Below are 144179 nucleotides of genomic sequence, written 5' to 3' on the forward strand. Positions count from 1 at the left end.
GAATTTTCAATTGTGGGCCGATTTTCATCATCCCTTTTCGTTGCTTCCTTGTGTTCTGCGTCTCATTTCTGAAAGAATGGATTAGATGAAGATTAGATCCCACGATAGAATCCTTTTATGGGAGATTTAACCTTCCTCTTCCAATTTCTCTGGAATATTCCTCTCATCATTATTCAATAGGGTTTCTTTTTTTCTTTTCAAAAACATCATCTCTGATGAATTTAGTGACAAATACACTCTATTAATATTTTCATGAATATAGTCCTGGGTATTCGTCATAAAACCAAGGGATCTAATCTATTCTGATTATTGGTCAGAGAACTAAAGGATCCCACAAAGGATTGTTGTTTTTGTAACTTATCGGACCTCTCAGAATGTCCGTTTAGTTTAGTTATCTCCTCAAAAACATTTGGGAAGATTCTCCTTGGTATGCTTTTCCCATTCGCTCTATCATCCAACTTGATTCGACATTCATATTCCCTTTTGATAATTCCGAAAACTGGTATATATAGTAAATAAACTGGTATATATATATATATTGGGTAATTTTTTCTTTGTCAGAGTTCGACTAGACATGGATTTTTTTACAAAGGCATTGCCAATCTGCGTTATCCGGTTGATAAACTTTCCGGAAATAGCAAACAGGAACACTAACGTCGAGATCTATTATCTTAGAGGACGACGTATTGAATTAGGCGCATGGGAAAGCCACTTTTCGTGAGTTCTTTGGACGTATGATAGGATATGCAAAATAGAGAAGCAAAATCACCGGAGCAAACGCGCACTAAACAGGCGACGGAAATCAACACAATTCGATGACCGCTGATCACTTTCGACGACCGATAGTTCACCATAGGTTTCCTTATAAGCATTCGACCATACAGTATAGAACATCGGACGACTTTTCATCCAATAGCTTTCATGAAAGTGCTCTCAAAGAAATGCTTTAAAAGATGTAGATGTTTGACCAGATTTGAATTCCACACCAAAATAAATACAGGATATCTAACAACATACCGCAACACTTTGATGTTCAACTAATCATTACGTAATTATTTATGAGTTGAACTTTCAAGACGAATCACCTCCATTGGAGCGAAAAACGTATGATCAATTCCTGTATATACCGTGCTTTGGAAACCATTTGTTTTTCACAACGCCGGTATGAAACTTTATTTAAAACTTGGAATTTTTAGAACCATCAAGGAATGGTTCTAAGAACTGTAGTGCTGTACTCACTGAGAAATTGCCAGAAATTCCTTATTTTTCGTAACTACTGATTCTTTGAACGCAGCTACTTACTTATTCGCGGAAAAACAGGAATTCAAAGAAATGTGTGTAAAAGATAAATAGCGAAGTGACATTAAAACAAGATTGAACGCGTTCAAAATATATATATTTCATTTCCTCCTCTCAACATTTTCTTACCGGAATTTCCCTGACTTCTCATTACAACATGTCGACAACATTCTATTCCAAGTATTTCTTAGAATAATAACTACTGAGTTGGAATTTAGATTTTGATTAATTAAATTTTTTTCCTCGACACGCAGCAAACACTTAACGACGTACTTCATCAGAATTTTCCGGACATGAATTCACAGAGGATTGTCGAGAGGAAACGAAGAAAGGATAAGTAAAAACAAGAAGGTGAGACTTTTTGTACTTCGGACAAGCGAAACATTTTTTCGAATTTTTGTTCAGCTCATACGACGATCGAAGAAAGCACCTAGACTAATTTCTTATAGCAGCGGTTCTCAAGTAGTGCTCCACGGAGTCCTTGGGGCTCCGTGTGAACTCCCCAGGGACTGCTTGGCCGCTCGAGGAGAAAAAACAGTAAATATGAATAAAAAATAATAATTACAAATATTTGTGAATAATAAAAATAAATCAGTAACTTTGATGAAGAAATAAAAAATAGGCCTACACAAAAGGATTTGCCATAGAAACTGCCTACCAAAAAGGGCTCCGCGATTCAAAAAAAATCGGGAACTAGTCTTATAGGAAATTATTATTATTTTTTACTTTGCTTTAGTGCAGATACTTTTACAAATACCTATACAACGTCACGACGGGCAAAATGCCCAACGAGGTGGCTGAGAAAAAGATGCCCATAACAAAGATGGATGTCATATATTTAAAAAATACAGCAACCCAATTTAAAATGCAAAAAATTGTAAACAATATATACACGTGATAAAATAATATACAATACCCACAAAGAATACTCATGGTTGCCTTATTCCAAGTATGGATAGCTTCTCAATTTACCCCAACATGTTTATGTGTCAATTGTGTTACAATTTACTACCCCTGGGGATAAGCTATTCCATTTATTAACAACCCTGTTAGAGAAAAATTCCCTGCGACGCCATAATCTAGAATTATCCCTTACCAACCGATACCGGTGTCCCCTTGTAAAAGCAGTCGATTGACAGTGAATTAATAAATCATGGTCCACCCTATCTATACCGATGAAAATTTTGAACACTTCGACCATATCTCCCCGACATCTGCGTCCATCCAATGCAAACGTATTCAAAAACTGAAATAGGGATACGCGTGTAGCTCTTCTCTGCAGTCCTTCAACCAAGTCTATGTCCCTCCGTAGGTAGGTCTGCAAACCCTTACAGCATACTCCAGTCCAGGACGAACTAAAGGCCGGTTTACCCGCGTTAAATGATTAAGTTGGTAACTAAATTTTAAGTTAACCGATTGTTCGAAAAGTGTCCACACGTTAGGTGATTTGGTAGTTGTTATATTGGATCGATTTTTAAGGAGGCGAGGGCAATCGGCGCATGCCCGCTACATTCGACGCAACGAGCAGGAAAGTAATAGTAATCGTTTTTTGAACATCTGGCATTCTGAGAGATACGTTTATCATTATAAAAGTTTATGATTTTGTGATCAAAATCATATTATGTAATATCTTAATTAAAATTGAAAAGATAAATTATGAATTATGTAAGCCGAAAAAATTATGCGAAAATTAATTTCAAGGATTCATTAAACAAAAATATTATTTGAAATTTTATTTTTTAATTTTTAATTTAATGCGGATGATATCTTAATGTGATACTTGGTTATGTATTTTTATCAATAGATAGCAGCAAATTCGTTTTGGATGAGGGAAATATTTCAAACCCGTCCAGTTTTTTGAACATAATAAATCTTGCACCCGATTAATTTTTTTGAATCTTCTATTTTTTTCAATTCCTGGCTGCACGTCGACTGAATATTCCATAGTTTCCACTATTTCCAACATCGAATAATTTTTAGCTTGTTTGTTAATGTAGTTTTCATTTCTGTAGTTCAACAAATATTCATGGCGAAGATAATTATTCTTCAACAAACTTGAAGGTTGTGTCCTTTGGCCACTTCACCATCCTATATTTCCACGGAATTATAGCGAAACGGTAGGAGAAGACGGAGCATAAACAGGTTCACGCTTGAGATCAAAATAAACCCGCCCCTCCTCCTCAAGATTGGCAGGCCACGCCCACTGGCGCATAGGTCTACTTAACCGGAAAAAATAGAACCGTCTTTATTTCACTAAATTACTAAATCACTTATGCACTTACCATCTCAACCAGTGTAAACGGCCCTTATCGTCAGCATACATTTTAAAGTACTTGACAACTTGAAATTTAGTTACCAACTTAATCACTTAACGCGCGTTAAAGCCAGGTTTTCCAAGAAGCAGGTTTCTGCAGTGCGTGCAGCGTGAACACTGATTGGTCAAAAAACCTGAATTTCAAGTTTTTAACCAATCAGCGTTTTCAAGCTGTACCCGGTGCAAAAATTCTACTCCTAAGGAAAGCGGAAGAGACTTCTTTGAAACTGAAACTAAGCATTCTATTCGATTTTTTGACAACCGCTGAACAATGTTCAGAAAACCTAAGCCGCTCGTCAATGAGAATTCCCAAATCGGTGACCCCATTCAACTCGTAAGAGGTTTCCATAAACAAACAGCGATTATTCAGATTCTTAAAAGCTCTCATACTTTGTTTTTGAGTGATTTGGAATACGTATAAGATGCTTTGGATTTTTCTTGAAAGAAAATTTCTCTATAAAAGTCTTTTGAATATTTATTGGCTTGACCGGTTCGAAAATACTAGTTACTTCTCATATGGAAACGCTTCAAATCAGAATCATTTTGCGTATTCGAAGATGATTTTTATTTCATATTTTACTTCAACCTTTCCACAGCTGTTGGTTATTGTTAATTGTTGCGCATAAGTTTGGGTTGTAATTGCTGATCAATAAGAATACAATAAACTCGTCAGAACGCATCTCGTTCCTACAAGAAATAACTCACCACGATATTTTAAGACTACCTCGTCACTTGCTGCATATATACCGCTGAAGATTCAAATCACAGTCGCTGGCAAAGCATAAAAAAGTAATCTTGCCAAATCGGCAAAAAATAACTCAATGAACCGGATATTCCACCATCTGAAGCATCACATGCTTTAACCATCAACACAAACTTATCTTCATCCAACTTAAAGGCGACGGCAATGAGAACATGTAAATTTCATTCTTAAAGACATGAACATTTATTTACACACACACGGACAAGTTATACGCGACATCCATTCTGTACGACGAAATACAATCAACTGATTAAAACGTTCGAAAACTCTCTGGCGATCCGTTGCTAGGTTACCATCCATCGCAAGGCGAAAAACGCTACAACGAGAAAACGTGACATCGTGACGTCACAGAGCATCGTTTATGATCGGTCACTACACAATCCCCCCCTAGTGTCAACGAAATTTGTGGTCGAATATCTGTCGGGGAAGTGGACGTGACGACCGGAGCAAGCCACAGTTGCTGGTACTGCTTGTGCTGGCAACGCTGTACTGGATGGCTGAATGGGCACTTCTGAAGGTACCTTAAAGGTATCTCCAAGGAAAGCTGGAATCAAACGATCAATGGAGATCCTCTTGCTTGCCCCATTGATGCCAATATCGAAAAATTTTTCTCTGCGATCTTTGACAGGAAACGGGCCTTGATATGTTGGTTGTAAGGCAGGATGTGGTGCGTCGTTGCGTACGAAGACATGCGACGCGGATTGCAGATCACTAGGAATATACGTCGGCGTGTATCCGTGAGTTGTTGTAGGCACGGGCTTCATTGAAGGCATTAGCTTTTGGATTTGATGGACGAAATCGGATTGTATAATGTCTGGTGTTTTGGAAAAATACTCGCCGGGCAAATGCAATGGTGTTCCGTAGAGGATTTCTGCGGAAGAGCATCCCAGGTCTTCTTTCACTGCCGCTCTTAGACCCAGTAGAGCGAATGGAAGAGCATCAACCCAAGCAGGATTCGATTGAATACGGCATCTCAGGGCAGTTTTCAGCGATCGGTGTTGTCTCTCGATCAGCCCATTTGCTTGTGGATGATAAGCAGTCGTTTTATGATGTTGGAATCCTAGATATCTGCTCAAGCTTTGGAAAAGTTGGCTCTCGAACTGCCTGCCCTGGTCGGTGGTGATCCTGTGCGGTATGCCGAATCTTGAAAACCAAGTGGCAATTAATGTTTTGGCGACTGTTTCGGCAGTTTGGTCTGGCATTGGAGAGGCTTCGATCCACCTGGAGAATCTGTCTATCAATATCTTGACCTCTTTCGCGGCTGAATGTTTATATACAGTGAGGAGTCTCTCCTTGAGTTTCGAGAACGGATCCGATGCGGGAGGATCGAAAACAATGTCACTTACCGTTGACAAGATCTCCACATCTAGGCAGTTGACTAGGTGGTTATACTTGGTTCCTTCGGCAGTAACATGGTTGATCTTGAAGGCAGCGTCGAGCTGGACGAAAAAAAGTTTGATCTTGTCCTTCGAGAATGTCGGCAGTTTCGCGTGGACAGCTTGAATTCGAAGATCGCTCTCTTGCTGTTCAGCCATGGCGATAAATTCTTAGCAGGTTCAGGATCACGTCCGGGTCACCAGTAAAGGCGACGGCAATGAGAACATGTAAATTTCATTCTTAAAGACATGAACATTTATTTACACACACACGGACAAGTTATACGCGACATCCATTCTGTACGACGAAATACAATCAACTGATTAAAACGTTCGAAAACTCTCTGGCGATCCGTTGCTAGGTTACCATCCATCGCAAGACGAAAAACGCTACAACGAGAAAACGTGACATCGTGACGTCACAGAGCATCGTTTATGATCGGTCACTACAAACTAAAAAGAAAAAAATACTGTTATTCTTGATAAATTCTTTCCGATTAATTAAATATTTGGAATAAATAATTACTTCCTGGGAAAATATATTTTAAAGTACCAATAGGAAGGAAAAAAAAATATTTTCTATGAACTTTCCAGAAAACTTTTGTTGTTTAGGTCTTGGAAAAACAGCTGCAAAGGGTTTACGCAGGTGACAATGAGGGTAATAAGAGCAGCTGCCATGATACGTTTTTCATGACACGTAATGAAAATGCTGCTGGAGTCTGTTATTGTCATCTTTTCTTTCTATTTGGAAAGAAAGCAATTGCATTTTTTTTTTTTGTGAAACTGGGTCGAATAAAAACTTTCAAATCCCCGGGTATATCCATTATAAAAAAGAAACTCGAGAAATATCTGACGAAAATAAACGAAATTCTATTAATTTTCACGAAGTTAAAAATCATCGCCCTTATTCTTTTTCTAATGTTTAATCTCTACGGGGATCCATCTGCTACTCCATGGAGTCATATTGAAATCCGGAACAATCTGTCATGTATTTCAAAAATACAGCAACCCAATTAAAAATGCAATTAACAAAAATTATAATCAATATATACACATGATAAAAAATTATACAATGCCCGTAAAGAATACTTATGGTTGTCTTATTCTAAGTATGGATAGCCTATTTCCATAGTTGTGAAAGTGCTGCGCCTTTGATAAGGGATTTATCAATTTTTTTTAAATCATAGTTTTGTACCAAATCGATGCATTCACACTGTCGGCAGCTGCTGTGAGACGCTTTTCGAAGCAGTTGCGCTAACTGCCAACATTCGAACACCTTGTTCGGTTGAATTTTTCAGTTTTTGTGTTATTTTCCGGCTTTAAAGTGCAAAAAAAAAACAGCCGATCTGCAATAAAAAAAATTCCCTCTACAGATATCAATCAGGCCTAGAACACTTAAATTTCACGCATAGTACGTGATATAGGGAAAATTAACTGTCGAGTTGTTTGCTTCCAAATTCGGTAGGCAGACGACGACACTTTTGGAACACGACAGATATTCCTCAAAAATAAACTTTCACACAACACATGCAGGACACATTCAGCCAGGCACCAATTCTCTAGAAGATTTTCCGAGGAATAATTACGAGTCTCATTAGTTTAGTAGGAAAATATGGATGCAACAATATATAAGGTCCGGTGCATTGTTAGGCTAGCTGACAACGGCGTAGCGTCTACGAACTGAGTGAAATGTGAAATCTCCAACGTGATTTGAAACAGCGTTTTGCTGTTTTGTGCCGTTGATTTAATAACACCGAGCACGAGGCAAAAGATCGAATACATCTTGCCACGCGCAATTAAATCGTTTGTACATCTGCAGAGCCCTTAAAGGTGTTCACACTTTGAAATTTATCAACATTAAAACAAACTCAAGTTTCTCTCCCTCATTAGTGCAACTAAAATTTATAACAAATCACAGTATGCTGTCTGGCTGTAAGATATTACTGTCGGATGCTTTCAGCCCATATACCCGTTATTATAACGATACTTACTGATATAAAATGCTACAGGGATTACATAACAGGAAATAAGTCGGAGTAGGGAAGAATAGATACAACAAATGCTTTAATGGTCATTTGGGGGATCCTTGGACAGGAAACTGAAGAAGCTCGTTTAGCGAAGCCCAACTAATGTCCGGCCGAAGAAGATCGAAACTCGAGCACCTCAAAGACATCACAAGAAGATAATAAAAGAGTGTTACAAAAGCTGCGAAACACATCGACTTTTCTTTGAGGCTTCATTTCACACCGTTATTGAATCCTTGTAGGACATTAGTGATGGAGAAAAACCTCAATTTAATTCTTTAAAATCCATATAAATAATAAGAAAATAGAAAGGGAATGAGTTTGTATATACATTTATGGTAATACATCAATTGGACAAAACAAATCACCCTACAATGTTGTGTAGCACCCGAACAGAAGCTGTGAAGCGCTAGAGCTGCAATGCAATCACTTTTATTCATTTACTTAAACTTGCTAAAATAGGTTGCACAACACCCCCCCCCCCCCGTTTTAAAAAAATGTTATTCGAGTTGAAACGGAATTGAGTTTCCGCCCTTGTACAATGTAATATTAGCTACTTTGAGACAAATTGAATGTCTCAGCATATAATGAAAAATAATATACGCTTGTATAGCCGCGTACATGAGCGTATAAAAGAAGTATGACAAAAGTTTGAGCCCAGTGTGACCCAGGTAGATAAGATACTTATACAAGGATGACGTCACTCTCCGCTACAATACGAGGGTTTTTTAACAACTGGCTGTTGCGAAGATATATTTCGGAAAGAGAGAAAATTCAACTGCCCCTGCGGGGAATCGAACCCACGTCCTTTCACTTTCCGGGTGAACGCCCTAGACAGAGGAAAGATTGAGAGATTCTGTGCCTCTGTAGTCTAGTGGTCTAGGGCGTTCACCCGGAAAGTGAAAGGACGTGGGTTCGATTCCCCGCAGGGGCAGTTGAATTTTCTCTCTTTCCGAAATATATCTTCGCAACAGTCAGTTGTTAAAAAACCTTCAGATAAGATACTTGTCTACTGGAGCAAAGGATACCCGATCCGTCATTATTAGAACCTATCCTGATACGGAAGTACAGCAGAAACGGTGATTAGATGACCGCATCATACATTCATACAGCAGGTAGTCTTATATCATTGAGAGGTTACCGTACCAACCTCTCAATGAGACATGGGTATCTGAAGAAAAAATACCGGAGCCATTCAGAATCGGGGGGGGGGGGGAATATCAAGAAGATTGCAATAAACTCACAGAAACTCTCAAAACCAAATAATTCCCAAAATCAAAATAAGTGATTTGCCCGGAAAAAGAAAGAAAAATTGCCAAGTTAATCTCAAAAAATCACAGAAAAACACGCAATGTGATATCAAAGAATTAATTATGCGGGAAATAACCACGTTTCAAAAAAATAGTTTTCATCCCAAGATGGAACCACTGTAACGAATAATTGCTGTTTACAATTTTACAAGAATTCATTCCACAAAAATTTGTCATTATGAAAATTTCGGCTTTAGCGAAATTTCACACCAACACGTGATTCTGATTACGATTATGATGCTAAATTCTTAAATTTCATACAGTAGTTGTACTGTATGTAATCAGATTAAGCAATTATTAATTATTATTAATTGCCTGATTTATTTACTCCGACCATCAGTAATGATCGTGACCATGAATGGTCAATTGGTTCATTGAAAACGGGTTTTAACTGCTCAAATTAATTAATTTTTTACGAACAGTATGAAGTTTAAATCAATTAATTAATTAATGATAATTGATCATTATTTCTTTATCTTCAGGAAGTATTGATTTCTTGGTGGTGGATTAATTCAATACCTTTAGTAATTAAGTTATTATAATTATCAAATTGCAATTACTAAATAATTTTAATTATTAAATAATTAATGAGTCAGAAACTAATAAGTTCATAATAGTTAATTCATTCATTAGAAACGTAACATATACATACAAGATCATTTTAAGTCAAAAAATGTAGTGATTTTTACCTATCTCCCTCTTTAATGATAAAATCATTCACTTCTTGCAAGCACACATGATGAATCTGCTAAATTATATTGCTGAATGCTAAATTATATTGCTAAATGCTAAATTTTTAGATTTAATTTTTTTGGAAACATTCAAACACACACAGTAGCAAACAAACATTTTTTAATTCCTCACATCAAAGAAAACTGCGACTTGAAGCAGGGCTGATGAACCTTTTGTTGAGCGCGGGCCACTTTAGTTATCTGGGAATTTGTCGCGGGCCACTGTGATGATTAAATACCCTGTCGCGGGCGACTCTTGCTTGGTTTGATAATAAATCATTAGGAGAGCCGTAATCAAGTAAAATACTTCTTGACTTTTTTTTACTGTTTCACGCATTTTATAATTTGTACAGTTAAAATTCTGTAAGTAAAACCACTGCGGATTTTTTTTACAAGTCAACGCTAGATGGTAGTGCGATTTAACTATTGGCCCGTTAGAATTCGTAGTAAGAAAGGGACCTCACTGTTCAATCACCAGTAAAAGACCAAAAGATACCGATCAATCAGAGTAAACACAATCATTTCGTTCATTTTTACGAATCTTAAGTTCGGTTCGAGGTCACGGGCCACATCAGAGGACTCCGATGGCCACAGGTTGGGCACGGAGCAGTGACTTAAGAAATAACACTTCGAGTTATAAGGGGAAATTTTAACACTTATTTACAGAAAAAGTTCTGATGCCGAGTGAAAACGTCGACTTGAACAGATATTCGAATTACCGGAGCTCTATTTTCCGCAAATTGACTGTATTATGATGAATATCGAATAATATTTATTAACTCATTTAGATATTTCCATAGAATTACCGATACCCTGATTATTGAATTGCAAAGCCTCTAAATTTTCGTTTCTATACATTCAACGCGTCATTCGAAACGTTCTGGTAATTAGCTGAGGAATACATACCAGACTCTCTCTCTGTCCTCTGTCTCCGAGGAATTCGAAACCAAAACTGAGAGAGAAATCCAAGAACTCGGCCAATAATAATTTCGTCTTCATTTTTGGAATATTTCGAATAGGATGGCATGTGTGGCGTCCGATTAACAATCGGATGTCAAAATATGCACGAATAATTACTAGGTTTTTCCTCATTGAATAATAATGACTACTTTGTTCTCCTCTCGTTGAAGAAAGAAATGAGAATCAATTTGAGATAATATGCGGTGGCGCTTCTAATGAGAGAGACCACCGATCCCGCTAGAGCCACGAAATAGCAGAAATGTCAGCTGATATTGCCTTTGAAAAAAGAGATTTGACGTTTCCTTTACCATTTAGAGGTTGATTTAACTGTACATAATTTATTGCAAAGTAACCTGAAACCAAAGTTTCTTCCATAGATGTGTGTGCACTCAACTACTTTTAGTCCCCTTTAAATAATTTTGTCCGTTCTGATTCTTACGATAATGGCCCGTTTTTCAATGGAAATGCTTGTATTTTAGTAATTATTTACTGGAAAATAAATTCAGAAATTTTTCTTGTTCTAGCCATTTAGCTCAGCTTGACGGGAGTTGTATTTCTGGGTAAATAGCCCATTTATTAAACCCTTGAAAGTGTCGCCCCAACTGCAGTTCGGGCAACTCAAACGTGCAGTATTTGTGAGTTCGGTCAAAAGTAAAAAATTAGTGTTTCTATTCCGTGAAGTCCGAGCTGAGTCCATTTTCTTTTTCGGATAGATATTTAGTGCCTAATAATTCACGCTATTTTCGTAATAAATGATGATATTTGTCCTACATTTACCATTTCAGTAAAGGATAAAATGTTACGAATATTCACTGAGATATTCCAATGCGAAGAACGGGGGAAAATTGGGGGGGGGGGGCAGCATTAAATGCAGGTAAAACGGTTTTTCACCGCTGAGATACCATCTCTTAATGGAAAATATTTATTTTAAAACCATTTCTGCTTTTTTTGCAGTGATTTTTTAAACGCATATTTTCTCATTTATGATCATTTTTAACTTTTCCATTATTTTTTATTGTATATTATGGGTTTTAATGCATATTCTGGCATTTTTTTAAGTCCATGTTTCGGCATTTTTAGATGCATATTTTTAGAGCATATTTCGCCATTTTTTTAATGCATGTAATCCGGGCTGTAATTATTATTCACACGACTAAAATGTGACCTTCGGACCACGGCATGAGAGCTAAAGTAATGGGAAGGGGCCGATTTTTTTCTGTTAGCCCTAGCACCTATAAAGTAACGAGGACATTGATTGCGATCATTGGTTTCAATAAAACTGATTCTGCGTGTGTATTTTACATATTTTCAGAAAACACATTATTTAGGTGAATCATTGGATTTCTGAATGACGTTAAAGAAACTATTTGCATTTAAAAGCCACTTCCTCTTGTAAGATAGAGCATGATTTGGACAAGAGCGACATTTCTGATAATTTTGTTCTCGTAGAAAAGCAATTTTCCATTAACTTAACACTGCATGCATGAGCTCAGAAAAACATCTGTCAAAAACCAAATACTTTTTCCAAAAATGTGAAATAAATGTCCTGGTAATGGAATATATTTAGGGCTTCTGTTCTAAAAAACTAATGATGTTTTGAGAATAATTACTGTAGTAAACAAATCTTCAATAAACAGTAGTTTTGCATTGCTTTAGCATTAGAAGATGTCATGCGACGAATCTGATGACGTCACTCAAACCTTGAAAGCGAAAATTGAAAATCAGGTTTTACGGCCCACCTAACCAATGACGTCATTTATCTCTTCAATGATTCGTTCCTTGTTTCTTCGCCCCTCCCACAATTGATGACGTTGCACGTTCTGCGTCTCTCATTCGTTTGATGATGACGTCATGAAGTCCTTACGCTGAAGCTCGAGACTCCATGCTACTCTTTTGAATCGGGGCACTTCATTGAAAAATTGAAAACGTGTGGCACGCCACATAATCAAGTGACCTGTGAAGATGCTGTAGATCACTCGTGAATCACTGAGTGATCTACAAATATGCCGCGAGTGAGTTAAGTGATCAACCCTGACTTCAATGATATTAGATGTGTTACCGTTGATGTCAGTCTCACAGGGTGATATCATTTTTTTTTGTATAGGCTACCATTCCTGTCAGAAAGGTGATACCTAACTCTTATGGAAATCCTTGCAACAGTCTTCAGAAATAAATGAAATATAGTTCAATTTCCGACCACCGGGTGAAAAAAAAAATGTCGCTTTTTCATTGCAATTTACATTTTCCCATGATCCATATAGCGTAGATACCAAGTATATATGAATAGATTTAGGATATATACCAGAACGGGCGCTACATAAGGTAGTTTCAATATACTGGCATTACTCGGACCTACGTAGTTCCGTTCTAGAGGACGAATCCCATTGAAACTTCGTATATACGCTATCCCCAAGGGGACAGAGCGGGATGGACGTACATACGCTACATGGTCCATGAAAAAAAGAAAAATTTGATAGAAAGCGCTACTTTTCCCCCTGCTGGTTGAGAATTGAACGATTTCTTTTAATTTCATAAATCTCTGTCCCATGGTCTGTCTCATTGATATATCTTAAAAATTTGGTTCTATTCGAATGAGAAGTTTTTGAGAAAAACCACTTAGAGTATGGGAACATTATTTATAATCACCCTGTACATAAATAATAAAGATACAAAAAAAAATCGATTTATTTTCATTATAAATTACAGCTTTGAAAATTTATAATGCAATAACTTTTTATGAAAATTAACTTTCAACTGTAGGTTTGAAAAAGTTAAGGTGTAGAAAATGAAGTGTTTTTTTTTTACTGCTAAGGCTTATTTTTATTTTTAATTTAGGTGTTTTTTTCTGTCATTTTCACGATATTCTTTCACTTCTTAAACTTTTTGAGAATGGAAAAGATTGAGAAAATTATACGAATACTGATTACATTGAACACTTACCAAAAAAGATGTCTGAATTTCTTGGAAAATAAAATAAAAGATGTTTTTTGCATTCCTAACCATACGCATACACAGGTTTTTTTCTGGGGGGGGGGGCGGCATGTTTTTTCCTGCAAAAAAACATATTCTCCTCTCCAGTATACCAGTTATGGCTCCCACATCTAGGAACAGGAAGTCCCCCGGTCAGATTCTTCAGAAACCTTTCAATAGTGAATTTCTTGTGAGAAAACAAAAAAAATGATAAGAACCTTCTCAAGTGGGAACCCTGTCAGACGCAGTCTTGTGGGGGTCATAACCCCAATGTTTCTAACCAATTCATGAAATTATAACCCGTTTATTAGAAAAATTGCAATTTTTAATGAAATTTTTGAAAAGGAGAAAAAAAAATTCAAATAAAATATTTTCACATGATGTCAAAACTTTTTCCTTCGACATTCGAACGTAACCGGTTTTATAAGAGAACTTTGTTTTAATATTCTGATGGCATTTGAGTTTTCGAGGAATTTCTTAGTCATTTTTCAATTTCTTTTAAGGTAACAACATTCGGGAATACGTCACTTTGCCCGGAAAAATTCAGCCGTTCGTATTTCGGACTATCATTCGTCAAAATTTTGGATGGTGGCAGAATTTCGTAAACTAGAAAAAAAGCCAACGAATACTCTCTTATATACATTTTCCTCCTCTTATTTCCTTCCTTGCACTTCCAATTCTGATTCCTAGAGCAGCAAACCGTGTGTTCGCATAGCCCAAGAGTCGCCCCCGACCATTTATTTCCCTTGGATACCTTTAGCCCGGGCATCCTGCATATCCTCAAGGTTATAATCAGTGAATGGGGCAAAAATTTAAATTTATACGATATGTGAAAACACTTTGATACATATTGTTTCATTCGATCGAGTTAAAAGGAATTTAGTAATTATATATTGATCTCTGAATAGAAAGACAAAAGTTGAAAATACAAGGAATCCCAAGTTTCATCAATTTACTATCATAGAGCCGTATATTACTTGTCAGTGTTATACGACGGGTTTTCCACGGATAAAGTAAATTTCCCATGAAGCTGGAATTTCCATCATACATTCCAGAAATATTCCTTCGTATCATTCCTTTGACAAAAAATCTTGCTGAAAGTGTTTCTTTCTTCCAGGAGCTTCACACATTTAACAATTTCCTTCTTTGATACACTCTTCTGAATTTGTTTCCTTTTAAGGAAAGGGATCTCTTCAAAGATTGTCTTGTATCTCACATCTGTGGTTGCATGTAAATAAAAGCCGCCCTCTTTTCCCGAGGCTTAGTTCGTTCTGGACTGTAGTATGCTGCTCGTGTTTTTCTTCGTTCTCGTGAGTTTTATTTAGTCATAGTGTTTTTTCTGTGTCATACTCTGTGGTGTTTTTTTTATTTTTTTTAGATTGTGTGTTTAATTTACTCGTGAGTTTGATTTTGTCACCGGATGTTTAGGACCGCACATTGTTCGATTTGCGAGATAAGTGTATGTGGGCTTTTTTTATTGCTCTCGATTTTTTTTTTTAAATTTTCGTTGCATATATTGGATCGACTTAATTTCTTTTTTGTCTGAGGCTTTCATGGCCGGCGTTCAGTGACTTGCAAACGGGGCTATTAGGTCATAGTCTACTAAAAGGTACGAAGCCTTTCTCGCTTGCCGTGGACACTTCCGTCCGAATAACCTCAGGTGATGCCTGCCACAGATGTGTGTGGAACGTCAGGAAGGAAATCTCTTAGACCATGGCCTAATGGCCCGGAAACCGTTTGCCGACATTAATTAGTCATTAATTTTTTTTTTCTCTCGCTCTCATTGCATTTTCATTGTACTTTCGCCAGGTTTGTGTTTTTCCCGCTTCTTTGATATAAATTCGTCGGTTTTTTGAACGTTAGCACTCGCGAACAGTGTATACTTTTTCGAGGTACTCTCGGTAATTTTTGTTTCGTTTTCATTTGGGCTATTGTTTTGGTGTTAGTGAATAGAGATAGTTAGCCAATACTAATAAGTTCTTAGCCCAATAAAGAAAAACTCCCACGTCTCTAAGAAAAATATTAGCTGAGATATTTAATTTCAAAAATCGGAGAAAAGTTGGGGAAAAGATCAAGGTAAATGAAGGAATAAACATTTTCCGTTAGTTTATGCTGTTCTTTCCCCAACTTTCCTTCGATTTTTGAATGCGAGTATCTCGGCGAATATTGCGAGTTAGCAATAGAGTTTTTTTGTTGGCTAAGAAGTGACAGGGCAACAACTTTCTAATTGTAATGAAGAAGACGAGAAGGGGGGAACCATTAAAAAAATTACATTTTTTTATTTTGTCACACACCGCGTATTCACTCTCAAAACTTGCACAGAGTGATTTCTGTACAAATTTTGAGCATTAGGACTCGATTCCCCCTCCCCCCCACGTGACTTTCTCCGTCTCTTCTCTCCTCTTTGTTATATGCACAAAGTTTCAAAATCCCTGGATTAGAAGTAAAACCAATCAAAGGGCTTGAAATTTCCCGCCACCAGAGAGAGAGCAGACGACTTTTTTTTGGTCCTTCTGTTTGTCTCTCCCAGGAGCATAAACGAATTAGCAAGAGCTCCCGGATGTGAAAGATTGCCCAATGACAAGGCTTGAAGTTTCCCGCCAATTCCAGAGACAGAGCTGACGAGCCAGACAGAAATATTCTACCAGCGCAGTCGCGAATTTCCGGCCTCATCAACGACGTTGCAACACAGGAGGTACAATAGGCAGTAGAATCTCGATTATACGACTTTCACATTTATGCGACGTTTTGCTTCTGTGGAAATTGTCAAAATATTGGTTGAAACGTCTTTAAATATGACCAGTTATCGAAAATGCCATATATTGGTACAGTGGAACATCTCTTAACGGAATCGGTGTAGACAGGCTAAAACCCGCCTTCACATTATTGGAGGAGAACTGTTCATCGACAACCGAAGCAACAGATACGACCACCAGATCCTATTCTACACACATCGACGGTACCAAGTCCGACTCAAACCACATTGAACATTGAAGGACCGGACACACCCCGCTTCCCATCTCAGAGAGATATCGAAGCTTTCCCGGGGGATGGGTGTATCCGGAAATTTATTAATTTATGTGAAAATAACAATGATATACATATATACAATAAATAATCTGGAATAAATAATCGTACAAATTGTGATCATATAGCATCATCCACAGATAATCAGTCCGTAATCGTAATAGTCCTTATATAAATAATCAAAGAATGATTTTTGTCTTGTATGTGATAGAATCTGGAAGTGAGTTTATCCAATCTAGAATATAACAATCTCGGCAATCAAGCTGTAATAAGATATAAATTGACGTCCATATGTCCGGCATCTCCATTTCATTCACACCCGCCGGAAAAAGGATGAAACAGTTGACACTTGTCTTCTTGGGCGTAAATTGTATCGATTATTAGATGTCGGTGAAACAACCGATGCATGTCTTCTTGGCCGTAAATTATACTTTTAAGTAGGTAACCGTGTTACCTCTCTTGTTGGCTCGCAAGACGGGTCCTCCGAGCGCGAATTGCGTCCCCTTGATCCCGCAGCTCGTGTCTTATTGTGGAGTAGATGTAGGTTGCGGTCCAGGAATCGAATTAACCTCTGCAAACGTTGAAAGTTCAGAGGGCTATCTAGAATTCTCATTTTCCAAGCAAGCATTCTGGACTCTGGCAGTTGGCCAAAGTGGAAGACTCTCGTCTTGGGACACGTGGTTATATAGTGCCATAGGGAACCATTTGAACCGCAGATGCATACGCTGTTATTAGAACGTTTAAAACGCAGAAGATACACCGGAAAAGGGCCATGCTCGGTGATAGCGATTGTTTTCTCTCTAGGCCATACGTTCAAACGCCACTGAACTCGTCGTTGTATCTTGTATGCGTCCTTTGCTGCACATGTATTCCAATTGGTCTGCCACCCCTGCAACACGTCCTCTTTAAGCACCCGATGGACCAAACTCCTTGGCCAAAGTTGGTCGTCTTGAGACGGAAGACTCAAACCACAACAACACGCTCTGGTAGGCGCGTACGTTTCAACCCGAAGTACATCAACTCGTATGTGTAATCAGAAATCGTACCGTTGGTACTTGGGGGGGAGTAGTGTGGTGTATATCTAGTGCGGCCTAGAAACAACAAATAGTAGATCTAGTAGTGGCAGGAAGAGACAGAAAGAGATATGCACCACATATGTATAAGTAATGGGCCACTTACCATTTAAATTGTTAGCTCCCAAACTTATTCAATTACTTTTGAATATCAGTCAAACATTTATCCATCATTATCAGCTCAAAATTTCAAATTCATCTTAAATTCATTTTTTATTTTTAAATCTTTGAAATAAGTATCTCATTACTGGTACATTTTACACACCTCCCTTCTTTTGTTTTAAAAAAGTTATACATAAATGAAGGTGGTTATGATTTTAGTCCTTCGCAGAAAATTGGCATCAAGTTCTGAATATATATGTATATATTGCTCACATGCTTGGATGAAAAAACTTAAATGCTCAGAGTGGAAAGAGTATCTAACTACTGAAAAAGAAATGTGTTCAAACGATGGAAGTTTCATAATCATACGAAATTTGGTAAAAGGGGTTTGTCGTGTCCAACTCCTGTAGTTGTCAGTTATGTTCTATGTAATTACATTATGACTGAGAAACTGAAAAATCATGTTGAATTCACGTTTAATGTAAATGTTCAATTAAAGATTGTTTTTCAATTCTAGCAAGTTTTATTTCTTGTGTAATTCCATGTGTGTAGTGAAAAGCATTGGATAGAATTTTAGCTCCCCCCAGCCTATATAAAAATGATCAGGTTCATATTTTATTACCTTGAACATAGACCACACTTTGCTTCATAACATAAATCTCAAAATTAATCTATGTATTCTTGGTTTGTTTTTTTTTTCTGGCTTATTTCTAAAGAATCTTCGAATAAAAATGAATTGTTAAGAGAAGTTATAAATAATAAGACAATTTTATGCAAAGAAGAAACTGGTGACATATATTGAAAAAAACCTATTTTTGAAATAAATTTTTACTACTTATATGTTATGCATTTGTGTACAAATGACAATCATGCAATCCATATCTAATCCACAGTTTACATTAAAATGTTCTGGAAGGAGCAAAGCAAAGCATATTTATTTTTTCATTCGTTCTTTTTTGTTCCTTTCAATAAAATACACATTGCATGAAAAGTTTGTATGTATTTTTTTTAAATGACAAAATATATAGCGAATGTTGCATATGTCTATGTTAATGAAAAATGAAGGATATTTTATATATAATTGAATTTTGATCTCAAATTTCTTTTGGCATTCAATGGATATTTTTTTTGGTTAAAATCAACAGAAATGAAATTCCGAAAAATTAATTCTCTTGGGCAAATGTTGATGTCAAATGGTAATTTTTTTCAAATATTGTCAAGTTTTCGTAAAAACTCTGGCTCTAATTGATACTTGATAATAATGTTGAATTATAAGTATAAACTCGTCCATTCGAGTGCTAAATTCTCACCTAATCCAACCTGTTTTCATAAGAAAAAATATAATATAACAACAGGGTGGGGGGGGGGGTCAAAAGAAAAAAAACAATATATATATATATATAACGGCGTTACAGTGTGTGGTGCTGCTGGAAAACGATCTTACAGGGAAGACGATTCTAGGACGGATTTCGATGACGTCAAGGATCTCGGAGTCAGGCCTTCTGCTGGTCATATTTATTCGGTCCTCAGGTGTGACGTTATATCGAGGTCTGACTGATAATGAAATGGTGTCAGTATTCCTGTTGAAATATATCGGGAGAAAAAAAAAATTTCCAGCTTGTGCAACAATTCTAACAGTTGTAACGTACGGGATAATGGCGGACTTCAGTAATACTGAAACAAACAGACATGCATTCCATTTACGGAGGTGCTAACGGAAGTACCACAGAGGCAGCATGAATGTACGGTGAGCGTTTTCCTCACAGGTGGTTGCCCAATCCGCAAACATTTGCGCGCTCATTAGTACCATGTTGCGCCCTGTAGCATTTCTTTTAGACCACGCAGTCTTTGATGAAAATCGTTTGTTTTTGTGTGTGCTCTACCACCTCTTAAAGTTTTTCCCCATCTTTTCTTAACCACCCTACAGACACGCATTCAGAAATGCCGAAGTTCTTCAAAAGATAGCAAAATATGATCAAAAAATGGAAAAAGAAAGTCGTGCATTAAAAAATGCAGAAACATGACCTAAAAATGAAAAATGGGCAAAAAAAAAAAGATGCACTAAAATTAAAAAAATTATGTGCTCACAAATGGAAAACAATAATATGCGTATCGAAAGCACTGAAGCATGCGCTAAGAGAAAAAAAATAATAATGTGAAAGAAATACTTGCACTTAAAAGTGCATAAACATGCACTTGAAAATACTTAAAAATATGACCTAAAAAAAGAATAATAATCAATAGTTGAAATATTTTCTTGAAAAAAATTTAAGAAACTTGATTAAATTCGAAGAATAAAAAGATAAATGTATCATATTACGATAAACCATAATACGATAATTACGATTATCAAATAGGAATATTCATCTCACATATGGCCCATGATACACATGCTACTAAATTCGCAATTCTAATCATTTTCACGAATTTGAATGACTAATTAATTAACTAATTATGATTTCAATTAGCATCAGGATGGCAAATTTATAAATATCGGGAAATTCACTATTTTACTAATTTTCACGAATTTCAATGACTAATTAATTAACTAATTATGATTTTAATTAGCATCAGGATCGTTGTGATTGATAAATGACAATCTCTCAAATTTATGAAAATTAGAAAAATCGCAATTGGCAAATTTTAACGAATTCGAATGACTAATGTTCGATGCTCCTTTTACATACTTATAATTTCAGGGAATAATCGGAATTCTTCCGGCTAGTGGACATTGTTTACTTCTATAATAATTATTTTTGAATTAAATTCAATTGAATGTACAGGCAACTTTTATAATCAAAATACATTACTAACTAGTTTTTTCCCTCTCCATGCTATAAAATAACGATATTTATTCACGTTCTCTCAATAGTTATTTCTACTTGCAAATTGAAGTTCTCGCTGATGCAAAAATGAAAAAGAAAAATGTTTTGAAGCAATCACATATAGCAAAGAGTATAATTCAGAACTTGAAAATCATTCGAGCAGTTCTTCGGAAGTAATGTTTCTAATACTGGATACTTTTACATTTAAAGACAAAGAAATCAAGTTTTTGAATTAGAATTGCAGCATTTGCTTGAGCATTTCTACTTTCGCGGAGAATCAAATGATGAAAGAAAAAAAAAGCTACAGAACAAAAGTTTCAGGTTTCAGGAACATGTATGAATCGGGTAATCACCCTGTATATCCATGCAATTCAGTGCTTGTCAGGGGTGGTGCCGGTCAATACTCCGCAAGACTACCTTGTAGCCTCTAATAATCAATTTCGACGCGATTTCCATAAAATTCAAAATGTATCGCTATTTTATAATCTGCATGCAATAAAAGAATTGAATAAATTACAATTTCACATCACGAACTGTGTCATTCATGTAATTTATGTATATAGAAATGATACCACAGATCCCCATTACTAGGTACTCTCGGACCCCCAGAGGACCGCAGGCCACGTTCAAGCATTTGATGAATACTTTTGTAAGAACCTTCTGTAGCATTACTCGTTTATTTCTTTGAATAATGAATTTAAAAAAAAATCCTATACACGCGCAGCACAAAAAAAAAGTATGATAAAGCAAATTTGCTTTGGGAACGGCGGCCGCATATGCTTGCGTTCCTGCCTGTAAGTATAATCAATTTCAAGCCCTTTGATTGGTGTTACTTTTAATCCGGGGATTTTGAAAGTTTGTGTATATACCAAAGAGCGAGAGAAGAGAAGGGGAGGAGGGAAGAGACGGAGAAAGTCACGTGGGGGCAGGGCGACTCTGCTCAATATTTAAACATTTCATGTGAATTAATGTGAATTAATGAGTTGCATATACATGCAACACTTTTTCTTTTATTTCCTTCTTCATGTTAATGTTATTTAAAAAATTATGTTAATGTTAGTTAATGTTATTTATTGAATATTCAATACTCACATATAACTTTTAAGAAATTCTCTTATAGTTGAATTGAACATATCGGGTTTCACATCGCACTGATTATATATACTATTGCTCAACTCAAAAATAGGGGACCGTCGTAAAATATTTGCTCGGGGTTTAGGGAGGCGAAAAGTCCGCCGAACATACCTATTTCCAATTGGCACAGAAAAATCAACAAGTTGAAGAAGGTAGCAGTCATCAATACATTATTGACAATTTTATACAAAAGGCGAAGGTAACTTCTTCTTCTTCTTCGGCATTCCTATGATTGGAAATGGAAAAAACATCGCAGTTCAGTTGTACTTACGTCATTGATGTAGACGTGAAATTGCCTGAAGAACGATCTAAATTTTCTTACCCATCCGTTATAGGTTACGCAAGGATCCATCAAATAGGTCATTCAATAAATAAACTTTAGCAATATAATAATGTTAAAGTACATTAATAAAGTATTGAAAACCGAATATCCGCACAGATGCGTGGAATAGGGAAAAGGAAAGACTAAATTTTCCAGTTCCTCTTTTGGGTATTGAGTCAGTTTTCAAGTTCGTCAAGACGACTTCAAGAAATTTTGATCTTAAACTTGAAAATTCAAATTTGTCCCATCTCGGCGAAATAGCGAGGTATAATGAATATGAGAGACTGATTCACCTCAGACCAAAGAATATATTGATGAATCAATATAGGAAAGAGTTCTGAAAATTACTAAAAAAGGGAAGTAAGTATTTCAGAGAATTCTTTGTATATATTATAAATATTAATTAAAAAACCTTGTATATGGCCTTTCGAACTTCTGGAATATAGATACAACATATGCACTTTGTTATAAGTTATGTAAGTAATATCGAATTATTGCAGTTAATGATAAGGATTGAATTTCATGCAAATGCGAGAGATGTGTGTATATATTTTGTGGTATAATATTTTATTTTTAATGGTAAGAAATTCATTACTGTGACATTTTATGTCTATTTTATTTTCATATATAGAGAACATATGTGCATTTTTTGGAATGATAACTAATCAAATGGAAAATAAGGATTGAAATTTTGATTCAAACATATTGTCTCAAAAAAAAACACACCATGATTGTTTTAGAATGAAACTTTAATGATGATTGACCGATCCTGCGTAATGGCTGAAAGGCACAGTGGGGGGGGGGGGGGGAGATTGAGACTCTGGGGCTACATATCTGGAAAAAAGGTGGGGGACAAATTGATAAGATAAAATAAGGTACTAATTAAATTTTTCACGTTAGTAGTGAAAACCCATAATGAAGGAGATGTAGATCTATAATTTAATTATTAATTGATCCGGCGCTCTGTATCTATGACACTTGTTCACGGTCCTCTTTTGAGACATTTCCCTTCCGAACAGTTTCGAAATTATTCCAGTGTTAGTTGAATACTAGATGATACGATTTTTATCCGATTTCGATATGGAAATCGATAAGACAGTCAAAATTAATTCGATATCGAAAAAGAAAAAAAAAACCCGTCTTCTTTATTTTTTTTATTTATTCAAAACGGTTCAAAGTTCGGTGAAAATTCAATATTAACGATGCGTCGCAGACTTTGATCTTCCATCAAAATGCATCATTGATCGGTCGGTACCAAGGAATAGAAAAACTGACTATGATAGAGGAAGTATCTTCGGCATGAGAATACATAGGAATTCTTCGGAACCACTTTGAGCGTGTGAAGCATGTCGGGGATTTTTCGAAATAAGAGGAACCCGAGAAAGTGCAGGTCCATCCCTTTGAGAAATTTGTCTTTCTTTCAGTTTTTATTTCAGAATCGACGCATATATTTCAGAGTTCAAATTTCTTTCGAAACTGTTAATATAGGAAAGCAGGAAAGGGTTTAGAGGTGTTTTTTCTTGTTTTAGTTTGATCCGTCAAGGCTATTGGAGGATATTGAAAATTACACGCAATGTCTACAAAATTTGTTCTCACATTAACATATGTCATGAGGAATTGTCATAATTTCTCGTGTGTAAATTGTTATTCAATTAAAGTGTGGGCAAGAAACACACTAAATATCATATATATATTTTTTTAAGATTATAAATTTTAAGTTTTTATTCAAAGTTTGAATAATTGGAATTCAAGTCAGCCGCATAGAATGCACACATTGATATTAAAGGGTCAAACATACTCCGTTGAAAGTATTCTAGAAATATCAAAATATTCTCTGAAGATGGGCGTATCTGGAAGTTGGAAGAGCCGCCATACTCCTCTTGGGGGATGTTTACGGCCCGAGAAACAAGCCAGGAGAAACTTAGCTGTCCCTAAACTAATCCTCGAATTTCGTCATAATCCTTATCGACCTGACGATACCCAGAGGATGTAATTACTAAAGAATTATAGTGCGACCGCATCGCAAACCGTGTGCTTATCTATTAACGTATAGTGATATATCTTAATCTATTGTCGGCGATGTCCTTAAAAGAGTCACCAAGTCTTTTGATGATTTGGTTGCGTGATTGAAAGCGAGATGTATTTATAGGTGATTGCAGAATGTGTGTTAATAAACGCGAGCTGCGCAATGATCATTCGTACGGAAGTCTGGAATTAATCGTATATGCGGAATAGTAATCTAGAATCAGTTTTATGTTATTATTTTTCTGATTTAAGCAGTTCACAGCTGGCCCCCCCTCTCATGCAATTCTGACATTCGCGAATGTTCATCCTTTGTTAGTGTCTTATATTTATTCTGTGTTTGCACAACAGCTGAATACACAAAAACATCCGAATATTACGAACAACATATTGCCTCAAAAGTTTGATTTTCGCCTTTGCAACAGAACTTTCGCGCTTTTCTCCGGATATCCTCTGACATTAGGTACGATTTTCTCTGTCTTTTAATCAAATGAGTATTTATTGAACAAATATTAGCTCAGTTTTCTTGGAACACTCTCACAATGTTAAGCACACCTAAGGAAAAAAACTAAAAAACTTTTCCGTGTTCGTAAATTAGAAAACAATCTCTCTGATGTCATATAAACTCACTCTGGTCAATTTATCTGATAGTCCTTATCATAGGCGAGCACAGAATTTTCTCGGGGGGGGGGGGTTACGTTTTTTCCTGCAAAATAACACTATAATCTTGGCTTGACGAGGGGGGGGGGGGTTAGAACCCCAAAACCCACCTTTGCGTACGCCAATGGTCCTGATAAGGGAATTCAAATATATTACACAACTAAAAAAATATCCTTAATGGTAACAAAAATTCGGCATTTACAACGAAAGACTCGGTTATAAAGACGTTGGTCATAACTAACCTCGGCTATAACGACCATAATTACCCGTCAGCTATTATTCCTGTGAAAAATAATGTCCATGGACCTTGCTGATAACGTCAGTGAAAATATTTTTAAAAATGCATTCAAATTGAGTGCGGAGTTGCTATAGTTTTGTAAGATTCGAAGGGAAAAAAACTGTGAAAAGTAAAGGAAACTTCTTCTATTATGTAATAGTTATTATTTTCCTGATCCCCATCTTGAGATGGTGGTGTTGAAACGTCATGCTCAGTTCAGTTATAATGTTCAGTCAAACATAGAATTATTTCAAATTAACTTTATCAATTCACAAATATTAATTGTTGAATAAATTAAAATATTTCCTTATTTTAATTAAAATTTTAAAGTTGATTCTTATATTGTCAATAATCAAATCACTGAATTGTATGTTACATATCTATTCTATAATATAAAATCACAAACAAACTCGAAAAGGGCCTGTTGCTAAGCAACCGAGTGACGGAAGTCTGTTACGGAAGTGGGTTCGATTCATATATCGATATTCACATTCATATATCGATATGATATCATATATCGATATTGGGTCGATATTCACATATCGGGACCCATTTGACCCATCGGGACCATGTTATGTGCATGTACCAAGAGGCTCCTACATCCTACAGCAGAGCCCTTAGGCTGGAATTTAGATTTCGAGCCCCCAAACCAGCTTTTCAGGGGCCCCTCTGTGATTAATTTATAGTGTGAAAAATCAAAAAGTGATAAGAATCGTTGTGGCCCCTGTCAGCCCTTCCTTTGTGGAGGGGGGGGGGGAAGGTCCATGCCGAGAGGTATATATATGTATAATATACACACACAACAGCAGTGCTCCCAACACAGGGTCGGGGTACCCGGGGAAGATTTCACGTATAAGTAAAAAGTTTTCATTTCCAGGGGCCCTTGATGGATCTCATTGTTTTCTTGCTGCTTTAACGTTGAAAAATTTCGATAGCGGAAGCAAAAGATATATCCAGTCTGGGGCCCCACCAAAAGTAAGCGAATTGGTGTCCCGGGTAATTGGTTGGGGGGGTCCTGGATTTTATTCGTTGGTAAAACGAATACAAATGAAAATTTTTCATGGCACTCGCTCCGGGGGATGACCGACAAGCTTCCAAGTCGGGGGCCCCATGTTTACAGGTTTCATTTTGGGAGCCCTGGATGAATCTCATTCTTTTCTGTTGTAGAATTTGCAACAGCGGAAGCCCGAGATAAAGCCAGTCTGGGGCCCCACCAAAAGTATGCGAATTGGTGTCCCGGGTAATTTTTTGGGGGCCCTGGATTTTATTCGTTCGTAAAACGAATACAAATGAAAATTTTTCATGGCACTCGCACCGGGGGATGACCGACAAGCTTCCAAGTCGGGGGCCCCATGTTTACAGGTTTCATTTTGGGGCCCTGGATTTTATTCGTTGGTAAAACGAATACAAATGAAAATTTTTCATGGCACTCGCACCGGGGGATGACCGACAAGCTTCCAAGTCGGGGGGCCCCATGTTTACAGGTTTGATTTTGGGGGCCCTGGATGAATCTCATTCTTTTCTGTTGTAGAATTTGCAACAGCCGAAGCCCGAGATAAAGCCAGTCTGGGGCCCCACCAAAAGTATGCGAATTGGTGTCCCGGGTAATTGGTTGGGGGCCCTGGATTTTATTCGTTGGTAAAACGAATACAAATGAAAATTTTTCATGGCACTCGCTCCGGGGGATGACCGACAAGCTTCCAAGTCGGGGCCCATGTTTACAGGTTTCATTTTGGGGGCCCTGGATGAATCTCATTCTTTTCTGTTGTAGAATTTGCAACAGCGGAAGCCCGAGATAAAGCCAGTCTGGGGCCCCACCAAAAGTATGCAAATTGGTGTCCCGGGTAATTTTTTGGGGGCCCTGGATTTTATTCGTTCGTAAAACGAATACAAATGAAAATTTTTCATGGCACTCGCACCGGGGGATGACCGACAAGCTTCCAAGTCGGGGGCCCCATGTTTACAGGTTTCATTTTGGGACCCTGGATTTTATTCGTTGGTAAAACGAATACAAATGAAAATTTTTCATGGCACTCGCACCGGGGGATGACCGACAAGCTTCCAAGTCGGGGGGCCCCATGTTTACAGGTTTGATTTTGGGGGCCCTGGATGAATCTCATTCTTTTCTGTTGTAGAATTTGCCACAGCCGAAACCCGAGATATAGCCAGTCTGGGGCCCCACTAAAAATCTGCGTATTGTGTCCCCGCTACTGGATGTGGGGCCCTGGATTTTATTCGTTGTAAAATTGATAAAAATGAAAAATTCTCACAGGGGGGTGTCCGACAAGCTTGCAGGTCAGGGCTTCATGGAAATGTTGGCAGGTTGTAATTCGGTGCCCCTGAATGTATCTCATTGATTTTTGTGGTTTAACATTGTAAAATTTGCAACACATCGGTAGCCCAAGATATATCCAGTGTGGGGCCCCACTGAAATTCAGCGAATTGAATCTGGGGACCCCCATGGGGAAGTTTTCTGGGGATACTTGATGAATCTCATTTGTTTTTTGTTGCTTTATTATTATTTTCATTAAAATTCGCTTCTTCAGTAGGCTGGTGCTTTCACACGTCCCTTTCCCCTTTTCCATAGCACGCTGATGAAGTGGGACGAAATAAACAAGATATGTCCGGGAGAGAAGTGGGGGGGGGGGGGGTTGGCCGCCAAAGGCGGCAGGGGGGCAGAGCCCCCCTAGTATTATATAAATACATTTTACTGAGCAACTTCTGATATTTTTAGTGGTAGATGGCAATATTTGAAAGTAAATATGATACATAGTAAAGTCTAGATATGCCGTTTTGTTCCATGCCCTATCGTTATTATAGTTTTGGTTCGATCAAATTTGTAACTATCAGCTGTAAAAGTGAAACAAAGTATGGAAGTTCCTTTTCAGTTTCCAAAATTTCAATTGCATTATTATATTTTCTCAAGTGGAAAGGATATATTTTTCATTCAATCAAAATCGTGAGGAAAAGAGATCATATATAACACTGGTAAACAAAATTTCACTTTTTTCGTGTTTCTTTGATCAAATAGGGTCATTCTTATAGTCTTTTCCGCACTGATTCCGAATCTGCTTTCAGAATTTGTTTGTCAGGCATAGTTTTTGAGTAACACGTGTTTAAAATTTTGAAAAACCTCTATTTTTCGCATTTGCTTACAACTTAAAATAGCTTAAACTCTAATATTAATGGCAGTTCAAAAGGTATTTTTACATGATTTTCTTCTGTGTTTTGCAGCAGGAATATCTTTTTTTAATGTACAACAGTAATCGGCCAGCATGTTTGGGCTCCACTTGCATTTATAACGGATGGATATGTCCTGGTGGAATCGCTCACCGTGCTAAATCGTTAAGGCCAGCCTGGCTCAATATGTGTGGTTCTGGGGAACTTCTGTGAAGTCTGGATCAATCTCATCATCGGGCATACCCTCCGCCTTAACATGAGCATAGCCCTCCTCTACCGTGTCCATACACCATGTTTCCGGTGGTACTGGAATGGGCAGCTCTTCGCTGTGAGAAACCGGCCTAATGACTGAGGGTATGTGTTGGGATACTGTACAGAAGTTTTCAACTGACTTGAAATCCATCGTGATTTTGGTAATACAGAAATATCAGTCGGACAAGTGATCTTTTGGCTCTCTCCATACCATAGGAACGGCGAATGCCATGAGGCGAGCCTTTTTTCTTAACCAACTTGCAAGCAAAGTAGCACAGGAAACACAACATATATGTAGTGCCCAAAACTTGTCCTGGTCTCCGATCTTGCAACCAAAATATAGTTCGCAACTTTTGCAAATCAATGGCATTAGTTTTTTCTTTGCGATTTAAAAGCGAGCTCTCCACAAATATAACAGGAATTATCAGAATGATTCAAACAACTTCGAGGCATTTTCAGAAATAAGATCACCAAAAAACAAAAAGCTGAACTGAAAGGCAACGAAACGAGAAATGAAGCTTCTCCTACACAAGCATCGAGGTAAAATAGCACGACCAGCATCAATGGCATCCGAAAGTACACCACCTCATTTCTCTCCTTATTTCCAGGAATTCCCTAGAAAGGGTGAAAGGGACTCTTAATTATCTTGTCCCCATGACTAGCACATGAGCAGAGATATCTCAAAAGAATCTTGATGTACTATTCCATAATATTTAGTCAGATGAGGGAAGTTTTAATGGTCATAATACCCATTATTAGGCTAAAAATGTTGATTTCCTAAGTATAGAGTATTACGGCTGGTTAGGCTAACTCGCAACAATGGGAAATGAAATTGCGGAAAACTGGTACCTGATGGACGATTTCTGACGACGGATTCAGAATCAGCATCGAAAAATACGTAAGAAACAGCACTCAGCGTCCAAGAAACAAAAACCTTGTTCACCAGTGTAATTAATGCGATATCATCTGACATCACGAACAGTAGCTGCAGGTTACGGACTTTGACGTAAATCAGTGGTTTCCAAACTGTCGATCACGATCTTTCCTTTAATACGCATTATGTGGTTGTCTGTTTAAACAATACGGGCTGCTTCACTTAATCAGATTCAAACTCATCACCATAGTGAAAGCAAATAAATATTTTAAGGAATGGGATTCGTTGTGTGTGTAAAACATCTCCCATTTGGCAAATCACGGTTCCTTGAACATAAAACCTCAAAGGAAATGATTATTATTAAATTAATAATCTGAAAAAGAAAGTAAATATTTTTCTTCGGCATTTGTTTCGGTGATTAAGTGTTAGTTTTCTTTCCCAATTCGTAAATATAAAGAAGTTGGGATTGTATATAATATGTTTAAATAATGTTAGAATTTCATTCATTAAATGAAGAACAAATGAGGTGGAAAAACTCATATTTATGAAGATCTGTTTGAACATTGCATTAGTTGAAAACTTTTATTATTTTTTCTGATCAGTGAAACGTATTAATTCGATTGCATTTTAAGTATTTCATGTGTATATATATCTTTTTTTTTCTCGCATCAATTCAAGCGTTTACGATTTTTTCCGTATTACTGGTAAAGCTTCCAACTTAGTCGCTATATTTTTGTATACGTAAATAAAACAATCTCTTCAAATCTCTTCAATCGAATCTAATTACATTTGAAAATTTTTTTGACTGTGACAAAAGGAAAACTTTCTATATTCAAATATTTCCACAGCACCTGGTGCATTGAAAAATGTAGGAAAGAATTTGATCCGAAGGTATGCAAATATTCTGTGATTTTATTGTTTTATGTGGGAGCTGAAAAATGATTATCCTTCTTCATTTGTTTTTGAGGATAATTCCATCCATAAGGGATCAATATCTATATATATATAAAATTGATTTTCTGTCTGTCTGTCTGTGTGTGTATGTTCTCTATACAAATCTTACAATTTTAGATCGATCGTCGCCAAATTTTGCATATGTACCAAATGGGATCCGACTTGAACGATAGGCTACTTTATAATTTCGTCAGAGCAGGGCAAATGCCCCAAACGGGCAAAAAACTGTCGGGCAACAATGGTTTTTGGACCTCAACAATAATTTTCCGAACGTTTATTTTGGTTACCGTGGTTCCCTAGCAATGCGTTTCAGACGTATATATGCCTTTACAACGGTTAGTCACTTCTTTAATCCTGTTAGTATAATAGTTTATGCCTTTACAATGGTTTGCCACATTTTCAATATACTCTCAGTAATGAGGCTTTTTGAATAGACGTCATAATCATCATCAGCATAGCTTTCAGAGTCAGGAAAAGGGTGATCCTCATAGAAATCAGTGCTAAAATTGTCGATTTTACTGTAGAAATGCGGAAATTAGTGGGATTTTCCGCCCCATCAATAATTTTAAAAATTGTATTGAATTCTCGATTTTTGAAATATTCATTTCGCTTAGAGATATACGAAGCCCAGGAGATTAAATATGAAGTAATTAGCCGGACCTACTTTTGAGTTGGACATTCATACAATAACATAGAGCTTTGCCATCTGCGGGCGGATGAAATTTTGCCGCACTTATGCCGTTATCTGCCGGCCGGCCTCCCCCCACCCACGTATACGTGTCTGATGAATGAATCACACCGAAATGGATTTTCCTGTGACTGAAACTGCATCCCCTACGCGATTGTTGCTAACATCACCGAAACAGAATTGAGGAGTGTGAAATCGGCTTTAGGAGTGAGTTAGTGACCGTACAAATAACTTATTGAGTGACAGAAGGACTGACCACGTGAGCAACAGTATCTATGAGTGTGGAATTGGTTGTATGAGTGAGTGACCGTATGTGTGTCAAAGTGAGTGATTGAGTGATTGACCGTATGATTAGCCAAGTGATTAACCACATGAGTGACCGAGTGATTAACTACATGAGTGACCGAGTGAGTTACCGAGTGATTGACCAAGTGAGTTACCGAGTGATTGACCTCGCTAGTCTGAGTTCTATCAGGACTCTCAGCATCGTGGGCCCGCTCAGGCAAAGTGATGCTATGATAGTCCCATACTTAGCTGGAAATAAACAGCCTACATATTTCCTACTTATTTTCAAAATTAATTATATTATACAAAATATTATAAGGTGGAGTCACTTATGGACATGAGGCCCCCCGGCATGACTACTCACAAGAGTGGAACTGACAGAGCTATAGTCCGGGCCTCATATGGTTTTCATCATTTTTTGTGTTTTTCACACTATAAATATAATATAGAGAAGGGGGTCTGTGAAAAATCTAGCCGGAAACCTGAGAATAGTCCCATCCTAGGGAACTTGTTGCAAAATGTAGGCGGTGAGGCCTAGTTGGGTCCGTGGTCTAAGACGGCCCTGGTTTTATGGGTGCTTTTGTTGGATTCAGCAAGTGTATATTTCACTAATATAAAAGCTTTATTTCTTCACGCCTTAATTTTTCTTCTCTACAGCTCTCCGAACCACCTGCCATGGCCCCTTTTTCAATTTTCTTCCGTGGCCCCATTGAAGTATCCCAGTACAACTAAGGGGATCATATGGCCCCCGGTAGGATGAGTGTAGGTGAAAGAGCCCCCGGTAGGTGAAATGAGATATCCGGTCTGACTCACGTAGTCGCTAACTTGATCACTCATACGGTCACTCACTTGATTCATACGATCACTTACCTTTGTCACTCACTTTGTTACTCCTGGAATAATTCTTTCTTTCATCAATTCTGGAATTTTCCTTCATTAATTTTATTTCATTAATTCTTGAAATGTCATTCATTAATTTTGTTTCATTAATTCTGGAATAATTGCTTTAATTAATTCTGGAATAATTGCTTTCATTAATTCTGGAATAATTGCTTTCATTAATTCTGGAATAATTGCTTTCATTAATTCTGGAATAATTGCTTTCATTAATTCTGGAATAATTGCTTTCATTAATTCTGGAATAATTGCTTTCATTAATTCTGGAATAATTGTTTTCATCATCATTAATACTGGATTTGTTTCTTTCATTAATGCTGAAACTATTTCTCTTTCATTAATGCTGAAATTATTTCTCTTTCATTAATGCTGAAATTATTTCTCTTTCATTGACTCTGAAATTATATCTCATTAATGCTTAAATTATTTCTTTCATTAATGCTTAAATAATTTCTTTCATTAATGCTGAAATTATTTCTTTCATTGATTCTAAAATTACATCTCATTAATTCTGGAGTTGTCTCTGTCATTAATATGGAATTGTCTCTTTTCCATTAATTTTGGAATTATATCTTCCCTTAATTCTCTGGAATCATCTTTCATTAATTTTATTATTAACTCTTTCATCAATGCTGAAATTATCTCTTACATTAATGCTAGAACATTTTCTTTCATTAATTCTGGAATTATCCCATTGATGCTGAAATTATTTCTTTCATTTATTGCTTTAAATTCCTGTATATTTGATAAAGGGATGATGAAGCGCTTTAAAAGCACGACAAAAATTTGTGTCTGTTCAATGAAGGTTCGAGCCACGATGAAGTGTCAGCACGTGGACCCCACGCTAATTATTATTATTAATTTATGAATTTTGTAAAACTAATTTAAATTCCTTTCCCTCTCAATGCATCGTGTTTCATTACGATCCAGATCCAGGCTATCAACGCGTTCCCGAAATAATGAAAAAAATGAGTGTAATAGAATGCGCTCTTTGTGAAAGGAAATTTCTCCTTCAAGATTTACGTTCGTAACTCGAAAAGTTTGTAAGTCGGGGAGGAACTACATAAACTTTTTTTAGAGGGGGGGCGCAAAAATATTTTTGTATTTGGCCGTGAAATTCTCCTAAGCCCGGACCTGTCTCCGATATTTGAATTTAAATATCTCAGGGACTAATGAAGTTAAAAAAGTGTAATTTGTTTGTTGGGCTCAGAAGAGGAAAGAGAAACAACTGTCTAATTGGAAGTTGCAGGACGGGGGGATCGTTTAAAAATTTACATTTTTTATTTCGTGTACACTGTATTTTCATCTTCAAAACTCGTACAGGGTGATTTCTGATCACATTTTGAGAATTTTTAAAATTCGAACCACTAGGACGAACGGTTGATGATATAGAGGCTGTAACATTGCGATTTTTCTAATTTTCATAAATTTGGAACCTTGTCATTTATCAACCACAATTTAGAAAATTGAATGAATGCTGATTTCATTGAGAACTTATGAAAAATATGTTTCAATTTTGACATCTCGCTTCTGTAAAGTTTGCTTCTGTTACATACATTGCAGTGTGTGGGAGAAAAACAAACGTGGCAGCAGCAGGTTAATAATGATTTTTATATTTGTACAATTACAGTTTTTGGCCGATTACAGCTTCTTCTCACTTATTTTGTGTGAAAAATTCAATATTCTCTCACTTTTCAACTGTAGCGCGGGTGGCTTTTATGGTCTGGAACTGGCCACGCTAGTGATCTGTAAATATTCCGTGAGTCCCTTGAGTGGAATTTTGGTTCTGGTAGCTTAAGTTTTCTAGAAGTACGCCGCGGTGATCTGCAAATATGCCGGGGGTCGGTTGAGGGCGATGTTGGTTTAAATTATAGTCACAATTTTTGGATAAGAGATTGGTTAGAAACTCGAATTGAACCAACATGGATGATAATTTTGCTTCTAAGATACATGAAATGAATAGATTTTCTGAACATTAAGCCGCGTTGAACTTGGGAAAAAATGTTTTTTTCAAAGGTCACCTCGGCATATTTTCCAGATTAAGGGATTAACCCTTTGAGGGGCGCTTTTTATTTCCCTACAATTTTTAATGAAATTGCTTGAACGTCAAATTAATACTTTGAAGTGGGATTGGGATCATGACAGAAACGTTGTTTTAAATATAGCTTATTTGTCCTTCTCGGTCTGAGTAGTACAGGATTATGAGTAGAGTGTAAATGAGACAACATTCATCTTCGTATCCTACACGCCGGATATTTGACATGACGTCGCTCTGCACTTGTTTATAGAGAAATTGGATGTTGTGGAAGATGCCTTTCTTTTCGTGGACGTTCATTTCACACATCGTCCAGTTCTGCGTATACTTGCATAATTGTAGTCTTTTTCTTCCGCCTTTGCTTTCTTTCAGTAATAACGACGATGTAGATCGAGGTTTGCTCAACTTCTTAAAGAGTGCCGCGTCACTTCCTTGTTTTGAAACCATGCCGCGGGCCACTGAAGTGATGTGGGAATGCGTCGCGTATCACTTGAGTGGTCTGTGAATCGCGCCTCGGGTCAATTAAGCGATCTGGAAACAAGCGGCGTTTCACTTGAACGATTTGGAAATGTGCCGCGGGCCACTTGAGTGATCTGAAACAGTGCCGTATGTCCTAATGTGATCTGCAAATGTGCAGTGGGTAAATCGAAGAAAACCCGGGTATTGTCGGGTATTTTGCTGCTAGTATTTCTTAAACATTAAATGATTGTTTCGTGTGGAAAGCAAACACAAAGCTAAAACATTTCTTTTTGTTCACCCCCACCATGAAACTCTCGGTGGCAACAACTTTCAAATGTCAAAATTCAGATACACCCATAGGACGCTGTTGCCCTGTCTCTTTTGTTGGCAACAAAAAAAAAAAAAAAAGGTTTTTACCGTTTCTAAGTGCAATATTCACTGAGATAATTGAATTTAAAAAATGCGCGAAAGTTGAGGGGAACAGAGTGCTGAAAAGCCGTTTTACTTGCATTTAATACTGTTTCCCCACGAATTTCCCCCCGTTCTTCGCATTCGAACATCTCGGTGAATATTGCACCACTTGCAAACGTAACGTAGAATTTTTCGAGTCTTCATCAGGAGAGACATACCATACCGCCTGTTTGCTATGCGTCCTGTATAGAAGAGTAAATCACTCCTAGGTAATTTAACTGAAGTGTAAATCACTCCTAGGTAATCACTCGGAGCACGATCCAATCCACACGGGTAAAAGGCTCACATCCCAGAAGGGAACAGAGCCCGGGTCGTGTCTGGTTTGACGGAGGTAGTCACTCGGAAGCACGTGATATGTACAAAGCGTCCGTGATGACAAGGTGACCTTCATCAGGTCGCGCATCGCCATTCAGATTCCCGTCCCTCGCGGAAACGCTTGTGCCGAACATGCATACAAATAAACATACACACACATTCCAACATGTACCAATTCATTGGAAGTTCCGCAGAGGAATATGGACTAGGTGCATGTCTGATTGAGTGGTCATAATAGAGGAATTTAGCATCTCATGATTGGTCGCAATCGACGAATACGCCTTTTATAGAAAAGTACTCTTCACCAAAAACATGTACATGGTGATTCCGTTTGTCGAATTTCACTTGGCGAACCGTTGAGGTAGGCCTATACGTGAAATTAGAAAAAATATCCAAGTAACAATGTAGACGTCAGAAATGAGCTTCATGTTGGAAGGGGTTGTATAGTTATTAAAATATGAAAATTAGCTTCTCATACGGACACACTGTTGTGAAAAACCCTACTGGAAAATTGTTGCTCCGTCCTGAAGCCGACGAAAGAAATTCCATGTTTCTAAGGCCGGGATTACAGTAAAATAAAGTTTCATAAAAGTTAATTGATGAAATTGGAAAATTTCAAGCAACATGATTATCAGTTACATTCCAATTACCCTGAATATCATAAAAAGTTTTTCTAAAAGTAACGATTTAGTCATTAATTTGTGTCAAAGATACTTATGATCATGAGAATAATTGATATCAAAATCCCAATCAACGTTTCACGTTTAACGTCATAAAAATCCGAATCGACATTTTGTCTTTGGGTCATGAAAATCCGAATCGACGTTTCACGTTTAGCGCCATAAATATCCGAATCGACATTTCATCTGTGGGTCATAAAAATCCGAATCGACATTTTGTCTTTGGGTCATAAAAATCCGAATCGACGTTTCATCTGTGGGTCATAAAAATCCGAATCGACATTTCATCTGTGGGTCATAAAAATCCGAATCGACATTTTGTCTTTGGGTCATAAAAATCCGAATCGACGTTTCATCTGTGGGTCATAAAAATCCGAATCGACATTTCATCTGTGGGTCATAAAAATCCGAATCGACATTTTGTCTTTGGGTCATAAAAATCCGAATCGACGTTTCATCTGTGGGTCATAAAAATCCGAATCGACATTTCATCTGTGGGTCATAAAAATCCGAATCGACATTTTGTCTTTGGGTCATAAAAATCCGAATCGACGTTTCATCTGTGGGTCATAAAAATCCGAATCGACATTTAGTCTTTGGGTCATAAAAATCCGAATCGACGTTTCATGTTTAGCGCCATAAAAATCCGAATCGAAAATTTTGTTGAAATTGTGCTTATTTTTAAAACTTTTCCCGAAATATGTGAATCTTAACTTAAATTTCTTATCAGATGATGGATTACGGTATTTGTGAAGTATTTCTTGAAACTGAAATTTTCTTTCAGGACCCAAAGCTCCGAAAAAATAGCTGTTTGAGAACGATAAGGGTGAGAACAATGCATATTGTTCGCTTGTATCTAGAAATATCACGTTTCTGTAAATAATATTCTGAGAGAAAATAATTGACGTATAATAAAATAATTCCACATCATTATTATTTCCTTCATCACTCTCTTCGAAATCGATTCCCGTGTGTCGCTTTTCTATTTGATCGACGGAGGAAAACTCAATATTGATCCACAAGAAGTAAGAATTAAATTATCTAATTAATTGACTGTATACTTTTCCCGTTATCAATGAATATTTCATAAATATTTACATAAATATTTCTTCTGTCTATTAGACGTTTATTGCATTCAGTTATTTCTTAGGAAAGGAATTTTGTGGAACATTTATAAAATATACACACATTTGCAATAAATATTAACCGAAAATTTTTCATTGGTTCAAAATAATTGTTTGAAATATGGCATTTCTCCAAAAAAAGGAACAGATTCCATCTCTTGATTTTCTCTTTATCATTTTACTTCAGAAGTTTCTTATCGGATTTCTTCGCATGAGCAGTTCTTTCATCCACTATCTTCGAAATCAATTCCGAGTCCCGTGAGAAGCTTTTCCATTTGATCGACGGAGGAAAACTCAATATTGATCCACAAGTAGTGAGAATTAAATTATCGAATTAATTAACTGTATACTTTTCCCGTTATCAATGAATATTTCATAGCGAAGGTTTGAATTCCCTTACATAAATATTTCTTCAATCTATTAGACGTTTAGCAATCCCGATTTCTTGTGAGGAATTCTTATAGGAAGAATGGAAATAACTTTGATATTAGACAGAAGCTGTAAAAAAAAATGCATCTATTTTCCATGACATTTGGATTTCGATAATGATCCAAAATAAATTGTATACGATAAAGTTAAATTTCCTCCGTTCAAGGGATTTAAATCTATTCAGATGTCTTGCACAAGCCTTGTCTATGTAAGACAATTTTTGTCTATGTTGTGTGATCGGATATTCGCATCAAAATAAAAGTAATATCTCAGAATTGTAAATATCCCCTCAATGAAACTGGATCAACTTATAGAAGATTGAATGATTGGAATAAACGTTTCTCTGCATTTTAGAGTAAATTGTTGCAGTGATAGCGGTGTGTTGTAGCTTCAATATGGGAGATGATCTTATGGAATCTGTGACACTGTTCTGTATTCGCTTTTATATGGAAAGTCATCATAGTTTCTTGTGAACAGAAAGGCTCGACAGTATTTATAAGATATTTTTCCGGATACATTAACAACTGGATAAAATGTATTAATTCAAAATTCCATCTAAAGTTCGTACTTCTATGTTCAGGTTTCAATTTTTATGATTAGATAAAATGAGAATCTTATTGTGAAATAATATATATATATATATATATATATATCCATCGGGGGAGCGAGTCATCTCGCTTAACACCTTATTGGTGAGCAAATGGGTTTGATAAGTTGCGACTAGAAGCCAGCATCAGTTTTATTGGGTTGAGTTCACTCGCTCCGGTGGATTTAATGAAAATATACAAAATAGAAGTATTGTGTGGGGGAATATATACAAGTAGGGAGCACACGTGTCATTTCGCTTAGCACCTTATTCGGTGACCAACATGAATACGACAATATGAGTACGCACGTGTGTTATGGACATGAAATGCATGAAGAACTTGAATGGAGGAAAGAGAAATACACACATATACACACATTTATGTACATATATATAACTGCCAGGTCGAGTCGTCTCGTCCTAAACCTATTTTGGTGAGCAATGTGGACTTGGTTTAAATGGGGGATTGTCTGGAGAGAGCCTTAGCTAAGGATCAGCTTCGGTCTTGGTGTTTTGGTTGACTCGCTCTGGCTGGTTATATTTATATTTTTAAAAAATGAATGTACATATATAATATAAACTACATGTAATGGTTATTATAAAACCATTCGTGTCTTCCCGCCTGGCACCCTAGCTAGAATAGCGGCATGAAGGACGCTTGTGGTTATCACATTTACATAATTGTAACGGGAATGTCATAAAAATTCTTGTTCGGGTCCCGTTAGTACATGCTATATCATGTATTAGTAGTGGCAGTCATGTGGATATGATTTTTGTTGTTGTTTTTATCCATTTCTGTTGCCCCCCCCACTTAATTTGTAATATTTAAAACATTATTTTATAAATCTGGTGGACAGATTTCTTGTTTTTCGTTGGCGTGTATATATCTGATTATTTGGCTTTTTTTTCCTCAGCCCAAGATATCAAGGAAACAATTATTTTCAGGATAATATGCTGAGGTGAACTCGGAAAGAAAAGTAAAATAAGGAAGGCAGGTCGTGTCCCCAGTGGTGCAGATGGTAGCATGCTTGCCCAGTATGTAATAGGGCTGGATCATCACCACCTAGAGATAGAAGGCCTCTGCAGTGTTTGCCATAAACGTCATTCAGACTACCTAGCAAGTTTGCCACATTTTGAAACACAGCATCCTATTTCGTTTCTTCTTATTTTGGCGTAGAATATACCTGATTGACTCACAAATACCGCATAGTAATTGGATGTGGGGCATAGAAATCGCCAATTCTGAGCCCGATAATTTCTTTTCTTCGCAACGGTGATACTGTCACGAGCATGGAATTTTTTTTCGCTGAATATTCTGAGGGAAAATGGACTACTTACCTGACGTCACAAGCAGAGTGCGAAGGCCTTCTATCTCTAGGTGGTGATGGCTGGATTCGAGTCGCGGAGAAGGCAAAATGATTTTTCTTTCCGACTTCACCTCAACATAATATTCAGAAAATAGCCGTTTCCTTGAGCCTAATTGGTTTTTTCTTTTAAGTTTTGTAAAATATCTTTTATCAAACATTTATAGGGTATAATCCCGCACAGTCAGAAACTATTAAGAATAGTTATCTCTCAGGTATTTCGAATTTGACTCCGAAAGGTCTCATGAACATAAAAATACTGCAAATACTTTTATTTTTAGGGGCTGAATGGCCCATAAATGACTAATTTGGAATGAAAGAAATCAACCTACCTCTTTATTTTAAGACATAACACTTCCACCGCCATTTTATAACGTCACTTTGAGCTCTCAAATTGAACCTCAATCCGGCCGATTCGGGATAATTGACGTCTCCCCTCAGGGAATTTCACTCAATTTTCTTCAGTTTAAACCAGTTGCCTATCAGGTGTCGGAGCGATATCGACAAAGATACCTCTCTATTCTCTTAGGATCATTGCCCAGAAACTATTTTTGTTTGATTTCTTGACACTTCTAAACAAATCTCTCTCACATGTGAACGGATGATGTTCTGCCCCATTTCCTTCATCTCCCAAGTTTGACAGTCTAGGGAAAATCACATATACGTTCTCATTTGTGTCCTATAATGTTGGCTAATTTAATGTGACAGATATAATTCGTATATTGTCAGTTTTCTAGTAAAGTTGTTAAGTACCTTTTCATACAAATACAGTAGAACCATTTTTGGTTTTTTATGGTACAAATTAACTCTTTCTTTCTTTCATTAATTTATGATCACACTTCATACAGGGCAGTAAGTAAAGACCATAGGCCACATTTTAGTAGCGAGCCGTTGATCCTAGAGACATACTAAAAAAATATATATTGCAATATCGCGTAGACCTCAGATATACGGCATTCATATGGCAAAGGTGTCTATAGTCATTAAAATATAAACTAAACTATTAGGACTTTACAGTCCCTTGGGGCTACATAGTATACGTATTATATGTGTCTGTGTTTTGTGTCTGTAACTTATGTTTGTATTTGTATATTGTAATTTGCTGTTTGTTCGTTTCAATAAAAAAAAATACAAAACTAATATTTATACGGACAAACCTTGTCCTCAGTTGCTGCCCTGTCTCTTCTAAGGAAAACAAAAAAAATTCTACGTTCGTAAGTGCAATATTCACTGAGATACTGGAATTCAAAAACTGGGGAAAGAATTTGCCATAGGGCAGCATTAACGAACGAACAACGCTTCTTTCGCAATTTCTCTTGAGTGGGGTGTGCCACACCACAGATCACTTGAGTGACATGTGGCACATTTACAGATCACTGAAGTGATCCATGGAACATTTACATATCACTTGAATGATCCATGGCACACTTACAGGTCAATTAAATTAGCTCCGGCACTATTTCAAATCCCATAAGGGACCCGCGATTCTGTTGCACATTGCTCGAGCGGGCTTTACAGTGCATTTATGGTACAAAAAAAAAATCAAAATAATATGGGCAATAGAGCCGTCTATGCTCCTACTCCGCTTTGTGGGAGCCATGACGTCAATTGATGGCCTCTTCGGCTTTAAAGGGGAGGGGGCTTTCTGATGATAATTAATACTGAGAGTTAGAAAACTTTAAACAGTGCAATTCTTTTGAAGTTTTCAATGCTCAAAATATCTAAGTTTTATAGATTATGGTCTCTGAAATTCACTAATAAACTTCAAACTATATTAAAATAGGCATTTATGGCACGGAAATTCCAAAAACGGCATTTTCACCAAAAAAAAGTTTGAAAATATATAACCAGAGGTAGTAGCGACAGCAAACGTTACATTTTTTGTGTGTGCGCGAGAGATCGGAACCATCCGATTAAGTACTGAGATCTGTGGAAGCTGTGCTTGTACTATTTAAACATAGTTTTACGCAACGAGAATCGTAATTAACATTAGTTATTGATCATAATTAATTAGTCATTGAAATTTGTAAAAATTAGTAAAATTGCGAATTTTATCATTTTTATAAATTTCAAAGCTTGTCATTTATTAATCATATAGCAGAACACTCTGTATACTTTATTTTAATGATGCCTCGGCAATATTAATGACGTCTGTGAAGTCTATACTGCATTATTCGGATACTTTCCTTCATTGAAAGTGTGCCTCTAGAACCAACGAGTAATTCCTGGAAACGGACTTTCCGATGCTTCTTGTATATTCTGTATATTGTTGCATGTCGAATACACATGGCTTCGATTCATTCAAGGTAGAACACTGCAATTTATAATTTGACTTGCAATATGGTTACTTGGGATGTGAGTATTGCGATGTCTTATAATACGTTTCTGAGTTTCAAGACGCAACTCAACAATTTTCCCATTTCCACGCTTTCGCGGTTAAAAATAGCTCCCACAAGCTAATACTAGATATTTTTGATTCTTGCATTGATTGTGAGTTCGACTTTTTTTCTTTTACATCTGTCAAAAATCAAATACTTTTTCCAAAAATGTCAAATAAATGTCCTGGTAACGGAATATATTTAGGGCTTCTGCTCTAAAAAACTAATGATGTTTTGAGAACGGCTTATTGGTCATATTTCGCCAAAGATTACTTATAGTGCTTCGAGGGTAAAACACTGACAAAAGGTTTCCGGATGAGTCCAATTTAATTCACCACAAAATTGTTCACACCAAAGAAAAGCCATTTGCGTGCGACTTATGCGATAAGAAGTTCCGGAAAAGCACTTCATTACGCTCGCACAGAAGAGTTCATACTGGAGAGAAACCGCGTGAATGTGATTTATGTGGCAAACTATTTGGATCGTCGTGTGAATTGAAGATTCACAAAAGAAGGCACACGGGAGAAAAGCCGTATGAATGCTCATTTTGTGGCGAAAAATTTCCGGAATTGTCTAATTTAATTATCCGGGCAAGAGACATTTCTGACAATTCTAGAAAAGCAATTTCCCATTGACTTAACATTGCATGAATGAGCTCGGAAAAACATCTGTCAAAAATCGAATATTCTTTCCAAATATTCCAAAAAATGTCCTGGTAATGGAGGATATTTGAGGCTTCTGCTCCACAAAACTAATAATATTTAGAGAATAATTATTCCAGTAAAGAAATCATCAATAAACAGTTGTTTTGCGTTGCTTTATCATTAGAAGATGCCACGAGATGAATCTGATGACGTCACTAAAACTTTGAAAGTGAAAATTAAAAATCCGGTTTTACGGCCCTTCTGACGAATGACGTCACTTATCTCTTCAATGATTCGCTCCTCGTTCGTTCGCCCCTCCCACAACTGATGACGTTGCACGTTCTACGTCTCTCATTCGTTCGATGATGACGTCACGAAGTCCTTACGCTGAAGCTCAAGACTCAATGCTACCCTTTTGAAGCGGGGAACTTCATTGATTTGAAAACGTGTCACGGGACACATAATCAAGTAATCTGTGAAGATGCTGTAGATCAGTCAAGTGATCAGCAACTCGTCCCTTTTTCAGAAATTTTAACACAGTTTGTAATTTTGCCAACATTCTCAGTGATATCCCGTATTTTTTCTTCATAAAATTCTAGTCTCCCATATTTTTCTAACGAAATATGGTCAACCATGCCGTGATTTGATTAGGCGATGACAAGAACCGACACAAACAGATGTCGTGACCGTGATTAGTTAAAAACCGGGACGTCTGGCCTCCTTTTATAAAACTAGCAAAAAACTTGTGTTTTGCACTGGATGATACGTTTTTAAATATGACCACTTATCGAAAATGCTATATATTGGTGCAGTGGAAACTCTCTTAACGGACACGGCACACTTACAGATCATTTATGTGGTACGCAGTACATTTACAGGTCACTAAAACAACCCGAAGCACATTTACTGATCACTAAAACGACCCGAAGCACATTTACAGATCACTGAAATGACCTGTAGCACATTTACAGATCACTGAAATGACCTGTAGCACATTTACAGATTACTACAATGACCCGAAGCACATTTACAGATCATCAAATGACCCAAAATACATGTGCTGATCATTAAGTGGCACTCAAATGACCCGGAGTGCAGTTTCACATCACTTAGGGTAACCCGCAACACATTTTCAAATCCGCGTCACATTCACAGATCACTTGTTTGACCGACACAAGAATATTTACAGATCACCTAAGTCAAGAGTGCTCAATGATTAGGGGACTGCAGGCCACTTAATGGATTTCAAAAAGTACAGCTGGCCACTTATGCGATCTCGAACATTGCCGCGAGTCACTTAAGTGATCTGTAAATGCGTCGTGGGCCACTTAAACGATCTGGGACTACGCTGAGGGCCACTCAAGTGATGTGAAACTGCACCGCGGATCAGTTAACTGATCTGTAAATGTGCTTCGGTTCATTTTAGTGACCTGTAAAAGTACCGCGTACCTCTTAAATAATCTGTAAATGTGCCGTGGGCCGTTAAGAGAGTTTCCACTGCAGCAATACATAGCATTTTCTATAAGTGGTCATATTTAAAAACATTTCAATCAATATTTTGACAATTGCGACGGAAGCAAAACCTTCGGATAAATGTGAAAGTCGTATAAACGAGGTTCTACTGCATATCGTACCTCCCGAATAGCGGACACTCCCCTCTATTAATCGGACGCACTCAAACATTGATGGAAAAATATGTTGTTTGGGTGTAAATTGTTCGGCGTAATATGTTTGTGGCCAAAGTAATGTTTGTTTCGTGCTGTTGCTGGAGCCCTCCATAATTTGAAGCGAATATGATAAACGCTCCAATTTTCACGACGACAAACAATCACTTAATGCCACTCGCTATTATTGATCTTTTTTGTTTCTGATTGACAGTTAACGAACTGAAATTGCGAATATTTAAAAAATTTTATTCGCAGCTCACTGAGTTTATTACAAATGCTGTATCTCTTATGCCTGCTATTTCACTCAAAATAGTAATAGAAATAACACTGAATGGACGACAGGACATTTGAATCTTGACATTTGCAGGACATGCTATGCTTAAAAAATAACTAAGATTTAATATTCTTTCAAATAAGTCATGTAAGGAATGATGACATATATTATAAGTAATAGATGGATCCGATATACGGCAACATTCCTATCGTAACTCAGCAATTGCTCCGATATTGCCATTCATGAAATCTAATTATGGGATGGAAATTATTATTTTCCCTTCGGAAATGACTATAATTAAATGACTATAATGAGCACATGACATGAAATCTGATGATGTCGTCTGCATATACTTACATTACGTCTGCATTTTACTGTACTTACCTCAACCGCCTGCGATGAAAACTTTTCCTCAAAGATGAGTTTCCGACCATGTTTTCTAAGGACATCTTCCAGTAATAGGACATCTTAAAATAAATTAAATTACTCCAAGTGATTGCTCGTAAATACTTGAAGAGTTACGTTCCGAGTAAGCTCACGTGAGAGTTATTAATAAAAACAATCTTCTACTAAAATTATTCCATTATTTCAAATAATTTTCACAATATGAACATCAACGTAAAATATTTTTATTACACTCATCTCACTTTTTTCCAAAAAAGCGCCTTTTGTACATTGAAGTTTGCCTCCCTGTTCATATCCTTCAGGTAATCAACATCGCCATTATTAAAGTGACATTCTCCAGAGGAAACAGTTATCACTGTTAAAAACTGAAAAACAAATCTTTCACTATATCAAAAATCAATACTAATACAATTATTGTCAGCTGTGACGGCATCTGTTGATTAAATGGGTATCATATTATCTATTCTTTCATGAATGACAATCGTCTAACTAAATAACAATTTTCAAGGAAGACAGTGAAATATAATTATTAAGGAAAAATTAACTGACATCGTTCAGGTACTTCAAGAGAAATATAAGACCTTTTAATTGTTTTAATAAGTTAATTATGTATACGAGTGTTAATAGAAATAAATTTATTTGATATTCCAGGAGAAGAATCTCTTTCACTGTGCAAACGTCGAGGAAAATGGGGCTCGTTTGAGCTCGGTATTCTGTACAGCATTAAAAGGTAAGTCACGATTCCTGCAGATTTTTCATTATTATTACATTGTAGCATGTCTTGTAACAATCCTGTGTCCACTTAACGGCAAAAACTCGGAGACTCAGTTATTCTAACAGGCTTTGATTTTATACCTTTTTGTGGAATGGCATTTGGTAAAATCTCAAAGTCGATGACGGTAATTTTCCGACTGGAAATTCCAGAATTTCCTGTGATAACATAACGTGACTGTAACTAATGATTGATTGACTGTATATAATGATTGATATCATAAATTTAATATTTATTTCTTTGAATTGGGCTAGAATTATATCATTCTGAGGAAACATCATACATTTTCGAGTAAAGTGACTTGATGGATACGCTGGTATTGATGCGGAGAACAACTCGGACAGAAAAGTCGGCTTCCTTAACCGGGAATCGAACAACGGTCTTCCCGCGATACTTCCAGTTGCACTATACAATGTACCGTAGAGACATATACTTTCTCTTTCCTTAACATGCAGAATATCGTGAATTGTTACATAGTTGCCTCCCTCACCTCAGCGACAAGCCACCACGCGGCAACACAGAGCCTTTTTTAGAATTTGTTTAGAGCAGCCCATAAAAGTATAACGCAAAAATTCAAGATTTCATTTGAATTGTTTGCGTCCATGTGGCCACGTATCGCAGAAATGATACGTTTCTCGAAATACTGTATCTATAGCTCCTTTCCAAGAACTAACGGAAAACGTTGTTTTCCCTCATTTATGCTGTTTTTTCACAACTTTCTTCCGATTTTAGAATTCAAATATCTTAGCGAATATTGCAATTAGAAACACGGCATTTTTTTTTCTGTTGGCCTCAGGAGATACAGGACAACAACTTTCTAAATAGAAAATAGGGGACAAGAGGACCGTATAAATATGTAGGTTTTTTTTATTTTGTTACACACTCTATTTACACTCTCAAAACTGGTACAGGGTAATTTTTTTTTTTAATTTCACCAATACAAACATGTAATACACAAATTCAGACATGTGTTACACGAATACAAACATGTGTTACACGAACACAAGTATGTAGTACACAAATCTAGAAATGTGTTACACAAATACAAACATATAATACACAAAAAAAAATGGATGCACACATATTACAAACAAACACTTTGTAGCCCCAAGGGACTGAAAGGTCCTTCCAGCAGGCATAAAGGAATAAGCTATAGAATATTTGTTCTTTCTCTTGCAACAGCATTATTATATCTATTAGATATGTGTTGACAAATGTATTTTCGCTTATCTATATATATCTGAATAATGTTCGCAATTAAGTTGTTTTTCGTGAAGCTCAATATAATGCAACCATCGCACACCACTTCTCTTATTTATTACTATACTCTTTTGTCCTTTCAATACTTTCATCTAAATGGTTTCCATAATCTATGCGTCTGACGAAGTCAAAAATCACATGATTTATGTTTTTATTATTATTAAATTGATTTTCAGTGTGAAAAATGTTTAATATCTTAGGGGCAATGAAGGAAAAGCTGTTTTTATATAATGGTTTATTTGGTTTTGGTACTTGAACAAATTGGTAGGCCCTGCTTGAAAGACTTGGTTTAGAACAAATTTTGAGCATTTTTTAAATTTGGATGATACCTGATACCTCTACGACGGACAGTTGATGAGACAAAGGGTGCATTAGCAATTACAGGACACACTGTATAGTAATTTTACATGAAACTATTTTGCACATTTAATCAAAAGGAAGAAAATGAAAACGGTACTAGAGGTTTTTCTTGAAAATGTTTTAGTATTCTTCGAAGGAATGTTAGATTAAAAAAAAAAATCCGTGTCGCAATTCCATTGTTTTCACAACTGACATTCCTCTGTTGGATTTTAATCACGATTTCTTTGTCAAAGGATAAATTTTCATTCTGAGCGCGAGAAGTTTTTGATTAGAATCGTGTCTTTGTACATGTATATTACCTTTTTTCGCTTCACATACGACATCGAAGTTTCACGATATATCGCGTAAAAATATGTTTAGAGCCATGTTTTCAATTCATGTAAATACGTCATAATGAAAAAAGCAAAAGTTATTCTATTTATTTTATTTACTTTTATACAGATTGAAAATTCGAGTCCGTTTTAACTCAAATAACTCGTGAACCGTTTCATTTAGAAAAATACTTTTCAAATAATGCGCTCGCATGTACCAAGTTGGTTGATTGTTATTCTAGGCTTTTGTCATTTTTTGTACTCACGCACTCATCATTGTCACTGTAAAATAACTACTGCATTCACGAGATGTCAACGAGGATTGAAATTATGGTGACTCAAGTGTGAGCATAATTGATTTACTTCATGAATAAGGTAGAGTTACGTTTTTACCGCAAACCGCACACTAATCCAAACGTAAATTCCACTATGTAATCACGATATAACAGAAATCTCAAAATATTTCACCCATTCTTTTGAATGGAACTGTTTTCCAGCTTTACAAAATGACAATATGGTGTTTTCCAGAATCTTCCAAGAAATATCTTTGATAATGTACTCGAAATAAATGAGAAAAATGTCTCTATAATAAAAAGGAAAACTTCGATGAGAAAATTCTCGAGATGGATCACTATGAAGCAGGAATAGAGAACCCGAGAATCAAGACCCTGATATCATGTGTTGGAAAACATTTTTCCTCGGTAAAGTCTGCAGTGATCAATAATTTCCGAATCTACTCCAGAGACTCTCGGTGAAGTTCCATTAATTATAAGAAGCGATACGAAACAAATATGTTTACCTAAAGGACGCGTATCAACTGCCGTGATGGGTGCACATGGAGAATGCAATGGATTTTGCGAGAGTTTTGTAATATATAAATATTTTGGAATCTTCTTTGAAGAACAGAATTACATTCAAGATATACAGAAGACTGGATGTGGTGAAGATATTCATTATTTGAGATGTTAATTTTTTTAAGGAAGGAAAAAACTCATCCCTGCCTCTACGGGGAGTCGAACCCGGGTCCCTCGATTGCCGGACGAGTGCTCTGACCACTAAGCTACAGAGGAGATAGAGATTTTCCTTCGTTAGAGCGTATATATGCCGAACGGAACCGTGCGATGGACGGTGAAACCGATCAGCTAATAGCTCATGGACGACGAGCCACCAGAGGGCTATATATATGACATGAATGTCGCTCTCCACTTGTTAATACAAGATATACAGAAGACTGGATGTGTGAAGATATTTGATCCGATGCTTGTAGTGACGACATAAAACGTAATGAAAACTTAATGATTTAATATACGAAAGAAACATAACGAGAAGGATGATACGTGTATACAAATCGGTGGTACGATTCCAACTGGCATTTTTTCTTTTTTTTACAATCACCAGGAGCGTGAGGAGGGTGCGCCATCTATACAGATAAGAACGCACTACAGCACTCCCCCTCCAGTCGAAACATTTAAGAGAAGAAAATTTGAATAATAATCATACAAATAATAAAAAAAAATTGCAATATATATACCATACATAATTATGAATCATATAGCTAATTTCGAAGGGTCAATACGAAATCGCACTCTTCGGCCAGACCTGGAAATATACTGATTTTTGAACGTGTCACATAAATTATTATTTAACATAAAACATGGCTTAAGGCGATCTATGGATACATTTTTATGATTGCCATTAATGTTCAACATAAAATACTTATCAGTTCTTGAAATAACTTCAAATGGTCCGGTGTATGGTTGTTGCAGAGGTTTGCGTACACAGTCTTGTCGGACGAATACTGATGGAGAAGTTAGCAAGTCTGTCGAGACGAAGGGCTTAGACGAATTGTGATGAGAGGTTGGTACTGGTCTCACACGGGAGAAATGGTCTCTCAGTCTCTGCAAGAAGTCATATCGAGGTAGGACGTCTCGCTCATCCGAGTGCCGGAAGAGTTCACCAGGAAGGCGTAGGGCTGTGCCGTATACCAACTCAGCGGTTGATACTTGGAGGTCTTCTTTGGTGCTGGAACGTAACCCCAACAGGACTGTAGGTAGAACCTCTGTCCAGTGCTCGTTACCTTTGAGGACACACATCAGAGAGGCTTTGAGATCGCGGTGGAATCTCTCAACCTGGCCGTTACACTTTGGATTGTAGGCAGTGGTGCGGGATTTTTCGATGCCGCACAGCCGTGCAAGAGAGCGAAATAGATCACTCTCAAACTGACGACCTTGATCTGTGGTCAACTTTTCAGGAACGCCAAACCGACACACCCAGGTAGAAAAGAATGTCTCAGCTGTAGTTTCAGCGGTTTGGTTAGACATTGGTACCGCTTCGGGCTACCGTGTGTACTGATCAACGCATGTCAAGAGATACGTGTATCCTTTAGAGGGAGGCAAGGATCCGACAATGTCCAGATGAACGTGTGCAAAGCGAGAATCAGGAACCTGGAAAGAGCCTAAAGGAGACTTGGTATGTTTGATAACCTTCGACTTCTGGCAAGCGATGCAAGTACGACACCAATCCTTGCAGTCTCTCGCAATCGATTTCCAAATAAATCGTTTGCGTACCATACCTAGAGTGGCTTTTATCCCAGGATGGGACAGATTATGCACAGAGTCGAACGCTAGACGTCGCATTGAAACGGGTACATACGGGCGTATATCGTCAGTAGACACATCGCAGTAGATATTAACACCGGAGATATCGAGGCGTTTTAGCTGAAGCCCAGTTTCACTTTGAAGCAAGGTATGCAATTCATCATCATCTGCCTGCGCCCGTGCCAATTCTGCATAATCGATTGTACAAGGAGTGTGGATTTCACAAATTCTTGAGAAAGCATCAGCTATGACGTTACTATCCCCAGGCAAATATCGTAAATCTGTCGAAAACTGACTAATATATTCAAGATGTCTAAGTTGCCGGGGAGAACATTTATCGTTACGTTGTTTGAAGGCATACGTGAGAGGACGATGATCACTGAAAATTATGAAGTTGCGTCCCTCCAAAATGTGCTTGAAATGCTTAACAGCTGAATATATTGCTAAGAGCTCTCTGTCATATGTACTGTACTTTTTTTCAGTCGAACTGAGCTTGCGTGAAAAAAATGACAATGGTTGGGTTTTGTTTCCTATTTGCTGTTGAAGGACTGCACCCAATGAAGTGTCGGAAGCATAGGCAGTCAAAAACAATTTTGCATTTGGAACAGGATGGGCCAGAAGTGCAGCGTTGGCAATTGATTGCTTGCATGACAAAAAAGCGGATTTGGCCTCCTCAGACCAAACTATTTCAGTTTTATCTTTTTTTATCTTGCTTTTTGCTAATTCATGCAAAGGAGCTTGCACCCTGGCGGCATCTTTAAGGAATCTGTGATAGAAATTTACAATTGCAAAAAAACGCTTTAATTCAGTCACTGTTGATGGCAATGGATAATCGAGCAATGTTTGTACTCGATCTGGTAAAGGTGCAATCCCATCGGGAGAAACAAGAAAACCCAGAAAATTAATTTGACGTTGACCGAATACACATTTAGATGGATTGATCACGATACCATAGTCATTTAGTCTTTGAAAAACACGTTTTAAGTCAGCTTCATGAGATTTTTCGTCAATGGAAGCGATTAACAAATCATCGAGATATGCGTAACAACAATCTAAGTCGCGAAATGATTCGTCAATAAAACGCTGAAACGTTTGAGTTGCATTTTTCAGGCCGAAGCACATATAAACATATTCGTATAGCCCAATGGGCGTAATTATGGCGGTTTTGGGAATGTCTTTAGGATTGATTGGTATTTGGTGATATGCTTTTATTAAATCGATTTTTGAAAAAATCTTTTTACCACTCAAGTTGATGGAAAAGTCCTGTATATTTGGAAGCGGGTATCTATCTGGGATGGTTATTGCATTGAGTCCGCGGAAGTCCCCACAAATTCTCCATTCGTTGCTTTTTTTGGGTACAAGATGGATGGGACTCGACCAAGGGCTTTTTGAGGGCCGAATTATACCTTGTTGCAACAGTTCATTGAATTGTTTTTTAACAGCTGCAAGTTTTTCAGAAGACAATCTTCTAGCTTTTGCGAAAACCGGTGGTCCCGTAGTTTCGATGAAGTGCATGACAGAGTGTTTCTTTGGAACTGCATTTAAAACTGAGCTAGTAAGCTGAGGAAATTTGGCTAATATGCGGTGGTATGGAGAATCACCAGAGATCGGTGTTAAACCAAAAGAGCCGTTTTGGGATTCTAAACCATTCACTGATAGCGATGTTTCGTTATCGATCAAACGGGAATTTTTAACATCTATAAGCAAACCAAATCTTTCCAAAAAGTCGGCTCCAATAATGGGATGTGAAACATCTGCCACAGTGAAAACGAAAGGAAAGTCCCTCCTTAGTCCAAGATTCAGAACTAGATTTTTGTTGCCAAACGTTTGGATTTCGGATCCATTTGCAGCATACAGTGAGAGTTTGTGAGGTTTTGTCAAGTTAGTCAGGCGTTTCGGAAAACAACTGATTGATGCACCAGTGTCAATTAGAAATCGGAAACCCGTATTAACGTCGATGACAAATAGGCGACTATGGAGAAGGCTTTCGTCAGCTGTCGCCGAAACAGACGAGCCCACTAGTTTTCCTGAAACTGACATGGAGGAATACATTTATGACCTTTTTCTCCAAACTGCTCATGGTACCAGCAAAGCCTTCCATTTTTCAAAGCATCGCCGAATTTATTTCGGCTACGAGATTGAGATCGTTTGCGATAACCGCGAGATGGTCTAGGAGATCGCGAAAGCCTTTCAAATGATTGCAGTAGCGAAGCAATTTCGTTTTTCAAATCATCAAACTCGGAAGTGTGAGACACAGCTGAAGTATTAGATGACACATGAGAAACCTCACAGATTTTGTCGGCTATTTTCGCTAACCCAATTAACGGTTCACTAGAAGCTTGTAATATTTGTTGGGAGTGCAAAGGTAATCTCTGCATCCAGAGATTTCTCAAAATGTCACTTTCCATTTAATCCTCAGCTAACGTTTGCATTTCGTGCGAAAGCTGGGACGGGCGTTTGTCGCCTAGTTGAAGCTCCTGGAGTAACATTCGCAATTTGGAAGATTCTGATTGTTGAAACTGCTCCAGCACGCGAGTTTTGAGAGTCTCGTACATGTGCTGTTGGGGAGGATTGCGAACGATATTAGAAACATAGTTCAAAACTTTGCAATCAAGAGCTCCTACAACGGAATGAAATTTAGTTTCATCGGCGGTTATGCCTGCCGTTTTGAATTGTGACTCAATTTGAAGAAACCAAATCTCTGGATTTGCTTCCCAGAACGGAGGGGCTCGAAAGGCAACACGTGAAACTTCAGCTGATGCAATAGGTTGAGCCATGACAAATGCAAGTATGGGGACCGGCAAATCGAGAGTAGAAAGTTTATTCCTCACCTTGAATTTCCAGGAACGTCTCTATATTGGGTAGAAACGAGTAGACTTTGCTTGAAAAAAAATATATAGTATATCCAAAAGACTAGGAGATTAGAAAAGTTTCATCTTTGAAGAGCGTACGAACAGAAAGCACAAGGCGCGAAAACGAAATTTAAACGATGGAGAAATTAACTTCAATGTCCAAAATCAGATGCGTCCTATAGGTCACCAGTGATCCGATGCTTGTAGTGACGACATAAAACGTAATGAAAACTTAATGATTTAATATACGAAAGAAACATAACGAGAAGGATGATACGTGTATACAAATCGGTGGTACGATTCCAACTGGCATTTTTTCTTTTTTTTACAATCACCAGGAGTGTGAGGAGGGTGCGCCATCTATACAGATAAGAACGCACTACATATTTATTATTTGAGATGTTAATTTTTTTTAAGGAAGGAAAAAACTCATCTCTGCCTCTACCGGGATTTTTCCTTCCTTAAAAAAATTAACATCTCAAATAATAAATATCTTCACCACATCCAGTCTTCTGTATATCTTGTATTAACAAGTGGAGAGCGACATTCATGTCATACAGAATTACATTCCTTGACGCATTATACATTGAATTCTTTCCGTTTCTGCACACAATCTAAAATTTCCGATGAAGTGTAAACGAATATTTTAAGCAACATTTCTGTAATATAGAAACAAGAAAATAAAATGACAGTAGTTATAGAAAATTAAATTTCTCTTTGCAAGAGCATTACGGATTCTAGAAAGTTCTTTCAGTTGAGTTTGACGAAATATGAATATGTATCCTCAAGATCAAAATCCAACTTATACATACGATATGGAAGTGCCGTATACGCATATGTTTAGAACATTATATGCTCGATTCGTGCGTTTTAGGAAATTGCTGTACGAGTTCATTTTACAAGCTTCTAGTCCCATGATGTAATAAATCACCATATTACAAAAAATATGGTTTTATAGTAACTTAAAAATGAAAATCCCATACATTAAAATGGAAAACAGATAAAAATTTATTTTTTGATCTCTTTCATCTAAACATGATGCAAAATTGAATTGAATTCCAGACTCTGAAAACTTTAAAAGAGGGAGAAAAAAAATTGAAAATAAAAATTTGCTGATGAGCGCGGTAGCCCAGGTCGATAAGATAATCACCTCGAGTACCAAAGGGTGTTTAAATGTGTCGTGATTTCAATACCCTGTTCGTCCTTGTCAGTAACTTTCCTGACACGGGGTGGAACGGAAAAGACAACATGACCACAGAAATGATTGCTCCCGCAGGACGTCCCACATCGAGGGGTTCACGAACCAACCTCTCGGTGAGCATAAAAAAGGCTACCATATTCGGAATCAGCAATAGATTGCAGGTCCTGGTCTGATTAGCCGTACTATGCAGAAAATAATTTCGCACGACAAAAATTATCTAATAATTTCCTCACATATGTTTTTAGTATCGCAAAAGCAAAAACAAACATTTCCAAAATTCTAAAAAATGAATGCTTGGGTCTGAAAGGTATATATAATTGTTAAAAAATGTAAATTATCAAAACCCATGAATAATTTTTACGCCATCTAATAGAATAAAGTTAAAATTCATATTTCCTTTATTTAAGATTTTTAAACACAGTTACAAAACATTTAGAGGCTAAGCAAGCTTGTGAGCCCCTAATCCAGATTATTAAAGAAAAAACAACAAGATTGCATGCATGTCACATCGGTACACGACTCAGAGATTTTCTATCGAACTACAATGTTCAAGAAGCAATAAGATTATGATGCAATATAAATTTCAAAATACGGTGCTATTGTGTAGAAAGCATCTTGGAAGGCAACAGCAACTTCCATTACATGATGAAATTCGTTTAGAAAACTTCGTCTTGAGAGTTTTATTTGGACTTACCCCAGAATCTACTCTTACGAGGATATTGAATTATAAAAGGAAAAATTCGTGAGAAATCGGAGCCAAAATAATATCGAAAAATTTATTTACTGAAAAATGAGATTTCTCTGAAAAACTCTTCTTCTTTGATCGATAATTTCTGATTCCCTCTTGGGTAAGTTCTATCAAAGAAAAACGAGATATGAGACTGTTAGTAGAACATGTTTATCCACACAACACATGTTCTTCGTCGGAATTTATTTACTTGAAAATACAATAGAAAATCGTATAACAATATACGAACCTTATAATTCATATGCAGATATTCTGGGTATTCTAATAAAGAAAGATGAGTAAATGTACACACACACGATAACATAAAAGAAAAAGCGCTTGATGTACAACGAAATAATATTAACAGAGATGAGAAAATATTATTCTTTAGTTGTAAGTATCCTTTTCGTACCTTTAATTCTATTATATTTTCCACATCGAGAAAGATATTGCACTTTTGAGGTGGGAAACCTTTATTAGTTTCATGTGTTACACATGTTTAGATTTTTCTTCTTTTGTTTGATGTACATTCCTTACACATATCAAATGTATTGCACATGAAAAAAAAATCTGCATGGGAATCTCACGCGATAGAAGTGAAACTTCTATCGCGCGAGATTGTCGACTCCGATTTGACATGACCAGATATTCACTACGCCTCACACCTATCTTTTACAAGATATCAAATCATATAAGTCTATCGGATATGTCTAACTACTAAGCTAAATGATTTGCGATAGCTGACATTAAACCCGCATAAACACATAAAAATCTGGTGGAGAATATCGCGCTATAGAAGTGAAGCTTCTAGGTCACAAATTTTCAACCGTTTTCCAGTCGCGAGCATTGCCTGAATGAATGAACGACAGGGTCTCTGCCACCGGACTTATCCCGTCAAGCTTCGTGGCAGAGTCTGGAACAAAGTGAGTGCACCTAACAGTCTGAGTATGTAGCTAGTGTTGTGTATGATATTTCAGTGCTGCCATCTATACTTCAAATTGCGAGTGAAGTGTAATGATTGAATATTTGTAACGTTGTAGGCCTGTTGCTCTCTGTGGCGAGACTTTTTAACTGGGAGATCGGCTCGCATTCGCGCTTTGAAGTTAGGAACCAGAGAAAACCAACTTCAGCCGACCACCACTGTGGCGCCGGTGGGGTTCGAACCCGGATCCTCGCATCGCATTTATGTACCGTATAATAGAGTCCGTCACTATGACCACTCGACCACCACAGCGGCCGCGAGCATTGCCTGTACCCATCATCAAAAGAAGAGCTATACTTGTAGCAAATTTAACATGGGAATGTATGAAATGACGATGATCCGAATCCTTGAATGCAATTCCTCCAATGTGTTTTATTGGAACGCTCATCAAGTGTTCGCGAGCACATAATTGGACACGAGCATCGAGCACTCTGACCACTTCACGGAAGCCTGTTCTAGATTGTTTAACCCTTAGACTGTGGGAATAGTGTAGGAACACCCATTCCACCCCAACCCAATTTTCGTTTTTTCCAAACTGTGTGCAACGTCCATCATACTAAAGGAGACGTTTTACGATTCCACCTTAAGGGAATTGTAATAAACTGCCTTTGTCCGAACCACAAATCGTCCAAAACCACCCTCCCCCTAACTTTATTTTCTGACACTGCCAAATCTATATTGACATCCCCCAGTGTAGAAATCAACCACCAGAACCCATCTGCTTCTCGGAACTTCATCACATAATAATTGATTCTACTGAACCACTTTTGAGGAAAAAGAAAGAGTTGTGCTTTCAGTGACAGTTTTTTTGGATTCATCTCTCACAAAATTTCACTTTTACTTCGCTAAAGAAGTTTCACTTAAAAAAATTGATTCAAATTTAGCGAGCGGATACGGGTTGAGCGAGCATTTGACGCGCTTGGAAATCTAACGAACTTGAAACTCGGAAATGATGCAAGTTCAAGCGTGAATTTGCCGTCGGACACGAATTCATTGAGATAAAGAGGTTTCTTAAGTGTTGCGCATTCGTGAAACAGCTTCAGCTATTGAAATCCTTTAATTGCTGCTTATTGATATTTTCTGGTTCTATTTACTCGAACAAAATAATTTTATTTTAATATTAAACCCTGTACGTCGGGTCGGGCTCGGACTTCACATGCCGCCGCTCACAGCGGCGTCCAATTTCATTCCTTATAATGTTTTAATCCATTATGTTACTTCACGATCTCTGCATGTTTAGTATCATTCGAAATAGGAATAATGTGGCTTTGCACAATCATAATTATGATATTATTTTGATTCATCATATTTTATCGTGAGTGATGAATTTTTGATACTTGGGACACGTGGGATCCGGAATGTTATTGTAAAGAGTATGTTTTAGCCCGATGAACTGAAACGCTCTCTATAATTATCACTGTAAAGAGCGTGTTTAAGCAACATCACCTATATGAGATAAGTGTTGTTGGTTTACAAATACAAATACAAAAACAACGCCACAATAGGCAAAATACTCAACGAGGTGGAGCCCTTTAACGCAAACTGTCCTGTATAATTGACTAAGTAGTTTTCTGTTCAACTGACGATTTTTGTGTCGTGGTAGAAGAGAAAAGAAAAATTTTACCAAAAAGAAAATATTAAAAAAAATTAGGTAATACAGGGGTGATACTATACAATATTATGGATAAGGCATTATGTTATAAACATAAAAAATTTCAAATTAATTCAACGTTTGAAGGTTATAATTTTTTTACCAAAACATCTGCTAAAACTGGCGTTTCCATTTTAATCTCCTCCAACCTCCAGGCTTGAAGGTTTAATTGAAAGAACTAATATTTTGTGTTTTTTCATATCCAAGGAGTTAATTATAAATGATCTTCCGTGAGAAATTGACGTTTCTCTTGTTTTTCATTCCTTTCTTAATGAGAAAGGAAAGAAACATTTTTTCGATATAAATTTTTAATTTGAAAAAGTTAAAAACAACAACCACTGGAAGGTTTTTGACACCAATTTCCGAGATTGAGGCGGAAAAAATGTAGATTCTTTTTTTCCTCCTTATGAACTTAAGCTTATTTTTTATAAAATTTTAAATTGTTTTTTTATTAAAAGATATTAAAATAATTAGGAAATGCAGAACTGATATTTAGTTATTTAAATTTAAAAAATAATAATAATCATTTTACACGATTGACGTATAAAAGGTGATCCCCATGTTTAATTTTATAAGAGACAAGAAAAACTGACATTTTTAGGTACAGGTGTATATAACGTTGAAAACAATGGCAAATATAATGCAGTGAACATGACGCTGAATACATTTACCAACAAAAACACAAATATTATAATAAATTAGAAATTCGAAGTATAATTTCCATTAAAATATAGGCTCTTTCTGAAAATTCATTATTTTACTGTTTTTCACTTCAAAGGATATCATATACAGCGTGGGTAAAAAGTCCGTAAAGACTTTAAAATGAATAAAAACAGGAAAAATTACCGAAATAAAAAACGGTTAGCAGGGTTAGCATCGCTAGGTTACGGGAATTTTTTTTGAGGCAGGAACAAATAAATCAAAAACAGCCGATAGGCGGCGCTGACGTACACAAGTCAAAGAAAAGCAAATAACGAACAGAATGCCTCCAAATCGTTTATTACAGCTGTATGTGTTCCACATGACCACCACTACAGGGCAGGCGAGTCGCAAATCCAGCAACGGCAGAGTACAGCAGGTCCACATACACATTTTACAACATTGAACTAATTGTGGATTCGGAGCGCAAGTCCTTATAACCGTCTCATTTGCATATTTCCACCGAAGTCGCTCGTACCAGCACCACATATCGACTGCTTCATTAGTTATTAGTTTTTTTCTGTCAAAAAATTCCCGTGACCTAGCGATGCTTACACTGCAAAACGTCTTTTACTCCGGTTTTTCTTCATTTTTAAAGTTTCTACGGACTTTTTTCCCACCCTGTATTTTTTGTTCAACGGTTACTGAAGTAGTGCTACGACTCCTGCATCAGTGGCTTCAAATACAGTATTAATAACTTTGTTGGTGAAGAAATACTCTGCGACACGAATAACATTGGTGTATATTTGTCGGAACACCAATACGCAACATTGATTGAACATTTATTTTTCTTATACTTCAGCTGATCTATACATGATGATGTTACGATCATGGAATACATTCGTAGATATTGAACAGCTGGATACGTCAAATTTGTTTCTTTTTCACCTGTCATCTGGAAACACATTTTGATTCGTATGTTCGTAAGTTTCATATGTTCTACTGAATCCACGTCCGTAATTCAATATCGTCTCTTTTCACTGATGCTGAATAACGTTGGATGTACGGAAAATGCATGTCACGACACAAAGTTTTGAACCATTAGATAGAAGACAAAACGTACGTTTTAAAATTACTGGTGATTGGTATAAAAGAGAGGAAACTTAATTTGTTTACTTCAATGTGTCATTCAAACAGTTCATTTTTGAATGTTTGAAAAAGTTGTAAATGATTTTTTTCGAACAAAAATTTCCATTAACTTTTTTATTTTTTAGCTCAGAAAACATTTAAATAATTATTTTATTTATTTTTAATTAATTATTCATAATTACACTTCGATGGCGAAAAAAAGATTCTCCGGAATTTCTTACTTTAGCTTCAAACAGGTCAGGAACAAAAAAATTAATTTAACAAAAATCTAAAATTTTTAAACGCAAATCCATGCTTCAACGTTGAAAACCTCCGTCACATTGTTTTGATTCATTTCAATAATTGACGTGATTTGAATATAATTATTTATCTATAATTTGCTTTCCTTAGAAATAAATGGCGTTGGAAGCAATGCATTTTAGTTTTAGTCATAGATATTCATTTGCGACTACAATTTGCGCAAAAGCCACTCATCATTCATATTACGTAAGTAATTTGCTTGAATTGAAAAGGAACTATTTCGCACAATGTGAAACATTTTGATCTACTCAATCGTCTTTCGCTTAAATAAGTTCGAAGACGATAAAAACCTGAAAATTCCTATCGGTCCTGTAATGGTGGCTTTGTTCACAACTAATAACATGTGCAAACAAAACGGAATAAGAGAGATATAGATGGCTTTTTTCTCAGCCAGAGATATCAAGGAAACAGTAATTTTCCGGATATTATGCTGAGGTAAGCTCGGAAAGATGAAAGAAGAAAGACACAGTGCGTGAAATTAGGAAGGCAGATTCATGTGTCTCCAGTGGTGTAGATGGTAGCATGCTTGCCCGGTATGCAAGAGAGCCTGGGTTCGAGTCCCGGCGGAGACGTGATGACTTTTCTTTCCGAGCTTACCTCAGCATAATATCCGGAAAATTACTGTTTCCTTGAAAACGGAATAACATTACCGAACGAATTCTTTACTGAAGATTACGGATAATGTCCATAACCCTTTGAATATTTTGTTGTTTATGTGTTTTACATGGCCAGTGATGGCGAAAAAATAAGTCTTTTTCATAGAGTGGAGAAGCTACCCATACTTTGAATAAGACAACAATAAGTATTCTTTATGGGCATTGTATAATATTTTATCATGTGTATATATTGATCATAATTTTTGTTAATTGCATTTTTATATGACATCCATAATGTTATGGGCATCTTTTTCTCACCCACAAAGTCGGGCATTTTGCCTGCTGTGGTGTTGTATTTGTATTTATTTGTATAAGTAAATCTAATATTTAAATAATACCATTCGAAAATCCATAATCCATTGAAAAGTGTTTGATTTTCTCTGCAAACGGCTCTCTTTTAAACGAGATATCTCGCCTCCTTTAAAGTCTCTTATTTTAGCATTGACAAGCCCAGACATTTCATGAAGTTGATTTCTCAATGGAACACTTTACTGTTACCCCTTACATTGCATCTGCTGTAAATTGTAAATTTTTGACGGTCGGTCATGGGTTCTTTGTCATGCTGAGTGACGAAGTGAAACTTATGGCTCATATTTTGCGTTCACATAATTCAGAAAATGATTATCATAAATGAAACAAGTTTAGACACAGAGGGGGAGGAAATCAATTTATACCATAAAAAGACCCAGATATTTTATTATTCTTGTATACAAAGCTAACGGACAACAAACGTGCAATATGTATGTAGGTACACGATTCTAATCAGAAATTTCTCGCGCTTCGAATTAAATTTCATGCTCTGATGGAAAACTTGTGATTAAATCCAACGTGGAAAGAACACTTTTGCTCATCTACAAAAATGTAACATTCCTCTTTTCTGCATACTTAAACACCTCTCCATTGCTCTCGCACCGAAATATGTTCCTTTTCCTTTTCATTTTTGTTGGAACGTCTGAAATATTTTCAATTCAAACTCTCAGGTTTTCACCTCTTTTCAGTTTTCCATATAAATTGAATTCAGGCAAATACCATTGATTGTCACTATACAACATGGAAGAATGAATATTGCTTTTGTATCCTCTCATCGCAGAATACATGTAACTGAAGGTTTCGAAAGTCATTAATGGAGCAGAGTTTTCTCAAAAAAGTAAGATATTTTTACTTAGAAATAACATTCCTGGAATCATTTCGGTGAGGAGGCACGATTCAGTCATTGTGTCTATTGAGGATCTGAATATTCTGAACGATTTCATAGAAATTCCGTGTCACCGTGTATTGAATGTGGTTTTCTTCTCTTGACAGTGAAATTCTTCTTTCTATACAATAGGCACTGTTGAGGCGCCCATGAAGGAAAGCGGGCTCATTTCGAGTTGCGGATTATATCATTGTTGCAAAGGCGCAAAACAATTTATTGCAACATTTTTCGATGTATCATCTCGTCAGTTGCATGTGGTGTTCTTGAGTTTTATGGATTTCATTTTTATCGGATCGTATAAACATATTTGTGGCCAGTAATGTTATAAGTTTTGCTTTGTGGATACTGAAACTTATCTACTCTTATTAATATACATTGCACTGCAGAATGATATCTTACAGAGGAAATAGAGGGAGCATAATGTGCTGATAACAAAAAACTTGAAAGTCCTTTGGCATATAGTAGATTATGCAACCCTCTTCTCTTTGACGGCAGTCTAAATAGGTATTAATAGGACCAATGCCTCTCTCAATCACTGTTGTATAACCGTAACCGTGACCACATTTTTCACAAAGATATGGGGAGAAGGATAGAAAATTTTGCATGTTGCAAGAAACACACTAAATATCATATATATATATTTTTTTAAGATTATAAATTTTAAGTTTTTATTCAAAGTTTGAATAATTTGAATTCAAGTCAGCAGCACAGAATGCACACATTGATATTAAAGGGCCAAACATACTCTGCTGAAAGTATTCTAGAAATATCAAAATGTTCTGTGAAGGTGGGCGTATCTGGAAGTTGGAAGAGCCGCCATACTCCTCTTGGGGGATGTTTACGGCCCGAGAAACAAGCCAGGAGAAACTTAGGTGTCCCAAAACTAATCCTCGAATTTCGTCGGAATCCTTATCGACCTGACGATACCCAGAGGATGTAATTACTAAAGAATTATTAGTGCGACCGCATCGCAAACCGTGTGCTTATCTATTAACGTATAGTGATATATCTTAATCTATTGTCGGCGATGTCCTTAAAAGAGTCACCAAGTCTTTTGATGATTTGGTTGCGTGATTGAAAGCGAGATGTATTTATAGGTGATTGCAGAATGTGTGTTAATAAACGCGAGCTGCGCAATGATCATTCGTACGAAAGTCTGGAATTAATCGTATATGCGGAATATAGGAATCTAGAATCAGTTTTATGTTATTATTTTTCTGATTTAATCAGTTCACAGCTGGCCCCCCTCTCATGCAATTCTGACATTCGCGAATGTTCATCCTTTGTTAGTGTCTTATATTTATTCTGTGTTTGCACAACAGCTGAATACACAAAAACATCCGAACATTACGAACAACATATTGCCTCAAATGTTTGATTTTCGCGAGGTGCATGTCTGATTGAGTAGTCATAATAGAGGAATTTAGCATCTCATGATTGGTCGCAATCGACTAATACGCCTTTTAAAGAAAAGTACTCTTCACCAAAAACATGTACATGGTGATTCCGTTTGCCGAATTTTACTTGGCGAACCGTTGAGGTAGGCCTATACTTGAAATTAGAAAAAATATCCAAGTAACAATGTAGACTTCAGAAATGTGCTTCATGTTGGAAGGGGTTGTATAGTTATTAAAATATGAAAATTAGCTTTTTATACGGACACACTGTTCTGAAAAACCCTACTGGAAAATTGTTGCTCCGTTTTTCCAGAAGCCGACGAAAGAAATTCCATGTTTCTAAGGCCGGGATTACAATAAAATAAAGTTTCATAAAAGTTAATTGATGAAATTGGAAAATTTCAAGCAACAAGATTATCGGTTACATTCCAATTACCCTGAATATCATAAAAAGTTTTTCTAAAAGTAACGATTTAGTCATTAATTTGTGTCAAAGATACTTATGATCATGAAAATAATTGATATCAAAATCCGAATCGACGTTTCACGTTTAACGCCATAAATATCCGAATCGACATTTCATCTGTGGGTCATGAAAGAAATTACTTCCAAAACGATCCAATATTTATTGGTTCATAGTTTTCTTCCGCGCAGTCTACGTTATATTGTTTGACTTATGGAACAAGATCTTGCTTTGTCAAAAGCGGCTGGTGAGACTTTCTATCAAATTGAAATGAAATTTATAGGAAAATACGGACACAGAACACGCCAAGGACGACCAGGCTCTGACGCTTACGCGATTTTAGCTCACAAGACAGTTGAAAAACGACGCAGATGTTCACTGTTGGATTCATCATAATGTTGGTGCATTTTCAACATCGTATTCGACTCCCCTCCGAATATCTTATCTATATAAGAACGTAAAGTAAAAATAAAAAACAAAATTATCGTAATGTGCGAAAACACTTGAAAGAATAGATATGTAATAGATATATAACACAAGAGGTAGCAATATATGGATAAAAATCTCATTTTTCCCTAACGCAATCTTCTTGTAGCCTTCTATGTGTGTTCAACACATTTTTATAGAGAAACAGAGATAGTACAAAAGAAACATTGCGCCAAGGGTCTGTTTCCAGAAGTTGAGTGAGTTTTAGAAACCATACTGGGCTCGATTAACCCCAGTCAAATAAGAAATACAACTGGTGATTCTTTGAGTGAAATCGGACACCAGTTTTTGACTAGCGTTTCGCAAAGAAAAATCGATGCGATATTTCTAAAACTATTTTATAACCATACACTGACATTAGTTAAATTGCCATGTTTGCTTCAGAATTTTTTCAGCTGTTCTTTGTATACTGTAAAGTAACGTTACCAAAGCGCATAAGATATGTGTGTAACCCATGGCCTTTTAAATTGTAACCACACAAAGAACGAAGGCCAGAATCACTTCAATTCACACGTTCTGCGCTCTTAACTAACGTTATGTTACTGTTCACAAACTGAATTTTATCATAAATGTTCCATCCCTATGGGAAGAGAGATTCATTTAGAAAGAGCACCACTAAGTACGGATTTATCGGCAAACATCAAGTTGTCTCATGTTATGGGCTAGCTTGTATTTATTTTCTGTCTGCAGCAGACTGTGGACGGTGAGAAGTTCACCTCTGATCACAAATCTACATTTTTTCCACTTCTTTGAGAACACACAATTGGATGAAAAAAGCTTCTGTCGTGCTACGCTTTACAATTGTATGGCCAAATATTCATAAGGGAAGCTGTATAGACAATCCGTCTAAGGCCAATATCGAATCGGCAACATTTGCATTCACGCATAATTCCATCGACACTTTTCGAAATAAGATTGGAGAAAGCAATTACACTCATATTGCAAACATAATAGAAATTTATTTCTTCCTGAGGAATTCTTGAATGTAATATCTTCTTTTATCTTGTATACGCCGCTAATTGCCGATTTCTTTGGCTATCAAATTCGTTCGTATTGCCACGTATGTATCTTAGTATTCTATACATGCGTTTTTTCAACATTTCTTTACCTCACCCCCTTTCGTTATTGTTTGTACCGACAAACATGTATCAATTATTGTTTTTGTGGTCTCGCAAGCTTGCTCATTTCCTAAATGTTATGTGTCTTTGTTTCAACTGTGAGTAAATGAAATTACTTTTTTTCGCTTCTAAAAAAATCATTGCGGGAGTCGTTCAATTACTCAGAATATTCAGTTGCAACACAATAATTTGATGGAAAATCGTGTTTCGAGTCTCGTCACATCAAATATCCTTTGTACGAGAGAAAATGTTAATTTCTCAAATTGGGAAACGAAGAAACGATTTCAATGAACCGTATGAATTAAATGACATTCGATTTTGTTATTCCATTTGTTATTTGAAGGTACAATAATTGCATTTTGTCCATTCTATTATATTTTATGTTGGGAAAATACACAAATTATTTTTGTTTATTCGGTCGTTGTTATTTCATTCACAGAATCGGGTCCAATTATGAAGAGCAGGTTTCCAAAATCACATCAAGAATTTTATTCTTAACTTCTCAAGAATGTTTCCTCATCAAATTGTAAAATTATCACGTACGAGATAGAAAAAAATGATCCGGATTAAATTTCCGTTGTTTCCTCTTGCGAAGAATTCTATTACATTACTTGATTATTGTGCGCTCGCGGGTCTCCCATTTAAAAACGCCTCTAAGTAGAGAGCGGGCAGACATTCAACATAACGATACTTACCTAACAGGAAAATTAAAGCATTTAGCATCTTCATTTCAAAATATGAAAGACAGAACATAGCTGCACCACCCACCACCATCATGTAATAAGCACAACTCTGACAATAAAAATACGTTGGGACACACACACACACACGCGCGCGCGCACGCACACGCTAAAGTAGCAATATTCTCTTTAGAAGCAGAACCTATGTAATCCCAGGCACACAAGTGCCGCTGTGTAGTACTGGGGTGGTCGTCTGTGGAAGAATTTAGGGGTGATTCGGAAATATAGTTAAAATGGATAGAACACAAGAGGTAGCAATATGGCTAAAAATATAATTTTTCAATAACGTAATCTTCTTGTAGCCTTTATACGTGTGTTAAACACATTTTTTCAGAGAAACGGAGATAGTACAAAAGAAAAATTGCGCCAAGGGTCTTTTGTTCCGTGACACCTACAATATATTTTTAATTTTCCAACTTATGTGAAAGGTCTTACTCTTCATCAATAATAGTTATTGACATAAATGTGCATATATCAGTGAAGTTATAAGATAATTAAAGAAAAATATTTCGCAAATAGAACAAAAAACCAGAAACACATTTTTACAAAATCACATAGTACAAAAGAAAAACTGCGACTTAACAAGGGTCTTCCCATAGAAGAGAGGTGGAAAAATTCAATTTAAATAAATATTGAACTTGTTCTTTTCCAATATTGACTGTGAGATGCTGGGGGTGTGATCGATAATTTACATAAAAAGACAACATACACGAAATGAAATTGGAAGTTGGAATACAAGTTTGGAACTTGTATAAAAAAAAAAAAAAACTTTCGAAGCAAATCAGAATTTGAAAAAACTATAGTCCCGATTCTTTATTGCTTCTTGAAAACTGATGCCCGAAAATTCGATATTTCTATCGATGGAACGTAAGCGATGAGCTGTTTGATATGTTCGTCCACATCGTTTACGTGAGTATTAGACTCTTTCTTTCCACTACGATATCGGTTTTTTTGCATTACGTTGGTTTTGTCTAAAAGTATCTTTTATATTTTATTCAAATTAGAAACACGTCGAAAAATCAAGGATTTCCTTACACATGCTTTCTGAAACAGAATCTATAGATATATCTATCTATCTATTGCTAAGCTACAGTGATTTTTCAACTTGCCAAATTCATAAATTAAAAAAAAAAACAGTTAATGATGAAAAATAATAATTCTTTTTGAGGTTAAAAGTATTATTATTTTCAAAAACAAAGAAAAAACACGTCTAAAATCTATTTCAATGGAAAATGAGTGAAATATCTTTGTCCTCGTTTAATATTGGAAACTGGATAAAGTTGTCTTTACTCAATTAATTTAAGTAACTACACCTCATACACATTCCTCTAAGGAATTTCTAACGAGTCGGCACATGCTAGAATGTGTGTGTTCTGAGTGTATAAGGCCCTAACGTATTGTGTTGTCGAGTTACGATTGTTTCGTGTTCGTGCTGCCATCTGCGTTCCGTTTTCTGAAGTAAATATGTAAGTGCTTTAGTTTTCATGTCAATATTTTCCTGCGGAATTTTTATTAAAAAAAACGTATTAGGCGTTGAATACGGAAATGTTGAAAAAATAGATCATGATGCGTCTTATATATGCAAATAGTCCCAATGAGTATAGGAGATGGCTTTTGAACACAGAATAATACTACTTAACTATTATAAAAAATACCTCGTTCCCCTATCTTAAGATATATTTCATGTGTTACCACTAATTATATATATAACCGGCATGCACCTCGTAGACATTCTTTTGTTGAATTTCTAACGAATTGGCACGTGCTGAAAGGTGTGTGTGCGCGTGGTCCTAACGTCTATATTATGTCAGAGTTATGATATTTTCATGTTATACTAGTGGTAACATACATCTGACTTCCATATTTGGAAGTGAAAATGACAAAAATGCGTGAATTTTTCTGTTATGTAAACATCGCGGTGAGCGCCTACTTATTCTCTGCTGAGCGACTTTCTCACACACGAAATCTTCTCGAATTCAAGCTTCAAAAAGATGCAAATCCACAGAAAATCAGTCGACTAACACTGTGACGCCAACGCGGTTCGAATCTGGATTTTCGCGATGCAGGTCAATGACGATGTCCATATGATCACACAGCGGTTAAACACGGTATATCAAGGTGTATGTTAAGAAAAAGACAATGTTCATGGCATTTACGAATTTTCATTACAAATACGTTTGTAATGAAATTCCTCGCGAATTATCGTGCCATAATCCCATCCAAAAAAAAAAACCAATCCTGTTATTCCAATTAGTACAATAGTTGGTCATACATGCCCATCCATAGGGGTAATAATCCGTGAAAATTGAATGCTTCTCAATTTATACAAAGGCAGCTACAATGGCCACAACAGGTATATTGCCCAACGAGGTAAGTGAAAAAATATTCCCATAAAAAAATATGGATACCAAATGTAACTAGAATACAGTAACCCGAAATAAGAGCACAATTACTCGTTCACCGGAAATACGGGACGTTCGTTTGCAGAACCATGGGAAGAGATCGTACGTGAATTGTTATGTATTGCACATATCACTAAATTACCCGAAGCACATTTACAGATCATCGAAATGACCCCGAAGCACATTTACAGATCACTAAAAAATCACGCAAAGCATATTTACAGATCACTAAAGTATCCCGCAGTGCAGTTTCACAAAAAGGCAACACTTTTGGTTTAAAACCGGTGTGCAGCATGATAATGAACAACATAAAGGACGATACAAGTACATATATTTACTAACGAGGTTCTACTGTACCTCCCCCAATAGCGCACACTCCCCGTTAGCGGACAAAATGTTTGGTCCGTTGTGTGTGCGTTATCGAGAGGGCGTAATTTTTTATTTGCAAAAATGCCGAAATTCGGTTAAATTTATAGTCATGTTGAACTCGAGAGCTTTCATATTTACTCTACAGGGTGTCCTAAAAGTCCTAATGCTCAAAATTTGTACAGAAATTAATCTGTACAAGTTTTGAGAGTGAATACGCGGTGTGTTTAATGGTCCCCCCCCCCGTCTTCTTCATTGCAATTAGAAAGTTGTTGCCCTGTCACTTCTAAGCCAACAAAGTAACTCCCGTGTTTTTGACTGCAATATTCGCCGAGATACTCGTATTCAAAAATCGAAGGAAAGTTGGGAAAGAACAGCATAAACTAACGGAAAACGTTTCTTTCCTTCATTTATGTTGATCTTTCCCCCCACATTTTCTCCGATTTTTGAATTTAAATATCTCAGCTAATATTTTTCTTAGAGACGTGGGAGTTTTTCTTTGTTGGGCTAAGAAGCAGACGGATCTCAACTTATTGCTTGTACCGAAACCAAACCTCTCTCTCTACATTTGACGAGATGAATTAGGACTTACAGCGCGCCCTGTATTTTATTTCGACGGAAGGCTATAATAATGTTACGCATCTATTTGTCACACTGAGTTTTTCTGTCACGTGCTCTGCTTTCTTCTTCCGTCCGTCCAATTAACAACGTCCGCTATTTGGGAGGTACGATATCGTGCAATTGTGCTGCATATCGCCGATTTATGCCACGTTTTTGGCTTCTGTGCCAAATATTGCCAAAATATTGATTGAAATGTTTTTAAATATGACCACACTTATCGAAAATGCTATATATTGGTACAGTCTCTTAACATTTACGGATCATTTAAGTGGTACCCAGTACATTAACAAATCACTAAAATGGCTCGAAGCAAATTTACAGATCACGTAAGTGACCCGTAGTGCAGTTTGATATCACTTAAGTGGCCCTCGGCACAGTCCCACATCACTTGAGCGGCCCACGACACATTTACAGATCACTTAAGTGACTCGCGGCACCGTTCGAGATCACATAAGTGGCCCGCGCGCTGTACTTTTTCAAATCCATGAAGTGGCCCTCAGTCCCCTGATTGTAGAACACCCTTGATTAAAGTGATCTGTAAATATTCCTTATGGTCGAACGCGGGTTTATGTGCCGCGGGTTTCTAAAACCATTTATTCTTCCAATGAGTCTTTCAATTTACTCTTTTAAAGTCACTGACCATAAGAATGACCAAGTGACTGACCGTATGAGTGACCAAGTGAGTAATTGAATAGTTGACAGTATGAGTGACCAAGTGAGTGACCGTATGAGTGGCCAAGTGGGTAATTGAATAGTTGACAGTATGAGTGACCAAGTGAGTAATTGAATAGTTGACAGTATAAGTGACCAAGTGAGTGACTGACCGTATGAGTGACCGAGTGATTAAATGTGTGAGTGACCGAGTGATTAAATGTGTGAGTGACCGAGTGATTGAAGACCCAATACTCAGATTTTTAGTTGGGAATCCAGACTGGATTTATCTCGGTCTTCCGCTGTTGCAAATTCTACAACACAAAAGAATGAGATTCATCCAGGGCCCCCCAAAATGAAACCTGTAAATATGGGGCCCCCGACTTGGAAGCTTGTCGGCCATCCCCCGCAGCGAGTGTCGTGAAAAATTTTCACTTCTATTCGTTTTACCAACGAATAAAATCCGGGCCCACCCACGCAACTACCCGTGACCGAATTCAAAAATTTTATAGGGCCCCAGACTGGATATATCTTTTGCTTCGGCTGTCGCAAATTTTTCAATGTTAAAGCAGCAAGAAAAGAATGAGATCCAACAAGGGCCCTTGGAAATGAAAACTTTTAACTTATACGTGCAATCCCCCCTGGGCACCCGGACCCTGTTTGTTGGGAGCACTGATGTTATATGTATATTATACATACCTCTCGGCATGGCCCCCTCCCCCCCACAAGGTCAGGGCTGACAGAAGCCGGAACGATTCTTATCACGTTTTGATTTTTCACACTATAAATTAAGCACAGAGGGGCCCGTGAAAAAGCTGGTTTGGGGGCCCACCATCTATTTCAGCTTAGAGGATCTGCTGTAGGGTGTGGGAACCTCTGGGTACATGCACATAACTTGGTCCCGATGTGTCAAATGTGTCCCGATATGTCCTACAGTTAAATGAATATTTGACCCAAAATCGTAACCGACTTCCGTAACACAAAAGCGTAACAGATTTCAGTCACCCATTTCCGTAACATAACATCGTCACTAATTCCGATTGCTTAGAAACAGGCCCTTTTCGAGTTTGTGATTTTATATTATAGAATAGATATATAGTATAGTATAGTCATAATATATAGTATAATATAGTCATGGAGATATCTATAATACAATTTTAAATTTTCAGGAACTAAATTTTCAAGTCTGAAAAGAAATATAGATCATAGCTCCCATATCCCGTGCCCAAGGCTGTGATTTTTCTGCATCCCGCTATAGTAAATTTATCAAAGGTGCGCATTTAGAAATTTTGTAGCAAGTAATAGACAAACAATCGTTTGTCTCTATCTTTAATAGCTATTTCTCTTTTAAATATTTTTTTTCCTTTAGAACAGACTTCTTGACCACTTTGTATCAGTCGGTCATCATGAGAGTCAAAAAGGATGTTCTCTCATCAGATTCTCATAAAATAACGGAAATCCAATCATTGTTTCATAAACGTTGAAGATTTCTTCCCTTAAAATACATATAAGAATGAAGAGGACTTGTTTACCGAAAATGGCATCGTTAATTTAATTTCTCTCACAACTAATTTAGTTCACACGTATGTGCGCATTTTAGTTTCTTCTAAGCTAATTACTCCGACTAATTGCACCAACTCCAGTTTTAAACAAGGGTTTTAATATTATTTTGCATGCTTTATATATTTCTTGTGTTTTTTTTTGTTCTTAAATTTCCAAAAATGTGAATAAACAAACCTTGAAGTGAGAAATAGAACAAAACTAAAATTTGCATGATTAACAGCGCGCCATTTCTCACGGGATGAATTATGGATGTCGACATCATCCAGGAAAAGAGACACGGACACCGATGCATGAGAGTACTCCAGAGACCCCTAGAATGTTGATGACGCTCATTTTCTTTGGTTTTTCTTTTTCTGCTTCCCGGAATCATCAGGAATGAAGCTGACTTGAATTTCACTATATAAGCATGTTTTTTTTAAATTAAATTATAGTATATTAATATAACTTGTATATACAGGGTGATTATAAAAAAACTATCCCGACATATGGTCCCCTAACTATCATACCATTCACAGAAACTGAATTAAATTTTGGCATAAGGTATTTTGAGGTATGCGCTCAAGAATGATATGGAAAACAACAGTGTCACTTTAACAGTTACGGTTACAGTGATAAAATTTCGAAAATATCAAGTGGGAACACCAAGTTTTTTGTATTGGAATGCGATCTCCATACTGAAAAACACTAAATAGCGTTGGAATGGCACCTGTAGCACGAAAATCCCCGGAGATAGGCAAGGAAAAAGTATAAAGGACTTTGCCGTGCACCAGAGCATTAATGTTCGTTTCATTCGTCACACCGTTTCTTTGGCTGATTAGTTTCCCAGCCTGATTAGTCCCCCCACAAAACGAGAAGAAGAAACCAAGAAATGCAAATTTCGGGTTCTACGTAAGACACAGTCATGACTGACGTCGTCACGCTAGGTGAAAGAAAAGGCACTGCGAAATGCGAGCCACGTATGTTGCTTTCTGCCATTACGAACAAGATGCCGCTTTCAGGGAAAGAACGTGGGGGAAATCGTAAAGATTTATTACCTGAATGGACAAAATGCCGCAGAGACATTGCGTGTTTACCGCAGAAACCATGGATTACGGCGAGGCCCGTGCACTGTCAAAGCTGTACGGGACTTGATTCATAAATTTGAAGAAACTGGTTGCACATGCGATCGACCTCGGTCTGGACGACCTTCCGTTCCCGTGGAAGCTGTTGCAGAAGTTCATCAGACGATAAGCACAGTTCGTCCCGCAAGTGCACGCGGTGTTTCACGTGTTCTGAATCTGCCGAATTCAACTGTCCGCAAGATTCTGCGCTCTGTCCCAAACATGTTTCCGTATCGATTCCAGCGTGTCCAGATGTTGGAAGCGGGAGACTATCAATTACGGCTGGATTTTGCGAATCAATTCCTTATCCGGTACGATGAAGATAGCAGCTGGCCTTTACGCATTCTGTGGACAGATGAGGCGCATTTCTCGTTAACTGGTAACGTGAATTCGAAAAATTGTGTGCACTGGGCAGACAATAATCCACATGATGTGCTTGCACGTCCATTACACGAGGAAAAAGTGACTGTGTGGTGTGGTATAACGAGTACGTTCATCCTCGGCCCTTACTTTTTTGAAGAGGTTACTGCCGGTGATCTGCAAACATGTACAGTAACGAGTGCTCGCTATCTGGACATGTTAACTCGTTACGCGATTCCCGCATTGCAACGGCAAAATGCTCTATCTGAAGTTGTGTGGATGCAAGATGGCGCTCCTCCACATGTAGGGTCTTCAGTCAAACGTGTCTTAAGTCAACAGTTTGGTGACAGAGTTATCTCCCGTCATTTCCCGTTTCCGTGGCCACCAAGGTCTCCTGATCTCACACCAATGGATTTCTGGCTGTGGGGATATCTGAAATCCAAAGTGTATCAGTTTCGTCCGCAAACTGCATCTGATTTGAAAGATGCCATCAGAACTGCGATTCAAGAGATTCCTATTGCCATGGTACGCGCTGCAGTGCTATCCACCATCTGCCGCATGCAAAGTGTCATCGTGTGTGAAGGAGGTCATGTGGAAAATTTGTGAAACACAATAAAATGCTTTATTTTATGCTGCTTCTCTGTCCTTATTGGTTGTCCTCACTTTTAGCCTATCTACCGCCGGTGATTTTCATGCTACAGTTGCCGTTCGAACGCTATTTTGGGTTTTTCACAATGGAGATCCCATTCCAATACAAAAAACTTGGTGTTGCCATTTGATATTTTCGAAAATTTCTCACTATAACCGTAACTGTTAGTGTGACACTGTTGTTTTCCATATCATTCTTGAGCGCATACATCAAAATACCTTATGCCAAAATTTCATTCAGTTTCTGTGAATGGTATGATAGTTAGGGACCCATATGTCGGGATAGTTTTTTTGTAATCACCCCGTATATACGACTTGGATCACATGTTTACGAGGTTTTCGTATACATTTTATTTAATCCCTGAATAGTTCAAGCTTTTTTACAATTGTTCTATATCATTGTTAAAGTTCTCAAATAATATGCTATACGTTCATGCTACTTTCAATACTACGATTCTACTACAAATTTCTATACTATATTATATATATATTACTATACATATATATTTTTTCGAACGACCTTTCGAAGATTCTTCAGGAAAAATCCTTGTGTAACCTCTATGTGAATATACATCCTTTCGATAAGGTGATTGAGGGAACAGAAGTCAGTGTTTCACGGTGGACGCTAAAATTGCCTATTATTCCCCCAATTGCGCAAATATCCGTCAATTTCCAAGTGAATGGGACTGCTTGGTTTTATGTCCGGCTAATAAACATTGGACAAACAATTACAGTTGAAATCCCGAGATATATAGTCGCCTTTAAACCCTCTCATTTAATAAATCGTACTCTTGCCTGATAGTATGTTTTTCTTCATCCCGACCTGCAAATAAACAGCCAGTGGGCGGGGTCAGCTTTTCTTCAAAGTCTGATAACAGAATGGGAGAGAAATGATGTTATTCCTTTCCCTTCGAGGAAGTATACGATCACGCTTACAGAAATGATAGTTTTCTTTCCTCTTTTCCTTGTTTTTCTTTTATTATTATATTTTTTGTGTTAAAGGGGGAAATAATTTATCGCTACACGAGATTCGAAAAAAAAAATATATATTCTTGAAAACAGGTGGCAATTTCTAGAATTTTTAGCGATTTCAGCTGTGGTAGTTGTAATGCGGATCAGAAAAATAAATAAAAAAGCACTTGAAGGGCTAGTACTGCCTGGTAACTTTACCATCGCAAAGAAAGAATAGTTAAACACAGTTGTTTTTTTTATTGAAAAGTTTGAAGTCCGTTTATACTTTTGGAAGCTTTGATTGATGGCCACTTTATGCTAATTTTGTTACAAGCGCCACGAATTGTCTTGGAAAATTGACGAAAGGAGAAAAACTATATTTATTTCCCAAATATTTTCTGTTTCTCGTTATTTCCTTTTCGATTCAAAGACAGTTTTCCACAATTTTTTTTGTTTTTATTTCAAGAGTTTAGAATTTTTTATCCTGAACTCTGTCATCCCCCATTCAAAGTATCCATAATTCCCTAGTTGAAAAAAATTATGGTTTTTAGTATCACACCAATTGACACCATTTAAAAAAGTAATACAAGGGAAATACCTACCCCATGGTCACGAATATCATGTAGCGGAATGCCTAACGATGTGGTTGAAATAAAAATTGAATGGAATCCATGTTATATATCTGAAAAAGGAACGTTTGAATTGTTGATTTACCATCAAATAAATTTCAAAAGTTTCGAAAATTTGCAAAATTTACACGTCATGGTTCTTTGAACGAATTCATGACAGTTAAATTCAACGTTAATCCGTGAAAATATCTATTTCTGCCAATAACTACTCAGGTCCAAAAGTAAAGAGTCCCCACTTGTTACTATTTATCCAATATGTGTATCCGATAAAAAAAACTATTCGGCATTTCGGCGTGTTTATGGCTATTTGGACAGATGAATTTCCACTCTTGTCTTTCATTACATGGGGTATATTTCACTGAATGGTGAACCAAGAATAACCATTCAAAATCATGTACGATATCAAAAGTTATATTAAGACAAGTGTCGTATGAAAACAAAAAAACATTTTCACTTTTGTGTGCATGTTCGTATAGCGAACGGAATACCTCTGAATGTTATTTAAGTTAGCTTATCTCTCTCTTCGTTCATTCTATTAGATTAAAACCCCTGTACGGACACCAATAGTTGCTGCCTTGAAATAAAAAAAGGAATACCTCAGGGAACAGTACTTGGCCCCACACTTTTTCTAATATATATAAATGAATTATGCCTTCTAAAATTGCATGGTAGAATAGTGTCTTTCGCGGAGGACACCGTATTATATGTTGAAGGTAAAAATATTTCTCATTTGATAACTGAAGTTGAAGATGACCTTAGACAGATTAACACATGGCTAACAAAAAATAAATTACTTCCAAACGTAGAAAAAACAAAATTCATCTGTCTAAAAATTAGAGATATTAAACCAGAAACTCCAATATCACTAAGATTACACGTTTGTAAATACCCCTCCCAAATCTGTTCTTGCAGTCACATAAATACAAATACAAATACAACGCCACAACAGGCAAAATGCCCAACGAGGTGGCTGATAAAAAGATGCCCATAAAAATATGGTTGTCATATGTTTCAAAAATACAGCAACCCAATTAAAAATGCAATTAACAAAAATTGTAAACAATATATACACATGATAAAATATTATACAATGCCCATAAAGAATACTTATTGTTGTCTTATTCTAAGTACGGATAAGCTTCTCGATTTACCCCAACATGTTTATCGTATTTCTTTTTAAGCGTGTCAATTGTGTTACAATTTACTACCTCCGGGGGTAAGCTATTCCATTTATTAACAACCCTATTGGAGAAAAATTCCCTGCGACACCATAACCTTGCATTGTCCCTCACCAATCGATACTGGTGTCCCCTTGTAAAAGCAGTCGATTGGCGGTGTACTAAAAGTTCATGGTCCATCCTATCCATCCCATTGAAAATTTTGAACACTTCGATCATATCTCCTCGACACCTGCGTTCATCCAATGTAAACATATTCAAAAAATGAAGTCTTTCTTCATAACTCAAGCCCTGTGTGCCAATAAGGACACCCGTAGCTCTTCTCTGCACCCCTTCAACCAAGTGTATGTCCCTCTGTAGGTATGGTCTCCAAAACCTTACAGCATACTCCAGTCCAGGACGAACTAATCCTCGAAAAAGCGGAAGAATGACTTTAGGAGAACTCGAAGAGACCTTTTTGAAAATGAGACCAAGCATTGTATTCGCTTTTTTGACAACCGCTGAACAATGTTCAGAAAACTTAAGTCGCTCGTCAATGAGAATTCCCAAATCGGTGACTCTAGTTGCATCCGGGATAGTGACACCATTCAACTCGTAAGAGAACCGTGGGTTGTTCGAACCAAAATGAGCGACCATGCACTTATCTACGCTAAACGTCATGCTCCATTCATTTGCCCATGCTGCAATCTTGTTTAAGTTGGTCTGGAGCAACTCCCTATCGCTTTCATTTCCGATTACCCCCATTAGCTTCACATCATGTGCGAATTTGCTAGTAATTCCATCGATACCCTGATCGAGTTTGTCGAAGAAGAAGGAGTAGAAAGGACATAGAAAGAGTAAGAGAATATAGTTATTTAGGTGTAGTTATACAAGACGACCTAAAATGGAATAGTCATTCTAACAATGTTTGTAATACGATAAGAAAACAAATTGCAGCTTTATATAGATTAAGAAACATTGTAAGTCCGGAACTCCTTAAAACAATTTTCTACGCCTGGATCCAATCAAGATATGCTATTACAGTGTGGGGAGGTGCCTATCACGATAATATTAAGAACTTAAATAACATCTATAATCGCATAAAACGTAAGGTAATGTCATTTAATAATCCAGATCTACTGAAATCGGAAATTTTAATACTTGATCTAAGACAAATTTATGTGTATAAAATGATAATTTTTATGACTAAAAACCATAATTTATTTCTTAAAGCTAGTAACGATAGAACCTCAAATAGATACAACTTCTTGTATATAACTCCAAAAACAAATAAATACCTTGTTCAAAAAAGTATAAATTACCTAGGACCAACTATTTGTAACAAATTCGGAAAAAAATTAACAGACCTTAGAATAAATAAACATCTCAAGAAAGAAATTTTCACATTCTCAAACTCTATAACGAATTTTGAAAGGTTTATTGAAAATATAAATAGGTAACCAAGGAAAAATTTGAAATATCTAGAATAAAAAAAATAAATAAATAAAATGAAATAAATGTAAATCGAGCGTGCCGTTTATTATATATAATACTAGCTACAATACCCGGCGCTGCCCGGGTTTTCTTCAATGAGGCTTTTTGGATCATGCGATATCTCCCTCTTTCTTTGAGGGACATGCAAACCGTGTCTAAGTTAACCAATATGGCGACGTCCTGCGCGACTCATGAAATAAACAAATCTAAATTTAAAGAAACGTAGAAATGAATAGTCCCCCCCCCCCTTTTTTTTTTATGGGTGTTAGGTATTTCGATTCCCTCCCCCTGAACTTCAAGTTATCTATTTCTGCCTGTTTGAGCTTCCAAAAATGCTTAATTAAAGCTGTGGAATTTTTTCGATGTACTTTACTGGGCCCATAACTAATTTTAAAAACATCCTAAACTATATGAATTTATGCAAATAAATATCAAAAGACAATACGGATAACTTAATTTTCATGCTTGAGAAGATATAAATAAAAAGTTCAAATCGATGTTACTACATGGATATCAAACTCAAAAGTAGATCCGGCAAATTATTCATATTTTTAATTTTCTGGGCTTCGTATCTCCAAGTGAATTCAATATTTCAAAAATCGAGAATTCAATTTAATTTTTAAAATTATTGATGTGGCAGTAAACCCCCCCCACTAAATTTCCGTATTTATGCAGTTAAATCGGCAATTTTAATAGTGATTTCTATGAGGATCACCCTTTTCCTGACTCTCAAAGCGATGCTGATGATGATTATGACGTCTATTCAAAAAGCCTCATTACTGAGAGTATATTGAAAATGTGGCAAACCATTACAAAGGCATAAACTATTATACATATACTAACAGGATTAAAGAAGTGACAAACCGTTGTAAAGGCATATACACGTCTGAAACACATTGCTAGGGAACCACGGTAACCAAAGTAAACGTTCGGAAAGTGATTGTTGAGGCCCAAAAACCATTGTGGCAGGACAGTTTTTTGCCCGTTTGGGGCATTTGCCCTGGGCTGACGAAATTTTAAAGTAGCCTATCGTTCAAGTCGGGTCCCATTTGGTATATATGCAAAATTTGGCGACGATCGATCTAAAATTGTAGATTTGTATAGAGAACACACAAACACACACACACAGACACACAGAAAATCAATTTTATATATATAGATTTATTAAGCTCTAGGACGGACCAAATGGGTCCCTAAGAAATGCATAGTGTATGTTTTGTCTTTTGTTCTGTTGTCTTTATTTTATTTTGTATATTTGTATTCATGTATTTATGTGTGCTGTTTTGAATTATTAAATAAAAAATAATAATAATAAATAAATAAAAAAGTTTGGTTCGAATTATGCTCACTAGGTGGCAACAAAAGTTTGAACATTTGATCAACTTGTTTATATTTGGCTACTTTTGAACGAAATTTCGACTTGGAATCTGTTGATGTTTGTCTCCTCTAGTGTCAATTTATAATCTGATATCATGTGTTGCTGATTGTGCTCCTATATTCCACATTATTCCAAACTGTTTAATATGGCCAGCTCTAGTATAACTTTTTATTGCTAAGAGAAAAAATTGATGTCTTAAATACAGTGAAAAACATAAAATTGGAGTTTGTGTTCTTGGAAATGAATTTGCATTTCTTGAATGTACATTTTCCTGTAAACGCAATGACATAAAATCATTGGATTCAGTCCTTCAGCGTAAAATTCATTTCGAAGGAGTTATTACTCCTGCAAAGGAGGATTTGAAGGAGCAAATTTTAGTCGATTCCCAGCCCTAATGAAAAGGTTTGGAAAATTCTCCCAGTGCTTTTGGATGTCATGTTGCAAGTATATATCAGGATGATGTAATATCGTGAGGAAGAAACTAAAATGAAATAAAATAAAATGTTTTGTCTAGATTAGTTCTGTTAGATAGCTTTGCTTCATGTCTAAACACTAGAAGGACCACGCCAGTCATTTTGGCCGTTTTCCATCTTTTCTTTCGATTTTCGTAATGAACCAGATCGTTTAGAATGTTGAAATTTCAGGAAATTTCCTGAAAATGTGTAAGTATTGCGCCACTCAATCATCATAAATTTATGAAAAAAAATCGTCTGAGATATTTTTAGTTATACCTACAAGGACCGTCACCGGTCAATTTGCCTGGTAATGCTATAGGCACTTTCATAGCCATGCGCAGTAGATATTTCGTCAAATCGTGAAACCACTTGTCTACTTACATAAATATGGTCACTTTGGCTAATTGAAAGCATCTTTAATGATCGACTTATTATACAAAAATATTTATATGGCCAAAAATGTAGTGATGAAAATCATTGAATCTTATCTGAAAGCTAGTATTCTGAAAATTGAGCACTCGATGGTTGTTTCCACTTCCTCGATACTTGCGGAAATGCTGAAGCAGACTAATATTACCTTTGTTAGGTATTACAATAAAATACCGAAAAAAACAATGTCTAGCGAAGTTCATCAGGAACCTCTTTATATGAAATGGGTTTGACGCGTTTATACACAAAGACGTTACGTTTTGTGTTTTCTGGATTTTAAAAAAACCAGAAATATTCTTCTGCTGCGTTCAATGTATTGGAATATTGAAATAAAAGTCTCAATCAGAAGAAAAAAAATTTGAAATCGTCGAGTTTTGCAACAAAACAAAGTTACAAAATGTTGATCAGATGACTCGAAAGCATTCGGTGAGTACATCATTCATCTGCCAGTGAGCGTTTTCGTCAACATTCCACGTAGCCTCAATAAATGCTTGATCGATTAGTAGACAAAAAAAAGTACCGAGTAAAGTTAATTTATTTCTTGACGAAATTAGCTAAAAAGCTATGAGACTCTTATTTGTTCAGGACTCACAATTGTACTAACAACAACACGTGCTACTGTACAAGGGGAAAAAGACACGATATCAGGTCCCGCTATGCGATAATAAAACCAGCGATAAACTTTGAATGCGGAAAATGTGTTTTTAATGTAACAAAGGTATTGTAGATGTGTGAATACAATCCCAGTCATGATGTTTTAAATATATTTTTTATCGGTTTTGCAACGAGGAACTTATCGGTAGGCATTACCCTCTTCAACCCTAACCCACAACTATCATTTTTTTTTCATATGGATTTGTGTTTGTTCACGTCAAAATGGTCATTAAAAAGGGGAAAAATAGGAAAAAAATTAATTAACTTGATTAGTTATTTTCAATTAGGTAATTAGGTGGCTATCCTTACGCACAGTCTTTAAAAAACATTGAAAATCATTTGCAACCATCGAAAAATAGTTACAAATGTGTGTGCTTCTGGAGCGAAAAGGATAAAAATAAAATTTAATAACAAAATTCATGTTTAAAAATTCCTAGTTTTTGTATTTTCTGTCGCTAAACGTATATCTAATTCATATCTACATTCACAGACGCACACGTGCGCACAAGAAAATCCACATTTTATACAACTTGCAACGAAAATCAAACCCCGTTCCTTTCTGACCGGTATCAGTCATTCTGGTGTTAATGCTTTAACCCTTTCAGCGAAAACGCCGAGATATCTCGGCTTCTAAAACCAGGTGGTTGAAGGTGGTTTTTACAGTGAAACATGTTTTCAAGCCCCTTCCCACAATCAATGAACTACCAGTGAGCGGAGTCAGTTCTCGTTCAAGGTTAGGTACGAGGAGGAGCGAGAATATTTTACTGGATGCTTAATGATTAATAAAGAAGATTTTTTTTTAAATAAAAGCCACACGCACATCATTTCAGGTGTTGAGAGAAATGAAAGCGATGGGTGGAGTAAATTTTCTTGGTCGTGGGTAAAACAGTTATCAGCTCGCAATCGGAGAAACATTAATCTTGAAAATAGGTGGCAATTTGTGAAGGTGTTTGCGATTTGAAATGTGGCAATTATAAAGCAGATTAAGTGATGTGGGACTGTGCCGAGGGCCACTTAAGTGATATCAAACTGCACTACGGGTCACTTATGTGATCTGTAAATTTGCTTCGAGCCTGAAAATTGAATTAATTACAATTTCACAGTAAAAAATGTGTCATTTGTTGCAATGGCAGTAAATGAAAACTGAAAATGATCCCGCGGACCCCTTACAAAGTACTCACGTGGACCACGGGTCGGGAAACACTGATCTAGACTATCATGAAAATCATGACTATCTATCTAGGCAAAACATCATGAAACAAAAACTGACTTTTTAATGACCTGCAAATGTACTGGGTACCACATAAACGAGAAGTTACACTACAGTCCTGCCAATTAGGGGTGGCTGGATCCCAGGGATCCGCGGCTTTTTTATGGGGTTCCACGGCCTAATTGTACTATTGTAAAAAATTAATGCTAAGGCGAAAAAAAATAATATACATAATTTACTTAAAAATAAAAGCTTTAACTAAATTTTAGTACAAAAGCAGTGCTGCAACAGTGCACATAGAGCTCTTTTTCCGATGTAGCTGGCCAAAAGTACGTTTTTCAAAACTCAGTTTAAGCGGGAAAAATATATTTTCCAAAGAAAAACTACTTCAAAAGTGTTATAATGTGATAAGCTAATGTAATATACGATTTACTACACTTTTCCGCTAAAAATATTTTTGATCAGCTACATCCAACAAATACCCCTCCCTATATGCGAAGGTAGTTTGCAGCGACAACACTGTTATGATTTGACAATTGCACTGGTTGCGACAGCTCTCGAGGCTACGTTTCCGCCCTGGGCCGGTTCGCTCCTCCGTAGGGATCGACTTGGTGGCTACGGGCTCCCCGAAGACACTGTATCGACATCGGGCTTAGTTAATACCACCTATAGAACAAGACCTCTGCACGAATCTCGTGACGTCACGGAAGAAGGCCATTTCACCTATTGCCATTGGATATAGCAGGCCGACGCGCATACGATATCTTTACAGTATATCCAATTCTTTTGCGGTATATCCAATGGCAATAGGAGAAATGGCCTTCTTCATTGACGTCACAAGCTTCGCGTGGAGGTCTTGTTCTATAGGTGGCATTGGCTTAGTGCGGACGCCCGATCTACATAGCACTACTGGGGGGTTAGACTGTCTGCTGGGTTCTTAAGTCTTCACATTCCCCCCCCCCTCCACTATACTTGAACGCTTCCCTGCGTCGCATCCGATTTTTTTCCCACAGCTCTCTGTGCGCCCCCCCCCCCCCAACGACATTTCGTGGCTCCCCTTTCACCTAATTTTCGTCAGTGGTCCCCCTCAGAATATCCTACGACGGCAAGGTGGTGATATGGTTGAATGGGCCCAGATTGAAACATATGAACCACTGCAGCGCACGACCCTACTTTTCTTATTTCCCGCACTGTGGCGTGAGGAGCTGAAGTAGGGAGATATTAGTAGAAAGTAAAGAATGCTGTGTGTTATAACTCTTAAAAAAGTTATACCACAACTTGTCTAAGTTTGTAATAACTATTAAATTGTGTGTTGTAGTAGCTCTTGAAGCAGCTTTAAAACTACTGGAGGCGTTTACAGGGAGAGGAGAAGCCATGGACACTGTAACTTATTTGGTAAAAAATCAGGGAAATATGTACACTGCTGGCCACCGTAAATGCAACACCCTGAAGGAAGCATGCAAATAATATGAAATTTACAACATGCATTAGCGGAGGTGAGATATGCAAATGATTAGAATTTCAGCGCAGACGCACATCACGCGCGCCTGTGGCGCCACTTCAAAGCGCTATTTAAGGTTTGGAGATTTCGACGATTTGAAGTACGGCAATTGTGTTTTTCTTGTGGTTTTTTAAAAAAAAACGATCAATTATGCCTCGTAGAAAACAGCGATCATCTTTTGATCACGTATCCGAGTTCGACAGAGGAAGGATAGTGGCCTACCGAGATTGTGGATTATCTTTCAGGGAAATCGGTAGTTGTGTTGGACGAAACCAAACAACTGTAATGCGGATATGTGATCGTTGGATGCAGGAGGGTACGACGGACCGACGTGTTCGATCGCATCCACCTCAGTGCACCACTTCACGTGATGACAGGCGTATTGTGCGTATGGCAGTGACGGATCGCTCAGCCACATCACGAACCATAAGCACAGCATATTCAGTCTGTACCGCATCATCCAGTGTCTGCGCGTACCATTCGACGGCGTTTACAGCAGAGTGGTCTGTCCGCAAGACGTCCATTGCTTCGTCTACCCTTGACGCAGAACCACAGACGTCTCCGCCGCCAATGGTGCGATGAAAGAAGGATGTGGATGGCACAATGGAATGAAATTGTCTTTACTGACGAGTCACGCTTCTGTCTGCAACACCACGATGGTCGGATTCGAGTCTGGAGACACCGTGGAGAGAGGATGCTGAACAGCTGCGTTATGCACCGCCACACTGGTCCTGCACCGGGTATTATGGTATGGGGCGGTATTGGATATCACTCTCGCACTCCTCTAGTACGCATTGCCGGTACTTTAAAAAGCCAGCTCTACATCTCCGAGGTGTTGGAGCCAGTTGTCCTTCCTTACCTTCAGGGCTTGCCCACAGCCATATTTCAACAGGATAATGTGCGACCACACGTGGCACGCATTGTCCAAAGGTTCTTCGTCAATCGCCAGATTGAATTGCTTCCCTGGCCAGCTCGCTCTCAGGATCTTTCGCCGATAGAAAACATGTGGTCCATGGTTGCTCAACGATTGACCCAGATTACATCCTCAGCTGCCACACCAGATCAACTTTGGCAACGCGTGGAAGCTGCTTGGTCTGCTGTACCCCAAGAACACATCCAAAGTCTCTTTGAATCAATGCCGAGGCGTGTGGCAGCGGTGATCTCCAACAATGGCGGCTACTCTGGCTACTGATTTTGGCAGGAACCACACTTCACAGAAGTCTATAAATTTAATCATTTGATGCTTGGTCAACATGTTATCTACAAAATAAATATTGTTGCGATATCTCTTGTCTTTCTTGGTGTTGCAATTTGGGTGGCCAGCAGTGTAATTAGCTTAAAAGGGATGGGCATTGTCACTCCCAATATTATTTCTTCTTGCATTCCGATTGATTTTTGAACATCACTGCATAGGAAAATACCTTTTAGACAAAAAGTCCGAAGATAATCCTCGTTGGAAAACGAAGCGTCCAAGTTTCCAGTGATGGGAGCTTGATCTCGGTACGACGTCATCAGACGACAAATAAGTGGGCAAACACGAAGTACTAAAAACTTGGCTTCAGAAAAATAAACTAAATATACAAAAGACAAATACGCACATTTAATCACTCGGTCACTCGCACATTCAATCACTCGGTCACTCACAGATTCAATCACTCGGTCACTCACACATTCAATCACTCTGTCACTCACACATTTAATCACTCTGTCACTCACACATTTAATCACTCGGTCACTCACACATTCAATCACTCGGTCACTCACAGATTCAATCACTCTGTCACTCGCACATTTAATCACTCGGTCACTCACACATTCAATCACTCGGTCACTCACAGATTCAATCACTCTGTCACTCGCACATTTAATCACTCGGTCACTCACACATTCAATCACTCGGTCACTCACACATTCAATCACTCGGTCACTCACAGATTCAATCACTCTGTCACTCGCACATTTAATCACTCGGTCACTCACACATTCAATCACTCGGTCACTCACAGATTCAATCACTCTGTCACTCGCACATTCAATCACTCTGTCACTCGCACATTCAATCACTCTGTCACTCACACATTTAATCACTCGGTCACTCACAGATTCAATCACTCGGTCACTCACAGATTCAATCACTCTGTCACTCGCACATTTAATCACTCGGTCACTCACACATTCAATCACTCGGTTACTCACACATTCAATCACTCGGTCACTTACACATTCAATCACTCGGTCACTCACACATTCAATCACTCGGTCACTCACACATTCAATCACTCGGTCACTCACACATTCAATCACTCTGTCACTCACACATTTAATCACTCGGTCACTCACACATTCAATCACTCGGTCACTCACCGATTCAATCACTCGGTCACTTACACATTCAATCACTCGGTCACTCACACATTCAATCACTCTGTCACTCACACATTCAATCACTCTGTCACTCACACATTCAATCACTCGGTCACTCACAGATTCAATCACTCGGTCACTCACACATTCAATCACTCGGTCACTCACACATTCAATCACTCGGTCACTCACACATTCAATCACTTGGCCATTCACATATTTAATCACTTGGTCACTCACACACTCAATCACTCGGTCACTCACACATTTAATCACTCGGTCACTCATACGGTCAATCACTCGGTCGCTCTTACATACAATCACATGATGACTCATATAGTCAGTCACTCAGTCACTCACTTGGTCACTTATACTGTCAACTATTCAATGACTCACTTGGTCACACATACCGTCAACTATTCACTTACCCACTTGGTTACTCATACTGACGACTATCCAATTACTCACTTGGTCACTCATACCGTCACTCACTTGGTCACTCATACGGTCACTCACTTGGTCACTCATACTGTCAACTATTCAATTGCCCACTTGATCACTCATACTGTCAGCTATTCAATTACTCACTTGGTCACTCATACGGTCACTCACTTGGTCACTCATACTGTCAACTATTCAATTGCCCACTTGATCACTCATACTGTCAGCTATTCAATTACTCACTTGGTCACTCATACGGTCAGTCACTTGGTCATTCTTATGGTCAGTGACTTTAAAAGAGTAAATTGAACGACTCATTGGAGGAATAAATCGTTTTAGAAAACCGCGGCACATTCATAGATCACTTGTTCGACCGGAAGGAATATTTACAGATCACTTTAGTCAACGGTGTTCTACAATCAGGGGCTGCGGGCCACGTCATGGATTTGAAAAAGTACAGCGCGCGGGCCACTTATGTGATCTCGAACAGTGCCGCGAGTCACTTAAGTGACCTGTAAATGTGTCGTGGGCCGCTCAAGTTGTGTGGGACTGTGCCGAGGGCCACTTAAGTGATATCAAACTGCACTACGGGTCACTTACGTGATCTGTAAATTTGCTTCGAGCCATTTTAGTGATTTGTTAATGTACTGGGTACCACTTAAATGATCCGTAAATGTTAAGAGACTGTACCAATATATAGCATTTTCGATAAGTGTGGTCATATTTAAAAACATTTCAATCAATATTTTGGCAATATTTGGCACAGAAGCCAAAAACGTGGCATAAATCGGCGATATGCAGCACAATTGCACGATATCGTACCTCCCAAATAGCGGACGTTGTTAATTGGACGGACGGAAGAAGAAAGCAGAGCACGTGACAGAAAAACTCAGTGTGACAAATAGATGCGTAACATTATTATAGCCTTCCGTCGAAATGAAATGCAGGGCGTGCTGTAAGTCATCTGATCAAATGTTCGTCGTAGAGAGAGGTATGGTTTCAGTACAAGAAATAAGTTGAGATCCGTCTGCTTCTTTGCCCAACAAAGAAAAACTCCCACGTCTCTAAGAAAAATATTAGCTGAGATATTTAAATTCGAAAATCGGAGGAAAGATCAACATAAATGAAGGAAAGAAACATTTTCCGTTAGTTCATGCTGTTCTATTCGAACCCACGCCCCCGAACAGACTGGTACCTTAAACCGCTCGGCCACGCTACCACAGACTCATATTCAGCATTTCATTCTCCTGCAAAGATTGTGCAAGCGATCGAAACCGAATCGTGGGGTGCATCAAAAGAATAAATTTTAAGTAGATCGGACGGCCTTCCGTGTAACCTTTTCCTTTGTCATGGTTGCATAGTCAATTCATTCTAATTCTCGATTATTTGTTTTGATAATTTTTAACAATGTTAACATCAAAGCTTTTGCTCCGAATAGGTCTGAATTTTGCTCATTCTTATTGTGGTGGAACCATTTGTATGAAAATTGTCTCATAGATTGGTTAAACATTGCGGACTCAACATTGCGAGAACTGAGGCACACACAACCGGGAAATAATTAGCTTAAAAGGGATGGGCATTGTCACTCCCAATATTATTTCTTCTTGCATTCCGATTGATTTTTGAACATCACTGCATAGGAAAATACCTTTTAGACAAAAAGTCCGAAGATAATGTTGAACACCTCGTTGGAAAACGAAGCGTCCAAGTTTCCAGTGATGGGAGCTTGATCTCGGTACGACGTCATCAGACGACAAATAAGTGGGCAAACACGAAGTACTAAAAACTTGGCTTAAGAAAAATAAACTAAATATACAAAAGACAAAATACATATGCTTGAAAACAAGAAATATAAATAACTAGCTATAATACCCGGCGTTGCCCGGGTTTTCTTCAATGAGGCTTTTTTTGGATCACGTGATATCTCCCTCTTTCTTTGAGGGACATGCAAACCGTGTCTAAATTAACCAATATGGCGTCTTCATGAAATAAACAAATCTAGATTTAAAGAAACATAGAAACGAATATATATTTTTTTTCTTTTTTAAGGGGTGCTAGGTATTTCGACCCCCCCCCCCCTACCTGAACTTTAAGTTATCCATCTGCCTGTTTCAGCTTTCAAAAATGCTTAATTGAAGCTGTGGAATTTCTTCGATGCACTTTTCACGGGCTCATAACTGATTTTAAAATATCCTAACCCACATGAATTTATGCAAATAAATATCAAAAGAGACAATATGGAGACATTAATTTTCATACTTGAGAAGATATAAATGAAATCAATGATATTGCTCAAATATCCAACTCAAAAGTATAGGTTTGGCTAATTACTTCGTATTTAATCTCCTGGGCTTCGTATATAGCATGATTTGGACAAGACCGACATTTCTGATAATTTTGTTCTCGTAGAAAAGCAATTTTCCATTAACTTAACATTGCATGCATGAGCTCACAAAAACATCTGTCAAAAACCAAATACTTTTTCCAAAAATGTGAAATAAATGTCCTGGTAATGGAATATATTTAGGGCTTCTGCTCTAAAAAACTAATGATGTTTTGAGAATAATTACTGTAATAAACAAATCGTCAATAAAGAGTAGTTTTGCATTGCTTTAGCATTAGAAGTTGTCATGCGATGAATCTGATGACGTCACTCAAACCTTGAAAGCGAAAATTGAAAATCAGGTTTTACGGCCCACCTCATCAATGACGTCATTTATCTCTTCAATGATTCGTTCTTTGTTTCTTCGCCCCTCCCACAACTGATGACGTTGCACGTTCTGCGTATCTCATTCGTTCGATGATGTCATGAAGACGTCATGATGACGTCATGAAGTCCTTACGCTGAAGCTCGAGACTCCATGCTACTCTTTTGAATCGGGGCACTTCATTGAAAAATTGAAAACGTGTGGCACGCCACATAATCAAGTGACCTGTGAAGATGCTGTAGATCACTCGTGAACCACTCAGTGATCTACAAATATGCCGCGAGTGAGTAAAGTCATCAACCCTGACTTCAATGATATTAGATATGTTACCGTTGATGTCAGGCTACCATTCCTGTCGGAAAGGTGATACCTAACTCTTATGGAAATCCTTGCAACAGTCTTCAGAAATAAATGAAAAATTTCACATCATTTTTGTATATAAATTGAAAATTGAGTATTTATTGGTGAAAAAAATATAAACTAGTGTTCACATTTACTATGTGTATCATTGAAGACACTATGCACATACAAAAGACTTTCCAAACTTTCGATCATTTCTACTTTCTCAGCATAAAAGTGTCCAAATCCTGTGTTGGATGTTGTCTTTTTTGGTAATTAAATGTTTCCCCTCCAGAACTGAAACTAATGAATGTCTGATATCATCTAGTGTTATGTGAAGAAATGCCCCAGCTTTCACTTTATCTGGAAAGAAAATGAAAACAGTTGTAAAATACGAGGCAAGCAATTATGATGAAAAAAACGTTCACTAAACAATAAGAATTAATAATACAAATACAAACTCAAAGGCCACAACAGGCAAATTGCCCAAGTGAGGACTGATGCTGATGGCAAATTTATAAATATCGGGAAATTCACAATTTTACTAATTTTCACGAATTTCAATGACTAATTAATTAACTAATTATGATTTTAATTAGCATCAGGATCGTTATGATCAACAAATGACGAGAATTCAAATTTTATGAAAGTTGCTAAATTTCAGCATTTACCAAAGTGCTTGGTGAAAGTCCGAAATGTATTTGCTTACAAGCGTTTTTCGGCCTTTTACCGTAACATATATCTATATAAATTATATAATATTAATATATATATATAAAATTAATAAATAAATATATATGTAAAACTATCGAAACAAGCTACAGTAGACATGGTTATGCCGATATCGTCTTGATGCAGCGCCATCTGTGATTCATTATATTTAAAAAAAAGTGTGAATATATATATATATAAAATATAAATATATATAAATAAACTTTAACGTTGAGACACTGCAACTGCAACAAGTTGCAGTGTGACAGCTCCGGCCCTATTTGTGGTATTGACTTGACTTGACTTTATTATACAGGGTTTTCAGCATATAAGGCTATTCCCGTAGAGAAGATGACTCTTTCTTAGGCTGACCATATCTGCTGAAAAGAAATACGGGAAATAGGGATTCCAAATACGGGACATTGCCAATTATCGCCAAAAATTACGCCAAAAGTATAAAAAGTTGCCAAATTTTGAGAAATTACGTAAAATTCGAATTGGCGGGAAATAAAGCATTACTGTGAATTGCAGTGCATTTAAATGGATTCCACGAAATAAAACGTTCACAAACACAAATATCACTCACTTGGTCACGCATACGGTAAATTATTAAATCACTATCACTTAGGTCACTCGTACATTCAGTTACTCTGTCCCTCATATGGTCACTCACTCACTTGGTCACTCATACGGTAAATTATTCAATCACTATCACTTAGATTACTCGTACATTCAGTTACTCTGTCACTCATATGGTCAATCACTGATCTGTAAATGTGCTTTGCGTCATTTTAGTTATCTGTAAATGTACTACGTACCTCTTAAATGATCATCCAGTGCAAAACACAATTTTTTTGCTAGTTTTATAAAAGGTGGCCAGACGTCCCGGTTTTTAACTAATCACTGTCACGACATCTATTTGTGTCGGTTCTTGTCATCGCGTAATCAAATCATTATTTAAAAATTATTTTTCAATTAATGCTACTATGCTGCTATATATTAAGGATGACCATACGTCTTGTATTTCTCGGAACATCCCGTATTTTCACGTCAATTTGGCCATCCTGTGACTCTTTGGAAGATGTCCCTTTTTTTTTCTACGAAATCTCAATCAACTTTTATTCTTCATTTTGAAATCAAGTATTAAAACTATCTCCCAGGGATGCTCCAGTAGTACTTTGAAAATCCAGGCGATTTACGTGACTTGATTCAGTGTAACGGGTCAGATTGAAACGACACAATTCAATATTTTAATTTTCCTTTCAGTTTTGAACATCATGTTAGCTATTTTGAAGCAAACACTAGTATATTATGATAATTTCTCGCTTAATCGTGCCCCCTACACGTCGGATTCACCCTATTTTCATTTAAAATCGTGGAGAGATATATTAAAGCGGATGCTTGCTCCAGCGTTTCAGTAACTGGATGTTGATCATATTCTATATTAATTTATCTTATGCTACATCATTCACTATTTGCAAGTTATAATTATATATAAAACTGGTTTATATTTGTGTAAACCAGATTTCGTTAATTGAAGGCAACTGACTACGTTCTTATGACGATATTTTCGATAATGGTTTTATAAATTCATTTGGAAGAATGTTTTGCACAAAATCCAAAACTATTTTATTCTTGTTCATGCAAAAAGTAACAAACTTATGACTGGTTTAAATCATCTGCAACAATGGTTTCGAAGGCAACCAACAATTTTCAAACGCGTTTCTCCAAAAGATACATTTTTCGTTAGTTTATTTCACGCGAAACCAAATTACTCAAAAAATATGCAAAATATTCTCATGAAATTATTCAACAACGTCAGCTGTGCAATGAACTAGGATCTTGGACATATGTTCAGATTTTAATATTTCACAGCTGTTTGAATGAAAAAATTTGAATTTTTTGTGAAAATTCACGTATTGTTTCACGAAAACTGCCATATCTCAGAGAATATTTTGTTTATTTTAAAACTTCTATTGCATTGCACAGGTAACAGTCATAAAAACATACGGTATTAAAATCATTTAAACATCAAAACTATATTCACATGTCCGGCGTAAGTACTGGAAATGAGCCAATTTTGAGGACGCAAGTTAGAACATCTCAAAAAGTTTTAGAGATATTTCAGAAATTACACTTAAATCTCTTTATTTCATTTCAAATCCCACTTTCTGTGAAAATGACAGTGGTTTTCATAAAAAGTGTCCCACACGTAGTCAGTTGCTTTAACTATTATTAAAGCATTTGCTTATGATCAAATATTTCAATACACTAACATATTTTGAAAAGAGAAGAAAGATAAGTTCGTGAAGATGGAGACAAACGGCTTGGACCCTTTGAAAGGGTAGGTTTTTTTTAATATTTCCATCCGCGTTTTACTTTCATCCCTACTTTCATTCTGTGTAACATCCATGTTATAAATAACATGGCAAAAAATGCTACATAGGCATGGTATTTTTGGGCGTGACAAAGGTGTGCATTTAGAAATTTTGTAGCAAGTAATAGATAAACAATCGTTTGTCTCTATCTTTGATAGCTTTTCTTCTTGTGAATATTTTTTTCTCTCTTTAAAACAGACTTTTGGACCACTCTGTATCAGTCGGTCATCATGAGAATCAAAGTGGATGTGTTCACATCGGGTTCCCATAAAATAACGGAAATTCAGTCATTGTTTAATAAAAGTTGAAGGTTTCTTCCCTTAAAATAGATATAAAAATGAACAGGACTTGTTTAACGAAAATAGCATCGTTAATTTAATTTCTCTCTCAACTAATTTAGTTCACGTATGTGCGCATTTTAGTTTCTTCTAAGCTAATTACTCCGACTAATTGCACCAACTCCAGTTTTAAACAAGGGTTTTAATATTATTTTGCATGCTACATATATATTTCTTGTGTTTTTTTTTCTTCTTAAATTTCCAAAAATGTGAATAAACAAACCTTGAAGTGAGAAATAGAACAAAACTAAAATTTGCATGATTAACAGCGCGCCATTTCTCACGGGATGAATTATGGATGTCGACATCATCCAGGAAAAGAGACATGGACACTGATGCATGAGAGTACTCCAGAGACCCCTAGAATGTTGATGACGCTCATTTTCTTTGGTTTTTCTTTTTCGGCTTCCCGGAATCATCACGAATGAAGCTGATTTGAATTTCACTATATTATAAGCATGTTTTTTTAAATTAAATTATAGTATATTAATAACAGTGTACCACAAAGTCGTTGGAAAAATCTATCGTCTGGAATTATTACTAAAATATTAAGCTCTAAAATAAGATCGGAATTGTGTTTTATGTAAGTCAAAGCAAAGGGTAAAATAAATATTACTGTTGAATTAATTCACTTCTTATGCTGAATTTTTTATTATTTTACTGGAGTTCTTATTATTCTGTATTGCCCGTATATACATGCTTTTTTATAAACGACCTTTCGAACATTCTTCAGGAAAAATCCGTGTATAACCTATGTGAATGTACATCCCTCCGATACGGTGATTGAGGGAACAGAAGTCACAGTGCTTCACGGTGGACACTAAAATTTCCCATTATTCCCTCACGTGTCCATTATATTTCCACGTGAGTGAGACTACTACTACTACGACTTAAACGAACATGTACCTCGTGCACATTCATCTACGGAATGGAAATTCCGTAGCGAATTCGTCCCGACCTGCAAATCAATTGCCGGGACTGACTGCAAATCAACTGGGCGGAGACGGCTTTTGTTCAAAGTCTGATAACAGAACGGGAGAGAAATAATGTTATTCCTCTCCTTCCGAGGAAGTAAACGATTAGGCTTACAGAAATGACACTTTTATTTCCTCTTGCTTGTATTCTTTTATTATTATTTTTTTGTGTTGAAGTGGAAAATAATTTGTCACTACTACAAGATTGGAAAACAAAAATTCTCCTTTAAAACAGGTGGAAATTTCTAGAAATTTTAGCTGTGGCAGTTGTAATGCGGAAAAATAAATAAAAAAACACTTGAAGGGTTAAGACTGCGTTTTAACTTTACAATCGCAAAGAAAGAATATTTGAACCGAGTAGTTTTTTTTTATTGAAGTCCGTTTATACTTTTAGAAGCCATGATTGATGGCCACTTTATGCTAATTTTGTTACAAGCAACATCAAGTCGGGGCCCCATGTTTACAGGTTTCATTTGGGCGAATATTGCAGTCGAAAACACGGGAGTTTTTTGTTGGCTAAGAAGTGACAGGGCAACAACTTTCTAATTGTAATGAAGAAGACGGGGGGGGGGAACCATTAAAAAAATTTAAATTTTTTTATTTTGTCACACACCGCGTATTCACTCTCACAACTTGTACAGAGTGATTTCTGTACAAATTTTGAGCATTAGGACTCGATTCCCCCTCCCCCCACGTGACTTTATCCGTCTCTTCCCTCCTCCCGCTCTTTGGTATATGCACAAAGTTTCAAAATTCCCGGATTAGAAGTAACACCAATCAAAGGGCTTGAAATTTCGCGCCACCAGAGAGAGAGAGAGAGAGAGCAGACGACTTTTTTTGGTCCTTCTGTTTGTCTCTCCCAGGAGCATAAACGAATTGGTAAGAGCTCCCGGATGTGAAAGATTGCCCAATGACAAGGCTCGAAGTTTCCCGCCAATTCCAGAGACAGAGCTGACGAGCCGGAGAGAAATATTCTACAGCGCAGTCGCGAATTTCCGGCCTCATCAACGACGTTTTTAAGGAAAGGATTTATTAACAGAAAAGGAAAAATTCATTTTTCAGAGTTTATTCGTAAAACTCTGGATAAAATGGATTCTTTCTAAAGAAAATTTTGAAGATAACAGATGGTCTGACGGTGATTTGGGGAATCTTTGCTCGGAAACTGAAGATGCCCGGTCCAAAAAGGGCACCTCAGACACTCTGCACAAGGCAAATAATAAAACATTACAGAAGATGCGTGACCCATATATTTCAGGTTCGCCCTTTTACTGTGTAGGACATTTTATGATGAAGGAAATGAAAAACAACCTCATTTTAATCCGTTAAAAGCCGTTGTGAATGAGCAGGGATGTGTGCATGCGACTTATCAAAGTGTGAATATATGGAGAGCATGGAAAAGTCCAAAGCACAGCTGAATGCGGAGGACATCACAACAAACAGAAATGAAAGAGGAAATTTCGTGTGAAGTGTGAATTTGAAAATTGTGAAAGTACACAACAACCAACCAGAGCATATCAACCTCAAGTTCACGATTAAGTATATAGGACAAAACAATGCATGTATGTGTAGTGTAAACAAAACAAGAAATCATGTACATGTGAGTTTTGCATGGTGAGAGTGAGAAAAAGATGAGCTTATGCAAAACCACTTCTCGCATTTTAATCCGTTAAAAATTGGGTATGAGATAACATTTCCGTCGTGAATAGGGAATTGCTTTTATCCACGAGATCTCGTTATCTCTTTATATTAGATGGAAATCGGTCGTTCCACTTTCAAAGTTCTAATTCAGAAATATGAAAACGTATGCCACGTGACTCCATTATTAAATATCAACATTTTTTCGTGGACTCCGTTGAAATCAGCCATCCGCGATGTAACGTTCTTTATTAAGATGATTATCAGATCACGCATCGATATCAATTGTAAAGCAGGATATTTCTCTCTTTATGGGTCATTCAAGTATTACGTCAGCTTTTATGGAGGGGGGTCGGGTTTGAATGATGCTTACGTCATCAACTACACTTTATTTGTGGGAAAATCTCTTGAAATATTTTTTTTATAAATGTATTTGTGTCCATTTAAATGGTACCATTTTATCGACTCGCCGATTTGACGTATCTCCGCCATTATTAGAATCTATCCTGACACGGAAGTACAGCAGAAACGGTGATTAGATGACCGCATCATACGTTGATACAGCAGGTAGTCTTATGTCATATCTCGAGAGGTTACAGTATCAACCTCTCAATGAGACATGGATATGTGGAAAAAACATGTCGGTGCCATTCAAAATCGGAAAAAAAACAAATAAATATCAAGAAGATTGCAATAAACTCACAGACACTCAAAACCAAATAATTCCCAAAATCAAAATAAGTGATTTGCCCGAAAAAAGAATAAAAAATTACCAAGTTAATCTCGAAAAATCACAGAAAAACACGCAATGTGATATTAAAGAATTAATTATACGGGAAATAACCACACATTTCAGAAAAATAGTTTTCACCCCAAGATGGAACGACTGTAACAAATAATTGCTATTTACAATTTGACAAGAATTCCATAAGCAAAAATTTGTCATTATAAAAATATCGGCTATAGCAAGATTTCACATCAAAACATGATTCCGATTATTATTATGCTAGATTCTTAAATTTCATACAGTAGTTGAGGTGGAAGAGAAAAAAAGTGCAAGGAAACACATAATCTCTCAAATGAAAATGGATCAGATACGACATTAGTCAAAAGAGCACCCAGCATCCATTTCGGCACGGGGGGTAAAACCACATGGGAATAGTGTTTATTTATGACAAGTATCATTTGCTGCAGTATAATTACAGTCAAATTTCGATAAATCGAACGCACAGCGGCCGACAAAAAAACTTCGACTTATCGGAAATTCTGATTTCAGTGTGGGAAAAAGAAAAATAACATAACGCTATTTACAAATATATCGTATTTGTAAAACATGTCATACTATATACTGGAGATGAATAAATTAGAAAGATAAATTATTCTAAAGGAGAAGACACACAGACACTCTTTATGCAGTGAATATGTTTGACTTTGCAATTCAAGTGATCTAATAAGAAAACTTTGCTTATTCATGTTGGAGACAATCTTTTATACGTGCTGGAATTCAGTTCGTGTACGTTGTCTTTTTATGTAAATTATCGATCACACCCCCAGCATCTCACAGTCAATATTGAAAAAGAACAAGTTCAATATTTATTTAAATTTAATTTTTCCACCTCTCTTCTATGGGAAGACCCGGGTTAACCCGCAGTTTATCTTTTGTACTATCTCTGTTTCTCTGGAAAAATGTGTTTAACCCAAATATAAAGGCTACAAGAAGATTAAGTTATTGAAAAATTATATTTTTAGACATATTGCTACCTCTTGTGTTCTATCCATTCCAACTATATTTCTGAATCACTCCAAATTTCTTTCACAGAGGACCACCCCATGACTACACAGTGGCACTTGCATGCCTGCGAATACAGGCAAACCTCGTTAATGAGTCACTCTTGGGAGCGCAAAAATATGACTTTGCAAGCGGAGTAAGACATAGCTGTGCCAGTTCCTGCCTGAGGATAATCGGGACTTCCAAAAAATGACCTGGTAAGCGGAGTGACGCGCTAACCGGGTGACGCACTAACGAGGTTTGACTGTATATAGTTCTGCTTCTGAAGAGAATATTACTACTTTAGAGTGTTCGTGCGCGCACGTGTGTGTCCCCCAACGTATTTTTATTGTCAGAGTTGTGCTTATTACATGATGGTGGTGGCCGTCTTAAGAGTATCTTCGGCCCCCGGGCCAATTGATTTTTCTGAGGCCCTACCAAACAACTTCTCGAAAATTTCAACCAGATATGATTTTTGTGAGGCCCCTCTTCGCTTCAGGCACCTGGGCCCACCCGGGCACGGCCCGGGTGGGCCCATGCCTTAAGACGGCACTGGGTGGTGCAGCTATGTTCTGTCTTTCATATTTTGAAATGAAGATGCTAAATGCTTTAATTTTCCTGTTACGTAAGTATCGTTATGTTGAATGTCTGCCCGCTCTCTACTTAGAGGCGTTTTCAAATGGGAGACCCGCGAGCGCACAATAATCAAGTAATGTAATAGAATTCTTTGCAAGAGGAAACAACGGAAATTAAATCCGGATCATTTTTTTCTATCTCATACATGATAATTTTACAATTTGATGAGGAAACATTTTTGAGAAGTTAAGAATAAAATTCTTGATGCGATTTTGGAAACCAGCTCTTCATAATTGGGCCCGATTCTGTGAATGAAATAACAACGACCGAATAAACAAAAATAATTTGTGTATTTTCCCAACATAAAATATAATAGAATGGACAAAATGCAATTATTGTACCTTCGAATAACAAATGGAATAACAAAATCGAATGTCATTTAATTCATACGGTTCATTGAAATCGTTTCTTCGTTTCCCAATTTGAGAAATTAACATTTTCTCTCGTACAAAGGATATTTGATGTGACGAGACTCGAAACACGATTTCACATCAAATTATTGTGTTGCAACTGAATATTCTGAGTAATTGAACAACTCCCGCAGTGATTTTTTTAGAAGCTAAAAAAAGTAATTTCATTTACTCACAGTTGAAACAAAGGCACATAACATTTAGGAAATGAGCAGGCTTGCGAGACCACAAAAACAATAATTTATACCTGGGCTATAGCTTGTTTAGCCCGCCCGGCCTTCCCCCCCCCCACCCCACCCCACCCACGTATACGGGTCTGATGAATAAATCACACCGAAATGGATTTTCTTGTGAGTGAAACTACATCCCCTAGGCGATTGTTGCTAACATCATCGAAACAGAATTGAGTTAGCTTTACATTGTTTAGACTTCAGAAAACCTGGAAAAGTGAATTTTATTATTCACAGAATACATATAAATAAATGCATCTTGAAAACATCTTGATAGGTCTTATTCATGATCATTAAAAAATATAACAAACTAAAAACTGATGATTTGAATCAACATCGTCTGGAAATATTTATTTATCAAACTTTTATGTCACACAAAACTTGACAATAGACAGAAATACGCGATTGAAGATGCTTTTAAATATCAAATAGGTGTCAGCACATACTTTTTTAAAATGTTCATATGCACGAGACATGTATTGTATATGTTTATTCACGCTTGTATTACTTAAAATGAATTTTTTTGTAGATTCCTTATATGATACAATGTGCTCTATGAAGATGTTCCATATCATGAACACAAGCACGTAAATAGACACACTGAGATTTTTTTATCCTCATCCCAATACATCAAAGAATGACTTTTTCTACGTATTTATTCTGAGATGAGCTCGTTATTTTCATTTTCTTCATATCACGTTTGAACGGAATAATTTAGAGTGATTTCTGCCCAACATCAATGTTTCGGAAAGTGATACAGTCTACATAAATATTGGAATTGAAATTCGAGAACAACCTCATTCATCAAACATTGATCAGCGTAAATGGGGGGCAGCATTAAATGCAGGTAAAACGGTTTTTCAGCGCTGAGATACCATCTCTTAATGGAAAATATTTATTTTAAAACCATTTCTGCTTTTTTTGCAGTGATTTTTTAAACGCATATTTTCTCATTTATGATCATTTTTAACTTTTTAATTATTTTTTATTGTATATTTTGAGTTTAAAGTCATGTTTCGGCATTTTTAGATGCATATTTTTAGAGCATATTTCGCCAATTCTTTAATGCATTTAATCCGGGCTCTAATTATTATTCACACGACTAAAATGTGGCCTCCGGGCCAAGGCATGAAAGCTAAAGTAATGGGAAGAAGCTGATTTTTTCCAGTTAGCCCTAGTACCTATAAAATAACAAGGACATTCATTGGTTTCAATAAAACTGATTCTGCGTGTGTATTTTACATATTTTCAGAAAACATTATTTAAGTGAATCATTGGATTTCTGAATAACGTTAAACAAGCAATTTGCATTTAAAAGCCAATTCCTCTTGCAAGATAGAGCACGATTTGGACAAGAGCGACATTTCTGACAATTTTGTTCTCGTAGAAAAGCAATTTTCCATTAACTTAACACTGCATGCATGAGCTCAGAAAAACATCTGTCAAAAATCAAATACTTTTTCTAAAAATGTCAAATAAATGTCGTGGTAATTAAGAATACTTGAGAGTTTCGCTTCAAAAAACTAATGATGTTTTGAGAAAATTTACTGTAGTAAACAAATCTTCAATAAACAGTAGTTTTGCATTGCTTTAGCATTAGAGGATATCATTCAATGAATCTGATGACGTCACTCAAACCTTGAGAGCGAAAATTGAAAATCAGGTTTTACGGCCCACCTCATCAATGACGTCATTTATCGCTTCAATGATTCGTTCCTAGTTTCTTTGCCCCTCCCACAATTGATGACGTTGCACGTTCTGCGTCTCTTATTCGTTCGATGATGACGTCATGAAGTCCATACGCTGAAGCTCAACACGCCATGCTACCCTTTTGAATCGGGCACTTCATTGATTTGAAAATATGAATGGACACTTACTTGAACGTATTTTATGGTCACAGGATGAAATAAAAGCATGGGACCTCCTGAGTCTCCCTGAAAAATGAATGTTTTTTTTTGTTAATTTTCTTTAAAGGCAATCGAAAAAAGTGAGAATCGAGCGATATTTTGGGAACTATTCCAGACAACTGTATAATCATTCTCATTTACAATAATTCATTATGTATTTAGGATGCGTTCAGTAAGTTGTCAAGTTATGGAGATTCATGTTCACCACCAAACCAGAACATCGCTCCCACTCTGTTCCTAAGAGGGGAAAAAAAAACCCTTGGCAGCGGTGGGATTCGAACCCACGCCCCCGAACAGACTGGTGCCTTAAACCGCTCGGCCACGCTACCACAGACTCATATTCAGCATTTCATTCTCCTACAAAGATTATGCAAGCGATCGAAACCGAATCATGGGGTGCATCAAAAGAATAAATTTTAAGTTGATCGGACGGCCTTCCGTGTAACATTTTCCTTTGTCATGGTTGCATAGTCAATTCATTCTAATTCTCGATTATTTGTTTTGATAATTTTTAACAATGTTAACATCAAAGCTTTTGCTCCGAATAGGTCTGTATTTTGCTCATATTCAGAAATCTGAATTTTGCTCATAACAATATCGCATCGATTTTTCTTTGCGAAACGCTAGTCAAAAACTGGTGTCCGATTTCACTCAAAGAATCACCAGTTGTATTTCTTATTTGACTGGGGTAAATCGAGCCCAGTGTGGTTTCTAAAACTCACTCAACTTCTGGAAACAGACCCTTGGCGCAATGTTTCTTTTGTACTATCTCTGTTTCTCTGTAAAAATGTGTTGAACACACATAGAAGGCTACAAGAAGATTGCGTTAGGGAAAAATGAGATTTTTATCCATATATTGCTACCTCTTGTGTTATATATCTATTACATATCTATTCTTTCAAGTGTTTTCGCACATTACGATAATTTTGTTTTTTATTTTTATTTTACGTTCTCATATAGATAAGATATTCGGAAGGGAGTCGAATACGATGTTGAAAATGCACCAATATTATGATGAATCCAACAGTGAACATCTGAGTCGTTTTTCAACTGTCCGTGAATTGTGAGCTAAAACCGCGTAAGCCTGGTCGATCGATTGTAATGTGTTTATAATTGTAATTATCATAATCTAATTTATGAGTGAGAAAATAATTTCATTCTTTGACTTTAATAATGAATAAAAATTCAGGTAAGCTTCGTGTAAAAGACGGGAAAAACCGGGACACTTTCGCTAAAATAGTCAGGACGGCCAAAAAAAAAACAGAAAAAACCGGCACTGTCCCGGGAAATACGGGACGTATAGTCACCCTACCCTTTCTGGTGAAACGCTTCCCATCTAATGTGGGAGATTTTGAAACAATACTTACATACCCGATTTGGCCGGATCAGCGACTATGTACCTCGTAGGCGATCTCTCTTCCGTGGGAGTGGTACGAGATTTATGACTACTAGATTGCAAATGAAAAAAGAAGACGCCATTCATCTTCCTCTTTTCATTGTCGTCGGAGTTGGGGAAAGGAAAGCCCTATCACCTGCACAAATGGAGCCTGGTCGTCCTTGGCCTGTTCTGTGTCCGTATTTTCCTATAAATTTAATTTCAATTTGATAGAAAGTCTCACCAGCCGCTTTTGACAAAGCAAGATCTTGTTCCATAAGTCAAACAATATAACGTAGACGGCGCGGAAGAAAACTATGAACCAATAAATATTGGATCGTTTTGGAAGTAATTTCTTTCATGACCCACAGATGAAATGTCGATTCGGATTTTTATGACCCCACAGATGAAATGCCGATTCGGATTTTTATGGCGCTAAACAATGAACGTCGATTCGGATTTTTATGACCCAAAGACAAAATGTTGTTCTAACCCCCCTCCCTCGTCAAGCCAAGATTATAGTGTTATTTTGCAAGAAAAAACGTAACCCCACCCCCCCGAGAAAATTCTGTGCACGCCTATGATAAGGACTATCAGATAAATTGACCAGAGTGAGTTTATATGACATCAGAGAGATTGTTTTCTAATTTACGAACACGGAAAAGTTTTTTAGTTTTTTTCCTTAGGTGTGCTTAACATTGTGAGAGTGTTCCAAGAAAACTGAGCTAATATTTGTTCAATAAATACTCATTTGATTAAAAGACAGAGAAAATCGTACCTGATGTCAGAAAATATCCGGAGAAAAGCGCGAAAGTTCTGTTGCAAAGGCGAAAATCAAACATTTGAGGCAATATGTTGTTCGTAACAAGTGGAGTTCCTCAGGGAAGTGTCCTTGGCCCCATACTTTTTTCACTTTTTATCGACAAACTCGATCAGGGTATCGATGGGATTACTAGCAAATTCGCAGATGATGTGAAGCTAATGGGGGTAATCGGAAATGAAAGCGATAGGGAGTTGCTCCAGACCAACTTAAACAAGATTGCAGCATGGGCAAATGAATGGAGCATGACGTTTAGCGTAGATAAGTGCATGGTCGCTCATTTTGGTTCGAACAACCCACGGTTCTCTTACGAGTTGAATGGTGTCACTATCCCGGATGCAACTAGAGTCACCGATTTGGGAATTCTCATTGACGAGCGACTTAAGTTTTCTGAACATTGTTCAGCGGTTGTCAAAAAAGCGAATAGAATGCTTGGTCTCATTTTCAAAAAGGTCTCTTCGCGTTCTCCTAAAGTCATTCTTCCGCTTTTTCGAGGCTTAGTTCGTCCTGGACTGGAGTATGCTGTAAGGTTTTGGAGACCATACCTACAGAGGGACATAGACTTGGTTGAAGGGGTGCAGAGAAGAGCTACGCGTGTCCTTATTGGCACACAGGGCTTGAGTTATGAAGAAAGACTTCATTTTTTGAATATGTTTACATTGGATGAACGCAGGTGTCGAGGAGATATGATCGAAGTGTTCAAAATTTTCAATGGGATGGATAGGATGGACCATGAACTTTTAGTACACCGCCAATCGACTGCTTTTACAAGGGGACACCAGTATCGATTGGTGAGGGACAATGCAAGGTTATGGTGTCGCAGGGAATTTTTCTCCAATAGGGTTGTTAATAAATGGAATAGCTTACCCCCGGAGGTAGTAAATTGTAACACAATTGACACGTTTAAAAAGAAATACGATAAACATGTTGGGGTAAATCGAGAAGCTATCCATTCTTAGAATAAGACAACCATAAGTATTCTTTATGGGCATTGTATAATATTTTATCATGTGTATATATTGTTTGTAATTTGTGTTAATTGCATTTTTAATTGGGTTGATATATTTTTGAAATATATGACATCCATATTTTTATGGGCATCTTTTTGTCAGCCACCTCGTTGGGCATTTTGCCTGTTGTGGCGTTGTATTTGTATTTGTATTTGTATTTGTAATATTCGGAATAACCACGTTTATGTGTATTCAGCTGTTGTGCAAACACAGAATAAATATAAGACACTAACAAAGGATGAACATTCGCGAATGTCAGAATTGCATGAGAGGGGGGCCAGCTGTGAACTGATTAAATCAGAAAAATAATAACATAAAACTGATTCTAGATTCCTATATTCCGCATATACGATTAATTCCAGACTTTCGTACGAATGATCATTGCGCAGCTCGCGTTTATTAGCACACATTCTGCAATCACCTATAAATACATCTCGCTTTCAATCACGCAACCAAATCATTAAAAGACTTGGTGACTCTTTTAAGGACATTGCCGACGATAGATTAAGATATATCACTATACGTTAATAGATAAGCACACGGTTTGCGATGCGGTCGCACTAATAATTCTTTAGTAATTACATCCTCTGGGTATCGTCAGGTCGATAAGGATTCCGACGAAATTCGAGGATTAGTTTTGGGACACCTAAGTTTCTCCTGGCTTGTTTCTCGGGCCGTAAACATCCCCCAAGAGGAGTATGGCGGCTCTTCCAACTTCCAGATACGCCCACCTTCACAGAACATTTTGATATTTCTAGAATACTTTCAGCAGAGTATGTTTGGCCCTTTAATATCAATGTGTGCATTCTGTGCTGCTGACTTGAATTCAAATTATTCAAACTTTGAATAAAAACTTAAAATTTATAATCTTAAAAATATATATATATGATATTTAGTGTGTTTCTTGCAACATGCAAAATTTTCTATCCTTCTCCCCATATCTTTGTGAAAAATGTGGTCACGGTTACGGTTATACAACACTGATTGAGAAAGGCATTGGTCCTATTAATACCAATTTAAGATTGCCGTCAGAGAGAAGGGGGTTGCATAATCTACTATATGCCAAAGGACTTTCAAGTTTCTTGTTATCAGTACATTAACAAGAACTTTCAAATCAGTCAGTAAGATTATATTATGTTATCAGAAATATATACCATTCTTTTTTACATTGAGTTAGGTAATTCACTGAGTTGCTGCAAATACGTACAGCACTTGTGCTCCCTCTATTTCCTCTGTAAGATATCATTCTGCAGTGCAATGTATGTTAATAAGAGTAGATAAGTTTCAGTATCCACAAAGCAAAACTTATAACATTACTTGCCACAAATATGTTTATACGATCCGATCAAAATGAAATCCATAAAACTCAAGAACACCACATGCAACTGACGAGATGATACATCGAAAAATGTTGCGATAAATTGTTTGCGCCTTTGCAACGATGATATAATACGCAACTCGAAATGAGCGCGCTTTCCTTCATGGGCGCCTCAACAGTGCCTATTGTATAGAAAGAAGAATTTCACTGTCAAGAGAAGAAAACCACATTCAATACACGGTGACACGGAATTTCTACGAAATCGTTCAGAATATTCAGGTCCTCAATAGACACAATGACTGAATCGTGCCTCCTCCTCACCGAAATGATTCCAGGGATGTTATTTCTAAGTAAAAATATCTTACTTTTTTGAGAAAACTCTGCTCCATTAATGACTTTCGAAACCTTCAGTTACATGTATTCTGCGATGAGAGGATACAAAAGAAATATTCATTCTTCCTTGTGTTCTAGTGACAATCAATGCTGTTTTACTGAATTCAATTTATATGGAAAACTGAAAAGAGGTAAAAACCTGAGAGTTTGAATTGAAAATATTTCAGACGTTCCAACAAAAATGAAAAGGAAAAGGAACATATTTCGGTGCGAGAGTAATGGAGAGGTGTTTAAGTATGCAGAAAAGAGGAATGTTACATTTTTGTAGATGAGCAAAAGTGTTCTTTCCACGTTGGATTTAATCACAAGTTTTCCATCAGAGCATGAAATTTAATTCGAAGCGCGAGAAATTTCTGATTAGAATCGTGTACCTACATACATATTGCACGTTTGTTGTCCGTTAGCTTTGTATACAAGAATAATAAAAGATCTGGGTCTTTTTATGGTATAAATTGATTTCCTCCCCCTCTGTGTCTAAACTTGTTTCATTTATGATAATCATTTTCTGAATTATGTTAACGCAAAATATGAGCCATAAGTTTCACTTCGTCACTCAGCATGACAAAGAACCCATGACCGACCGTCAAAAATTTACAATTTACAGCAGATGCAATGTAAGGGGTAACAGTAAAGTGTTCCATTGAGAAATCAACTTCATGAAATGTCAATGCTAAAATAAGAGACTTTAAAGGAGGCGGCCATGTAAAACACATAAACAACAAAATATTCAAAGGGTTATGGACATTATCCGTAATCTTCAGTAAAGAATTCGTTCGGTAATGTTATTCTGTTTTGTTTGCACATGTTATTAGATGTGAACAAAGCCACCATTACAGCCACCATGACAGGTGAAAAAGAAACAAATTTGACGTATCCAGCTGTTCAATATCTACGAATGTATTCCATGATCGTAACATCGTCATGTATAGATCAGCTGAAGTATAAGAAAAATAAATGTTCAATCAATGTTGCGTATTGGTGTTCCGACAAATATACACCAATGTTATTCGTGTCGCAGAGTATTTCTTCACCAACCAAGTTATTAATACTGTATTTGAAGCCACTGATGCAGGAGTCGTAGCACTACTTCAGTAACCATTGCACAAAAAATACAGGGTGGGAAAAAATTCCGTAGAAACTTTAAAAATGAAGAAAAACAGCTTCAAATGAAAATTTAGATTCACAATTTTAATGTAAATTTTGTGAACTTGAGAAAAAGAACACATATTTCAAGCAAAACTTTTGAAAATGAAAAACATATAAAAGCAACATATTTTCTTAAAAAAGAATATTTTAACGATTCTTTTTCGTACAGTTGAATTTTATGTAAAATGCGTTAAGACTCTCAAAGAAAATGTTCTTCTGTTCTTCCTCCTAAACAGAGGAAAAGAAACAACGAATACAAGAAATATATTACACGATTTTACATTACCCAAACATTTTCTTTAGAGCTTATATCTTTAAAGAGCATTCCTCGGAGTGAAATAAAATATGAAATACTGTTTGTCCATCCGGCTTATCTCGTAGATCCACTCAACATGAAATTTTAAGCTTAGCCCGTGGACATTTTATACCCTTGGAAAATATTTCATAGCTTATTTTAATGCGCGAGATATTTGGAATCATGTGATATTTTCAGATAAAAATATATTTGGTGATTATTTTTTATTTCTTATATCATAAAAATAATCCCGATTCTTAAAAGAATTATTAATATTTATTAAATAAATTCTCATATTGAATTATTTTCGACTAGATTCTGTTCTATTTTAGAAAAATGAAGAAAACCCGGAAAAAACCGGAGTAAAAGACGTTTTGCAGTGTAAGCATCGCTAGGTCACGGGAATTTTTTGACAGAAAAAAACTAATAACTAATGAAGCAGTCGATATGTGGTGCTGGTACGAGCGACTTCGGTGGAAATATGCAAATGAGACGGTTATAAGGACTCGCGCTCCGAATCCACAATTAATTAAATGTTGTAAAATGTGTATGTGGACATGCTGTACCCTGCCGTTGCTGGATTTGTGACTCGCCTGCACTGTAGTGGTGGTCATGTGGAACACATACTGCTGTAATAAACGATTTGAAGGCATTCTGTTCGTTATTTGCTTTTCTTTGACTTGTGTACGTCAGCGCCGCCTATCGGCTGTTTTTGATTTATTTTTTCCTGCCTCAATAAAAATTCCCGTAACCTAGCAATGACAACCCTGCCAACCGTTTTTTATTTCGGTTATGTTTCCTGTTTTTATTCATTTTAAAGTTTTTACGGACTTTTTACCCACGCTGTATATGATATCCTTTGAAGTGAAAAACAGTAAAATAATGAATTTTCAGAAAGAGCCTATATTTTAATGGAAAGTATACTTCGAATTTCTAATTTATTATAATATTTGTGTTTTTGTTGGTAAATGTATTCAGCGTCATGTTCACTGCATTATATTTGCCATTGTTTTCAACGTTATATACACCTGTACCTAAAAATGTCAGTTTTTCTTGTCTCTTATAAAATTAAACATGGGGATCACCTTTTATACGTCAATCGTGTAAAATGATTATTATTATTTTTTAAATTTAAATAACTAATTATCAGTTCTGGTTTTCATAATTATTTTAATATTTTTTAATAAAAAACAATTTAAATATTTATAAAAAATAAGGAGGAAAAAAAGAATCTACATTTTTTCTGCCTCAATCTCGGAAATTAGTGTCAAAAACCTTCCAGTGGTTGTTGTTTTTTAACTTTTTCAAATTAAAAATTTATATCGAAAGAATGTTTCTTTCCTTTCTCTTTAAGAAAGGAATGAAAAACAAGAGAAACGTCAATTTCTCACGGAAGATCATTTATAATTAACGCCTTGGATATGAAAAAACACAAAATATTAGTTCTTTCAATTAAATCTTCAAGCCTGAAGGTTGGAGGAGATTAAAATGGAAACGCCAGTTTTAACAGATGTTTTGGTAAAAAAATTATAACCTTCAAACTAATCGTTGAATTAATTTGAAATTTTTTATGTTTATACCATAACGCCTTATCTATAATATTGCGTAGTATCACCCCTGTATTACCTATTTTTTTTTATATTTTCTTTTTGGTAAAATTATTCTTTTCTCTTCTTCCACGACACAAAAATCGTTAGTTGAACAGAAAACTACTTAGTCAATTATACAGGACAGTTTAGGTTAAAGGGCTCCACCTCGTTGGGTATTTTGCTTATTGCGGCGTTGTTTTTGTATTTGTATTTGTAAACAAACAACACCTATCGCATATAGGTGATGTTGCTTAAACCCGCTCTTTACAGTGATAATTATAGAGAGCGTTTCAGTTCATCGGGCTAAAACATACTCTTTGCAATAACATTCCGGATCCCACGTGTCCCAAGCATCAAACATTCATCACTTACGATAAAATACGATAAATCAAAATAATATCATAATTATGATTGTGCAAAGCCACATTATTCCTATTTCGAATGATACTAAACATGCAGAGATCGTGAAGTAACATAATGGATTAAAATATTATAAGGAATGAAATTGGACGCCGCTGTGAGCGGCGGCATGTGAAGTCCGAGCCCGACCCGACGTACAGAATACGTCGCTCGACGTTGAGCGGTTAATAATAAAATAGAACCAGAAAATATCAATAAGCAGCAATTAAAGGATTTCAATAGCTGAAGCTGTTTCACGAATGCGCAACACTTAAGAAACCTCTTTATCTCAATGAATTCGTGTCCGACGGCAAATTCACGCTTGAACTTGCATCATTTCCGGGTTTCAAGTTCGTTGGAATTCCAAGCGCGTCAAATGAACCACATTATAGGAGGGGGTTGATGGGCTGCAACTCGTCGGCCAAGCATGTCCCACACATGCTCTATCGGATTCAAGTCAGGTTGAAAATGCAATTAATCGATTGCAATTTCTTGATTAACCTATTAAAATATTTAATCGATTCCCAGCCCTATGATTATGTCGAGAACTGAAACCGATGAAATTTCAAAATTTGCAACGAAACTTCCTGCAATTTGAGAGACTTCACAACTCACCAAGGAAGACTTTGATGAGTCTAATTAAAGCTGAAACCACAAACACCCGTCGAATCCTTTTGACGCGTGAATTTTCGAAAACAAGGTCATCTTCAAAAATTACTCGTTGAGTTTATAATTGGACAATTAGGATAACTTATCCTAATATACAAAATTCACATTGACGATAGTAAGAATTTTTATTCTTTATCGATTATTTTCACCAAATCCGTTGATTCTAATAATTTTCTTGAATGCACTTCTGTTAACGCGCGGTGCTTTCAATATTGTTTCATTTCACCGACTTACAAAGGCCTTGGTTACCCCACTGCCACATTGATTCTAATCATCCCACTAATGTAAACATCCCAAATGCCGTGATCGAATTTATTCATAAACATACTAATTTTATGCTCCATTGTACTACCGCGCTGTGAACCACAGGCCCGTGTAAATGACAAGTCCAAGGAAACGAAGATAAAATAGTTAATTAATCGTTAATAATTAATCTACTCTAAATAATGACATAAATATACGAATTACAAATAGAAGCTAGGATAGTGCATTACATATTTTCAATTTACATGGAGAGTGATAAATGGTTCGTAAAGTCGGAAGTGTGACTTACCCCATATCCGATGAAGATCCACCTTTCGATTTCGTTTAAGATCTTTTTGTACATCTTGGACCTTTCTCACGGATCCTGATATATATTCCGAGCTCACCCACTTTCACTCTTTGCTTATGAACTCACACTCTGACTAACTCATTCTCTCTCTCTCCTATTTTTTTCAGCTCTCCAACTCCATATATATATTTTTCTCTTTGGCTATCCGCCTACTCCTACCTATATTCCATAAACTTCATCTCATTCGCTAATTCCGATTTTCTTTCCTGAATTTTCTTTACCAAACTTCTCTTCACTTTACATTATTGGATAACATTTTCCTATGGACATGCGTTTCATTGCCTACTGCTATCCCTTTGGTTCGGTTGACGTTCCTGTGGGAACTATTCCCGGAATTCACAAATCTCCTTTCACCTAATACCATCTGCTCTGACCCTGGACTTTCTCACGCTTTTACGCGTGTACAAAATTCTGACCAGCTTCAAATATCATTGAAATATGAGCGCGGCCGCTGAATTTTATTACCATATTCTTATACAACTTATACCGATTTCTTTCATAATGTCCTGCACCCTTTATACGATTCATTTCAGTCCCCATATTTATAGATCTGTTTATTGCTACTTTTTATACTACTTCTTCGATTCTGTATTCCTTACGTGCTACACGCCAAATTTATAGGTTTATTCTTTGGGACTCTAACTCCTAACACCTGGATAACACCTGGCTGGAAATACATAATTTCAAAGTCCATCCTTTCATACCATTATCCCTCGAACGATACTATTATTTAACTTTGCAGTATAACACTTCGATGATTTCGTTGATCATAAAAATTACTGCTTACATGTAATGACACTTCAATTTCAGGTATCTATTACATTAATCCGCAATCAATTTTCGAATGCATGCACTTGTCAATTGAACTTGATCATTTTTGTCACATCATCATCATTATTCGGAACAAGGGCCAAGACCACACAAGTGGACCAGGACCTTCAGTTTAATGTGGAATTCTTATGGCAGTCTTGGCATTGTTATTTTTTTGATATTTCTCGCCAAAGACATAATGCGCTAGCCCACGAATTAATACTTCCTGCGGTAGCAATGTCTTCACGGGTCATATTACAGCCATTTCTGTTGTATTTCGCCGGCAGAAAAGATTCTGACGGGCGAATATCTCGACACCTCTTTCTCTCATTCATTTTCCTTAAAACAAAGCACTACTCCGGTCTATGGACATGGGTAGTTCATAATTAAATGAGCTGTGCCGGAAGCATGTATGTTGTACCCCTAACAATTTGAGTGCGTTGTTGTCAATGGTTGCTCCCTGGGGTAAGATGTAAAGTTGATTTTTTTTGTGGAGAAAATAAATGCTGCCTTCGGGGAACCCCATATGGCGAACTATGTTTGCCGGACCGGGGGTTAGTCTCTCCTACTAATAAACCGTATGCATCTCAAGCAGTTCTCTCTGTAGAATTTCTAATGAATGAATTGCACATATGAATAAGAGTTCCTCATAGGAAATCTTGATTGGGTTTGAAGTTGTATTCGTGAAGAAATCTGTTACAGATGTTTACGGATAATAGTGCGAATGAATTTCGTGAAATTCATCTATTTCATTCATCCATCTCAGGGAGAAAAGGTAGTGTCTCCAGTAATGTAGCTGATAGCATGCTTTCTCGATTTGCAAGAGGGTCTAGGCCCGAGTCCCGGAGACCAGATGACTCTTTTTTGCCGAGTTGGCCTCGGCATACAATCAAGAAAATATGTTTCCTTGATTCGTCTGTTTTGGTTATCGCTCAAATTAGAGGGGAGATTTTTCAGCTCCCATTTCCTTTGTAGCTCCATCATTTGAAGAGTGCGGACCACTGAGTGATTTAGAATTCTGCGACAGGCCAGTTGAGTGATTCGAAAACCCAGCGTGCGGGCAACTTAGATTATTTTTTCATCATGTGTGGGCTATTCTTTTGTTTGGATGAACGGTCACAGGTTGTAATGAAACAAAATTTTTCATGACTTTAAATTTAATTTAATGTCCTTTCATTTTTTTTTACATTTTATATCTCAGAGTAAAAGTTTGAAAACTTTAAATCAACATAATTTCTTTTTTTTTACGGGGGGGGGGGGACTATCTACTCTGGATAGTGGTGAAATTTTAACGGTACGCTCACACACATTGTAATACATTCCTATAGACACAATCAATAGTGGTAGCTACTGTGACATCACAGTAGGTGGGTCACACCACATTTTTCTAAGGGACCACAATGTTGATTAGACAGTGTTAAATTACCATCATATGAAAAAGACCAAACGACATAAGCGTGAAAAAATTATTCCCTTCGTTTTAAGTAAATTAGGTTTGAGATCACGAGTCACTTAAGTGGATACCCAGGGCCGCATTTGACCCGCAGTCCATGTTGTCAGTCAGTTGCGCACTCTAGGATTAGCCCATATCAGTACTTCAACATAATCGCACAGAATAATCTTCCTGTACATGAAAATGTATTCATATTCATGGGCTGACATTTAGATTCACGGAAAAATATTGCGTATCGTAGAATTCATTCTAATGATACGTATACTGTGTTCTCGCTTAGTTCTGCTCTTAACTCGATTAAAAACGAGATCCATTCATGTTTGATCCATTGAATCACATTCGAAATATGTTTAATTCGAATATATCGAAGGTTCGAAGCAGCTATATACAGTAGATAGATAACCATTTGATGATAGTTAAATACTAAACAGTATAGTTTTCACATACGCAACACATTCGGAATCAATGCGGGTAAGTAGCGTTTGGAACCGAGCGATCATATGTCCGCATGCATTTAATCGTTAAATGGCAATATTCGAGACGTGTTAATCCGTATCTATTGCAGAGGCTGCATTCATGCGGATGTTATAGCTTGCATGCATACTACTGATGTTAAGCATTCATTTCACGAAGGATGAGTAAAAAATGAATGGGTTTTTATTCTTAGTTTTGAAATAAGAAAGAATACTCCCATTCTTCCCGTAGAGCATTGAAAAATGAGTATTTTATTTGCTTGAACTGCCCACATTTTAATTGAATAACAATTTACACACAAGAAATTATGACAATTTTTCATGACACATGTTAATGTGAGAACGAATTTGTAGGCATTGCGTGTAATTTTCAATATCGACCAATAGCCTTGACGGATCAAACTAAAACAAGAAAAAACACCTCTAAACCCTTCTCTGCTTTCCTATATTAACAGTTTCGAAATAAATTTGAACTCGGAAATATATTCGCCGATTCTGAAATAAAAACTGAAAGAAAGACAAATTTCTCAAAGGCATGGACCTGCTCTTTCTCGGATTCCTCTTATTTCGAAAAATTCCCGACATGCTTCACACGCTCAAAGTAGTTCCGAAGAATTCCTATCTATTCTCATGCCGAAGATACTTCCTCTATCATAGTCAGTTTTTCTATTCCTTGGTACCGACCGATCAATGATGCATTTTGATGGAAGATCAAAGTCTGCGACGCATCGTTAATATTGAATTTTCACCGAACTTTGAACCGTTTTAAATAAATAAAAAAAATAAAGAAGACGGGGTTTTTTTTCTTTTTCGATATCGAATTAATTTTGACTGTGTTATCGATTTCCATATCGAAATCGGATAAAAATCGTATTATCTAGTATTCAACTAACACTGGAATAATTTCGAAACTGTTCGGATGGGAAATGTCTCAAAAGAGGACCGTGAACAAGTGATACAGAGCGCCAGATCAATTAATAATTAAATTATAGATCTACATCTCCTTCGTCATGGGTTTTCACTACTAACGTGAAAAATTTAATTAGTACCTTATTTTATCTTATCAATTTGTCCCCCACCTTTTTTTCCAGATGTGTAGCCCTCAGAGAGTCTCAATCTCCCCCCACTGTGCCTTTCAGCCATTACGCAGGATCGGTCAATCATCATTAAAGTTTCATTCTAAAACAATCATGGTTTTTGTTTTTTTTGAGACAATATGTTTAAATCAAAATTTGAATCCTTATTTTCCATTTATCAAATCTCTGATTAGTTATCATTCCAAAAAATGCACATATGCTCTCTATATACGAAAATAAAATAGACATAGAAGATTATAGTAGTTAACTTTCTTACCACTAAAAAGCACACATATGTTCTCTATATACGGAAATAAAACAAGACATAAAATGCCATAGTAATTAATTTCTTACCATTAAAAATAAAATATTATACCACAAAATATATACACACATCTCTCGCATTTGCACGAAATTCAATCCTTACCATTAACTGCAATAATTCGATATTACTTACATAACTTATAACAAAGTGCATATTTTGTATCTATATTCCAGAAGTTCAAAAGGCCATATACAAGGTAGCTATTTTTTTAATTAATATTTATAATATATACAAAGAATTCTCTGAAATACTTACTTCTCTTTTTTAGTAATTTTCAGAACTCTTTCCTATATTGATTCATCAATATATTCTTTGGTCTGAGGTGAAAATGAAAAAATTATATACACATTCTATGGAAACAATCCATCAGAAGACATTGAAGTTACATACAATCAGGATTAACTAAGAGAAAAATGAAATTTATAAACCATCGAAAAAAGATTAAATATACGTGAATTTGTACCAATTAGCTATGCACTATTATATAATGTACATTCTGTGCAAACAATCCACCAGAAAACATTGAATGCAATACAATCAAGATAATCTAATAATTTAAAAAAATATATATTAAATTTTAGTTTATTTAGATCTAATAAACTATAATACAGTACGTCATTTAAAGAATTTCAGATTAATAGTAAAAATTATACTTATCCCTAGATATGTGTGATTGAGCACACTTACATATATATATATAAATATAAGTAATTTATTCGTTAGCGGGACCCATTGATAAGACCGGTCTGTGAATATGTGCCGCGGTTCCAACCCAGGTACCACCAACATTGTAATTAGATTTGATGGATTAGTGAATGCTAAAAAGACAATACATTTGTTGGTTCAAAAAATTATTATTAAAAAACAATTTTATAATCATTTAACTTGTATACGAATGATATTTTCCGAAATATATAAAACTGAGATCGTGTATATTTTCTATTTGTTTGTATCAAAATATTTCAGTTTTATTAATAGCAAGGTATAGAAATAAAAATTCAATATTTTATAATTTAATGTATTTCGAATTCTTAACACTAGATGACACTTAAACTCCTCAGAATCGAAATATCTTCTAGATCAGTGATTCCCAACGTGGGCGTTAACGCCCTCTTGGGGGCGATAGAAGCTACAGGCATAACATAGGATCCTATGGGTTAGATTGCGTTGGGGGCCGATGGGAGAAAAACATTTCTGAAGAAGGGGGCGGTGGGACAAAAAAGGTTGGGAAATTATGTTCTAGATTGAAACAAATTCAATCAATGGAAGTCCTCAGATGTGTATTATTTTAGCACAGTTGTTCCCAAAAAGCCAACGACAATTATGTACTTCAAACATAGTAGATATTTGTTTATAAAAACCCAATTTTTTTTTTAAGAAATTAATTTTTAAACAACGAAAAACGTATTAGATAGGAAAAGAGTTTTTTCCCCGATCCGTTTAAATGAGGGCGAAGAATGAAATAGCACTGAGAGTAACTTCTTCGTTAAATTTTCAACTAACCAAATAACCTCTACTCAATACAAACTGATATCGCGAAACGTAAGGTCCCTTTTTTAAAAGCGAAATAATTTATTTATTGCATTTGGAAATCTACGTGAATTAAATACCAATCCTTTATGTATTTCCATTAGTTATTTGAAGGTGGAGTAATTGCATTTTGTCTATTGCATTCTAGTTCGCGTCAGGGAAAATATTCGAAATATTTTTGTTCATTCGGTCATTGATATTCCATTGGTAAATTCGAGACCATTTCAATCTCATTTACTTAAGAAATCGCACGTATAAAATTCGATATCCTCGCACTTGGCATCATAATTGCCCTCGTTCTAGTTAAACATACTGAGTAATGGCCTGACAGCGAATGCCTTAATCACAGAATTCAAATTATCATACAATTGGTTTATAATTGTCAAAGAAATTGTTAAGAAATTTGAAACAGGATTATATATAAGTTTCAGACCATTGAATAATTCATCATATCGATTTTCAAGTCTCCATTTATCTCCAATATCTTTAAAAAGGGATAAAAAATGTTGCTATTAAAAAGTACAGAATGTGTCCTGTGCTAATATTTTTTAGCAATTTTTTGATTCAGCAATATTTTTTTCCTTCCACGTTTCATAGGTGGAAGCATTTATTCACAATTTTGAAATTTGTTGCTGCTATTGTAGATCGACTTGGCATTGAGGAAGGAAATTTTCACTGTATAAATATACTTGCAATTGTACCTGCATTTACTACTCCAGAATTTTCACATTGTGGAGAGATCTTAAATATCTTGGCAGATATTATTGCTATTCATATAAAAACAGACATTCAGACGCTTTCTGAAGGGTCAGAAATTTTCGAATAGCATTATTTAAACATTATTTTAGTCTTTCCTAAGCCTTTTTCCGAGTTCATCTCAGAATAATACCTAAAAAAAGTCTTTCTTTCATGTATTGGGATGAGGATAAAAAAAAAATCTCACTGTGTCTATTTACGTGCTCGTGTTCATGACATGGAATATCTTCATAGAGCACATTGTATATTATATCTAAGGAATCTACAAAAAATTTCATTTTAAGTAATACAAGCATTTATGACTCGTACATATGAACATTTTAAAAACTTATGTGCTGCCACATATTCAATATTTAAAAAACATTTTTTTTCAAAATTCCTTCTCTTCTTCGATTGGTTAAATGAATATTATTAGCTGTGCTTTCCACATTTCTGAGGATTCGCCCCAATCAAAAGTTGAACCACAAATTTGAAAGAAAAAAAAAACATTATGTCATTATGACACATTTTTGATAGCTATATATATTTTTTTCGGTTTTGGCAATGACTGACAACACTTACTGATCACATAACAACCAACGATGTACTTCGATGCAACACTCCTCTGCGGTTGGTGCTAATGGTCACTGACCGAATTTATATCTGGTCTTTATTTATTTTTATATTGCAGAATATTCTGATTTGAATAAATTACTTAGAAGTGGCATTTTCTGAGAAGAAATTGTAAAATTCAAATTCCATTACCTCATTACCACATTACCTTATTACCACGTCAATTACCTCGTCTTTACCGATGAAGAACCTCGCCATAACCTTAACTCTATCTATTGAGAGTGTCCAGTAAGCTCTAATTGGGCCTTTTCGTCATCAACCGTTCAGTGTAGATGTGAGCTGTATAAATGCGCTCAGAAATCACTTTAATTTACCACTTTTGAGATTGAAAATACAGTGTCCATAAAATAAGAAAAAATCTACATTTTTATACGATCCCCTTTCCCAGACTTCTAACTTCAAATTACAGAGTTGTCACCCTGTCTCTTTTGAGGGCAACAAAACAAAAAATAGCACGTTTCTAAGTACAATATTTGCTGAGCTATTCGAATTCGAAAAAGGAGAAAAAGGGGGGGGGGGAAGAACAGCATTATAAGTTTGTCCATTAGTTCGTGATGTTCTTACTCCCTTTTTCTCCGATTTTCGAATTCAAATATCTCAGCATATATTACATTTAATTTTTTTTTTTTCGTTGAGCTCAAGAGTGTCAGGAGAACAACTTTCTTTTTTAAAGTTGCAGGACATTGTGGACTTATGAAAATTAAGATTTCCTATTCTCTGACATGCATCACTTCAACTCTCGAAACTAGCACATGGTGATTTCCGAATACAATTCGAGCATTTTTTAAATTGCCACCACACCTGTACGACAAATGATTGATGAGGTAAAGGCTGGATTAGGAATTACACGACAACCTGTAAATTCATAACCCATGCGTCAAGTGACTGGTCAATTATCCTCTTCCACGACAACTGCTCAAATACACTACTTCAAATTCAAAAAAAATATTTGAAATTCATGCGATTAAAAAAATTCAGCCTGTTTTCAATTGCTATTGCAATATATTCGAGAAACGGAATATATTTCCGACTATAATCGGATTATAAAGCCCATTTAAAGAATCCGAATATTATAATAATACTTTTCCATTGTGATCAATTGGCACATTTACAGAAACATAATAATACTTCGAGCTCTAATGAGCGAATCAAGTTTCTTATCTTTTCTGGCCGGAAGACATATAAGAGAACGGAAAATTTAAATTTAGTTTATCAAAATTATTAACACAAGTGTCAAAAGTGATTACGAGAAATTATGCATAAAAAATAATTCCCCGCAATTTAGCATCTGCATTATGAAGGACTGAATCATGGTACCATTCCATTATTTATCTTTATTTTAGATACATTTTCATAACTATAACTGATATAAATAAAATGTTTTATCTGCATGATATTTACCTGCATCATTCGTTAGAAACATTTCCGATCGAATACCACTCTCTATAATATTAAATTGCAAAATCTATGAAAAAGAGGTCCAAGAAATGCATAAACGTATAATCTGAAAAAACAGAATATTTTCTCGGTTGTTTTTCATGCAATAAATCGTACTTAAAAGTAACCTAAGTTACTCGAAGAAAATGTTTTATCTTATGTTTTCTCCTAAATATAGCAAAAAACAACGAGTACAAGGAATATATCTCACAGGATATTATATTACCCGTACATGTTTCTTATACTTATATCCTTAGATAATTTCTTGGAATGAAATAAAACATAAAATACTGTTTGCATAAATCCGGCTTATCTCGTAGACTCACTTAACATAAAATTATAAACTTTGTGAGGAGATATTTCGAACCAATAAAAATATTTTACAGCTAATTTTACTGCGTGATGTTTAAAATAATATATATTTTTACAAAAAATATATATTTCATGATTCTTGTTTATTTCTTATATCATCGAAAAAGTTCTTAAAAGAATATTTATTAAATTAAAAAATAAATCTTAGATTAATCATATTTGACTAGACTCCTAGTATTGATAAAGCGGTTCCGTAGCCGGTCAATTTGTCGCAATCAACTTGTCGCGCTCAACTCGTCGCGCCTCAATTTGTCGCGGTACAAATTTGTCGCAGCTCCAATTCGTAGGTGTACAAGTTTGCCACCGTGTCAATTCGTCGTGACGTCAATTTATATATTACAGCGCAGAATCAATTCGTCGAACCGTCGATTCTTCACTGTACATGTTCCACGCGAGCTTGTATGTAGGTTTTTGTCTTACACGTCAAATAAAAATATGAACAAGTGTACACGCAGTTGACTGAAAAATAATTATTTTTTGTCAATGCAGAAAGGTCATCGAAATTAAAATTACAATATCAATTACATTTAAAAATTTAACTGTATATAAAAATTTAACTATATTTGAAAATTCAATTATAAAAATTTGAAATGTTAAATAATTTATTTTTGCTGTGATAAAAAATTTCAATATCATGTGGAAAAATTTCGGTTTGTATGATATTCCCCAAATTACAGTGAGCCTATCTTTAACGGTAAATTTCTATCTGCCCCATGGACTCGAGAGTTTCTCCCCACACCCCTTCGAGAGTCACCAACATTTACTATTACAGTATCTCCATAAGAACCTGAAATATATAATTAATTAATAATTCAATTAAATTAATATTTAATTTTCACCGTATAAGCCGCACTTCCCGCTCAACTGAAAGAACTTTCTAGAATCCGTAATACTCTTGCAAAGAGAAATTTAATTTTCTATAACTACTGTCATTTTATTTTCTTGTTTCTATATTACAGAAATGTTGCTTAAAATATTCGTTTACACTTCATCGGAAATTTTAGATTGTGTGCAGAAACGGAAAGAATTCAATGTATAATGCGTCAAGGAATGTAATTCTGTTCTTCAAAGAAGATTCCAAAATATTTATATATTACAAAACTCTCGCAAAATCCATTGCATTCTCCATGTTTAATATTTGTTTCGTATCGCTTTTTTATAATTATTGGAACTTCACCGGGAGTCTCTGGAGTAGATTCGGAAATTATTGATCACTGCAGACTTTCCGAGGAAAAATATTTTCCAACACGTGATATCAGGGTCTTGATTCTCGGGTTCTTTATTCCTGTTTCATGGTGATCCATCTCGAGAATTTTCTCATCGAAGTTTTCCTTTTTATTATAGAGACATTTTTCTCATTTATTTCGAGTACATTATCAAAGATATTTCTTGGAAGATTCTGAAAAACACCATATTGTCATTTTGTAAAGCTGGAAAACAGTTCCATTCAAAAGAATGGGTGAAATATTTTGAGATTTCTGTTATATCGTGATTATACAGTAGAATTGACGTTTGGATTAGTGTGCGGTTTCGGTGAAAACGTAACTCTACCTCATTCATGAAGTAAATCAATTATGCTCACACTTGAGTCACCATAATTTCAATCTTCGTTGACATCTCGTGAATGCAGTAGTTATTTTACAGTGACAATGATGAGTGTGTGAGTACAAAAAAAGACAAAAGCCAAGAATAACAATCAACCAACTTGGTACATGCGAGCGCATTATTTGAATACGATTATTGATTAAAAGTATTTTTCTAAATGAAACGGTTCACGAGTTATTTGAGTTAAAACGGACTCGAATTTTCAATCTGTATAAAAGTAAATAAAATAAATAGAATAACTTTTTCTTTTTTCATTATGACGTATTTACATGAATTGAAAACATGGCTCTAAACATATTTTTTATGCGATACATCGTGAAACTTCGATGTCGTATGTGAAGTGAAAAAAGGTAATATACATGTACAAAGACACGATTCTAATCAAAAACTTCTCGCGCTCAGAATGAAAATTTATCCTTTGACAAAGAAATCGTGATTAAAATCCAACAGAGGAATGTCAGTTGTGAAAACAATGGAATTGCGACACGGATATTTTTTTTAAATCTAACATTCCTTCGAAGAATACTAAAACATTTTCCAGAAAAACCTCTAGCATCGTTTTCATTTTCTCCCTTTTGATTAAATGTGCAAAATAGTTTCATGTAAAATTACTATACAGTGTGTCCTGTAATTTCTAATGCATCCTTTGTCTCATTAACTGTCCGTCGTAGAGGTATGATCCAAATTTAAAAAATTCTCAAAATTTGTTCTAAACCAAGTCTTTCAAGCATGGCCTACCAATTTGTTCAAGTACCGAAACCAAATAAAATATTATATAAAAAGAGCTTTTCCTTCATTGCCCCTAAGATATTAAACATTTTTCACACTGAAAATCAATTTAATAATAATAAAAACGTAAATCATGTAATTTTTGACTTCGTCAGACGCATAGATTACGGCGGTGATTCATGAATGTTTTGTATATGTTTGTTTTAGGTACCCAGGTGAAACCGGTACTCTTTAGCCAAGATTCAAAGATTTTCTACTTTCAAGTGCAGACATTAAGAAAAATGAAGCAAAAAAAACAAGATTCATCCTGTGGGCCATATCACCTTGTCCCCCATATGGGTTCTCCCCTCTTTGGGGGGCATTCAAGTATTACGTAAGCATATTTTCAGCCATTTTTGACCCCCCCACCCCGTCAGCAAAATTACGTCAGATCCGGATTCGTCTCTTAACGGCCCGCGGCATATTTACAGATCACTAAAATGACCCAAAGCGCAAATAAAGAGCGGTTAAATGACCCAAAACACATTTACAGATCACTTAAGTGACCCGCAGTGCAGTTTCACATAACTTGAGTGGCCGTCAGCGTAGTCCCAGATCAATTAGGTGGCCCACGACGCATTTACAGATTACTCAAGGGACTCGCGGCACTGTTCGAAATCACATAACTGCCCAGCTGTACTTTTTCAAATCCAGTAAGTGGCCTCCAGTCTCCTAAGTATTGAGCACTCTTGTCTAAAGTGATCTGTAAATATTCCTGTGCCAGTCAAAAACAAGTGATCTGTAAATATTCCTGCGTCGATCAAAAACAAGTGATCTGATTCCTTTCCTCGAATCACAGTCATTTACGGGCACTTCAACAACTAAAAATAACGGTATTTCCGCTATTTTTATATTCGTGGGACCTTTCGTACTTACCTCAAATAAGGAAATTTCGGAAATACTTCAGGGAACCCTATATATATTCCTACGATCTGCTGATTGAGAATCCCTCATAAACTGTGCTTTTACTCTGCATAGTCCCATGTGTATATGAATACACGAGACAAATACATGATTCAATAACCTATTTTATTTGGTATTTTGGAAAGTATCTTTCATATTGCCATTGCATTACAAAATACGGCTACATAAATACAGTTTCTTTTTTGATCTAGGAAGAATCGACCCCTTGTCTGTGTCATTTTTTGAGAGCTACTGAAATTTTACGTGTTCAGAGGTTTACGAAATCGTACAAAATTGAAATTGTTGAAACTATTCAACTTTGCTCAACAAGATTTTTTGTTTATAGACAATATTGAAATCAAGGCACACAGTGTATGTTTTATGATTAAATCTCACATTTATTTTTTCAAGTGTTTTCTTTTTGCTCATTACGATATTTTCAATTCAATTTTTATTCATCACATCATAAAACTTACATTGGCAAAACGAAGAAAATCCATCCAAGGGATCGTTGTCGATCCATACTGGTGGGGACACGATTGTTATTGAGTCAATTTTCAAACACGAACAGTAAATATTAATAATAAACTAAAATAAATAAGTAACAAACGAAGCAATGAAAAAACGCAAGACACAGAGAAATCATCTAATGGATATGGCATACGTACATACACACACATATACGCAGACACAAAATATTACAATGATTTAAATTAAAATTAGTGATTTGTTTTATTAATATAAATAAAATAAATTATATAAATGAAGAAAATAATTAGTATTGAAATAAATAATGGCAACAACGGAAGGTGCGATTCAGAAATTTTTTGAGTGATGGGGTAGTGTTTCCCTTTTTTGCGAGAGCTCAATAGGGAAAAAAACATTATGTAAAAAAATATTTTATGTGTTTGTTTTCTATTTTTACATTACGTTCTTATACGCATGATATATTCGGAGAGAGTCGAATACGTTGGTTGCATAAATGTTGAAAATGCACCAATTATGATGAATGTCTTCCATATTTTTCTAACGAAATATGGTCATCATGCCGTGATTTGATTAGGCGATGACACGAACCGACACAAACAGATGTCGTGACAGTGATTAGTTAAAAACCGGGACGTCTGGTCACCTTTTATAAAACTAGCAAAAACCTTGTGTTTTGCACTGGATGATCATTTAAGAGGTACGCAGTACATTTACAGATAACTAAAATGACCCGAAGCACATATACAGATCACTTAAATGAGGCAAAGCACATTTACATATCACTTAAATGACGCAAAGAACATTTACAGATCAGTGATTGACCATATGAGTGACAGAGTGACCAAGTGAGTGATTGAGTGGCCGAGTGATTGACCATATGAGTGGCGAAACGATTGACCGTATGAGTGACCGAGTTTCTGACTATATGAGTGATCAAGTAAATGAGTGAGTGGTTGACGGTATGAGTGACCAAGTAAGTGATCAAGCGAATGACCCTTTGAGTGAACAAGTAAGTAAATGAGAGCGAGTGAGTGATGACATATTTACAGATCACATGAGTGACCTGGGGATGTACCACCTTCTGATTCTTAATAAGAATCCGCTTCTTAAGTATGGATTTGATCATTAGTTAAGAATCGAGAGAGAACTTTGCTACCACATCGTTTTTGTTCCATAGTTAAGAATCGAGTTAAGAACCAAGGCTACCCACTTCTTAGGTTGATTCTTAGTAAACATTTTTGTTCTTCTATGCGCGAGATAATTCTTTCTTTAATAGAAGTTTTCTATGATTCTAAATTAACAATGCATTTTTATTTCCAAATAAGGAATTCGTCAGACTAACTCTTTAACGCCCAGATAGAAAACCTGGGAGGGTCGTGAAAATACCAAGTGTTTTGTGTTCGAAGTGGACTCGTCCAATGAGTGCGAATTTTGCGACAAAAGGTTTCCGGACGAGTCCAATTTAATTCACCACAAAATTGTTCACACCAAAGAAAAGCCATTTGCGTGCGACTTATGCGATAACAAGTTCCGCACAAGCACTTCATTACGCTCGTGCAGAAGAGTTCATACTGGAGAGAAACCGCATGAATGTGATTTATGTGGCAAACTATTTGGATCGTCGCGTGAATTGAAGAGTCACAAAAGAAGGCACACGGGAGAAAAGCCGTATGAATGCTCATTTTGTGGCAAAAATGTTCCGGAATTGTCTAATTTAATTATCCGGGCAAGAGACATTTCTGACAATTCTAGAAAAGCAATTTCCCATTGACTTAACATTGCATGAATGAGCTCGGAAAAACATCTGTCAAAAATCGAGTATTCTTTCCAAATATTTCAAAAAATGTCCTGGTAATGGAGGATATTTGAGGCTTCTGCTCCACAAAACTAATAATATTTAGAGAATAATTATTCCAGTAAAGAAATCATCAATAAACAGTTGTTTTGCGTTGCTTTATCATTAGAAGATGCCACGAGATGAATCTGATGACGTCACTAAAACTTTGAAAGTGAAAATTAAAATTCCGGTTTTACGGCCCTTCTGACAAATGACGTCACTTATCTCTTCAATGATTCGTTCCTCGTTAGTTCGCCCCTCCCACAACTGATGACGTTGCACGTTCTACGTCTCTCATTCGTTCGATGATGACGTCATGAAGTTCTTACGCTGAAGCTCAAGACTCAATGCTACCCTTTTGAATCGGGGCACTTCATTGATTTGAAAACGTGTCACGGGACACATAATAAAGTAAACTGTGAAGATGCTGTAGATCAGTCGAGTGATCAGCAACTCGTCCCTTTTTCAGAAATTTTAACACAGTTTGTAATTTTGCCAAAATTCTCAGTGATATCCCGTATTTTTCTTCATAAAATTCTAGTCTTCCATATTTTTCTAACGAAATATGGTCATCATGCCGTGATTTGAATAGGCGATGACAAGAACCGACACAAACAGATGTCGTGACAGTGATTAGTTAAAAACCGGGACGTCCGGCCACCTTTTACAAAACTAGCAAAAAACTTGTGTTTTGCACTGGATGATCATTTAAGAGGTACGCAGTACATTTACAGATAACTAAAATGACCCGAAGCACATTTACAGATCACTTAAATGACGCAAAGCACATTTACAGATCACTTGAATGACGCAAAGAACATTTACAGATCAGTGTTTGACCGTATGAGTGACAGAGTAACTGAATGTACGAGTAATCTAAGTGATAGTGATTGAATAATTTACCGTATGAGTGACCAAGTGAGTGCATGAGTGGCCGAGTGATTGACCATATGAGTGGCGAAACAATTGACCGTATGAGTGACCGAGTGACTGACCATATGAGTGATCAAGTAAATGAGTGAGTGGTTGACGGTATGAGTGACCAAGTAAGTGATCAAGCGAATGACCAAGTGATTGACCGTATGAGTGAACAAGTAAGTAAATGAGAGCGAGTGAGTGATGACATATTTACAGATCACATGAGTGACCTGGACAAAGTTCCAGAACACTTAGAAACGACCCGAAGCACCTTTACAGATCACTGAAATGACCTGTAGCACATTTACAGATTGCTACAATGACCCGAAGCACATTTACAGATCATCAAATGACCCAAAATACATGTGCTGATCATTAAGTGGCACTCAAATGACCCGGAGTGCAGTTTCACATCACTGAGGGCAACCCGCAACACATTTTCGAATCCGCGTCACATTCACAGATCACTCATTTGACCGACACAGGAATATTTACAGATCACCTAAGTCAAGAGTGCTCAATCATTAGGGGACTGCAGGCCACTTAATGGATTTCAAAAAGTACAGCTGGCCACTTATGCGATCTCGAACATTGCCGCGAGTCACTTAAGTGATCTGTAAATGCGTCGTGGGCCATACGCTGAGGGCCACTCAAGTGATGTGAAACTGCACCGCGGATCAGTTAACTGATCTGTAAATGTGCTTCGGGTCATTTTAGTGACCTGTAAAAGTACCGCGTACCTCTTAAATAATCTGTAAATGTGCCGTGGGCCGTTAAGAGAGTTTCCACTGCAGCAATACATAGCATTTTCTATAAGTGGTCATATTTAAAAACATTTCAATCAATATTTTGACAATTGCGACGGAAGCAAAACCTTCGGATAAATGTGAAAGTCGTATAAACGAGGTTCTACTGCATATCGTACCTCCCGAATAGCGGACACTCCCCTCTATTAATCGGACGCACTCAAAAATGATGGAAAAATACGGATGGCAGATTGTGCGGAACTGGCAACTCACTTCACTGGTTGTTTGGACGCAATATTACGTCCGCGATCGTGAAGGGCCTTTTTTTTTGCACTACAGACTTCAGATAACAAAGCGATGCCATTATTGCATTTATTATTAGTTTTTGTTTTACTTCGTCAGCGACTTTGTTTTGTACCAATTGTTAACTACATCGATGAGAGTATCGATTGATGCCTTTTAACCCTTTACACAATGGCATAATAGCAATAAGCTTCCTTATGATTAATTTCAGCAGTAAATGAGTATATAAAGTAATGGGTATGGATGAGCTTTTTCAAAATGTGCGTCGCTGTTTCTAGGGACAACCTTTATGTGGGGTGTGTCGTGGCGAGCTTTATGCTTTGAAGAAGTTCTTTTATACGGGGAAATATTAATCTATCCTGAAGTATGTTCTTAGTTTTTTTAATATTTTCTCACATTGTGAGTTCTATCTTCTATTGTTACTCGTAGGTAGTTGTATTCCTGAACTCTTTCAATCTCGTGACAGTTGCGTTGTGAAATATATTGGCATGGACAGTGATCGTGGATTTTAATTTTGATGTTAGTTAAATTATTTATATTTCTTGTTTTCAAGCACATGTATTTTGTCTTTTGTATATTTAGTTTATTTTTCTTAAGCCAAGTTTTTAGTACTTCGTGTTTGCCCACTTATTTGTCGTCTGATGACGTCGTACCGAGATCAAGCTCCCATCACTGGAAACTTGGACGCTTCGTTTTCCAACGAGGATTATCTTCGGACTTTTTGTCTAAAAGGTATTTTCCTATGCAGTGATGTTCAAAAATCAATCGGAATACAAGAAGAAATAATATTGGGAGTGACAATGCCCATCCCTTTTAAGCTAATTATTTCCCGGTTGTGTGTGCCTCAGTTCTCGCAATGTTGAGTCCGCAATGTTTAACCAATCTATGAGACAATTTTCATACAAATGGTTCCACCACAAAAGAATGAGCAAAATTCAGACCTATTCGGAGCAAAAGCTTTGATGTTAACATTGTTAAAAATTATCAAAACAAATAATCGAGAATTAGAATGAATTGACTATGCAACCATGACAAAGGAAAAGGTTACACGGAAGGCCGTCCGATCTACTTAAAATTTATTCTTTTGATGCACCCCATGATTCGGTTTCGATCGCTTACATAATCTTTGTAGGAGAATGAAATGCTGAATATGAGTGTGTGGTAGCGTGGCAGAGCGGTTTAAGGCACCAGTCTGTTCGGGGACGTGGGTTCGAATCCCACCGCTGCCAAGGATTTTTTTTGCCCCTCTTAGGAGCAGAGTGGGAGCGATGTTCTGGTTTGGTGGTGAACATGAATCTCCATAACTTGACAACTTACTGAACGCATCCTAATTACATAATGAATTATTGTAAATGAGAATGATTATACAGTTGTCTGGAATAGTTCCCAAAATAACGCTCGATTCTCACTTTTTTCGATTGCCTTTAAAGAAAATTAACAAAAAAAAACATTCATTTTTCAGGGAGACTCAGGAGGTCCCATGCTTTTATTTGATCCTGTGACCATGAAATACGTTCAAGTAAGTGTCCATTCATATTTTCAAATCAGTGAAGTGCCCGATTCAAAAGGGTAGCATGGCGTGTTGAGCTTCAGCGTATGTACTTCATGACGTCATCATCGAACGAATAAGAGACGCAGAACGTGCAACGTCATCAATTGTGGGAGGGGCAAAGAAACTAGAAACGAATCATTGAAGCGATAAATGACGCCATTGATGAGGTGGGCCGGGCTAACAGGAAAAAATCGGCTTCTTTCCATTACTTTAGCTCTCATGCCGTGGTCCGAAGGCCACATTTTAGTCGTGTGAATAATAATTACAGCCCGGATTACATGCATTAAAAAATGGCGAAATATGCTCTAAAAATATGCATCTAAAAATGCCGAAACATGACTTAAAACTCAAAATATACAATAAAAAATAATGAAAAAGTTAAAAATGATCATAAATGAGAAAATATGCGTTTAAAAAATCACTGCAAAAAAAGCAGAGGGAAATGGTTTTAAAACAAATATTTTATATTACGAGATGGAATCTCAGCGCTGAAAAACCGTTTTACCTGCATTTAATGCTGCCCCCCCCCCCAAATTTCCCCCGTTCTTCGCATTCGAATATCTCAGTGAATATTCGTAGCACTTTTAATCGAAACGTACAATGATTTGAGTTGACCAATCAGGAGTGACAGGGCGACAACTTTATGATTGGGTTGTAAATCAGAGGATTTCCTTATAAAAAGTTAATTTTTGATTATTACTATACAAAACCCTCCTTAAAACATGAATGACATATCTGAGTACTACAGCCCTGCCTCTTTTTAGGTAACGGAAGTAAGTTGCTCTCTGCATCAGTCCGTGGTTGTGGGTGGTTCTGTCTATCTGAGTACTACACGTTGCCTGGAAACCTTTTCTAACTGGAAGTATACTGCTATGATCAACGGTTCACCTGTAAAATACCATACCCCCCGTTTTGCTATGATGCTCAGTGAGCGGAATTATAATTATATTAAAATATTGTTCTGAAATTAACATTATGAACCGTCGTAATAACAATTTAATTCCCACAAAATCCTATATTCAAATAAAACAATTTTTGTTTTTAGTTTTCTTCAGAAAGTGTTTTTTTCTGCTCAAAAAATAGCTTTGAAATAGACCAAAATCTAGTAGAAAAATAATTCAATATAAGAATTTATTTAATAAATATTAATAATCCTTTTAAGAATCGGGATTATTTTTATGATATAAGAAATAAAAATAATCACGAAATATATTTTTATCTGAAAATATCACATGATTTCGCGCATTAAAATAAGCTATAAAATATTTTCCAAGGGTATAAAATGTCCACGGGCTAAGCTTAAAATTTCATGTTGAGTGGATCTACGAGATAAGCCGGATGAACAAACAGTATTTCATATTTTATATTCATATTCTCCGAGGAATGCTCTTTAAAGATATAAGCTCTAAAGAAAATGTTTGGGTAATGTAAAATCGTGTGTAATATATTTCTTGTATTCACTGTTTCTTTTCCTCTGTTTAGGAGGAAGAACAGAACATTTCCTTTTTGAGAGTCTTGAGTCATTTTACATAAAATTCAGCTGTACGAAAAAGAATCGTTAAAATATTCTTTTTAAAGAAAATATGTTGTTTTTATCTGTTTTTCAATTTCAAAAGTTTTGCTTGAAATATGTGTTCTTTTTCTCAAGTTCACAAAACTTACATTAAAATTGTGGATTTAAATTTTCATTTGAAGCTGTAGACCATTCGTGCAATATTTACTACTTCACCGCATATGCACCTCATACACATTCCTCTAAGCAATTTCTAACGAGTCGGCACACGCTAGAATGTGTGTGTTCTGAGTGTATAAGGCCCTAACGTATTGTGTTGTCGAGTTACGATTGTTTCGTGTTCGTGCTGCCATCTGCGTTCCGTTTTCTGAATTAAATATGTAAGTGCTTTAGTTTTCGTGTCAATATTTTCCTGCGGAATTTTTATTAAAAAAAACGTATTAGGCGTTGAATACGGAAATGTTCTACACAATCATGCAAACACATATCTATCTACTAACATGTACACATTTTCTTCTTCACAGGCCTTCTTGGCCAGTTTTTATGCCGGCAGTTGGCCCTCGCGGGCTGGGAGTCGGCTTAAAGTTCAATTCTGGTCTGGTCTGGAATACGGAAATATTGAAAAAATAGATCATGATGCGTCTTGATGCGTCCCAATGAGTGTAGGAGATGACTTTTAAACACAGAATAATACTACTTAACTATGAAGACCAAAAATACCTCGTGCCCCTATCTTAAGATATATTTAATGTGTTACTACTAATTGTATATATAACCGGCATGCACCTCGTAGACATTCTTTTGTTGAATTTCTAACGAATTGGCACGTGCTGAAAGGTGCGTGCGTGGTCCTAACGTCTATATTATGTCAGAGTTATGATATTTTCATGTTATACTAGTGGTAACATACATCTGTTTTCCATATTTGGAAGTGAAAATTACAAAAATGCGTGAATTTTTCTGTTATGTAAACATCGCGCTGAGCGCCTACTCACGCTCTGCAAATAGACTTTCTCACACACGAAATCCGCACGAATTCAAGCTTCAAAGATGCAAATCTGCAGATAATCAGTCTACTAACACTGTGCCATCAACGCGGTTCAAATCTGCATCTTCGCGATGCAAGTCAATGACGATGTCCATACTATCACACAGTGGTTAAACACGGGATATCAAGGTGTATGTTAAGAAAAAGAAAATGTTCATGGCATTTACGAATTTCATTACAAATACGTTTGTAATGAAATTCCTCGCGAATTATCGTGCCATAATCCCATCCAAAAAAAAAACCAATCCTGTTATTCGAATTAGTACAATAGTTGGTCATACATGCCCATCCATAGGGGTAATAATCCGTGAAAGGTGAATGCTTCTCAATTTATACAAATGCAGCTACAATCGCTACAACAGGTATATTACCCAACGAGGTATATACAACGAGGCCCCATGCTTTTTTCACTTTTTATCGATAAACTCGATCAGGGTATCGATGGAATTACTAGCAAATTCGCAGATGATGTGAAGCTAATGGGGGTAATCGGGAATGAAAGCGATAGGGAGTTGCTCCAGACCAACTTAAACAAGATTGCAGCATGGGCAAATGAATGGAGCATGACGTTTAGCGTAGATAAGTGCATGGTCGCTCATTTTGGTTCGAACAACCCACGGTTCTCTTACGAGTTGAATGGTGTCACTATCCCGGATGCAACTAGAGTCACCGATTTGGGAATTCTCATTGACGAGCGACTTAAGTTTTCTGAACATTGTTCAGCGGTTGTCAAAAAAGCGAATAGAATGCTTGGTCTCATTTTCAAAAAGGTCTCTTCGCGTTCTCCTAAAGTCATTCTTCCGCTTTTTCGAGGCTTAGTTCGTCCTGGACTGGAGTATGCTGTAAGGTTTTGGAGACCATACCTACAGAGGGACATAGACTTGGTTGAAGGGGTGCAGAGAAGAGCTACGCGTGTCCTTATTGGCACACAGGGCTTGAGTTATGAAGAAAGACTTCATTTTTTGAATATGTTTACATTGGATGAACGCAGGTGTCGAGGAGATATGATCGAAGTGTTCAAAATTTTCAATGGGATGGATAGGATGGACCATGAACTTTTAGTACACCGCCAATCGACTGCTTTTACAAGGGGACACCAGTATCGATTGGTGAGGGACAATGCAAGGTTATGGTGTCGCAGGGAATTTTTCTCCAATAGGGTTGTTAATAAATGGAATAGCTTACCCCCGGAGGTAGTAAATTGTAACACAATTGACACGTTTAAAAAGAAATACGATAAACATGTTGGGGTAAATCGGGAAGCTCTATCCATTCTTAGAATAAGACAACCATAAGTAATCTTTATGGGCATTGTATAATATTTTATCATGTGTATATATTGTTTGTAATTTGTGTTAATTGCATTTTTAATTGGGTTGCTGTATTTTTGAAACATATGACAACCATATTTTTATGGGCATCTTTTTATCAGCCACCTCGTTGGGCATTTTGCCTGTTGTGGTGTTGTATTTGTATTTGTATTTGTAGAAGAGTAGAACTCAGTTGCGTCATTCATATTGCAAGGGATTATATGTTAATTAAAAATAATAGCTTTTGGGGTCATTCAAGTATTACGTCAGCATCTAGGGGGGGGGAGGGGGATTCGGATTTGCTTACTTTTGATGACAGGGGGGGGGGGTTTCAAGATTGCTTACGTCATCAACAACCCCTTTTTTAAGATATGAAATATTCTAAGCTGCTGAGGAAATTTTGCTGACGGGGGGATGGGTCAAAAATGGCTGAAAATCTGCTAAATTTGGGGGAGGGACCGCGTTAAATGCGGTTTTTCTGCATTTACACCTGTTTTTTCGCAAGTTTCCTGTGTTTTTGATTTTAAATATCTCAGTAAATATTGAACTTAGAAGCGTGGATTTTTTTTTGACATCAGGAGACTTGCGGAAACAACTTTCTAATCGGGTTTTTTGGGCACACGGGGACTGAATAAAAAGAGTTTATTCATTTTTTTATTTCGCACCAACCCCTCGATGAGTACAAAAACAAGCCTGCCGTTCGGAATCGGCAATAAAATGTAGATACCGGTCTGATTAGCATTCGTGTGCAGAAAATGACCGTGGTGCGACAAAAGTGATCAAATGATCAATTTTAGTAACTATACAACCCCTTCAAAAATTAATACATATCGGAGTACTACACGCTATTCGGAAAGATTTCCTAAGTGGAAGTATACCTCTAGGATGAACGGTTCGCTAGCAGTATGTCATACCCCAGCATTTGCTAATGCACCCCGTATATAGATTGGGTTTCAGAAAGCACGCGAATGTAGAATGCGAAAAACAGCTGTTTACGTTTATATATGTACATATATTCAGGGTGTAGGTCGAATCTCTACTAAAATCTCAGAAAATCGTGGAAAAAATATTCAATGAGAATACGAGAGAGAAGAAAAAGCAGGATCGAATATCTCGGCTCGTTTTCCCTCATATTGCCACTTCAAATAAAACACGAGTCCCGGAAGGATGGAGTCAACATCAAATATTTTTCCCAATAGAGGCGAAAAAAAAGTGAAAGGTTCTGGAAGCAAACATTGATTCCGAAATATACCATGTGGTTATGCGATTGATATTCTTTTTCTGTCAAATTGAGAATAGTTTGTGGGTGTCGTGGGGGTTCGCCTTTGAGAAATATCGACCCGGATTGGGAAAGTAAGAACAAAAAAACATACTTTAGGAATCGGGATTTTCACTTTTTTTCAAAATGTCTGAGCTCTTTTTCAGGAAAACTTTTCATCGAAATTTTCAATCGAAGAAAAAAAAACTTTTCGGGGAAAACAACTTTTCAACCGGATTTTCACGATTAACTTTAAATATGTTTTTTCGTTTCAATTGCATGGTAGCACCAAGTATTGGAAAAATCACTTTAAACATTGGTGGGTTTCGTATGCGTTGTCTCAAAATCTTGATCAGTTTTTTTCCTACGCACATGATCTTGGTGAGAAAAGTTTTGAAAAGCGTTGTATATCCGATGGACTATTAACATTTGATTTGAAAAATAGGAATCCAATGGCAAGAAAAAAAGAGAAACCAATATTTTCCAGTTCGAAGAATGTCCAACCAAAGTTAAAAAGACATAACACATGATAGATTCTAACTAATTCCGCTTGAATTTATTTAGTCCAAAACATATTGTACTGGTGAATAAGGATAGGTGATACTCACGCTGTAATTTTTTCAAAAAAGAAGAAAAAACGAATAGGTTTTGGTGAAGAAACTACATGACACATTAGTTTAGCATATTGCAATTTTTTCATTGAACGGGCGTTAATTTCCTATTTAATCTTGTATTACCATCGGAGGTTAAATTTCCAACTTACTTGATCACTCACACCATCATTCACACGGTCAGGGCAGGTAAATCATCACGGATAATGTCCAGCTCACTTGGCTACTCGTACGGTCACTCACTTGGTCACTTGTACCATCATTCATATGTTCTCTCATACGGTCAGAGCAGGCGAAATGTCAGACAGGTAAGATCGTAAGACGTGATTTCCACACTACACTCTATAGTAATCTGCTGCCATCTAATCTCAAATTTAACAGTGGCTCATGTGGTGATGATGATGATTTTTTATGACATTCCCGTTACAATTATGTAAATGTGATAACCACAAGCGTCCTTCATGCCGCTATTCTAGCTAGGGTGCTAGGCGGGACGACACGAATAGTTTTATAATAACCATTACATGTAGTTTATATTATATATGTACATTAATTTTTTAAAAATATAAATATAACCAGCCAGAGCGAGTCAACCAAAACACCAAGACCGAAGCTGATCCTTAGCTAAGGCTCTCTCCAGACAATCCCCCATTTAAACCAAGCCCACATTGCTCACCAAAATAGGTTTAGGGCGAGACGACTCGACCTGGCAGTTATATATATGTATATAAATGTGTGTATATGTGTGTATTTCTCTTTCCTCCATTCAAGTTCTTCATGCATTTCATGTCCATAACACACGTGCGTACTCATATTGTCGTATTCATGTTGGTCACCGAATAAGGTGCTAAGCGAAATGCCACGTGTGCTCCCTACTTGTATATATTTCCCCACACAATACTTCTATTTTGTATATTTTCATTAAATCCACCGCAGCGAATGAACTAAACCCAATAAAAATGATGCTGGCTTCTAGTCGCAACTTATCAAACCCATTTGCTCACCAATAAGGTGTTAAGCGAGAGATTGACTCGCTCCCCCGATGGATATATATATATATATATATATATTTTACTTATTTTTCACAATAAGATTCTCATTTTATCTAATCATAAAAATTGAAACCTGAACATAGAAGTACGAACTTTAGATGGAATTTTGAATTAATACATTTTATTTCAGTTGTTAAGGTATCCGGAAAAATATCTTATAAATACTGTCGAGCCTTTCTGTTCACAATAAACTGTGATGACTTTCCATATAAAAGCGAATACAGAACAGTGCCACAGATTGCATAAGATCATCTCCCATATTGAAGCTACAACACACCTCTATCACTGCAACAATTTACTCTAAAATGCAGAGAAACGTTTATTCCAATCATTCAATCTTCTATAAGTTGATCCAGTTTCATTGAGGGGATATTTACAATTCTGAGATATTACTTTTATTTTGATGCGAATATCCGATCACACAACATAGACAAAAATTGTCTTACATAGACAAGGCTTGTGCAAGACATCTGAATAGATTTAAATCCCTTGAACGGAGGAAATTTAACTTTATCGTATACAATTTATTTTGGATCATTATCGAAATCCAAATGTCATGGAAAATAGATGCATTTTTTTTTACAGCTTCTGTCTAATATCAAAGTTATTTCCATTCTTCCTATAAGAATTCCTCACAAGAAATCGGGATTGCTAAACGTCTAATAGATTGAAGAAATATTTATGTATGGGAATTCAAACCTTCGCTATGAAATATTCATTGATAACGGGAAAAGTATACAGTTAATTAATTCGATAATTTAATTCTCACTACTTGCGGATCAATATTGAGTTTTCCTCCGTCGATCAAATGGAAAAGCTTCTCACGGGACTCGGAATTGATTTCGAAGATAGTGGATGAAAGAACTGCTCATGCGAAGAAATCCGATAAGAAACTTCTGAAGTAAAATGATAGAGAGAAAATCAAGAGATGGAATCTGTTCCTTTTTTTGGAATTATTTTATTATACGTCAATTATTTTCTCTCAGAATATTATTTACAGAAACGTGATATTTCTAGATACAAGCGAACCATATGCATTGTTCTCACCCTTATCGTTGTCGAACAGCTATTTTTTCGGAGCTTTGGGTCCTGAAAGAAAATTTCAGTTTCAAGAAATACTTCACAAATACCGTAATCCATCATCTGATAAGAAATTTAAGTTAAAATTGCACATACTTCGGGAAAAGTTTTAAAAATAAGCACAATTTCAACAAAATTTTCGATTCGGATTTTTATGGCGCCAAACATGAAACGTCGATTCGGATTTTCATGACCCAAAGACTAAATGTCGATTCGGATTTTTATGACGTTAAACGTGAAACGTCGATTGGGATTTTTATATCAATTATTCTCATGATCATAAGTATCTTTGACACAAATTAATGACTAAATCGTTACTTTTAGAAAAACTTTTTATGATATTCAGGGTAATTGGAATGTAACCGATAATCTTGTTGCTTGAAATTTTCCAATTTCATAAATGAACTTTTATGAAACTTTATTTTATTGTAATCCCGGCCTTAGAAACATGGAATTTCTTTCTTCGACTTCAGGAAAAACGGAGCAACAATTTTCCAGTAGGGTTTTTCAGAACAGTGTGTCCGTACAAAAAGCTAATTTTCATATTTTAATAACTATACAACCCCTTCCAACATGAAGCACATTTCTGAAGTCTACATTGTTACTTGGATATTTTTTCTAATTTCAAGTATAGGCGGTTCGCCAAGTGAAATTCGGCAAACGGAATCACCATGTACATGTTTTTGGTGAAGAGTACTTTTCTATAAAATGCGTATTCGTCGATTGCGACCAATCATGAGATGCTGAATTCCTCTATTATGACTGCTCAACCAGACATGCACCTCGTCCATATTCCTCTGCGGAACTTCCAATCAATTGGTATATGTTGGAATGTGTGTGTATGTTTATTTGTATGCATGTTCGGCTCAAGCGTTTCCGCGATGGACGGGAATCTGAATGGTGATGCGCGACCTGATGAAGGTCACCTTGTCATCACGGACGCTTTGCACATATCACGTGCTTCCGAGTGACTATCTCCGTCAAACCAGACACGACCCGGGCTCTGTTCCCTTCTGGGATGTAAGCCTTTTACCCGTGTGGATTGGATCCTGCTCCGAGTGATAACCTAGGAGTGATTTACACTTCAGTTAAATTACCGAGTGATTTACACTTCTATACAGGACGCATAGCAAACAGGCGGTATGGTATGTCTCTCCTGATGAAAACTCGAAAAATTCTACGTTTGCAAGTGGTGCAATATTCACCGAGATGTTCGAATGCGAAGAACGGGGGGAAATTCGTGGGGAAACAGTATTGAATGCAGGTAAAACGGCTTTTCAGCACTCTGTTCCCCTCAACTTTCGTGCATTTTTTAAATTCAAATATCTCAGTGAATATTGCACTTAGAAACGGTAAAAACATTTTTTTTTTGTTGCCAACAAAGGAGACAGGGCAACAGCGTCCTATGGGTTTATCTGAATTTTGACATTTGAAAGTTGTCGCCACCGAGGGTTTCATGGGGGGGGGGGGTGAACAAAAAGAAATGTTTTAGCTTTGTGTTTGCTTTCCACACGAAACAATCATTCAATGTTTAAGAAATACTAGCAACAAAATACCCGGCAATGCCCGGGTTTTCTTCGATTTACCCACTGCACATTTGCAGATCACATTAGGACATGCGGCATGTTTCAGATCACTCAAGTGGCCCGCGGCACATTTCGAAATCGTTCAAGTGAAACGCCGCTTGTTTCCAGATCGCTTAATTGACCCGAGGCGCATTCACAGACCACTCAAGTGATACGCGACGCATTCCCACATCACTTCAGTGGCCCGCGGCATGGTTTCAAAACAAGGAAGTGACGCGGCACTCTTTAAGAAGTTGAGCAAACCTTGATCTACATCGTCATTATTACTGAAAGAAAGCAAAGGCGGAAGAAAGAGACTACAATTATGCAAGTATACGCAGAACTCGACGATGTGTGAAATGAATGTCCACGAAAAGAAAGGCATCTTCCACAACATCCAGTTTGTGCATAAACAAGTGCAGAGCGACGTCATATCAAATATCCGGCGTGTAGGATACGAAGATGAATGTTGTCTCATTTACACTCTACTCATAATCCTGTACTACTCACAAGGACAAATAAGCTATATTTAAAACAACGTTTCTGTCATGATCCCAATCCCACTTCAAAGTATTAATTTGACGTTCAAGCAATTTCATTAAAAATTGTAGGGAAATAAAAAGCGCCCCTCAAAGGGTTAATCCCTTAATCTGGATAATATGCCGAGGTGAACTTTGAAAAAAAAACAACATTTTTTCCCAAGTTCAACGCGGCTTAATATTCAGAAAATCTATTGATTTCATGTATCTCAGAAACAAAATTATCATCCATCTTGGTTCAATTCGAGTTTCTATGCTACCAGAACCAAAATTCCACTCAAGGGACTCACGGAATATTTACAGATCACTAGCGTGGTCAGTTCCAGACCATAAAAGCCACCCGCGCTATAGTTGAAAAGTGAGAGAAAATTGAATTTTTCACACAAAATAAGTGAGAAGAAGCTGTAATCGGCCAAAAACTGTAATTGTACAAATATAAAAATCATTATTAACCTGCTGCTGCTACGTTTGTTTTTCTCCCACACACTGCAATCTATGTAAAAGAAGCAAACTTTACAGAAGCGAGATGTCAAAATTGAAACATATTTTTCATAAGTTCTCAATGAAATCACCATTCATACAATTCTTTACTTAACTACAGAAGGGGCCCGTCTGACTGGGCCCACAAAAGTGACCAGCCTGGAGGCCAGTGGAAGCACCGCGGGATGAAATTGCAAACATTTACCTTGGGCGCACTATTGGTACCTCCAGACCAGATGGCAATTACTCCAATGAGAGGGAAGTTTTTCAAGGGGAAAAATTACTATATTTCTTTTGTAGTGTCATGAAGTATTTTTTCCTTGGTTAATGTAGCCCTGTTATTTCTTTAATGACAGAAAGAAAAGCCAGACTTTTCAGGGGTAAAGAATGTGACCACCTGCACATTTACTCTTTTCCTGTTTGAAATAAGTTAATGCCATACCTAATAACGCTAAAAATGATATTATAAGGGCTTCAAACTGAAAGCAGATGTTTTGGATATAGAAAGAAAAGGGTTTCTTTTACAAGAATTGCGGCCCCTGAAATTTTGCGGCCCGGTGCGACCGCACCTTTCCCACCCCTCTAAGTCCGGCCCTGCGTGTGAGTGACCTTATTAGTGATCAAGTAAACTGGAAATTTACTCCCGTCACATTTCACCTGCCCTGACCGAATGAGCTATGGTACGAATGACCGTATGTATGAACAGATGATTGATGGTAAGAATGACCGTGTAAGTGACTGTATGAGTGATAAAGTGAGTTGGACATCTACTTGTGACACTGTGATCAAGTGATTTGAACATATACTTCCTGACATTTCACCTGCCCTGACCGCATGAGCAATGGTATGAGTGACCGTATAGTAAACATATGAATGATTGTATGAGTGACCGCAGGAATGATCAAGTAAGTTATTTTATATCGGTAGACATTTACCGATTGGCATTTCACTTGCCCTGACCGTATGAGTTACAGTAGAAATGACCACAGGGGTAACAAAGTATGTGATCGTATGAATCATGAAGTGAGTGACAGTATGAGCGATGAACACCCATAACAGGGGGATGAAGAGGAGGGATCATCTTTGCAGACACTCACCCGGGCAACCATTGGATCACCCGATTGGGGGCTCACTTGGTTATAATTACGATCACGCATACGGTCACTTGCTTGGTCACTCATTCCATCACACTTCCTGCGGTAGCAATGTCTTCACGGGTCATATTACAGCCGTTTCTGTTGTATTTCGCCGGCAGGAAAGATTCTGACGGGCGAATATCTCGACACCTCTTTCTCTCATTCATTTTCCTTAAAACAAAGCACTACTCCGGTCTATGGACATGGGTTCTTTTGAAATCCCAGGCTGCGGTCTCCGGCCCTTATGTGCCACTGGGCGCACGTGCAATTTCTCTCCCTAGTCATTGGATTCAGTCACCCATTTTAGTCAAATGGCTTGTACGTTGCATCGAGTTGATGGCTGTCTTTATGGGGAGAACGACGCGAGTAATTCGAAACTTGCGAGCACGGGGCAAGGGGAGCCACCACTATAAATCTTTGCTAACTTTTCCGACACAACTCTGCCTCTTTTGAGGTAACGGAAGTAAGGTGCTTTGCATCAGTCCGGGGCTGTGAGCGGTTCTATCTATCTATCTATGGACATGGGCAGTTTATAATTAAATGAGCTGTGCCGGAAGCATGTATGTTGTACCCCTAACAATTTGAGTGCGTATATATATATATATATATATCTATATAAATTATATAATATTAATATATATATATATATATATATAATTAATAAATAAATATATATGTAAAACTATCGAAACAAGCTACAGTAGACATGGTTATGCCGATATTGTCTTGATGCAGCGCCATCTGTGATTCATTATATTTAAAAAAGTGTGAATATATATATATAAATAAACTTTAACGTTGAGACACTGCAACTTGTTGCAGTGTGACAGCTCCGGCCCTATTTGTGGGATTGACTTGACTTGACTTTATTATTCAGGGTTTTCAGCATCTAGGGCTATTCCTGTAGTGAAGATGACTCTTTCTTGGGCTGACCATATCTTCTCAAACGAAATACGGGAAATAGGGATTCCAAATACGGGACATTGCCAATTATCGCCAAAATTGACGCCAAAAGTAAAAAAAGTTGCCAAGATAAACTCAGTGAGCTGCGAATAAATTGTTTTAAATATTCGCAATTTCAGTTCGTTAACTCTCAATCAGAAACAAAAAAGATCAATAATAGCGAGTGGCATTAAGTGATTGTTTGTCGTCGTGAAAATTGAAGCGTTTATCATATTCGCTTCAAATTATGGAGGGCTCCAGCAACAGCACGAAACAAACATTACTTTGGCCACAAACATATTACGCTAGACAATTTACACCCAAACAACATATTCCGTCATGTACCGATGCGTTAGAAATCCCACAATGATAATAATAGATAATTGTGCGCATGCTTATCCTCGATTTTGGCGACACCATAACCTAGAATTGTTCCTTACCAAACGATACTGGTGTCCCCTTGTAAAAGCAGTTGATTTAAGGTGAATTAATAAATCATGGTCCATCCTATCCATACCGTTGGAAATTTTGAATATCTTATGTGTGAAGAGAAAAATATTTGAAAAAAATAAACATTTTTTGAATATGTTTACATTGGATAAACGCAGGTGTCGAGGAGATATGATCGAAGTGTTCAAAATTTTCAGTGGGATGGATAGGATGGACCATGAACTTTTAGTACACCGCTAATCGACTGCTTTTACAAGGGGACACCAGTATCGATTGGTGAGGGACAATGCAAGGCTATGGTGTCGCAGGGAACTTTTCTCTAATAGGGTTGTTAATAAATGGAATAGCTTACCCCCGGAGGTAGTTGATTGTAACACCATTGACACGTTTAAAAAGAAATACGATAAACATGTTGGGGTAAATCGAGAAGCTCTATCCATTCTTAGAATAAGACAACCATAATTATTCTTTATGGGCGTTGTATAATATTTCATGATGTATATATATATATATTGTTTGTAGTTGCATTTTTAATTGGGTTGCTGTATTTTTGAAATATATGACATCCATATTTGTTACGGGCATCTTTTTCTTAGCCACCTCGTTGGGCATTTTGCCTGTAGTGGCGTTGTTTTTCGTATTTGTATTTGTATATGTTGTCTTGAAATTGTGCGTGTGTGTTCGCGCTTAACAACTGGTGAAAACATTTGCTTCCAGAAACTTCCAGAACGGCCCAATATATCAACGGTCCTCAAACTGTGCACCAAAAGCCACGACAAAAGTTTTCCGAAGGGACCGCATGTGACACTGCTATGGGAGTCCGCGGGTGGAGAAAGTTTGAGAACCCCTGCAACAATATTCATTATCTTGATACTTTTGTTGCGCGACATCTACATTATATTTTTAATTTTTTTCAACTTACTCTTTAATCATTAATATTTATTGACATAAATGTGCATATCCGAGAATTGATTAGATAATTCCAGAAAAATATTTCGCAAATAGAAAAAAAAACTGAATTCCATAATTTCTGCTTGAGAAAGAGCAGTATTTCTTCAATTTCATGTTTTTCTTATCCTTTGAATATTTATAAAAGTAAATATTTATGTCAAAAAATTTATTACCAAATTTTTCGCTCCTCCACTTCCTTAAAAAATAACGTGATGTGTCACTTGTGGCAGGTTTTATTAGTTTTCGTATTATACGTAGTTGAAAGAAAAAATGTGTTGATAATTGAATTGTCCATAATCTAAGATGAGTCTTAACATATTGCTTCCTTTCTAGACTAAAATTATTCCAGTCATATTAGAGTAAAAAATGGAATTTTCTACTGGTCGTTTTTAATTGTTAACCATTTATAACTAATGTAGAATAGAACGGGCTTAGTTGTCATAGTTTTTACGTTTTGTGATTTTCCTTTTACTTTCTGAAATATATTTATAGCAATGTGACCAATGATGCGTACAGCGGTAATCCTTGGCTGCAGATAAATTATGAAAATATCACTGAAAATTGTATGCCTTTTTCGTCAAATGTGTTTTAAGAAATGTCAACTTATCGAGATGCGGACAATTTGGCGCAACCTTTAGGATAAGACGGCATAGCATGATGGTTTGTATGAGAGTATGGGATGTAAAAATTAACGTAAGTTAGTGACTAGGAAAATGTATTTCAATACAAAAATGCTATTAAAAAATTCATGTGCATGTTAATCATCCAATATTTTGAGGAAGAAAACAAACGTAAAAACAAAAGCTACAAATAACCGAAAATTTTAAAGAAGTCATCACAGTCGAAGCTTCATGTCCACCAACAAAGTAGGTCGATCGCTCACTTGAACGGAACTCAAATTGAACTCAATTTCTCTGCTTTCAGTTGGGACTCATGCCAATGGTTCCCAAACTTTTTGTTTGATGGTGAACCCTTTACGACAAAAATTTTGGACCAACTATGGTTTCCCGGACCACCGGTCGGGAAACCCAGTGTTTCAAAAATGTTTTGAAAAATTTCAGAGACTTACAAATTTCAGCCTCAAATGAAACAAACTTTTAAGGTCTTTGAAAAAATCTTCCTCATATGGGTTATATTGGGGCATGAATTCGTTATTCTGATGGAAACAAAAAAAAAATGGTGCCGTGAAATTTCATCGAGATTTAAAGACGTTAAATTGCATCTGTTATTTAAGTCTCAACAATTTTGCTTTTCCACATCATCTCTTCTTATCAAAATGGCATCACCAGCTGTGAAAAGGAAGCCAAATAATACGGGGGAAACTCAATCGAACCAGAATCATTCAAAGACATGAGGTGACATCTTTTATCTCCAAGACGATAAGCAAGAAATAAAGAGAGAAGACGTTTCGAAACGTTCTTGCGAAACAAAAACAAATTAATGCTCGCTTCACTGATATCGTCTCGAGCTTATTACGGATTTCTCAAGAAACAGCGAGGCAACATTAGAATCATATTATGATTCTAAAACATGACATTGACATGTTTCATTTCCATGAATTCCGACATTTCACGTGGAACACAAGTCACGTATGTATTTCAACACAAGTCTGATTAAAGGGATTTATTATGTTAAAATTTGTATTTATTTAGTTTTCAAAATGGAGTTTGCTTTCTGACGATTTTTTTAATATGACAATTTTTTAATATGATTACTAATAGGTAAGACCCGTCACGTTTGTTTTGCGCTTACCAGTCATCTGGGTATAGATTCAAATCCGTAGAATTCAACCTACGCTGTGTTCATTATGGTCATAAATCGAATGAAATGACAATCAGCATGACCAGAAATGTATCAGTTTAACCTCTTCACGATCGGGGACGTAATATTGCGTCCAATTTGCCAGTGAAATAAATTCAATATATTTAACTGTCTCTTCACCCTCTTCTTTCCTCATGGCGATGGTTTATTGCAACCATCTGAAACAAAGTTGGGATGGAATTGAAAGAATCTATGGATTTGATTTCTCTGCTTCTTTCTCTGTTTGTTAAGGAAAATGGAAGTCGGATAAATTGATTCATTAAAAAAAACAACAACAATTATCGCCAGAGAGTTTGACGGAACTTCTTATCGCATAAGTCGCACGCATATGGCTTTTCTTTGGTGTGAACAATTTTGTGGTGAATTAAATTGGACTCATCCGGTCGCAAAATTCGCACTCATTGGACGAGTCCACTT

General features: G+C 36.6%; 1 long non-coding RNA gene and 1 other non-coding gene across 3 annotated transcripts; both read left to right on the plus strand.

Moving 5' to 3' along the window:
• Positions 1-8636: 8636 nt before the first annotated feature.
• On the plus strand, positions 8637-8710 carry TRNAS-GGA (transfer RNA serine (anticodon GGA)). The gene has a single exon. It is a non-coding gene; the product is annotated as a tRNA-Ser (tRNA).
• A 15949-nt stretch (positions 8711-24659) lies between these two features.
• Positions 24660-107352, plus strand: LOC149083542 (uncharacterized). Of its 2 annotated transcripts, none has more exons than XR_016193017.1 (4): positions 24660-24715; positions 45802-45880; positions 101375-101492; positions 107104-107352. It is a non-coding gene; the product is annotated as an uncharacterized LOC149083542 (long non-coding RNA). The 2 variants fall into 2 exon arrangements; XR_016193016.1 differs by lacking the exons at positions 101375-101492; positions 107104-107352 and adding exons at positions 61606-61754; positions 61935-62040.
• Positions 107353-144179: the final 36827 nt, after the last annotated feature.

The sequence above is a fragment of the Pholcus phalangioides genome, unplaced genomic scaffold, assembly GCF_987345545.1.
Source record: "Pholcus phalangioides strain wild (caught in Gottingen) unplaced genomic scaffold, Ppha-v1.0 ptg000008l_1, whole genome shotgun sequence".
In the NCBI taxonomy this organism is placed as follows: domain Eukaryota; kingdom Metazoa; phylum Arthropoda; class Arachnida; order Araneae; family Pholcidae; genus Pholcus; species Pholcus phalangioides.